Below are 144179 nucleotides of genomic sequence, written 5' to 3'. Positions count from 1 at the left end.
CACCATTAGTCAATAAATAAAAAACGTGTTTTGCGTATTAAGCAGTGGTAGGAGAAAGTATTTTAACACTGAACTGACACACCACTGCTTTAAGTTTACTTTATATTTCAAGTTTGTATGTTAAAGTATTTTGTCCCTGTAGGCAGGTGTTACGGCTCATTGCTTCACCTCGTTACATTCTGCATTTGGAAGAGTGATTTTCTCTTGTTTTTTAATTTGCTCTTCCTGTGTTCCCAGCAAAATAGCTCTTCCAGCCTCCCATTGCAGTGAAAGATTACTGTCTTACCCTACATCATGTGAAGAAAATTGACTCATTTACATCCAGTGGACTGTTTTCAAACCAGAGCAACTGTTTTGTTCTGACCTATTGTTCCTTGAGATTCAGTTGGAAATTTTCCTGGACAGCTGGCTTCAGCCAAGAGCGTAATCACAATAATTATCAAGAAGAAATCATGTCTTTTTCTTGGCTTAGACTTCTGTAAAATCTAAAGTAATGACAGGAGGACAAATCACTCTCCTCCCTCAAACGCAATTTCCACTGGTCCCTCTGGTCAACAAATCACAAGACTGTGGTGCTTTCCAGGAGGCACTTATTTATTCATTTGATGTGGAATAGCGATTGCAGTTTAAGTAGTGACAAACAAATTAATGTTTCCATTGTAGTCTATTAGAAATAAACACACTGATTGTGTGATAATAATCAGTAACAACACACAGTGGCTTCTGAGAACATTTATTACAACATGGAGCTCAAATAATTAATCTGTGGCTTAAATTGTTTATTCCGATTATTATTAATGTAACTATTTACTGAACATTAGTGTCATGTAGCATATTGCTCTTGCTGCTTTGCATTGTGCCTAAGAACATCTATTACCCATAGTAAAATCATTGTAACGGTCTGTAGTTTAAAAAAAAAAAATCTGCTGTATTTTACTTCTTACATTAATCACCTGCAAATCACCTTGACTGCATGGCTGTTTGGTCAACATGATGGTTCCTCTGAGGGAAAAAAAGCCATTTCAGAGCATTTATTGAACATGAAAGGCTGAAAAAATGTTGACGTATAATGTATTTTTAGCTATAGGAGCCCTGATGTGTGCATATGGTGACCTCAGATCAGTTTTCTTTTAGCAAAGCAATTTTGAAGGACTAAGTTTGTAGATAACATCGTATAGTCTTTGATGTGCTCGAGGCGAGATTTTTTTTCCACTGACTGCCACAATACCATCCTAACCTCAAATTAGATTTCCAGCCTATTAGCTTTCATTTTAGAGGTCAAACTGCTCTTAATTTGGAACCTAAAAATATAGAAGGAGAACCCAACCCAGAAACTGACATTTGTGAAGTGTTGTGTCATGTTTGCAGCTCTGGCTGCGTGTTTATAACATAGAATCAGGCTGTCAAATGCTTGGCAGTAGAGGTGAGGCCATGTCGGTGACCTAAGGTTAAGAGTTCAGGGGTCATGAGACTAACTGGTGGGAAAAAGCCTCCTGTTTTCAGTCAAACATGGCACTGCCATAGCGACTGGGCTGATCTCTGATCCCTGTCTATGGTAGGATGAAATCATCTGAGATTGTGTGTGTGTAAAGCTGTGTGCCTGCTACGCAATGTTCTGTTGTACATGTCCAACCATAACAGTAATAAGAATCACACTTTCTTAAGTTGGGTCTCTTTTTTTGCAATTTTTCCAACAGAAAAGAGAACCAAAGCATTATGGATAGGCAAAGAGAGAGAGAGAGCTGAGATTCAGATTCAGATGGACAGAAATAATGTGGGCAAATAAAAAACAGCAGAGAGAAGGAATGACAATTCTGCATTTGAAAAAGAGTGAAATTAGAAGCAGACAGATACTGCAACAGTGGACTATGAAGACGTTTCACTGAATGACAGAAAGCTGATTTTCTCTATATTCCTTAAATTTTCCATTGTAAAAAAGTTGTGTCATTGGACCCTTTTTTCTCTGTCTGTTATTAATAATCGACCCTATGTTATAATTTCGGGAAAGCTTTAGTTTATGGTCCAATTCTCACTATTAAAGGATTAGTTCACTTCTAAATGAAAATTTACTGATAATTTACTCACCCCCTTCTCATCCAAGATGTTCTTTCTTTCTTCAGTTAATGGTTCAGATGGTGGTCTAGAGGGTTAAACCACTGATGGTTCGATCCCAGCAGTCGCCACCACCAGTGTATCCTTGAGCAAGCACTTTACTCCATGTTGCTACGACCCTCCGTGATAAGTCACTTTGGATAAAAGCACCTGCCAAATGCGTAAATGTAAATGTTTACAAAGCATACGTGCGAAGACTTATACAAACGACCTTTAGCAAAAAAAATGTAAAACAACGATGTCAGACAATTTTGAAGATGGAGGAGGGTTTTTTTGGTAAAGGACGTTTGTATTAGTCTTCGCATGTTCGCTTGGGGCGGTACTTCCGCCTACGTCTAGTGTGACCTTTCCGACAAGATTATGTAATCCGTGGCACGTCGCAGAGCAGCGCAAGATGAGAAATTTAGGTTAAAAAGTATATAATTATAATTTTTTTTAAATGGCAGAGGGTTTTGCTATAAGAGCCTATTCTTCGTCTGGGATCGTGCAGAGCCTCTGAAGCCCTTCCTTTGAAACGGCTTTGATTTGGACCTTCAACCATTGGTTGCCATTGAAGTCTACTGTATTATGTGGAGAAAAATCCTGGAATGTTTTCCTCAAAAAAAGTAATTTCTTTTCAACCGAAGAAAGAAAGACATGAACATCTTGGATGAGAATGGGATGAGTAAATTATCAGGATATTTTCATTTTGAAGTGAACTAATCCTTTAACTAGTATCTTATTATCATGCATATTACAAGGATATTGGCTGATTATTAGTACTTACAAAGCACTTATTAATGCCTTATTCTGCATGACCATATTCCACATCCCTTAATCCTAACCCAATACCTAAATTTAACAACTACCTTACTAACTATTAATAAGCAGTAATTAGGAGTTTATTGAGGCAAAAGTCATAGTTAATGGTGAGAATTGGACCCTAAACTAAAGTGTGACCATAAGTTCTTGTAATTTTGGTTGATAGCAGAAATCCTGCAAAATAATTCAGGATTAATTTTCCTCTCTTGCATTTCTCCTTGACTTAAAGGGATAGTCCACCCAAAAACAACATTTTTATGTTTATCTGCTTTCCCCAGGGCATCCAAGATGTAGGTGTCTTTGTTTCTTCAGTAGAACACAAATAAAGATTTTTAACTCCAACCGTTGCAGTGTGATAGTCGTATAATGCATGTCAATGGGGATATTTTAGAGTATGAGAGCAATGAGAGTAAAAACACATAGACATACGAATCCTTATTAAACCATGCGGCTCGTGGCGACACCTTGATGTCTTAAGACACGAAACGATCGGTTTCTGCGAGAAACCCAACAGTATTTCTGTTATTTTTTTACCTCTTATCAGACGAATGTCTTCTAGTATTCCCAGCGTCATAACTTCCGGCGAATAAGGTCAAAATACTGGCGCGATCAAAGATATATATACGTAGATGTCTCATTCGACCGACCCGCGCAGGCACTAATGAGGAATCGATGTATATATCTATGATCGCGCCGGTATTTTGCATGTATTTTGACCTTATTCGCCGGAAGTGATGGCGCGGGGACGGCTGATGCAGAGCCATAGAAAAAAATGAAATACATTTTTAAATATGGATATTTTTCTTACACAAACACATCAATTCGCTTAAGAAGGCCTTTATTAACACCCCGGAGCCGCGTGGAGCACGTTATTTGACGGACAGATGCATTTTTTATGGACTTCAAAAACAGAGCAACTATCACTGCTATTATTATGCTTGGATTAGCCAGGACTTTTGTAATGTAATGTAAAGAAGAATGTCATATACTCCTCGGATGACTTGAGGGTGAGTAAATCATGGGCTAATTTTCATTTTTGGGTGAACTAACCCTTTAAGGACAGCTTGAGAAGTGACACATCTTACCCCAGTCTATGCTACTGTACATCCAGACAGTTTTTTCACAGTCTAGGTCATAGTTGCAACGAGCCATATTTTAGGAATGAACCCTCCATCTCTAAGATGGTATCAGTGGATTTTCTCAGTGCTCCAAACCTCACTATACACACAGAATACCAAGCTTTCATTGTTTGTCCAGCTTGTGATGTGGAGATAGCAGGCAGGGTGTCAGCACAATGCCAGACACTTTCTAATCTAATAAGGTTTTAATAACAGAGGGATTTAAGGCAGGAAGACTTTAGATGGAAGAAAGAATGTGTGAGTCAACAGAGCGAGTCAAATACATAAATGCCCGTTTCAAGTGATTTTTTTTTTGTTGTCATACGTCAGCATGCACATGGTGACCCATTTTGCTTGACTAATGCATGTAGAAAGGCTGATGCCAGGTTGTCTGGTGTAGCTCATCTTCTGGCTGCCTTTAAATAAGCTTAATGGTTGGACTCAGCTGGATCCAATGAGCCCCAAATTGAATGTGAATGAGGGAAAAACAGACCATGGACTCGTGATGAAAAATTCTCCAATCTTGGGCTTCACAGCTGAGGGATCATTTCTCTTCAGGGCTGTTGATCCCAAACGGCACCAGTGAAGCATCCATTTTGTTTCAAGGAAAAATTTGAAAAATGGCTGATGACTATAGCAGAGAGATGACGGATTTGTGGGTAAAGCTCACAGCAGTTGCTTTGCTGCCACGCTGTTGTGGAATTCCACTTCTGAAATGGAAATCCTCACCATAATCTCTGTCATGACAGCTTAATTAAGAGGAAATTTAATAAACGTTTGGGGGAAAAAAACTGCTAAGGAAAGGATTTAACGAAGAATAGGGAGAACCGAGTTTTACACCATGTTCTACCATACATGATATGAAGAGTTTGCAGTAACAAGCAATAACACAATACAAGCCAATCAGATTCCATTTAGGGTTTTAATCCATAGCTTTGAAGCTATTATTCAAATCCTACACATTGACAAAAAATGTACCTATATTTAACATATTTTGCATGGATCCTTTTTACATTTCATGGGTTCTCAGAAGTTCTCAGAAGTTGGGTAAACTTTAGTGGTGAACATAACCTATAACAAATGTAATTTTTGCGTTCACATTTGTTCAAATAGCAAAAGTAAAAATCCACAATAACGTTTTTATGACTTTCCTAAGGGGGGGGGGGGGGGGGGGGTATATTGAGAGAAGGTGATCAGAAGAGAGAAAAATGTCACATTTGTGTCCATTAGGCATCTTTAACGGGGCAATGTGATGTGAAAAAAAAAATCCTATTGGCTATTTATTTATTTTAAAATTAGCTGACTGTTTAAAAATGATTAGCTTTCAGTTGTGTTTAAATAGGAAATCTGTCAACACCAGACAATAAATAGCATAATGCAATTTCATGAGGTTTTTACAGTTATGATTATGAGCCTTCACTTCGATCTCGATCCATGGTGACTTGATGGATAGACGATCTATAAAGAGATAGATCGTGTGCAATTTGAACAAGTTCAGCCAGTGTCTTCTCTGCTAATCATGTAAATCCATCGAATTGCAGGTCTTCCCCTTCATCTTGATCCAGCGGTCTTTCCAATCATGTTGTCTTTTTCCAGTAATTGTTCCCTCCTAATCGTAGGCAAGGCTTAATTTGATCATCCTTGATTGTACTGCGTAGCTGGCTTGATTTTTTCCAACACTAATTTGTTGTTTTTCTCGTTGTCCATGGAATTGACAGAATTTGTTTCCAGCACCACAATTCAAATTTGATTCGTCTTTTGTCTCATTTCTTTACTGTCCAGCTCTCACATCCATAAATAACCACAGAAAAAAATCAGGCTCAGGGCTCCAGACAAAAATAAATTAATTAACGGCCGTTCAGCTTTTGGTTTTGCTGCTCCTAATGACTGGAATTTACTACAAAAGTCATTGAAATTGGAATCATATATTTCAATCTCTGCGTTTAGAAAACTACTAGGGAGTGTTTTTATTACAACAAGCATATGTATTAAATGAATGGATATACTGTATGTATGTATTGTAAAATATGTGATCTAATTCTCCTGCCAGGCTGTTGTTGAAAATAAGAACATGTTCTTAAGTAACTTGCCTGGTTAAATAAAGGTTAATAATTAAGGAGTCATTGGCTCCTATATGGGAAAAAGTTAGGCGCCAAATCATTTTTTAAGTGCCACACAAGAATAAACGTGTTTAAATTTTTCACATATGGCCAGTGTTGAATTTGATTTTTAGCTCCTTTCATTCTTTCTCATGAAGACAACAGTTTAAGTAAATATAAGGATTATGTGATATAGTCATAGACTGTAAAAAAATATGGACGTAGTGTCCATGACGTCACCCATAGGATTCTGATGAGCAGTTTTGAAGCGTAAAGTAGGGTCGAGCTGGCCGCTGCCATGTTGGCAGAGCGTCACTCCCGGATAACAGAAAATGGGCAAAAAGGCGGGACGTGGGCGGAGCTGAAGTGACGCGATGACTAACAGACAGCAGATAAATGGCTATCCACCTGTCACTAGAAGTGGCCACGCCCTTAATTATGCAGAACTTTAAGGCTTTATATAATGTAAACGAATGAGTTATAAAAAAATTCACCTCCCTCACAGTCGTCATGAAGGGCAAAATTAGCTGTATAGACCAAAACCACAATTTGTACCAGACTATAAACATGTTTTCTTCTGCAGTAAAGTTGGGCATTTTAACATGAGCTCAATGAGATTCTGCTCCTTCTGGAGCCTGTCCCTAGTGGCCAGTCGATGAATTGCAGTTTAAGTCACTTAAAAAGTGACATAGATTATGTGATTATGGATGGCTCTGCGACAAATAATGTGAAGTTCAGGCAGTAACAGAAAACAGCAAAGATTAAAATATATTGGGAATAAGAATCCATATCAGTATCAATTAAAAACGAGAATTGCTACCGATTAGTTCGCGTCCACACAGCTGACATGTTTATCTGTTGTGGTTTATCCACGTTGTGAGCAAGGAACAGACACTTGCCTTCCTGCACTTTTACACTTGGATGATGTTCATTCATTGACATGTCTCCGTGGTTTATATTCTCTCATGCTGGCACAGCCGTCAGCGTTGTTGCTCGATAGAGATGAGGGCTTTGGAAAAGCCTGATATTTTCCGTTATGACAAGCGTTTCTGGCGCATATTTTGGCGCTCAGACTGAGTGAGGTTTTTTCCACTGTAACTTTGCTGCGCGTCGTCTCATTGTATTACGTCAACACAACAAAAGATGTGATGGGCTACAGAACATGCCGGTAAAAAGGCACGCAATTTTTATTCATAACATGTAAATTTATATGGCCGCCAGTGGCTATCTCAGCAAAAATATCACTCGCAAATTTGTCTGGAGCCCTGGGGCTGTTTGTGAGTCGTATTTTAATTTTATCTTGTCTAGACATCTTGTCTTGTGACTTCATTGTAGACTTTCCCATAATGATTCTTCTTTTAATTTCCTGCATTGTTGTTGCATACCAATTGACCCGTGATCCCAGTAGATTATAGTCTTTGACCACTTCTTTCTATTGCATCACCATCCAGTTCAAATGTATCGTGATCGTATTTGTCCATCATCAGTATTTTGTTTTTCTTCACATTAAGAGTCCTTTATTCTGACTTTCCCTATTGACCTTCCTTAGTACGGTTTTCATATCTTCTGAGCTTATCGCCAGCAAGGTGGTGTCATCAGCATATCTCAAATTGTTTACATTCCTTCCACCCACTTTAATTTCTTCCGTCACTTTAGGCAAAACCAGCATCTCTGAAGATTGCTTTGGTATACAAATTGAATATACACTCACCTAAAGGATTATTAGGAACACCATACTAATACTGTGTTTGACCCCCTTTCACCTTCAGAACTGCCTTAATTCTATGTGGCATTGATTCAACAAGGTGCTGAAAGCATTCTTTAGAAATGTCGGCCCATATTGATAGGATAGTATCTTGCAGTTGATGGAGATTTGTGGGATGCACGAAGGGCACGAAGCTCCCGTTCCACCACATCCCAAAGATGCTCTATTGGGTTGAGATCTGGTGACTGTGGGAGCCATTTTAGTTCAGTGAACTCATTGTCATGTTCAAGAAACCAGTTTGAAATGATTCGAGCTTTGTGACATGGTGCATTATCCTGCTGGAAGTAGCCATCAGAGGATGGGTACATGGTGGTCATAAAGGGATGGACATGGTCAGAAACAATGCTCAGGTAGGCCGTGGCATTTAAACGATGCCCAATTGGCACTAAGGGGCCTAAAGTGTGCCAAGAAAACATCCCACACACCATTACACCACACCCACCAGCCTGCACAGTGGTAACAAGGCATGATGGATCCATGTTCTCATTCTGTTTACGCCAAATTCTGACTCTACCATCTGAATGTCTCAATAGAAATCGAGACTCATCAGACCAGGCAACATTTTTCCAGTCTTCAACTGTCCAAATTTGGTGAGCTCGTGCAAATTGTAGCCTCTTTTTCCTATTTGTAGTGGAGATGAGTGGTACCCGGTGGGGTCTTCTGCTGTAGTAGCCCATCCGCCTCAAGGTTGTGCGTGTTGTGGCTTCACAAAGGCTTTGCTGCAAACTTCGGTTGCAACGAGTGGTTATTTCAATCAAAGTTGCTCTTCTATCAGCTTGAATCAGTCGGCCCATTCTCCTCTGACCTCTAGCATCAACAAGGCATTTTCGCCCACAGGACTGCCGCATACTGGATGTTTTTCCCTTTTCAAACCATTTTTTGTAAACCCTAGAAATGGTTGTGCGTGAAAATCCCAGTAACTGAGCAGATTGTGAAATACTCAGACCGGTCCGTCTGGCACCAACAACCATGCCACGCTCAAAATTGCTTAAATCACCTTTCTTTCCCATTCTGACATTCAGTTTGGAGTTCAGGAGATTGTCTTGACCAGGACCACACCCCTAAATGCATTGAAGCAACTGCCATGTGATTGGTTGATTAGATAATTGCATTAATGAGAAATTGAACAGGTGTTCCTAATAATCCTTTAGGTGAGTGTTTATGGTCTAACGCCGCATTCAACTTTTCTCCATATTCTGTTCGAACTGTTGCTTCCTGCTCAATATAAAGATTTTTCATTTTAATGATCAGATGGTATGGAACGCCCATGTTCTTTAAATTCACCCAGAGTTTCTGGTGATCCACAAGGTCAAAAGCCTTGCTGTAATCAATAAAGCATAGGTAGAGGCTTTTCCGGTATTGGCCTTTTCTAATGTCCATCCTACATCTGCTATGATGTCTCGGGTTCCTCTACCTTTTCTGAAACCGGCTTGTTCTTCTGGCTGTTCTCTCTCGACGTATGGTTGTAGTCGCCACTGAAGGATCTTCAATAGAATCTTACTAGCACGACTGTTCGATAATTGATTCTGTCGTTAGTGCCTCCTTTCTTGGGTATCGAAATAAACATCTTGTCCAGTCTTTTGGACATTTCTTCTGTTTTCCATATCTGCTGAGGACCCTATTGTATTGATCTGAGCGCATGGTCTGAAGCGAATGGTGCAGGTGCACTTAGGCCGAATCCACTTTTGTTAGTTTAACGATGGAAAAAAACGTTGGCGCGCCAGGCGCATGATCCAAATGGTTTGTACCTAGGCTCTTAATGAGTCATGGATGTGTTTTGGGCGTAACATGCAATAAACCAATCGGAGTCTCATCTCCCCTTCCCTTTAAAAGCCAGTTGCGCTCACGCCATAGGGATTCGCTATTTACATGAGGAATTGGCAAGCTGAAAGACTGAATGCTTCTCCAGAGAGGAATCCTTTTATTTTTTTTATGTTTTGCATGTTTGTGTGCTGCTGCGCATTCCTGTGTGTGTAATAAGCAGAGTGTATGCGCGTTGTGCACCCGCCTATAGGCGCATATCACTAATGCGCCCTTTAAATAACACAAAAAATACTGCGCTGTTGACTTTAGAGCAGGTTTGTGTTGGTCAATGGCGCAGTCGTTTTCAGTTCCTCAAAATAGCAACACACCAACAATGCGCCTGAACACACCTGGTTTTCAGACCAGCACGCCACTGGGTGTACAGATGGGCACGAGTGCATTTATTTACTATCTAAACAACGTGCCACTGGATGTGAAAATGTTGAAACTTGCAAAAAACACTCGCATAGGGACCATAGTGTTGTGATGGCTTCTATGGCTGCTTCAGAAGGCTTGATAAGCTCTAAATGTGATTTTGGACCAAACAGACTCCCAGTGGGGCTACTGTGTGGAACACGGCAAAAAACAATTGATTGACTAAATGTCTTGTTGCTCATCACTTGCCATGGTAATGACTGGTTAGGACAAAATCTCTGATTTACACAAGAGAACTAGCTTTTATAATAGCAGCTGGCATCATGGTGGGCAGTGCACCTGCGGGGCTCTTTAAAGCACGTTGGGTAGAGGGCAGTGGTGCTTTGCTGTTTAGCATTCTGCCTCTCAGGGAGGTAGAAGAGGGTGAGGACAGACCCCCCTCATGAGAGATTAAGTTTCCCCACAGAAGTTAAGCAGGAGAAAAGCGCTCTGTCTCTGAGCATTCACATGCCTTTGAGCTTTGAAGTGGAAAACAGGGGCAGCAGGGCCACATGCTAAGTGCATTCACACTAGAGCATCACGATCAGGTGCAGAGGACGGGTGCATTAGTGTGCCACTGTTCTTCAGGACACTATTATAATCAAAATCAAAGCTTGTAGTCCATGGCCGGTAGCTTTGTGGCTATATGGGTGCTCCAGGGCATGGAAGTTTTTGAGCCTTGACTAATCACTTTGGAGCTGCAGGAAAAACGACATCATGACAAGAACGTGCATAGTCCTGAACCCTTCGCTAACGACTTTGCCATCATAGGCAGCAGACACGGAAATATTATTTGCTATATATTGCATCTATTTCATGTCTTTAACTCTTTCCCCTCCAGCATTTTCTAAAAAAAGTTGCCAGTCAGCACTCAGCAGTCAAAAAGCTGGGAAAATCACGTTTTCTTTAAAGACTTTGTCCAGATCGGATTCAGAGGATGATCAAAGCATAGACTGAGTAGATTGAGTCCATCAACATCCCCAAAGCTTCCACGGTTGTTACCTCTTCGTGGATTTGACAATTTATTCGGTAACATTAGGCAGTTTTGATATATAGGCTGTTGAATTTAAATTTAGTTAAGTTTACAAAACTGTACAAAATAACAAGTATCCCATACACTTTAAAAAACTGTTGAGGATAAAAACACAATAAAGCCATTGGCTTATTTACATTGCGGCCCTTGATGTTAATACAAAGGATAGAGGATATGTACAGTAGTGACAGAGAAACAGTATCTCCTAACCAAATACTAATTTTAAAACATTTAACACAATTAACATTTAAACGATACAATCACTATTTACAATTTACACCCATAAAACAAACCAACTAGCATCACCAAACAGCCATTTTTTACCGATTTTTCAAAACTCCCCAGATCCTTAACTCCCTTCATTGACTAATGTATTCCATGCAATGGCACTAGTGTATAAAAACACTTTTTTCCCACCAAACTCTTACATTTACATTGACAAATATTAAAATGACTACCCCTAGTGTCTTAGGAATGCTGTTGTCTCAACCTTTGAAAGTGTTTGGAACCAATTGTGTCATACCCAATTTCTTTTTTCCACAGTCAACAAGCCCAACTCCTTAAAACATTCACTACGCAAATGCGTTTTTAAACTTTTAAAATTATTCGAACTAATTTGTTTTGAGCCTTTTACACTTTATTTCTCATACCCTGGGAACAACTACTATACCAAAAGGAAGTGACATAATCAAAATGGGGTTGACTCAAGGCACCTGCCATGAGAATTTACTCATTTTTGTAAATATCTTTCTAGCCATAAAATCACCTGTCAATTTATTATCTATTAAACAACCCAAATAATGTACTACATTTTTTGACTCTATTCCCATATCGTTAATCTTAACCAAGAAAGTGTCATCCTTATTTAATTTCATGCTAGATGCAAATAGAATGGCCTCAGTTTTACCTGTATGTAAGGAAAGTTTATTATCTAAAAACCATTTGGACATCTTTTGTAAATGCAAAGTAGTCAAAGTTGCTGTGTTATATCTAGAATTTACTCTAATAGCACGGATATTTGAAGGTAACCTTACCGCTTCCTTCTAGTACTGAGGTTTGCAATCGCTAGAAGTGCCCATTTATGGAAATTTGCACCCTGCATTTTGTCTGCCAACTCTGCCCGAGTTGAAAAATCTGAACTTTGGCGTCTATTCACGCCGTGTTAACCGGGAGCGTGGTAAAGTGACGTGATGAGAAACCCCGCATAATTTAAAAATACTACTGTTATTGTGTCACAATTTAGTTTTAAGACTTTTTCGGGTGGGAATGTAGTTGTTTAAAGCTCAAATCTGTGGTTTATTTATAAAGAGAGCGCCTATTTAAAAAAAAAATGAATCTTGTGTTTTTGGAGTTGTGAGATCCAGGCGATCACCAGGCGCTCATCGCTCATTAACCCCGGCAAGAGCAGCCTTTCCTCGGCCAGTCCTTCTGGTGTTTGCCGCTGGCTCGAATGCCTCTGTAGTGGTTAAACATGAGTAAGAATTCGAATGGGTGATCTTTGGTGTCATGAATATATAATTTGTCGCCAGCCAAATCGTTTTGACTGAGGGCAAAGAGAAGTTTCATAGCTTTATTTTTTTAGGATATTTAAATATACATGCAGTGAAGATAATGTAGGTAGTGCGTTGCCTGGACCACATTTGTGTGGCTATTAATGTTTAATATATTTTTTTTAATGAAAATGAAAAGAGGCAGAGTGGTGTTTCATGACATATTTCTCCTGGAGCGCCTTGAACGCACGTCTATTTTGCTTCAAATGCTCGATTTATATGAATGGATTCAAAATGTTTTCGCTTCCACCTAGACGCGAATTTGACGCTCTATTTGCGTTTGGTGTGAACGCAGCATTAGGCAGTTTTGATTTAAATGCTGTTTAATGTTGATTATCGCGTTATTTTACATATGCATTTGATTTCTATATGCCATCGCTCGTTTCTGCTTTTCTTCACATGTGTTTTGAGCAAAATATTCATTACTCTTTCAGAATATGTGTAATTGCGCCCCCTGCCGTATAACAGTAAAAACACGGAAAGCAGTAAAAACTTGCATTTTTGACAGGACTAATATTAACATAAATGTATTGACCTATTTACAGGTTCAGTCGGGTAAGCCAGGACATCTAGTCACCCTGTAGGCTGGAGCCAGGACGGTGCGAGTTTTTAAGCTAGGGTTTGGTTTCCTCTCTTTCTTTCATATTTACACTTATCTGCTTAGTGGGCCCAGACCGCACCAGTATTCGCACTGATAGCTTTAGCAGAGGCCATACCTTAAACCTCCCGCCAGCCAGTTCCATTAAAGAGCAGGACCTCTGCGGAGCAATGCTCAGAACCTGCACACAACACTGTTGAAACGTTTAGGGAAGTGTTTGGGGATTAGAGAGGGAATGTTTCTTTTCGAGCTCCCTCTGTGCTGGCGGAGGAGACCAAACATGGTTAGCTGGGTCAGAGGCTCTGGAACACTTTGCCACCTCTGAATTTAGAAACAAATAACAAAAGAGATGATGAAAACCTTACTCTTACTTTGAACATTACTGGAAGCAGCTAGAGTGAGTTAGCTGTCATATTTTTATTAAAAAAGGATAGGTTAATCCAAAGAAGTGAAGTCCAGGGAGCTTGATAGATTCCCTTTTTGATGATACGTCATCTACTACTGGGTAAAACATTTTTTAGTGTAAAATTAATTCAAAATCATACCATGTTCGTTCAATTGGCCTGAGGAGAACTGACACCCTGATTGAGTCTATAATTTCTCCCAAGGTTTTTTCCTTGTATGGCCACCTTTGGCTTACTTAGTTCATGTTTATAAGACATGGATTAATATTCAGCAATATTATCGATTTAACCGCACTGACACTATAAGATGACTTTATACTGCTTTATAGCTGAATTGAACTTGTTTCATAATTGATGAACTGTACACAGTTATTGACATCACCTGAATTATGGCACTATTGTCTTCTCTAGAGCTGCTTTACAGCAACATACTGTATATACATAATTGATTCTGGCATTTCTCTGTTTATTACGGTGAAGCTGCAAGCGGTGTTGTATAAATCGCTATATAAATAAAGGTGACTTGACTTGACGTATGAGAAATTGTGAGTGAAGTGTTGACGGATGGAGGGCCTGTCTTTCTGCCTGAGCTACGAGAGGCTCTTTGTACCTTTGAGGCAGGACTGAGTGCTCTCCTGTTGTGTCTTTGCAACCTTTGACCCCCTCAGCCCATACAGACAGCAGGAGTTCAGCAGCCCTGCTGGGTCCCTCCACACCCTATTTCCTGGAGCTGGACCGACCCTGTCATGACCTTCAGTGCAGGAAAACAGGGAGAAATGTCATCTGTGACGGCATGTGGTCTGAGTTTCTAAAAGAGAGAGAGAGAGTGTGTGTGTGTGTGTGTGTGTGTAGATAATCAAAGCTAGCAATCAGCAATAAATCCATACTGATTACATCAGGCATACTCAGATAAAATGTTCACACATTGTTCCTTTAAAGGGTCATGGAAGACTAAACCCCTTTTTTTAGTTCATGTATTGTACTATATGCACCATCCACTATTTTCAATTTTAGCATTTTAGTTGTTGTTTTTTTACTACTTTCTTCCAGAAGATAAGAAAACTGGAAGTGACATAGACATTGACTAGGAGACAGAATTTCCCAATGATTGCTTTGAGAAAAATTGAAGACAAATTTTTATATACTTCAAATATATTTCTTGTTTTTATAGTTTTATTATTTTTGTGCTGCCAAAGTTGGTATGATAAATCAATTCATTTAGCGATATTACATTTCTCAGGGCTGTCTAGTGTTATCGCTGTGTGAAAACAGATTATAAATTGTTAAAAGTCAATTTTTGTTACAAAGAATGTAGCTGGTTCTGGAGTCTTAAATACGCTTTTTCCAATTACGTACATTTTTCTTTTTCTTCAATTAGAAAAATAGTTTTCCCTGCTGTGAACAGAAGCAACTCAGCTGCAAGAGAATAATGACATGAGCTGGGTTGGGTATCGAGAACCGGTTTCATTTTAGAATTGTTTCCAAAAATGGGGATTCGATAAGACTCATACATTTTGATTCTCCTTATCGATTCCTTTGTGTGTATTTTAAAATGACTTTAAACCATTCAAGTGCAAGAAGACTCTGTGCTGTGCACACATCCAAAACGAGTGCACAGAACGGCTTCTCATATTGATACTGAACTGAGTTCTCGTTTGCGTCTTTTTGAACTTGAACGGACAAATACACAAAATTGTAAAAATGTCCTTGTAAACACAGTCGGTTATGTTGTAAGTGAACATAAACAGTTTTAAAGAAAACGCACGTGTAACAGTATTAGTTCCTACAGCTCTTAAAGTGACAGCAGCCTAATATTCTTGCTGCCGTCTCTATAATAACGCGAATCAAACAACAAAAGACAAAAAGAAAATTCAGTCACTGTTCTTGACTGAGTAACTTTTGTAACTGTAGTTGTAATGTATATTTTATTCATAAAGTGCAGTGTTATTTTACATTTGATTACTGTTTATTTAAATCATATTGTAACAGGGTTTGTAGGTATGGGAAGAAGGAGGCGGGAACCGGCGAACGTTCAAATAAACAAATAAACTGAAAGTAAAAGCGGCAGCCCCTCACGGACGACGACTGCCACACACACATAACAAATCATAAACAAAACACAACGTAAATTCCAGGCCTGGTCCTCTCTCGTCCTTCACTGTTGTCGCTCCTCCTTTTATGCTCAAATTTTCCTTTATTAAAATGTTATCCTTACTGGTGCGGCGCGCAGCTGGCGCTCATTATCACTCATGCCACCGGCCTCGCCCCGTTCTCACGGCCCCTCTGCCACGCTGCTTGCCACATACCCCCATTCCCCCTTGCAGGCCGGGTGGTACTCCCGATAATGCGCTCTACTCCTCCCCCCCTCCCTCCAGAGGGGACCGATCACGGCGCCGCAGCAGCTGGGGGTCAGGACAGATGAGGTGAGAGAAAAGGAGCCAGACACATGAGGAGAAAAAATAGTCTTGGTCTGGTTCCCGGACACATTGCATCTCGGTCCTCAGCCAGCCGAGAGGCTCTTCCTCGCAGTGCCATGAGATGGTACTGGACGCTTGTTGGACGGGTCGATCCTCCTCCGCCTCCTGGCAGCCAGCGGTGACTCCTCTGGTCGAGGGCAGCCGGCAGTGAGTCCCGCGCTCCCTGCTCCTCCCCATCATGGCGGACGGCAGCAGGCTCCGGCCCACGGCAAACGCCGGCGACTCCTCCGCTCCCTCTCTAATGGCAGCCACCCCACCACGGCCCAGGAGCACAGCAGCGAGCTCTCCGTCCCACCGGTCTTCACTCGCTCCAGCACCACCGCCTCGGGCAGCCACTCACAGTCTTCTCTCTTCTGCTGCCCGACCTCCTCAGCACCGCGATCTCCCTCAGCAGCGAGGGCTGTCCGACAGAATGTCCCTCCTTCCTCCCGAGTTTCGGCACCAATGTAACGGGGTTTTTAGGTATGGGAAGAAGGAGGCGGGAACCGGCGAACGTTTAAAAGACTTTAATCAAAAAAACAAATAAACTGAAAGTAAAAGCAGCAACCCCTCATGGACGACTGCCGTGCACACACATCACAAAACATAAACAAAACACAATGTAAACTCCAGGCCTGGTCCTCTTTCGTCCTTCACTGTCGTCACACCTCCTTTTATGCGTCCGAGCTGCTTTGTTCTTATCGTTTAAACGTTTAATTACTGAGTGTTTACTTTACTCTTTAATAATGCCTGAAATGTATATTAGTTAGGCTATTTGTTTTTGCAATGGTATTTTTAAACCATAGGCAAAAGATCCTTGTGTAAGTGTACCACCTTCCTCTGAAAACACTATACAAAACCCTACCATCCCGAAACATGGGCTGTCTCACCTCCCCACAAACACCCCCAACCTTACCACATCACATGATGAACAAAAACTGTCTGAAACCTTTTGTACAATTCTGAGAGTGCTACACAGAGGTGAGTGGGCCTGTACGAACCACCTGTAGTAACACACTCTCTCTATGTGCACTAGACTCTTTCTACACACACTGTTGTGTACATAATCATACAAAAAGACTCTTACATATGTTTGTTTACATGCTCATGCTCTAAAAATCATCTTGCATTGTTCCCCAGCCAGCTGCTTGCTCTTTGCACATGTACAGTTTATGTGAAAGCATTTTTATATTTTTATGTATAGGTAAATATTTATATATAGTATATTTATAGTCAGACTCTCTCTAGTTGTGTATAGGTTCATACTGTCTGTATTTATGTAACACCGTGGTCCTGTGAGGCACGGCATTTCGTTCCACTGTATATCACCACATGTAGCGGAATGACAATAAAGCTCGACTTGACCTAACTTTTGCACGTTGAGTTTTGTTCATGGTATTCAGCTACAATTAAATGTTTTGCAGTAAGACTTAGAATAAATGTGAATGATATCTAAGTTGTTGTTGTTTTATCTTACTGGAATTGAAATTAGGATAAGAATCGGAATCAAAATGGTAAAAATTAAACGATACCCAACCCTACATTGTGGAGTTGCATACAGTCTGCAAAGCGTCATACGGTGACACTATATGGCTGGAGTGAAACCAGTTTGTTGGTTTTAAAATGCTGGTGAGAACCAACTTGTGCTGGAATTGGTGATTTCATTAAACTTCATGTAAATGCCCCGTCCTGTCAATCTTTGTTCAGAAACTTGGGCTGCCTTTAACTCCATTTTTAGACATACACTAGAGAACTTCCCTAAGCTGTTCCCCTCGGGGGAATCCCTGTCGCCATTTTGAAGTGCTTCTTTAAGTGGGCGAGGGAAGTTTATTAGGACAGACCCTCAACCCCTCAATTTTGACCAAAAAGGACAGAGTTTACTCAAAATTAGATAGATCTATAGACCACAATGCAACATGCAGTGTTATCATTTTCGTTTGTGTTATTTTTTACATTTTCTACAACAGCCCAAGCATGCATACAGGCCTATAAAATGGTGCGTAAAACAACTTCATAAGGAAAAAAACTGTAAATAATAAATCAGCTCCATTGCGGATTCCAAGTGATCAAGAGTTCTGGGCGTTCCATTTAAACACATTTCAAGGGTTCAGTCAGGAATGGGCACTCGTGCAATGTAAGCAATGACGTACATCCGAGTGAACAAGCCAGAGGGAGTTTAGTCAGGGAAGGGCATGAAAAAAATTGGACTTAAACGCATCCTTGTTATGAGGCACACTCCTCAGTCCTCACTTCACTTATATCTACTGAATCATCAAAACGCTGGTCCAATCAATGAGTACAATCTCTCCATGGCCAATCAAAAACGTGTTTCCCAGCATGCCACTCTCTCTCTCTTCTCTGTCTGCCAAAGTGGACTTGGCAATGTCAGAGGCAGTTTGAGTCGTCGGACAGATCACAAACACACACACATGCTTTCACTCTCATGTGCTTCCAGATCCTTTAGTCAAACTAAGCCTTTGCGACACATAGGAAATTGGACTGTGACGCCCACAGATTTTATGCATACCATTAAAATTCACACCAGTCAACACGGTTAGTCTGTTAGGTCAGTCGTTCTCAACTGCTTTAGCTTCAGGACCCAGATTTTACTTTGGCAGTACCAAAATTGTTTATTGTCCTTTAAACTCGAAACCTGAACCCCTCTAACCTGTTGTTTTGATTTCCATTTAGGAGGTTCAAGCCTTAAATAGGGGTATCAAACCACATAATTTGCACCCTGTCCACATAAATGCCATATCAATCCCATAATTCCATAGTGATGATTTAGCATACATGTCCACAAGCAGATCCTTGTACAGATGGATCAGTGGTGAGATAGTTGGCTTGACTGTGGACAATGACTGGCCTGGTCTCAGAAGCCCCTCAGTGCTCTCACAGACATGCTTCAGAATCAGCACTAGCAGGAGCTGGATGAATCACTGTTTGCTTTGGGTTTTCTTGTCTATTTGCTTGCCACTGCTCAAATCTCTATATAGCCATAAAAATGATAAACTGGTGAACAAATGCACTGGAGCTGTGGAAAAGAAATGGTGTAAATTGTTTGCAGATATGCTCGTGTCAATCCATTCTGTTATAATCTCTGGTCTCTGGTCCTGATCTCCTTTCTGGGGTTTCTTTTGGAAAAATGACCAATTATTTAACAAATAAAACACACACACTAATATATATAGATTGCAGTTTGCAACCTTTTTTCTTGCAAGTGCGACTGAGTTTTGTTAGAAACAAACAAAACTAAAGTGGAACGGAACTGAACTACTCTTCCGAGTTGCGCTGCATGGACTGTTTATCAGCGCAGAGCATTAATAGCAGGGCCGGCCCTGACCAATTTGCTGCCCTAGGCAAGATTTTACTTGGTGCCCCTTGTATCAAGGTTTAGCACTACATGTTTTCAGTCTAAGTTGTGGAAACACTCGTACTGTTTTATTTTTGTAATGCATTGATGTTTTATTTTTATTGTTGTTGTTGTTTTGATGTCCAGTCCATTCTACCCCGTCATTATGTTCATGATATTATTATTATTTTTTATTTTTTAAAGGCTGATTATAGTAAAACTGTACAAAAATTGCACCTACGCCACATTACAGCCTAAACACAAATAGCAAGAGTAATTGCATCTAACATTCATTGCCAAACTATTCATTGAGAACTAGCAAAAGTGTTTGTTTTCCAGTAGATGGCAGCAATCTTCCACTAAACTATGAGCATTTTCATGTTTTCACCAGGAATTCAACTGAGAAATTTTGATATTTAGTGTGAATTTTACATAAAACGTTGCTATTTTAAATAAACCTGTATATAAATATCATTACTAATTTCGGCAAATACATTTTAAAATTGCTATACACCCCCTTAAGACTGCACAACTGCAGAGTAAAAACATTAGGCTATTAAAAAATTGATATTACATGCGTTTAATATTTTTATGTTATTTATTTTTGACAAAATCACACTGGCTGTGGCCTCTGGAGAACCCAGAACAGCTGCTTGCATAAAGTTTAAGGTAAAAATAACTGGAATTAATTAGCAAACATTAGTATTTTACTACTATGCAAATAAATAAATTGTTCATTTGTTTGCCTACATCACTTTACTTCTGTCTTTACACTGCAAAAAATGCTCTTCTTATTTAGAATCTTTTTCTTGTTTCCAGTCCAAATATCTAAAAATTCTTAAATCAAGGTGCATTTACTAAGTAAAATGACATAAGACATTTTTCTTGTTTACTTGAATATACAATCAAAATGAAGTGAGTTTTTGCTTAAAACAAGCACAATTATCTGCCAATGGGGTGAGAAAAATAATCTAATTTATGTTTGGGACAGAAACAAGATTTCAATCAGAAACAAGATTATTTTTCTCACTCCATTGGCAGATAATTTTGCTTGTTTTAAGCAAAAACTCGCATCATTTTGATTTTATTTTCAAGAAAACAAGAAAATTATCTTCTGTCATTTTACTTATCTAGTAGCCTAAATGCACCTTGATTTAAGAATTTTTAGATATTTAGACTAGAAACAAGACACAAATACTATGTAAGAAGAGCAGTGTATCCCTTATCTTCCCTGCATCAGAGGGCTTCTGTCTTTTTTTTAGACACTTCAATTCGGCCATCCGTCATAAATAATCAGGCAACTTACACCGTATCAACACCTGGCGCGAGCGGCCAAGCACCCTAAAAAATGAAAGCAATCCTGTCTGCGTTATGCGGCGAGAGGCGACGCCACACAACAAATTCCCCAAACGATAAACTGATCTCGCGTTGTATTTCTGACGCACTTCAAGTAGATCGGCGGGGGGAGATTGATGAGGCGGACCGGGAAGATGCGGGGGACTTAGTTACGTTTTTTTGCGCTTTATTTGGTAATATTTCAAATTAATATTTATAAAATAGTATCATTAATGCATTTTGGCGCCCCTATGGATGAGTGGCGCCCCTAGCATTTGCCTATTCCGCCTATGCCACGGGCCGGCCCTGATTAATAGACATTGCAGCTCGAGCTCATACACGGGCCAATCTCGATCACACGACACAATTACAACACAGCGCTGAAGATCCAGTGAGAAAGTGTTTGAATTCGCCACAGAATGAATCACATCGCCATGGGCGTGGTAGTGGGGGGAAAACTGGACCTGACTACCCAGGGCCCCGTCTAGGGAGAGGGCCCTTTGAAAAGTCGGGAATATATTTTAACATTGAACATGGGGGCCCATCAGGACTGCCTATGCATAGGGCCCAGGATTTTGTGCTACACCCCTCCACATCGCTACTGCAAGATCTAGTTCTAGATCTAGGAAGCGTTTGGCACTGAATTCTCTGTTATAAACCACATCAGATCAAACAGAGCTGCTGTGAAGACCAGGAGAAACATTGAGCCATGAGCGAAGATCAGGGGTTTCAGTCACAAATCACCAACATTCACCATGATTTACTGTAGCAACACCACATGGTAGAAATAGTCAAATGTTTGTTTGTTTTTTGCATTTTACATTCACTCTTTTTCCAGCACTTCAAAGCTCTAAATATTATCCAATTTTAATGTTATTTATTTTTAATGTGATGATTTGATATATATATATATATACATGAAATTACCACTATAACCAGTAGGTGGCAGCAGATGAGCACTATTTTGAACTATTTGAAAAGCACTTATATTAGGGCTGGGCAAATTAACGTGTTAACGCGGGCGATTAATTTTTTCAGCTTAACGCATTAAAACTATTTAACGCAAATAACACAGCATCCGTTTTTATATCCATTTTTGCCTAGCGTTACATGATCACGCTCCTATTCATGTAAATGCTTCCAAGCGCGATAAGACACAAGAGAACGCGCTGTATGCCAATGTCCTGTGTGTGTGTGTGTGTGTGTGTGTGTGTCAGTGTCCTGTCTGTGTGGCTGCGTCTCATGTCAGCTAATCGAGGGACACTCTGACACACACACACACTTGACACAGACGACTCGCGTCAGTCTCCTGCTCACATCGAGTTCTCTTTTGCTCTTGAACAAACAGTAACAACAACACAGAGAATTTTGAGTATTCTCATGTTAGGAGTCTTAAATTAGTTAAATAACGTCTTAAATGAACTTAAAGAGTTGTGAGGAAATGAGATGCGCGGGACAGCGTGAGATCCGCGACATGTTCGTCTGCGGCTGTTCTTAAAGTGACAGGAGCCCTGATGATGATGTCATTTATGTTCATCAAAGAACAACGGGAACAGAGAAAATTTTAGCTTTAATGATGATTAATCTATATTTCATTTGTTATTTATGCAGTTAAGAAAGGTGTTTGATAACTATTACATTTCTGTATATGTCTAACAGGGAAGGCCACAGGTAAAAATAACATTTATTATAATGGGGTTTATGTAAAGATTGTTTTAAGTTCACTTAAATTAAAAGTTGTTTTTTTAAAGCCTTATAAATGTTGAAATTGGGAGCTTTCAGTTATACTGTAATGCAACGTCATTAATGTTTTATAGAGACATTAGTATCAGTGATACTGGCCTTCATTCATAAAAAGATGCCATTACAACACATATTTAAAATATACTGTCTTTAAATTGTTTCTACATTAATTTGGAGAGTTACTGAAATTATTACAATATCAAAATATTAAAAACTTAAAATATTAAAAACTTGCGATTAATCGCGATTAATTACAGAAAAAAATGCGATGCGTCCGTATGAGCGTGAAGGTGCACGTGGCAAAAATGTCGTCATGACGGAGTGGGCGGTAATGCGCGTTGAGAGACCCCATTTCGCTTGGCGGTGTGCACGTCAATTTTTGTTACTTTGTGCGCGGCTCCGCAACCGAAGATGCATGAGTTCGAGGCGAATCTGGCCGAGCACGATGTCTCATTACACCGGCACCCAGTTTGCGTGTCTAAATCAGTTGCTTATATTTACAAAATGAGCCAACAATAGCAGAAATGAGCCCTTTTAATGAAAATAAAGCTCCATGTTTAATAAAAATGTTCACAAAACTAATTGAAAAGGTTTAGAGAAATTAGAAAAAGTTTAAGAGATTGTTCATTTAGTTGTTTCAAAACTCTATCGTTTCAAACAATAGCACAACGGCGAGTGCGTCGCGTATAAACACCTCCCCAAGGCTAACGCTGCGGAGCCAGGTGAAAGTATAAACCAGGCTTGATTCAGCCGTGGATAATCACAGCCATGCTGATATACAGCCATTTAGCATGGCTACGAGTATGATATTGTGTTTATACAAGTGTGTAAAAAAAACCCTCTTTTGTGCAGAACAGTTTGACAGTTGTGACCAAGCCTCTGTTACTAATTCTGAAACGTCACTTTAAAACTAGTAACGAAGGTTGAGTTGCTTCATTGAAGCTTATATTATGTAGAGTAGAGTATGTAAGCGTGTGCATTACCTGCATCTAGCTCATTCTTCTGGTGAATCTTATATTCATAATCAAAAAATCAGTTTGAAAGTCCACTGAGGATACCTTTGTCTGTGTCCTTTTAACAGCAAAGGGGATTTTCCATGGCAGTTATTGTTTATAACGTGGTTTCAGTCCATTTCAATATAAAAGTCTTTTATATTCAAAAAATAAATGTAAATTGAATAAGTGTAGCTATCAATAATGAGGCGTTTAAATCGAAGTCTAAGCATATCCAATACACTTCTGGAAGGTCCAGCATGACTGTCGTGCTGAAAGAATCCTGTTTAGACAATGTTAGTTTTGCTAATGAATGGTATGCATGACATTTGGACTCAAGCAGAGAGAGACACCATGTTATCGGCCTGCATGATAATGGCTCATTAATATCAGGAGAGGCGGTGATCATCATCATCATCACCCCCCCCCCCCCCCCCCCCCCCCCCCCCCCCCCCCACTGAAACAAAACCTATAGCAACAGTTACATTACTGTCTCTTTTTTAATTAAGCTTTTCATTACTTTATTTTATTTATAAGAATATGGACATTGGGGGTTATAATAACTTCATGGATAACTAATGGATGTTCCATAACAATTCATGGAAGTTATTTTATAATTAAAATAACTAAAAATAGTTAATTGTTCAACAGTTTACATAAGATAGCATCAACAATAGTGCAGTACAGTATGAGGTGGTTATAATGTCAGTGATAGTATACTGTGTGAGCTCAAGAGTGGTGTTTTGATTCTAATTCTGTGATAATAATTATATAATAAACCTCATTTGCATTAAAAAGAGGCACATTTCTACTGATGATTTGAATATATATACACCGATCAGGCATAACATGAGATGCTCGAAGACTGGGTCAGAGCATCTCCAAAACTGCACATGCATTATATAATACGATATGGCTTTTGTTGAGGTTATAGTCAAGTCAAGTCAACTTTATTTACATAGCACTTTTAACAATGCAGATTGTTTCAAAGCAGCTTCACAGTGTTAAACAGGAAAATAATGCAACAGAATTTTATTCAGCCGTACAGCCGTTCCGGAGAAAACGGTGATGTCATCAGTTCATTTCAATTATCATACAGTGGCAATGTGGGTTTTAGATCAGTAATTTAGTTTATATGGTTAATTTAGTTTATTAATTAGATTTATTTGGATATTTAGTTGAAAGATTTAGTGTCCCCACTAAATCTTAAATTGTATAAATACAAGTTATAGAAGCCTGAATGTGTGTTTATAATAAACTATTATTTGTATAATAAGCTGCGCTAGTTATAGTACAAGCTTTCAGTTAAATACAAATATAAAGTTATGAAACTATGCCAAACTTGGCCAAATCGGTTTGCTCTGGAACAAGTAATAGATTAACAAGACAAAAGATTGTTTGTTATACCCAAAATGAATTATCGGAGTGTCTATTTACACCAAGTGCAAATACCGTACCTTATTGGCAAGTGCTGTTCGCAGTGCACTAGCTCTGCCTAACAATGCCTGTTTGGGAAAAACAAGATTAAAAACATAACAGCTATATTTCAATGTCTTATGTGGTGTAGTCAGTAAAGCGTAAGGCTTAAAGATCAAGGTTTTGATGCGATCGACCCGGGTTCGAATTCACCTTTTGCAGAGCTCGCTCTTCTCTCTTTTCCCATCACATATTACATCGGAAAGGCATTTACTTTCAATACAAATTAAGAAAATTTAAAAAAAAAATAAAGTGCCTAACAAAATGTTTAATAATAATAAAAACATTTATTGGTTAGGGTTAGGGGTCGGCATTATCCATTTAATAATTTTAATAAATATAATAATTTACAATGTTATTATTGCGTCCTGTTAATGTACAACAATACTGAGGTGCAAATGGTGTGTATCTGTCAAAATAAAGTATAAATAACATCTAATTACTATTTACTCATATTGCAAAGAACTACTTTTACATGGTGTAAATAGAATATATCACTACTTTCACTTAGTAAATAGCATCTACAGCTATTTGCACTTAGTGTAAATATCATCTATGTCTAAGAATGTTATTTTCACTTACTGTAAATATCATCTAGTGTAAATAGCATATATCACTATTTGCACTTAGTGTAAATAGCAATTATCACTAAGAAAATATGCCATTTTTTCTGAGTGTAAATAGAATCTGTTGCTATTTGCACTTTGTGTAAATAGCCGCTGCCATGAATTATACCCGTTTAACCACTATCTACATAAGAGCCAGCTCAAATTCCCGAAGGACTGGCTAAGATAAAGCTGTTCTCTGTGGGTACACGAGTGCTAAACTAGTCTAGCTCAATCTCCGAAAATGTCTAAACAAATTGTCAAATAGGCACTTATATATAAGTCGCATATTTGCAGGTTTAATAACTCCATTCTCGCCTAAAAAAACTCTCTGTTTTGTCACACAACAACACTAGTATTTGTAAAATCGTGGTGGCTTTGCTCGTCCGCCATAACTCTCTGTGAGAGGAAATTCTGCAAGCGGAGTGAAACAAACGGTGTAATGGTTCCAGCGGTGATACTGGTAGAATATTGCATGGCTGGAAAAGGCTCTCAGCCAATCCGAATCAAGAGCCAGAACGAACTGTATTCAATGTTTGAGTTACTGTAGACAGTTAGAAATAGGATTTAAGAAAATGTCACAAGTATCCTGATAAATTCAGAAAATAACTGTTCTCCCTTCAATGATTTGGTTCTGTAAACTGCTTCTGGAAAATTGTGTTTCTGCTCAGCCAGAACAAAACATTTAAATCAGAATGGTAACAAAAGTAGGTCTAATTCTGACAAACTTTGGTTGAACTAAATTCTCTCTTCTCAATCCCTCACACACAGATGAGGCATGTGCTGTCCGGTGTCAAAGGAGGGCAGTGTGGTGTCAGTAGGGTGAGAATCAGACGGCTACTGTGTGTTTACACACTCATAGTTTCCCAGCAATACTTCCTCACTGCAGTCGGCCACAGGAATGCCGAAAATAAGTGATTCTCCAGCATTCACACACACTCGTCTTCAAACACACACATGTACGAGTCTAAATGCCACAGCATACGTCGGAAAACACACCAGTCTTGCGAGATACATACTTGATAGGTCAATCGTTCAAGGAGAACGCCTGGGAATATTTACACAGAAATCCAGTTGTTAATTGTATGTTAGTTGCCGTTATAGAACATATAGAAACATAAACAGAGCTTAAAGTCAGCATGAAATCAAATTTTACAATCCGTATTTTTATATGTAATATTGTAGTGTTTACTATAACTGATTTATCTGTGCACTTCATAAATTTGTAAAAATTAATTTACCCATATAATCTTTAATCAAATACATTAACTTTCCCTCCCCCATGGAAGTGACTTCTCTTCTCTCCCGGTCATGTGCTATGGTGCGAGGGCGGGGTTATCGTCCCCTGTCTCGTTTCTGCACCGCCTCTCAGAAACCCGTCACTGATCGTAGCAATATGGTGGTTAGGTGCATTTTTCTCGGTGTACACAATACCTTCTTCAGGAAGGACTTGAGGCAAAAAGAGAGAAATATATGAGAAATAAAAGCTTTTTTTATGTAAAAATTACTCAATATAGTCGGACGAAGCTTGTCGTGACGGCTCGCACTTAGGAATGCAGCGTGTGTGAACGCTTACGGCGCACCCCCTTATAAGGGAGAGCTGAGAAAAAAGTTTTACAGAAAAAAGCCATAAAAGGCTTAAAATAAGTGAAATCTGTAGCATAAACCAGCGAAAAGTGAGGAAATATGCTCAGTAACATATGTAGAAAAGATTTAGAGAGAAAATACATTTATTTAAGAGATAGATCGAGTTTTTCTCCACAACTGAGTGCAAACTGGCATTCAAATCTACCTCCATTTTGTTAGCAAAGCCCAACTTCCAACGATCCAATCAATTCCCGAAGGACGAAATCAAGCCCCGCCCTACTTTTTTTCTCATTTCAGAAGCCGTTTCACTTGGATATATATGTCACAATAAGGAGAAAAAGACGATCTCAACTTCCGTTTCACGCCGACTTTAAAAGCAAACCTTACAAATTATGTGTAAGAAATAAAAAGCTAAATATTAACCCTATAAAGCCTACTGTATCATATTTGATTTGCAAATTTCTAAGGCCTCTAAATTATCAACATGATCAAAACTTTGCAGGAAAAACGTAATGTACACAATCTACATGTTGTCTGGTTGATAAATACTTTAAAGTAAAAGGCCTTTTAGTATTGTAAAAGCGTCCCCCTTTAGATCTTGGTTCATGTGTCTTTTTGCTGTGAAATTGCTGTAAGAATAACTTATACTTTAATTAGGGCTGTCAATTGATTAAAATGTTTAATCGTGATTAATCGCACGATTGTCATGAGTTGACTCGTGATTAATCGCACATTTTTATCAGTTCTAAATGTACCTTAAATTAATACGTTTCAAGTTTTTAATACTCTAATCAACATGGGTATAGACAAAGATGCATCTTTGTCTATACCCATGTTGATTAGAGTATTAAAAATGCTTTGATGCTTTATGCAAATGTATGTTTATTATTAGTGGAAACTTACTCAACAGAGCATGAAGAAAAGGTCATAGATGTTTTTCAAAGAACTTATTCATGTTTATTAGACACATGAAAAAATGAACATAGAAATACCAGGTTCCCATTATTTCTCTTTCTTTGCACTAAGCAATTTACTTGACACCATGTTTACATTTTCGCACAAGAGGGCAGATCACTTCTTCTGAACATGCAAAATATACATTTATTATTACTGAAACCACCCCAAACATAGAGCATGAAGAACATAGACATGTTTTTCAAATGAAATGACCCACCCACCTTCCTGCAGTTTGCCAAGGCGCTGTCAAACGGGCTGTTCTGGAGAGAAACTGTGATGCAAGGCAAGGCATATGCTTGAACAGGAGCCGCCTGGCCGCTGCAATCATGTTGTGTGCACTATCAGTGGTCAGTATGCTAATTTTGAGTTCAATGTTCCACTGTCTGGCTAACTTACTTGCAGAAAGTGCTCAGCGCAAACGTCAGCATAGTGCCTCTCGGCTGTCTTCATAACGGTCAAAGTGTGTAACCGAAGTTTCCAGTGCGTGTCAAAATAATGTGCTGTGACCCCCAGGTAGCTATGGTTACTGAGGGAAGTCCAGTAACGTTAGTCTCCGGGGAGCGCAACCGTGTTTGTCTGTCTCAACTCCTCCTCAACTTTAGCTCTTCATATACAGTAAGTTGTGAATCTTGCTTGTAACGGTGGCTCTTAAAGGTAGTTCATATGTAGAATTGTTAAATGCGATGCAAATAATTTTAACCCCTTTCTTTCTCCATTTCTCCAACTACGGGCTAGGCCACGGGTCACACAGAAAATGCACGTTGCGTTAATCGCATGTTATAGGGGCACTTCAGCGCTGGGAAGATGAATGTGTATTTAAACTGGGTCATTTATGTTGTAGAAATGTGAACTTATTTTTGAATTTGGTGCCATCTAGACTGAGAAAAGACAGAAAATGTATTTTTGTCTCATGTGGATGAAAGACAACAATTCCCAGAATGCACTTGCTTTGCTGCCCTACGAGGCCACTCCCAAAGCCACGGCTACTGGTTATCACTTGCCCACCGCGGCACCGTCGTTTTGATATTCATAGTAATAAAATAATTTCGTTCGGTTAGAGAATAGACACTACATTTAAAAACTGAACGTGTCTTTTCAATAAAGTGTGAGTGTGCTGAACTAAAGTCACAAGTCTGATTTCGTTCATCACGAGAGAAGAGCTGAGCAGAGCTGAGGTAAGCGCAGCTGTCATTATCGGCGCGTGTCCAGTCTGGCGCGTTATCATTTTGCATATGGAAGCTAAACTTTCTCAGGAATTCATTGAAAAGTTGAAACACCTTTTGATCTGCACTGCTCCGTTATGAATGCCAGAGGCCGAGCCGAGCGCATTTACATTCTGTGCGTGAGATCCCACCCCTGTGGGCGGGTTGAAAACATACAGAACAGCTCCATCTACTGGCTGTAGTCTTTAGGCTCTGGCTAAAAATCCTCAGATGACGCAAAATGACGATATTTGCGTCATCTGAGTATTTTTTCCAGAAATAAAATGCATTATTATCTCGTCTCAGGGGGACATGATGGGGGAAAGTACCATAATTCGAATAACGGGTTTCTACTGATACAAAGCTTAATGCTAAATCACTAAAGTTACCCTTTAATTAAATTAGTGATGTTAAAATTTATTTGCGTTAATACGTTATTAACGCGTTCATTTTGACAGCCCTAATTTTAATATTTCAAGATGAACACTTGTGAACACAACTGATGCAACTTAAACTTAATTATCCACACAACTTTTAGAAAAATCATATTATAATGGGGGTATCAAATACACTCACCGACCACTGTATTAGGTACACTTTGCTAGTACCGGTTTGGACCCCCTTTTGCCTTAAGAACCGCCTTAAAACAGTATCAAACGTTGAATGACCAAACGGAAACCTGTTCACTTGGCTCATTGCATCCACTTGTCAGAGAAAGTGTGAACTGACGGCGATATCTATGGGCTTTTAAAGTAATCAGCTAACTCACCTATAGTTCACTTTGTTATTTGCGTTTTATTCTATTTAAATATCTAAATGTTAGAGTGTAGAAGAAAAAAATGTAAACTTTTAGATATCAATCTGCATATGCGGGTGACATCGGTAATGCAAATTTTTGCTCTCTCCTTTTAAACAATCTTGAGTAAAACAGCTCATTTTTCATGAAGCTCATACAAAAGACCTAAACCGGAAGTGATCCAATCTGATTTACAGAATACGGAGGTTAAGTTGCGTACTAAAGGGCCCAAAGTGTGCCTAGAAAATATTCTCCAAACCATTACACCAGCATCAGCCTGAACCGCTCAAGGCAGGATGGATCCATGCTTTCATGTTGTTTATGCCAAATTCTGACCCGACCATCTGAATGTCGCAGCAGAAACCGAGATTCTTCTGACCAGGCAATGTTTTTCCAATCTTCTATTGTCCAGTTTTGGTGAGCCCGTGTGAATTGTGGCCTCAGTTTGCTGTTCTCAGCTGACAGGAGTGTCTCCGGTGTGTGTTCTGCTGCTGTAGCTCATCTATGCTGACGTGTTGTGTGTTCAGAGATGTTCTCGGTTGTAACGAGAGGTTATTTGAGTTACTGTTGCCTTTCTATCAGCTGAACCAGTCTGGCCATTCTCCTCTGGCCTCTGGCATCATCAAGGCATTTTCACCCACGGAACTGACGCTCACTGGATATTTCCTCTTTTTCAGACCATTCTCTGTAAACCCTACAGATAGTTGAGTGTGAAAATCCCAGTAGATCAGCAGTTTGTGAAATACTCAGATCAGCCCGTCTGGCACCAACAACCATGCCACGTTCGAAGGCTACGTTCCAAATTCAATTTTTGAGCATACCTGATTGAAATCCGATCAGATTTAGCCAGTGTAAATGGAAAAAATCACATGAAATGCAACTTAGATTTTTTTTTGAGTTACCTACGTGGTTTGAAATCCTATTCAAATCACATTTTTGGAAATCTGTTTCTGTATGAGTGCTCTGATTGGATTTTGCATGGTTGATGTGAATTTCTCAATTTATATTATAAGATATAACAATTTCATCTTTCTTTTTGGCCTTTGCACCAAATTGCATATTGCTCAGTTTAGTGTCGGCAATGCTCCATATTCTCCCTATATCAGGCTATATGAGTCATAACGCCTGAGGTATCAAATATGATAATCAACCAAAACACATATGCAAACTTTTAGAACTGGACCACGGAGCAATGGAAGAAGGTGGCCTGGTCTGATGAATCACGTGTTCTTTTACATTACGTGGATGGCCGGTGCATGTGCGTCGCCTACCTGAGGAACACATGGCACCAGGATGCACTTTGGGAAGAAGGCAAGCCGGCGGAGGCAGTGATGCTTTGGGCAATGTTCTTCTGGGAAACCTTGGGTCCTCCATCCATGTGGATGTTACTTTGACACGTACCACCTACCTAAGCGTTATTGAGACCATGTACACCCTTCCATGGAAACGGTATTCCCTGGTGGCTGTGGCTCTTTCAGCAGATAATGTGCCTGACACAAAGCAAAAATGGTTCAGGAATGGTTTCAGGAGCACAACGAGTTTGAGGTGTTGACTTGGCCTCCAAATTCCCCAGATCTCAATCCAATCGAGCATCTGTGGGATGTGCTGATCAAACAAGTCCAATCCATGGAGGTCCCACATCACAACTTACAGGACTTAAAGGATCTTCTGCTAACATCTTGGTGCCAGATACCACAGCACACCTTCAGGGGTCTAGTGGAGTCCATGCCTCGAAGGGTCAGGGCTGGGCAGGGCAGCAAAAAGGGGATCAACAAAATATTAGGTCATAATGTTATGCCTGATCGGTGTATAGTACAATGGTCCTAGGGCTTGGTAAAGTTAAACTGCAGGTAGATCACTCTCTGTTCTCATCAGTTACAACTTTGTGAATAATTTGCAAAATATGAAACTGGGTGTTGCTTTATAGCTTTGAGGATATATTGAACTGTAGCTCATCATCAGAATCACTGCTGACACTTCACACATGTAACAGATGGTCTGTTGGACATTTATAGGAGGATCCGCTGGAGGGACTATCCAAATAAAATGCTTCCACATCCCAGTGTTATGAGACCGGCCCGTGGATACACACACACACATAGGAGCTCGTATAATCAGGCTTACCCCAGGTCAGCTGGCAGTGCTGATTATTGCATTCTGATGTGGTGGTCAAAGAGATCCTTCATGTCTTGTTATATATAAAACTAAAATTAAACACATCTGCAATGTTCATCAGATGCTCAGCTCATACAAGTCCTGAGCCAAACACACTCTATCACTCATGAATACACACAAAATACTCCTCTTTAAAACACACTAGCAGGACTTTGTGGTTTTACTCACAGGCATATGGAGTGTGTGTTCGTGTTGACTGAACTTTAAGTGTGTTTCCACTTATCCAGCCCGGAGGAGACTTCGAGATGAGTCCTGTCAGATCAGACCGCTTACTGCAGTCAGTGTGTAATGATGTGAGCCAGCGGGAGATCTTTACAGAAAACCACCTTCATATTCATATGCATTTCTTCAACTTTAGCCACTATTGGTCATGAAAAGCTTCATAAATTCAACTTTAAATGAAACAGAATCTGCGGATTTTCCAATTATGTATCTGTCAACACAATGACATGACTCTCATAACCCAGTTAAGCCAATATTCAAGTTATACGTCTTCAAAATGTACTGAACTTCCAAATTTAGATAATCTAGCACTGTAAAAGAACTTAACTTAAAAACTTAAAGGCACAATATGTAATTTCGTCGCTAGAGGGCACTTATTCAAAACAAAGGTGTAGCTTGATGACACCTTGATTTCGTAAAATCAATGGGAGTTGCTGTCTTCAACTCAAAAGAACCCCACGGGACTCATATTCATGGATGACCTAATTTATTTAAGATTTATTAACGTTAGCGAAGTTTGAAGCCGGTGGAGCAGAACAAGGCTACTGGAGCGATTGCTAATGAAAGATAAGCGGGACACATGGATCGTCAGCAGTGGAGCTTCTTCCGCTCATGTGTATGACCTCGCTATTCACTTCCACTAAATGTCAAATCAAGTCAAGTCCCATTTATTTCTATAGGCTAGTGCTTTTTCACACACTGCTTCAAAGCAGCTTTAAGGCCTGTACACACCGGGAGGAATATCGCACGCGCTTATCGCCAGCGTTTTTCGTGACGTTTTTCGGCGCGTCTTGAGTGTTCACACCCAAGCGATTTTCACTGGCGATGCGGCGAGTGAACGTGCAAATTCAGTAGATGCGCTCCCGGTACACAAGCTGGTGCTGCGGCACTTTACGCTTCTGACACTCGCTTGTCACACAGAAGAAGAGGAGAGACAGTAGTTACGTGCTTGACAAAACCACAGATATATTATGTCTATGGCAAAACCATTCACACACTTTTTGCTAACTGGCAAGCAGCATTAGCAGTTCATCTTCTTCTTTGTCTTCTTACTACTTCTTCTTCGTATCAATGTGTGCTCGGCAAGACCGATTTTGTGCTTGAGCGCCACCAAGTCGTGTTTTACTGTCACTTCAGCAGCTCCAGGCACGTGAACAAAAGGGCTGATCTCATTGGTCGGCCAGTTTTTAACGCGCCGCGTCAAAATAAAAAAACGAACCCGAGGCGTTTTTTTTTTAAATGACGCTGTTACGCCTGCCGTTTTACGTGTCGGTGTGAACACTCACATTGGCGCCCATTGTTTAGTCACGAGGCGTTAAACGACGGCGATAAACGCGCGTGAAAATCGTCCCGGTGTGAACAGGCCTTTACAGTGATGATAGGAAATTAATTTAGTTTTAGATGAAAAGCTAATGCAAGTTTTTGATGGATTAATTTATGTTGTAAAAACTGATTTCAAAATGTAAAAATGCATGTAAAAATATATTGCACAAAATGAAAACAATAATGTCAATATTATTATTAATGTGAATCCAAAAATTAAAAGCGCATTTAAAAAAAAAAATTCTTAGTGTGTGTTTTGGACTTTTTTCAATCTAATTTCAGCTTCATCTCATAATTAGGACTTTTATTCATAATTTAGATTTTTTTTTTAAGTCATAATTTTGACTTTAAATCCAAAATTTTGAATTTTTATTTTTTTTAAATGTCCTAATTTCAACTGTTCAAATTTTCTCACAATGACTTAGCATGTCATATTTTCGACTTTTTATCTCACTATTATGACTTTTTAAATCATATTTTCAACATTTTATCTTATAATTACGACTTAGCATGTCGTATTTTTGAATTTTTATCTCACTACGTATTATGACTTTTAAAATCATGTTTTCAACATTTTATCTCATAATTATGACTTTATGATAATTGAAATGAGCTGATCAGTAATATAGTTGAATATTTAGTGTCCCCAACTGAGCAAGCCAAATGGACAAGCATGAGTGGGACATTTTTTTTTTTAAATTCTTCTTTTGTGGTCCGGTGAGTAAATAATGACTTAATTTTCATGTATGGACCTTAACCAGAAAACAACGCACATAACTTGCTGAGTGTCTGTCTATGTAATGAAGGTAAACATGTGTAATGACGCCATGTATAGCATGTATTGAGCCCTGAGCTACGGTGGTTTTCATCTGACAGACGTGACCCTTGTCTGGGTCAGTGGTTATCCATCACTGCTCACCCCAGCACTGAGGCACTGTACCCAGTCAGAGCATGTAATTTCACCCCTCTGGGTTGTGGATGCAGGGGACAGTGTAATTGAGCCCCAAACAGAGTCTAACAGAGCCACTAATCCTCCTATTCTGAAGCCCGTCTTCACCTTCCCCTCTCCAGCTGTGTCACATCCATCTATGTCCACTGGCCCGCCACATGCCACCTTCTTGTGTCCAGCAACTGTCTGGGAGTCCTGTCCACCGTCCACAGATGTCCTCTCATTATGCTGGTCATAAAGGGATAGTTTATAAATTCAAAAATATAAATTCTGTCATTATGTTCATCATTTCATGTTGTTCCATTGGTCAGTATTCAATATAGTCTCTGTTTGTCAAGTGATCCCTGTGATTACAACAAACAATAGTAATAACAGTTAAATATAAATTCCAGCTCACTTAAAAGATGAAAAATAAACCCAAACACATGAGCACATCAGAAGGATTAAGATTTTTTATTATTTTTGAAGTTCTTCTGCTCACCAAGGCTGCATTTATTTGATCAAAAATACAGTAAAAACAGCAATATTGTGAAAATATCACTGTTCAAGAAACGTTTTGCTGCACATCTTCTGCACGTTTTGCTGTACCTCATCGTGTTCATGAATAGAACGTTCAAAAGACTGTTTTGAAAGGCAATCTCCTTCCAAGTCTCCAGCAATCTCCTAGGGTGCTTTTCAATACTCAAATTGATGCTTCCTCATTTCCTCACTTCTACGTCTTCCAGCCCGCAACGCGGAAACCAGTCACATTCATCCATCTTGAAAGATACCTCAATTCTCGAATTGCACCACAAGGAATGAGGAGTGAGGAAGCTTCCTGAGGAGTCATGAGTGACGATACACAGATGTATCCTTCCCTCACATTCTAATGGTGTGGAGCTAAGACATGAGGAAAGGAAACGAGGAAGCACAAATAAGAAATGAGAAGCTCCCATAGTGTACTCAACCAGTTGCTACGGATTTAAAACTTTATCAAGTAATCTTTCGACCGACCACCTTCCCTGTTCAATTTATGGAAAAATTGTTGAAAGTTCCCCTGCCGATCAAAAGACTAACGCGACCAGGTCATGACGTCACGTACGCATCTTGAGTTTCAATTTCAACATTCAACACTTTTCCATGGAATGCGGTCGGTCGAAAGTTTACTTGATAAAGTTATAAATATGAATATTTTTCTTACACAAACGCATCGATTCGCTTCAGAAGGCCTTTATTAACACCCCGGAGCCGCGTGGAGCAGTTATTTGATGGGCAGATGCACTTTTTATGGACTTCAAAAACAGAGCAACAATGAATCAAATTCTAATGCTTGGATTAGCCTGGACTTTTGTAATATAACTCCGATTTTATTTGTCTAAAAGAAGAAAGTCATATACACCTAGGATGACTTGGGGGTGAGTAAATTATGGGCTAATTTTCATTTTTGGGTGAACTATCCCTTTAAGACACGAAACGATCGGTTTCTGCGAGAAACCCAACAGTATTTATGTAATTTTTTTTACCTCTTATCAGACGAATGTCATCTAGTATTCCCAGCGCCATAACTTCCGGAGAATAAGGTCAAAATACTGGCGCGATCAAAGATATATATACATAGATACCTCATTCGACCAATCCGCGCAGGCACTAATGAGGAATCTATGTATATATCTATGATCGAGCCGGTATTTTGCATGTATTTTGACCTTATTCGCCGGAAGTGATGGCACGGGGACGGCTGATGTAGAGCCATAGAAAAAAATGAAATACATTTTTAAATATGGATATTTTTCTTACACAAACGCATCGATTCGCTTCAGAAGACCTTTATTAACATTATATGTTATTTGACGGACAGATGCATTTTTTATGGACTTCAAAAACAGAGCAACTATTATTGCTATTATTATGCTTGGATTAGCCAGAAAGAAGAATGTCATATACACCTCGGATGACTTGAGGGTGAGTAAATCATGGGCTAATGTTCATTTTTGGGTGAACTATCCCTTTAATAATAAAATTAAAAGAAATATCTGATTATCCTCCATGACATTACATACAGCGGCCGTTATCAGCCCCACAGTGGAAAATGAAACCAGAACCGTACCAGCTGGCCTGGATCGGCACGGAATAGAACGGTTACGTAATGAGAACCGTTCAGCTCGGCGGTGGAAAAGCAGCTATACGTTCAAAATCCATAGTTGACCAGTGGATTTCATTGCACTGGATACTAGCTTTCACATAAATCAGAACTCCACCCCTCCACCAGTTGTCCCTACGACTCCACCGGCTTCCTCGTCCCTCCAGCTGCACCTTGGTCAGTCGTCACTCTGCATGCGGCTTCCTGGCCTTCAGCTGCACATCCTCCCTCCACCCCTTCGGGTCCGGCGAGCTCTTCCTTCCCTCCAGTTTCACCTTGGCCCTTGGTCGCTCCACCTTTGCCTCAGTCCTCTGGCACCCTAGCCCCACCTCGGTTGCTCGCCACTGCGGCTCCGCCCTGCCCTCCAGGACCTTTAATGTCGCTCTATACCATCAGCTCTTTAGCTCCGTCCAGGCCTCCACTACCATCAGCTCGGTCTCAGTCACTTGTCATCCTGGTTCCAACGGCCAAGCCTCCACTATGGCTCCTCCCTCCCTGCCCTCCACCTTGGGCTTTCGTCCTGGGATTGTGGCTGGGGGTTCCACCCTGGCTCCTCCTGCCTCTGCCTCCACCCTGGTTCTCTCACCTTCATCTCCATCCTGGCCCTGCCTGTCCTGTGTCCTGGTTCCATGCCCCCTACCTAAGCACCCTCCCGCCCTCCTCTGTTGGACTCTTGTTTTTTTTGTTAATGAGGCGTGAGGTCGCACCTTCTTGATGGAGGGGCGGGGGTCACCAGGGTTTGTTTCTGTTTTGGGCGGGTTTTGTCACAAGTTTTAGTTCTGTGTTCTAGTTTTCAGTTGGTTGCTATGTTTTTTCGAAGTTTGATTAACTTACACACCTGCGCGTGGCTGATTCTGTTCCAGTTTTCTGTCTCTGAGTTCATTGATAAATTCGACACTGCTGCGCTTAGACCCATTACTCCTCGTTTACTTTCCACCCAGCCGTGACACCTGTGGTGTGCTCATCTTCTCCATTATCCATCTACTGTCCATAAACACTGCTTTGGGTTCAACTTACCATCCTTGTGTCTTAAAACTTTTCATTACAGGAATAAATTAGATATTAAAATAAATTCAAATAGAAAACAGCTATTTTAATTTGTAATAATATTTGACAGTATTGCTGTCTTTGCTGTAATTTTCATCAAATAAATGCAGCCTTTGTGAGCAGAGCAGACTTCTTTCAAAAACATTAAGATTGTTCCAATAATCAATGTACATATACATTTATCACATATTTAATATAACATGTAACATCAAATAATCAACATTCAAGGATAGTTCAGTGCCAGATCTTAAAGGGGTGGTAAACCACGATTTCACTATTCTAACTTTAGCTAGCGTGTAATGTTGCTGCTTGAGCATAAACAACATCTGCAAAGTTACAACGTTCAAAGTTTAAAGCAAAGGGAGATATTTGCTTTTAAAGAAATCAGTTTCTAAGAACTACAGCAAACGGCCAGTAGGCGACTACACACATTCCTCCAGGGTTGGTGACATCAACAGGCTCAATATTTACATAAACCCCTCCTCCGAGAATATTAAATAAGGGGAGGTGAGGCCATTTTGTATCGCGGCGCTGTTGCGGTATAGTTAGGCTGGAGTGTTGTTGCCGCGATGCCGAGGAAACGCTGTTATTTTCATCCGGATTGCAGGTCTGGGGTACTTGCTCTGTTCAGCATTCCTTGGGACGGGGGTGCGTTGCAGAGCGTTTAACATACAGCATGTTATATGCACGTGTGTTTGAGTCAGCGGGGAATCAGGCGCGCGCAGGGCTCCCTGCAGCACATCTAACAGAGGAAAACATCCACCGTCTTCGCGATTTCAATGCCAGATTTGCACAACGTCAGCTGCGTGAAAAAAACACTGCCGGTGCGTGGATGCACGACGCGCGCGCTGCACATTTCACGGAGGACAACACAAACTTCCACAAACTTCGCGAGTTCAATACAGGCTATGCACAACGGCTTGTCCTGAAAGCTGGATTTACAAACAGAAGCTGTTTACGGGCCACAACCTGTAAGTCTGATTTATTTTTCATCGATGTGTTTTCCTGTAATAGGTTGTAGCAAGGAAGTAAACAGATGACAACACTGTTCTGCAAACCAGTCTGTTAAATGCTCATTCATACTTAACGTTATCCGACGAACACCTAACGTTACAAACACTAACGTTAAAATCTCAACAGCGAACCTGACATTAGTGTAAATGATTCTTTGATTAGAGCTTTTATGTATTGTTTATCTACAGGCATGCTAAACATGGTTCTGTGTGTGATTTGGCTAACTTACTAGTTAAAGCCAGTGCTTAGTGTTCGTTTTGGGTTAGTTCTTGCGACAGATATTTGGCTATAATCGTTCTAAAAATACAAAAGTTAAAGTGCCATTCAGTAGCGATCATTATAGATCCGCAGTCTTTACTCTTGAGGACTGAACAGGTTCTGCTCGATCATCTTCACTCATCTTCACTTCTGGGTCTGATTCGGGCTCATATGGTTTTATTGACGCAAGCACAGCCTCCGGTAAGGGGCGTGACGTTTCCGAGAAACGTACACTAGGCGGTTAGCGAATCACAACATACTGGGCCAGCTAACCAATCAGAGCCCACTGCGTATTTTTGAGGGACTGGCTTCATACAACCCGGAAAGCATCAGAGCGTTTTACAAAGAGGGACAGAGCAGTGTAGAATAAAGGTCAAATATATGAAAAATAAGGCAATTTTTTTAAAAACGAAGCATGAACACGTTACAGTGCACCCCACAAACACAGTCAAGCCTTCAAAAGAATGTGTTTTACCACCCCTTTAACAGAAGGGGCTCTATCCGAGATCCATTGTAAAAGCATGTGTTTTCTAACACAGGAAGTAAGCATACTGAAAAGCTTAATCTTGTGCCTACTAAGACCTATGGAAGGAGGTATTCCCAGTAGATAACTAACTAGATCTAACTAGACCAGCCTCTTTGTTAAACTTCAGCTCTTTGTGGAACATGTAGTGTAAATGGGAATGGGAAATAATGAATAGCCTAAACAAGTGTGTGTTTGTGGACATAATGTGTGGATTCTGATCATCCGTCTTCGCATGTGTTTATGTTAGTGTGCACATATGTGTCATAAGCGCTGTCTGTGCATCTGTGTGACTCCGCAGTCTGTGGCGCCGGCCGATATAGCAGTGGAGCCCCGCAGCAGGGAGCCTTCATCACGTGCACTTAGAGAGAGAGTGAGTGAGCAGCCGTAGAGTAAACTGAGCTTAGCTCTGGCACCAGACGTGTATAAAGCCCAGTGCAGGATGATCACTCTGTGCTTAGCATGGCTTAACGGTGGGCATGATGGAACTGGGGCTGGGGGGTGTAGGGGTAGAGGAGTATGACAGTATATTGACTTAGTCTCATCTGTACTGCATGTTGTAGCCAGATGTTCAGATTGGCCAGATTGTAGCATCAGATACAGATTCAATTTAGCGGGGCCCAAACCCATTGAAGTGAAGCATGATGTGGCCTGATCTCTTTCATTTAGCAGGAATTGACTGCTCCAGCAAACCATGGGCCCTATTTTAACGATCTGAAACGCAAGTGTCAAAGCGCGAAGCGCAAGTAACTTTGTGGGCGGGTCTCGGCGCTGTTGCTATTTTCCCGGCGGGATAAATGGCTCTTGCGCCCGGCGCAAATCTAAAATGGGTTGGTCTGAAGTAGCTTCATTATTCATAGGTGTGGTTTGGGCGTAACGTGAATAAACCAATCCGAGCGTCATCCAACATTCCCTTTAAAAGCAGGTGCGCAAGTTCCATTATGGATTGCTATTATTATGGCGTATTTACCAGGCGCACGCCAGGAGCGGTTCACAGCCGAGGAGACTGATGTGCTTGTAAGAGCAGTGAAAGACAGAGAAGTGAAGTTGTAATGTTGTACATTATGGTAAAGGTGATTTCACAGTCTTTTTTTTTTCAGTCTTTCAGTTTTTTCAGTTTTTCAGTCGATTTTTTTTCCTGGTTCTTGACGGACAAACCAATTTGTCAGATGTCCTTATATACATATATGTCTTGCCACTATTGGGCAAACAGGTCTTATCCTTAATTATTACAATTAGCCTGAATCATTTGTAAGCTAGATTTATGCCTATTTTTTCACATCTTCGTGGCACACCACAATGATTTCCGTCATCTCATGTGTTAATATTTTTTTAGTGTAACAATTTATGATTTGCAAAAATAACTGTTGCATCTGTGTAGATTACATGAGCAAAGTGTATGCGCGTTGTGCACGCTATACATTATGGTCAAGCATGCGCCCTTAAAATAGCATAATGAACAACGCGCAACGCGCCACTGACTTTAGACTAGGTTTTTTCTGGTCAGTGGCGCAATTGTTTAATGGAACAGCAAAATAGCACCAGGGATTGTTTGCGCCGGAACACGCCTCCTTTTTTGCGCTGAACCGCCCAGGTAGCGCAAGTTCATTCACTAGTTTAGCGACGTGCTTCTGTGGAGGGAAAAGCGCGCTTTGCGCGGGTGCAAAATAGGAATGACACATGCGTCGGTGTACAAAGTCAATTGCGCTGGGTGCAAGATAGGGCCCCATATTGCAGAATATTTTTTGTCATACAATTATAAGATGGCATTAACTTTGCTTGGGTCATATGCATCAGTGCTATGTTAATGGAAGAAAACTCATGTGGAAAATTGGAATAATAAAATAAACAAAAGTGTTGCTAATAGGCAGTGTTTAGGGAAAATTACTTTTAAAAGTAATAAGTTACAATATTGCGTTACTCCCTAAAAAGTAACTAATTTTGTAATGTGTTACATTACTCTGGGCTGAGATTGCTTGTTTGTTATTTAATTTAATAAAAATCTATTTTTGGTTAATGTAAAGGCCCTTTCACATCAAAAGCTAAATGAATAAGCCCCAGAGGGCGAGGTCAGTCGACGTACACAAGTCCTGCATCAACCCCGGCTCACAATTACCCTCGTGCATTGAGCGCTTTGGCCTGCAGGATGGCCATTTCATGCAAGGCGGAGATGGTTAATAATTGAGCGAACAAAGTAACTTGTCTTATTTGAAACAGTAACTCAGCGCTCCAGTGGAAGATCAGACGTCGATAGCTGCATCGGTAAGAGGGCTATTGACACTCTGGGAAGGAAGATGGTGCTGAGCTCCCCACTTTGGTGACTAGATGATTGCCAAAATCTGTTCAAAGTTCTTCCTCTCTCACTACCCTCGACTGTGGGGCGGTCAGGGGGTTCATGGGGATTCCCCAGGTGAAGTGTACAATTGAGGTGCATTTACTGTATGCCCTCAAGGTGCTGCCACCTGAAGGAATCCTCCGTGGCTCCCATCCATTGCATGGGAGACAATGGCAGCTCTTTCTGCTAAGTCTCACAGTGCTGCTGGACAGACCATCTCCATATTGCATGAAATTGCCATCCTGCATGCCATAGCACTCAATGCACGAGGGTAGTTGTGAGCCGGGGTTTATGCAGGACCTGTGCACGTCGACTGACCTTGTCTTTGAGCAGATGATGTCCAACTTGGTGTGTCCAGGAACGCCATCTATGGCTAAACCTTGCAAAAATGTGACATGTCGACAAAGTGCGACAAAGTTCTCGATGCACCTATCTTGCAAGGTGACCTCTTCAGCGACACTCCCGGGGACTTGCACAACACATTCTCAGCCCACTGGCCAGCGGTACCCAAATTCTCAAGAAAGAGCGGTTTCCTCACTCTCTACGTGGGCAGTGAGCGACACTTTGCTTCCCTCTTCCCAGCCCCCCTTCTTTCGCCACAGGCAAAAGGCAAGGTCCACAGGACGCGCTGCTTCCTCACGCCTTCAGCACCGCTTCAGCTCTGGCTACACAGCCGAGTCCTGAGATGGGCATGGCACAATGGCTCGCTCCGTGTGGCCATCACACTGAGCTGTCGCCAAACATTCAGCCCGTGGTTGGACCTTGCCTTTCTATAGGCTGGAGTGCTCCTAGAACAAGTGTCCAGGCATGTTTTTGTCACAACAGATGCCTCCACCACCGGCTGGGGTGCCGTATGCAAAGGGAATGCTGCCTCGGGCTCCTGGACAGGACCTCGACTGCAGTGATATATCAATTGATCAGGGAGGACGAGGAGCAGGTCTTGTTAGTTGCGTTGTACTGGCCCAACTGGACCTGGTTCCCAGAACTGATGCTCCTCACGACAGCCCCTCTGTGGTGGATTCCCCTGAAGAAAGACCTGCTTTCTCAGGGATGGGGCACCATATGGCACTCGCATCCGGACCTCTGGAACCTCTACGTGTGGTCTCCGGATGGGACATGGAGGACTTACCGCAAGCGGTAGTTGACACTATCACTTCAGCTAGAGCCCCCAGCTAGAGCGCATATGCTTTGAAGTGGAGCCTTTTCGCTGAGTGGTGTTCTTCCCAATGGGAAGACCCTCGGAAATGCCCAATCAGCTCTGTGCTCAGAGCAGCTTTGTCTGCTTTAGAGGCAGCAGAAGGGAAAGGCTGTCTCCAAACAGAGGTTGGCCCACGGGATAGTGGATGTCATCGCCTTGGCGTACCAGTCCCAAGGCGAGCCATGCCCCCTAGGGGTGAGAGCTCACTCCACTTGGGGTATTGCTTCCTCCTGGGCGTTGGTGCACGGTGCAGGCTGGGCGACACCTAACACATTTGCAAGGTTTAAAATCTCAGAGTGGAGCCAGTCTCTTCCCGTGTGTTGGGTACAAAAAGGTAATGTGCAGGAAGATTGGCTCGGTGTCTTGCTTGCGGCACCATTCCCCTCTAACAGAGGGATACGAGCACCTACTTGCTCTTCAGGTGAGTTCCCCACTTGGCGAACCCTGTTGGAGTTCCTCCAGCATCCCAGGCCTAGTACTTGTATGCATGCCCCATGATGTGATTCCCTGCTTGGTAATCCCATATGTGTATTGTCCATGATACAGTGCTCCTGATGGTAAACCAGTGTCTTTACCAGGGTGGCTCTGCTTTGCCCTGTCTCTGTGTCGGTAGCAGTTCCTCCCTCTTAAGATCTTCCATAAGTAGTACTGCCCCACGGGTCAGTCCATATGTTTAGCCTCCACGCGTTACCTCCCTTCGGGCAGGGTGTGGTCTCCGTAGCATTCCCCTACTTTGGGATTTGGCACGCTTCCCCAGCGTTTTGGACATTGCTTAAAAAACGATGGGAACTGAGTTCTGAAGCACTCTTCCCTAGGGTAGAAACAGCAGCTTTGACCGTCCCCAGATTAAGACAATGTCCCTTCCATCCCTTTTGATATGGAGGGCTTCCCTCAAAAATACAGCAAAACAGTAATATTTTGAAATAATATTGAAATTTTAAAGAACTGTTTTCTATGTGAATATATTGTAAAATGTAATTGATTCCTGTGATCAAAGCTGAATTTTCAGCCTCATTACTCCAGTCTTCCGTGTCACATGATCCTTCAGAAACCAATCTAATATGATGATTTGCTGCTCAAGAAATATTTGTGATTATTATCAATGTTAAAAACTGTAGTTCTGCTTGATATTTTATGGGAACTTTAATGCATCCTTGCTGCATGAAAAAGTATTTCACTCTTTCTTCTTACTTTGGGCCAAACTTTTGAAACGTGTTTATGCATTTAATATACACATTTTATCAGTTAATGCATTCCCTGGGAATCAAACTCGTGATCTTGGCATTGTTAGCATGTTCTATTGTTTGAGTTATTCTATCCACATTTGTTTATATCTTTATACTCATACTGTGTTTTTCATTTGTTTTACTGTATATTTTTATTTCTCCTAAGAAAGTTTAAAAGAAACTTCTCCAGTCTCCAGAGCGATGGAAGAGCAATAAAATGTTCCTCTTGGTACAGTTTCAAAGTAGCTTCCCCGGCTCTGGAAAGCTATCATCGGTAAGTCTGAGTGTAGAGAACTCAGCTTTGAATTCCTTCCACACACTCACACAAATGGACAAAATGTTCTTTCTGTATGGCCTCTGTAAATGTCCGCTGCCCTCACAAATAGACATAACCCAGGAGAAATCTCTATCTCTCTTTCTTTTTGTTCTGTTTTTCACTCTTCTAACCTGTGTGATGACCTGCAGGTGCGCTCCTGGGCCTCGTACTGACTCGATACCTTCAACCTGGACATCTGTGCGGTGACAACAATACTCCCATTCCTCCCTCCCGCAGCCCCCTCTCTGTCCTTCTCATTCTCTCTGTGTTGCTGTCTGGGTGCTGAGAGGCCCCATTGTGAGCTGTTGCTCCCCAGGCGCCCATTCTGCTGCTGCAGGCCGCCGGTCTTTGCAGTCATCCCCCCACCGATCAAGTTCCCCGTGCTGCAGGACACAGACCCCCCCAGTCCCCTGAGCATCCTGCCGTGGCGGTCACAGCCCAATAATCCTGCCATCTAAAGTGGCTACATGGCGGTCTGTCAGTGGCCAGGCCAGATGGCTGTGTGCAGCCTAAAACGTCCAGCTTTTTTTGTTGACCAAAGGGGACTGATAGTGTTTCAGCAGGCCAGATGTTTGACAGTGACCTGAATGCTTTCTGGAGATACCACACTTTACATTTTACAATTTTACTATTGGGTCCGAAAACTAATTTCACCACAAAATCAAACAAAGGAATGTTTTAACAAAAGAAAGAAATATGTCGATGTTTTTTTTTGTTTTTTTTTTGCATTGTAAATCAGAAAAAAATTCCATTATATCAAGTGTTGATTCTCATTATTCTCGTTACTGTAATACAGTAATTTTGATGTACTGCATTAAAAAACATTTTAAATCAGCACGAAAGGCAGTATGACAACTACTAATTTCTCCATTATTATAATGAGAATTATGTCATAATTTTGTCCTAAGAAACACTTAATTTTCTTATAAAAAAAAGTCTCTGCCTAAAATGTTTGAATACAATCAACTTGGATGTTTAAGTCATTTCAACTTAAATATTCCTCCTCTTCATTTTAGGTGTAAAATCTGGAAAAACTAGCCAAAAAAAGTTGTACAAATATGTTAAAATATTTAAGTGTTGATAAACTTTTAAAAATAAGTATTATTAGAAAACGTTGATGCCTAAAATTCAATTTAACTGAAAAAGTAATTTCACCTGAAATTAAAAATGAGTTGAATTTTTTAAAACTTATGAAAATAAGTTGAAAATATAAAGTTGTAGCAAAGCAATGTAAAAACATATGTTGTCATAACTTATGGATATATTTTTTTACTATTTTACATAATTTTAAGGGTCAAATCTGGAAAAGCCTGCCAATAAACATTGTACAAATATGTTAAAATATTTAATTAGGGGTTGATAAACATAAATATACATAGTAAAATAAAAATTATAAAAAAGTCGCTTTTTTAAGTACAATAAACTTGGATTTTTAAGTCTTTTAAACTTAAATTACATTAAACTGACTTAAAAAAATGAGTTGAATCTTGTATAACTTGAAAAGTAAAAAATTGCTTAACGTATTAAAGCAATGTAAAAACATATGTTGTCAAAACGTATTGATCATATAATTTTTTACTATATATTCCCCTTATTAATTTTTACAGATACGTTAAATCTTTAATTGTGACCCTGGACCACAAAACCAGTCATAAGTCTCACGGGTATATTTGTGGCAATATAACAATACATTGTATGGGTCAAAATTATTGATTTTTCTTTTATGCAAAAAATCATTAGGATATTAAGTAAAGATCATGTTCTATGAAGATGTATTGTAAATGTCCTACCGTAAATATATCAAAAATATATTATTAGTAGTAATATGCATTGCTAAGGTCTTCATTTGGACAACTTTAATGGAGATTTTCTCAATATTAGATTTTTTTGCACCCTCAGATTTCAGATATTCAAACAGTTGTATATCGGCCAAATATTGTCATATCTTAACAAACCATAAATCAGTGGAAAACTTATATTTATGATGATGTATAAATCTCAATTTCAAAAAATGTACCCTTATGACTGGTTTTGTGGTCCAGGGTCACAATTAGGCTTGATAAACTCTTAAAAATAAATATTTCATTCAGAACCATTGCGGCCTGATGACAAACTACAAAGGACTCCTTTATTCTCTAGTTTTTTGGAAACCATCCACGTGGTGCCTTAGAGAACCCAGAATCTCATACACTGATCTGAAGAACCTGTCATTTTTCCTAATCTCCAAAGAACGATTGAACTTAATGTGAACCTAATTAAACCCTGAAGAATTTTTATTTTTAGGACTGTGGCTCATTAAAGCTGTCAGATGTAATAGATCACTAAAAAGGCAAGAAAGTGTGTGCATGTGCTTAACAGCAGTACGGTTTGCACACCAGCCGTTTTACTGAGCTGTCTTTACTGATCATTTTTCATATAAAGTACAAGTTGTTTTGTGTTTGCGATATCAGTGATAGTATAATGCATCGTGTTTTACCCATGATTTTTATTTTGCCCCTCAGTACAGAAAAAGAAAAAAAGCACAAGATCCTCAGAGATTGTGGCCTCATGATCCCAGAATACGCCTGTAAAACCACACGGACTGGTAGGATGATGCCCGATTAACTGTAGGGTGGAGGGGAGCAGAGACGGAGCATCATCCAATTTTCTGCCTCACTGCCCGAGCGAAGCGATACCGTGTGTTGATACAATGACCTGAGCTAACCTCTTTATTAGACAATCCTGATTGAAAACATCTGAATTCAGCGGCTCCTTCTCGCGCTCCCTTACTCGGGTACAGATCTAACAAAATCCACTGTTTTCCTGAAATGTAACTGTTAAAATATGCATCGATAAGACCTGAAGTGTGTATGTCACAAACTAATGTGGTTTAAATAGAAATATAATAGACTAACCTGGGTCACATGGGGGTCTGTCTCATTAAACCAATGCGAGGTGAGGTCAGCGTTTAAAGCGCTGCATTATATATGGACTGAAAGCATAAAAATATCATAACACACACTTTTGCAGTTTCATAAATCTCATGTTGACGTCTGACTTATTTCGCCTCATGCAGGCTGGAAATTCTGGGGTTCTGGTTAATGTTGGTCGTCTCTGTAACTTTGATCAGGATACCTGCTGAGTTTTACAGCAGAAATATGTTCGTTCAGATGTCTCAAGGAGAGCTTCAAACTGATAAGTCACAGTCTAAGCTGTCACAGGGAGAAACAAGCACTGTAAGATGGGAACTTGTTTGCAGTTTGAACATGTTTCCTGCTCTTTTCTCTCTCTCTCCGTCTCTCCTCGTCAGTGCTAACATTAGCAATAAAGCACAAAATCCAAACAAAACAAATGTACACCAGGCAGATTGACCTTAAGTCACTGCGGTTTCGGCAGCTATGAATCGTAAAAAACTTTTGGTCTTCGCCGTTTTTAAGCCCTGTGTGGAAAAATGAAAGCTCTATGCATGACCGTTTTGTATAAACATAAATGAAAGTTCATGTTGAGGAAAGCCAGACACGCTTTCTGGATATTCACAGGACGCACTTCAGATATTGCTGCTCAGCATATTTCATCATAAACACAGTAATGCTCAAGAAAGAGCGTGACTACACATGTTTATTTTTCAAAATGCAACTTGCAGTGCTCCTACTGTATATGTCACAAAACTGATGTCTTGCTCAATTGAGCAAAAGGAAGGTTTATGCATGCATGCAGCGAGTTTCCTATTTTTATTTAATTTCTTTTGCGAACAAATGTTGGTAGATCATGACAAATTATAACACTTTAAAATAAGGTCTCATTTGTTAACATTAATGAATGTATAAACTAACATGAGTTGCAGTAATGTTAATATAAATCCAGCTGTACATTGATAGTTCACGAACTAATGTTAACAAATACGGCTTTTGATTTTAATAATGTAGGCTATTAGTAATGTTGAAATTAACTAAGATTAATAAATGCTTTAACAAATGTGTTGCTCTTTGGATCATGTTAGTTAATACATTAACAAATGAGAACTTATTGTAAGTGTCACCATTTACAAGGTGAGCTAATTCATTAGCTTTTTCAAATGCACTACAAAGGCCAATCATTTTTTACAAGAAATGTAATTTGTGTGAGCTCTAAAAATGTCAACAGCGATGCTTAAATGAGACATTCTGATTGACACTTGATTGACACATGTCTCTAGACACACAGATGTTTCACACCTCCGAGTGCTTTACTAAAGGTGGCGTAACTTGTCAAAGGAAACGTGACGGATAAACTCCCCAATAATCCACTCAATCACAAAAACGTCCGTCAAAGGGAAACACTCCGTGCCTACAGTCACTCTAAATGAATGAATATGCAAACATGCGTAAAACGCAGTGGGTTCGGGGAGCACAATGTTTGCTCCATTGTGAAACCCCCAAGAAAACGAACTTTTCGTAGGGCGGATTAATGCGTCTCCGCCCCGCGGAGTTAGCAATGCTAATGCTCTCAAATATTAGCCTACAGCAACAACCTGAAGTAAAATACCGCTCACGTGACTTTGAATAATAATAATGATGACCTATTCTGTCTGACTACAGCCTTACACAGCATTAATTGCCCTGACATCAGTAAATTTGAGTCAAATAATAGGCCTATAGTTTATTATAAATACACATTTAGGCTAACACTTTTTTACCCTCAAAAGCCATAGGCTAGTATTCATTTCTATAAAAACCAAAAACGATTTACTCATGCAAGTTTATAAAATATGCAATTACTATTTTCCTCCTGAGCCCATATAAAATAAAATAAAATAATATAATAGCCTAATATAAAATAAAATAAAAGCTTGATAATGAAGACAGTATGTAAATGTTGATAGGTTTTGTTTCAGTGGGGGTGATGATGATGACCGCCTCTCCTGATATTAATGCGCCATTATCATGCAGGCCGATAACATGGTGTCTCTCTCTGCTTGAGTCCAAATGTCATGCATACCATTCATTAGCAAAACTAACATTGTCTAAACAGGATTCTTTCAGCACGACAGTCATGCTGGACCTTCCAGAAGTGTATTGGATACGCTTGAACACAGTATTATTGATACACGTATTTCAGTACGTTTATTTTTTTTCTGAATAGCATATCTTACGCTGTCCTCGTCAGGTTGCATTTTAATATTTTTACCACCTTGAGAAGTCAAGTTTTATTCATACATCGCCTTTACAGGACAGCTCGTCGATCGTTTTTGAATAACAATTTATGTTATTATTATTTATAATAAGCCTAATATGTTTTATTATTTTAACGTCCATAAGATGGAGCAAGTGTCTCTTTTTGCAGTGCATGCCGTGTACAATAAATGACCAGTTTTGTTTTAACATTGACAACTGATGATGATGATGATGATGATGATGATGATGATGATGATGATGATGACTATAATTATTTGTATCATTATCATCATGTTGTTGTTGTTATATGCAATGATAAAACGTGTTATTTTGTGTTAAACTTTCTGGTACAGTGCAAGTTAGCCAGTTTTGTCACGAATTTAACCCATGAGACCCGTCGCACGCACACCATTTTCCTCCTGTTAAGTTTTTCACGTTAGATTTCAAGACTAACATCCCATAATTACATTAGCTTAATTAGTGCTATAAATAAAAGCGGACGCATGGCAACACTGAAGCGGCCCCGGAGCGGCCGGGCTCCTGCTGATCTGCTCTCATTGCTCCAGTTTCCAGGTTGATTGTATTTGTTAATTAGTTGCTAACAGCATGTTAATGCGCGCGTGATGGATGGCCGTGTGTGTCGCTGGCACTCGGCCCTGTTCACGAGCCCTTCACTACGAGAGAGAAAATCATTGCATAACAATTACAATGGCAATGCATCATGCAGACTGCTCTTATCAGAAACCGCTGTAGTTTATGAGTTCGTGTTGAACTTTAAGTCTGAATATGAGGTTTTTGATTGATTTCGTCGTTCATTTACTCCCATGCAAACACGACCTTAATGTTAATGCGGAATGCCTTATCTCGCGCGAGTTTAACAAAGCTTACAAGTGCCATGTTTCCATCATCTCTCTCCCCCTTTGCCCGCCCGTGTCTGTTTTTCATTTAAACTTTTACTTCTCCGACCCTAGAGACATAATTATACACATTTTTCTTTCCGAAAGTCAGAGGGACTTGCAAACTGAGCCGAGTCTAATGCGGTGAAAAAACACAATTAAATGCTTGCTTAAAACATTTGGTAAACACATAGACATGCAACTAACTGTATCGCATGGATGTTTAGCCGTGTGGGATAAAAGAAACAGAGAGTAAAACCTCAATATATGTTACACAAAATGACGTGGTGGGAAACTAAGGGCCTTAATTAAGACACTAACAAATATAGTATTCTCGAAAAAAAGATGATCTTGCAGGTCGGTAAATTAGGCAATGGAGTCTTTATCGCATCAACATAAACATTTGTGTTTACATAATGTAGTAGTGTGTGTGTGTGTGTGTGTGTGTGTGTGTGTGTGTGTGTGTGTGTGTGTGTGTGTGTGTGTGTGCGTGTGTGTCTACTTGACCATATTTTGGGAACAAAATTGTACCCAGAAAGTGAGAAATACCTGACAAATTCTCCAAAAACCTCCTTTTGGGGGATGTCCTTATTTGTAAAACTGGTATAAAAAAACCTGCTGCCTTACATTTTTTAAGTAAAATCAACTTAGCTGTGTAAGTCATTTCAACTTAAATAACATTAAACTGACTCAAAAACGAGTTGAATCTTGTCTTATATAACTTAAAAAATAAAGTTTAATGTGGCTTAACTTATTTTGATGAGTTGAAGTATGTTGCCAATTTGTAGTGTGTGCGTGTGTGCATATATGTGTGTGTGCATTTATATATATGTGTGTGCATATATATATATATATATATATATATATATATATATATATATATATATATATATATATATATATATATATATATATATATATATATATATATATATATATATATATATATGTATGTATCAGTGTGTGTGTGTGTGTGTGTGTGTGTGTGTGTGTGTGCAAACTATATGCATGCATACATACACACACGTATTCCACACAGTCAAGAGAAAAACAGTTCATCACAAAAAATTACATGTTTGTCATTATTTACCCTCCTGTCGTCCCAAACCTTTGCTACTTTCTTCAGTGCACAAAAAGAGGAATTGTGAAGAATGTGTCTGTCACTCTTTTTCATCTAATGCCAATGAAAGGGGCCTGAAAAATTCAAGATCACCATCAAATAGCCAATATAGCCAACAAAAGCAAGCAGTCAATAAAACGCAAGCTTTAATGTCTTAATTATCGGTCTGTTCCTGCATAATATAGCTTCAAAAAATAGCCGAACACAGGATGTTTGCGTTCCGTTTTGAGGCTTGATATCAGGTCACCATTTATTGTCAATGCATGAGGGAGACATTCTACAACCGACCTTTGCGTTCCACAGAAGAACGCACGTCGTACGCGTTCTGAGCGACTTGAGGACGAGTAAACGATGACAGCATTTTTATTTAGAGGTGAACTATTCCTTTAAGTCTGCACCGCAGCTTTTCCACAGCAGCAGAGTCGAGTGAGCTGCCAGTCAAAGTGACGTCAGTCTCGCTGGAGTCGCGCAGAGCTGCTGGTGCGCGCTCGGAGAGACGGAGACCCCCGTTAACTGCGCGCACACGCGTGTGTCACCATGATCAGCCTTATATGGGGTGGATCTTAAATCATAACTGCAAGATGAAGATACGGCACATCCTTCTGAGCGCAGCATCATAGCCTTCCCTCGCGATCCTGAAGCCTTCACGCTGCACGATACCGCACGCCGGCACGGCCAGACTGCCTGCAGCTGCCAGGCGGGTAGGCGGAGGCTGGAAGGGGGAACACATCTATTTTCTGCTAATAATAATAAGCAACAAAATGAAGCGGAGAAAGATGGTGGTAGCGGCGGGCTTCTGCCTCTCGTTCCTCATGGGCACGCTGATGAATTTATTGTTCATTCCGGGATTCGAGCCCCACGGCGAGCGTGTGCATCGCAACCACCTTCACCACCACCACGAGAAGCAGCAGCAGCAGCCCGACGCGGACGCTCCTGCGCGGCTTCAAGTCGACGAGCTGACACCCGTCGAGACGGCCGCCGTCGGGCGACTCCCGGAGCTCCAGCGGCAAATACGCGAGCGACTAGACGAGGTTCTGCGGTACCGCCAGACACGCGCGCACTGGGTCGGCACCGGACCGCTGGAGCGCAGGCGGCTCATGGACCTGGAGCAACGCGGCGACTGGGAATCATACAAAGGAATCGAGAAAAACAATCATTACGATCACTCTCAACCGACTCCCGCTGTATCCATAGCAACAAAATCACACCGGGAGTTTACGCGCGAGTCGGTGCTCGGCTGCAGCAGCATTGATAACGTTACCAATGTCCAGTATCTGGGCTCAGGATACACAAAGGCGGTGTACAAGGCGGCTCTGAACAGCAGCTTCTCCGTCGCGTTAAAATCCGTCGATTTCGGGGGACACGATATGGAGAACTGCGTGAAGAAATACGCGTCGTCGACAGACTGTTACAAACTCGCATCCTTCAAAATTGTCAAGGAAATGACGCTGATGGAGAGACTGCAGCACCCGAATATTCTCAAGGTAATTTTGATTCTGTTCTCTAAACAACGCACAGACGAATTGAGCTAAACTCAAAATTAAAATCACAGGTTGCACATTTAAAACGCTTTCATCATTATAACACATCGGTTTCCATTTATTTTCTATTTCATTGGTTAGGGGAATCAGTGGGATTTTAATACAGCGCGTATTTACACGAGTGACATTCATGCAATGTGGAATTGGGTTAAACTGCTCGCTGTTATCATTAGTTATTGCTTTACAAAGTTTTTAATTGTTGAAGCTTAATATGTGTAACACTCCAGTAAGTTTAGTAATTAATGTGCTCGTTAAATAAATCCTAAAGCAATATATAAAGGGAAAACGGGTATGCGCATTAGTAACCATCACAGGCCTTTCTAATGCGTGTTTGTGTGAGACCTCGAGTGTGAATGTTTACGCGTGGAGTATCAAAATCAACACAAGCCCGTGGTGTGTCTTAGTAATTAGCCTATCATCCAATCAACAATGGCTAAACGTGGGCATTGGCTCATTGTCTGCGTATTTTAGTTCCCGGCTCTGTGTGTGTCATTTATTTGACACGAGCGGTTGTGTAGTTGTTGAAGTCGTAATCAGCTCTTGTAAACATAAGCGAAGGAGACTCTGAAATTAACAGCCCTCGTTTATCTTCGGCCTCCGTCTTCAGCCCAGCCCAGAAATCAACCAGGCTTTGAGCAAAAATACATAAATGAAAATATATATATATATATAAAAAAACCTTAAATATACAGTAGCCTATATATACAAATACGTGTGTTTTCTGAATTTGGTATTTCAGAAAGGGCTATTGTTAATTTTTTTCTAACCCTTTCTAATTATGGATTCAGTATTTCTACAGACACCGTGCATCTAATATGAAGTGGATATTGATTAAACAATAAATCAGATAAAGTTTAAATGGTAAAAAATGCTAGATAAATAAAAATATGTTTTAGCAATCAGTCCAACCACTGCAAAATCCATCCATAAATGTTAGAATTTAAGATCTGTGTTACACGTTACATATCTCTATAGTAATAACTATAAATTGTGCATAATTACATGCACCTAAATCTAACCATAAGCCTATAGTAAGTACATGTAGTTCATCATTATTACTCAGTTCTTAAATGTATAATTACACTGTAACACTGACAAAATAAAGTGTAACCGAATTGAATTCTGCATATTACGTCTATTATCCAAGATTGTTTTGTTGATGTATTTTATGAGCTTGATATGTATTTGGCCTATCAAACAGATCCCCCACAGATTAATATGGCCACGGAGAGATGGTTCATGTCTGTAACCGTTGAAGGCTTTCTCAGAAGCTGTATGTGGATCGGGGCCGCTGACCTGATTTCTTTCTGTGCGCTCACAGCAGGGGCCCAACGGTGCAAGACCCCGCTTAATCAGCGCACACAAAAGACTCGGTTTATGGGGAAAAGAACATCAACATCGTTATTATATCGCAAAGACATAATACTCTAGATATCACAGACAGCTGCCATAAAAAGTATAAATTCATCATTTTTAAATATCTTAAAATGAACAGCATTTGAGAATGAATTCACAACTCAGACTGTAATCTGGTTTTGAAGTGGTAGCTCAACATTGTAACCAAAAAATATTTTTGGTTACACTTTATTTTAAGGTGTTACAGTGTAATTATATAGTTAATTACTGAGTAATATTAATGAACTACATGTACTTACTGTCGAATTAGGGTTTGCTTGAGGGTTAGTTGCATGTAATTATGCATCATTTATTGTAATTACTATAGTACTGTAAGTACATGTAAAATAAAGTGTTACCATTGCATATATTTGTGACAGTCTGAGCTGTTGCATTTTGAAAGATATAAAATATTGTGAAATGCATTAAGGATTAACATAATATTCGGTTACACTTAATCTTAAGGTGTCATTTTTACAGTGTAATTATATTTTTAAGTACTGAGTAATATTAATTAACTACATTACTGTAGGATTAGTGTTTGGGGTTAGTTGCATGTAGTTATGCATAATTTACTGTTATTACTATGGTAAATACATATAACATATGTAACAAAGACACTGTTAAATAAAGTGTTACCTAATATTTTTGTATGAAACCAAATTATATGTGGCCAAAGTATCTTTTGAAGGCGTTGATTTGATTAAGCGCACTATATGAATATGGAAAATATTTAATATTTCGATTAATTTAGAAAGGCATATCGAAGCTTATTTTCTTTAACTATAACCTTTATTACTGCCATTCTCTTTTATATCAAATAAATACATTCTCTTAATTTAATTAAAGTAACATATAAGAGTACATTTTTTTTGCTATAAATGTGAAGCATTCTCTAATGTGAAGTCTATTGATCTATTTATTTTAAATGAATATTGTTAAGCTTGACATAAAAACACCGGATTTAGTCATTCAGAACACTGACATGTTCAAATAGCCAATATTTTGTGGTTGCACTTAATTTTACAGTACGTGTACTTACAGTGTACTTACCCAAGAAAGTACTAGGTAATATAAAGTAACTACATGGGTTAAGGTTAGGTTTAGGGGTTGGTTAGTACCTAGTTATAGCCCATTTATTGCACGTACTATTATAATAACGGGGAACAGGTCTGTACAATAAAGTGCTGCTACTTTGTATTAGTTGTTATAAAGCACAAACAGATTTTTCCCATTACATTTCAAGTCTTTTACATATATCAATATGTGTAAAAGTGGAGTTGAATATGGGCGTCAGCTCGTCGTTTTCTAGTGCCACGTCTCACTTTCTGCCAAGAGCTTCAGAGCAGGCGGTTGGCTGTGATCAGGCCCTAGTTCTTAAAACGTTCATAAATCAGCAAATGACACAAATAATACCGCTCTCCATAAACCTATAATGACGGAACACATACACAGATATTCCTCGCATGGAAGTATTAATAAACATCCCGTGTAGTCGACATCTTCCTCGGTTCTTCGCCCTCGCACCTAACCAATCAGGCCCAGAAGTGTTGCTTTTCATTTGCGTTGGCAGCCGCCACATCAGACCAAAAAAAAAAAAAGGCTGTTATTTTATAAGTTGCGAGGTCAAAGGTGAGAAGATATGATACGGCGGGCTGATTAGCAGCAGGCCGGGTTCAGCCAGAGTGCAGGCGGTCAGCATCTGCACAGGTCACACTGCAGTGACGCCTCCACTCGCAGATTCTGAAGTCTTTACCTAACATGTCTGTCAAGCAGATCCCCGTCTTCCTCTTACAAGCGAGGGCAACACCTGTTATACAAACAGTCGTGATTGGTGGTGGTGGTGCTGGATCTGTGCGGACAGGGAGAGTGGGCTCATTCATGTACATGTCAGGAAGGGCATTTGCCATGTCAGCACTGACACCAGAGACACCAGAGCGAGATGCAAACGGTGTGTGCCTGATTAAAGACCACTGAACGTCTCTATCGAAGCTGGTTTCCACAGTTTTTACAAAAAGTCACAATTATGTGTTTTTACTTTTTGTTCCACATTTATTTTATTGGTCACACTTTAGATTAGTGTCCAATTCCCACTATTAACTACGACTTTTGCCTCAATAAACTCCTAATTACTGCTTATTAATCGTTAGTGAGGAAGTTGTTCAGTGGGTATGTGCTTTATATTTGCTTTATAAGGACTTATAAACATTCAATATGCTAGTAATATGCATGATAAGAAGCAACTAGTTAATAGTGAGGATTGGTCCATAAACTACAGTGTTACCATTTGATTTAATATTTCACAATTCTAAGGAAAAAAGTCACAACTGCAAGATATTATCTCATATTTATGACTTTTTCCTTATATACCGCAGTTTCTCAGAATTGTGATTTATAAATTTGCAAGTGCGAAATAAAATGTGAGAAATGACATAGTCCTTTTAATAAATTAAAGTCCTAAATTAAAGTGCTTTGACAGGCGCAGCATTATTCACTGTGTTGACGTAATTTCCACTGAAACAGGAAGACAGGGCGGGACATATTGAGCAGCTCCTCCCAGTTTTAAAAATAGCCAATAGCGTTTAGTTTATATCACAGCTCGGCCAGTGCCGTTGAGCTCGGTAAAGCTGCAGTTTCCTCCTAATCTCCATATCGCTTTAAAATACAGCGGAATTCAAATGGGTCCGATACATTTTCTGGTCTGCGCCGACTCGATCATATGATCTGCTCTGTGTTATTTCAGCATCTGTTCATAATGTGGGGGGCGGGGCTTCAGATTCTAGAGAGCATTTGAATGGACAAATCATTGATCCATCAAAATCATTGATCCATATTGGCGGAAGTGAGAGACTAAGTTTTGAATGCTTATATCTTCTAAATGTGGATTATGTCATTGTTTTGGAGCTTATAGATAACAGTAAATCTTGGTACAAATTCTGCAAGAACAAAGAAATTTGTTCGTTTTCTCGAGGTGGCAAGAACAAAGTTCGTTCTGGCCAAGTACATCCCATACTTCACGAGAAAAGCAGGGGCCGAACATCTCCGTTTCTCCGCATTAACTCCACCGACTTTAAAATTCTGACCAATCACACAATAGTTCTCGGACACCCACAAGAAAAAAGATCTGCTCAGACGATGTGTCGAGAACGAGCTGCGAGAACTCCCAAACCAGGGCTGCGAGAACAAAATGATGTCATGGGAGCGAGAACTTTTTTCTCTGTTCTTGCGTGTATATAACGGCCTAACATATTCATGCTAAAAGACAAAAAACATTTCATAGGGACTCCTAATTTTGCTCTGAAGGCCTCCAACAACAGGTTTCAATGCATGAAAGGTAAAAAAACACAAATTTTCTCATATTATGCATTACACATGGCCTCATTTTATCAGTCTGAAGACAGTTCTTTCAAAGATTCAGTCTCTCTAAACCCCGCCTTTCTGAGAGCCTACCCTGGTCTGATTGGTCAGACGGCCCAGTCGACTGCTTAGTGCATGTCAGAAACCAAATGCCCAATACCTGATCTGAATTTCAACTCTTCCTCAGCACTACGAACAGTAACGTTGGACTTGTTTCCCCCCCCCCCCGTATTAATTCCAGAGTCCAGTCAACTCTTCCAGTCTCAACTACAGTGTTTCAGGGTCAAAGTAGACGTTGTTCATGGGCAGCCAATGAAGACCATAGACTGGCATTATGCAAATTTGTTACATTGTTACGAAGTTTTGTAACCGGAAGTGAGACTGGGATTGCTGGCGACTCGTTTCAGCAGTTCAGAATCGATTCTTTCTTTTAGGATACAACTAAAAAGTTGTCATCCATTTTGATCTTTGAAACAGTGCAGACTTTTTACAGCTCTATTACACATTGCATGAAAGGGAATATTCGACAAGCATAAAAGGGGCACTTTAAAGGAATAGTACAGACACTGGACAAGGAGGAAACCTTTCAGTGTGAATGTGTCAAGCGGTTGTTCATGCACTCTATCAAAAGGAGTATATTATGAAAGGCTATGTGTTCGGCATACTCAACACATTCACATCAAAACTGAAGAATACTTTAAGCTTTATACTGCCAAGCTCCAAATAGCCCATTAAAATGGTACCTGTCGGCTATGAGTTATCTCAAGCCATACTCTTACGAGGAAGATTATCCGTACAATGAATGGTTTTTGTGTGTTACTTTAACAAAGCTATCATATGACTTCAGATGAATTGAAATATAGAACACGAGTCATATGGACGTGCTTCTTTTTGTCCTTTCTTGAGCTTGACAGTAAAAATCACCTTTCCTTTCCTTTCGTGGAAAAGAGCACCTCCTACATTCCATCTCGTGTTTCATGGATGAACAAGTAATACAGTTGGACCAACATGAGAGTGAACATATGATGCCAAAATGTTCATTTTATGCGTGAACGATTCCTTTAAGTTCTCCAGAGTGTTTGTATATGGAAAGGCATTTGAAACGGTGTGTCGGGCAATCTGCAAAACAGCTTGGGGGCCTGATTAGGGTGGTCTTGCGCCGGGATTATGTTTACATTAGCATGTCTTTCTGTTAACTCTTCAGATTCTTAGTCAAGGCCCAAAATACACTCTCACACACACACTGCAGGGTAATCAGTAACCTGCTAATGTGAGCATGTAACATGTGAATGTGAAAGCTGGGTGTCTTAAACACAGAGGCCCCCAGGGTCATTTTTAAGATGGGAGTGAGACGGAGAGTTTTAGTGCTAGACGCAATTAAACACGGGTTAATACTTTAACCTCTCAGTTTGTCAGGAAGGAGAAGGCGACTGTGCTCCAGTTGACAGCAGGGTCACAGCCATTGCATATCTCCGTTTAAAGGGATCCTGTTTTCCTTTTTTCCATGTTCGTCTTTCTTTAGTGTGTAATGTTGCCGGTTGAGCATGAAAAAGCTCTGCACAAAGTCCCTCCGATCAGTGTCAGAGTTTCTGAACTCCCTGAAACGCCTCCATTGTAGTCTTGAATTTTCTTCCGGGAACGAACATGTCACAATATTCCTCTTTTAAATAACTGAGTGTCTATTTACACCAAGTGCAAATAGCCAGCCTTGTTGGCAGTGGCTATTTACACTAACTCCACCCACTGACATTTGGTTGGGCCAGACAAAATTACGGAAGATGATTGATTGTCAAAAGCAGGGGTAAAGCCCAATTTATACTTCTGCGTCAAGTGTACACCGTAGCTACGTTGTAGGCTGTGTGTTGCACGCGTAGCCTATGTTGTACCCTGACCTGCACCTCTCCAAAAATTTAACAACGCGTCAATTCTACGCGGACCGCAAGCGCTGGGATTGGTCTGCCAGAACCCCTCCCTCAGGTCAATAAATAAATAAAAAAATCTGCATGTGTCCGGAAATGGGATGATAGTTTCACCCTTACATCTGCTATGGAACACAATATTTTGTAGTCCAGAGATTCTTTATGCTAGGGAATAAATACATAGATCCGCTATGAGTGTGTGAGCTCTTGATGGTCTAGTAGTGGAAGAATTTTTGTTAAGCGTGCCAGTGTTTCTGGGTTCTAATCCACCATTGCATATTTTATTTATTTTCTAACCTATACAGCATTCAAGTCATGTTGTAAAGATCGTATTTACGAGTTGAATGTACATAAACACCACCACAAAGTCGTAAATACCAGTGGGAATTTCGGGATTTTCTTTAAGATCCGATCTGTTCGAGTTGGGGGCGTGTCAGTGAGAAGCATGCCGGAATCAATGGATGCAACGTCTGTAGTTGAATATAACGGGTATTTATCAGACACTGTCAGGCTTTGTCATTTACAACAAAGTAAGCTAGCATTGTAATATAACAATTAGCCTAATATATAATGATACAGTTTACCGTGGCTTCATAGATTAATAAAAAACATAAAAGATTAAAACTCACATTATGCGCATTCTTTGTTTCATTTTCTTTAAGCAGAGTTAACAAACCTTGCTGTATTTTGGTGAAATTCATTAAAAGAAGGTACACCGCCATCTAGCGTGAAGACTTGAACGCACATGATGTCGTAAACACGACTTCTCACCTCATAAATACGAACATCCCAGGAGGACTTGAACGCACCATACGACACGTTGCAGAAAGTTTTGACGCAAATCTACCCGAGTTTGAATCCGCCTTTTGCCAAACTCACTCTACTCCCTTTCCCCATCACATATCAGATCGAAAGCATTTATTATATTAAAGCTACAATATGTATTGTTTCGCCGCTATGGGTCGCTAACCTCTTTAAAACAATAACAAAGGTGTAGATCCGGGGTCGCCAACTAGCTGACTCCGGTCCGAATCCGGACCGTGAGATGCGTCCATCCGGACCGCAAAGCCTTTTGACATAATGACATAAATAAATGCCATAAATATTTTTAAAAAGTCACATTTATATCAGGCAGCTCAGTAGAACCGTTTGGGTCCTATGTCGCCATGGGTTGCGACGACAGTTAACGTTACTATTCTCACTGTTGCTACGTTCAGACGCGCGGTCACACATGCAGTGAAGAAGAGACTGAGACCAGAAAGCGGCACGCAAAATTAGGAAAGTTGACGCTGAAAACAGAGTTTTCCGAGATGAATGGGTGGGGAAAAAAAATCGCATTTATTCTTCCTGCATCCTGTACGAGGCTTGTGTGTCTCATTTGCTCTGATTCTGTTGCGGTTGTCAAAAGTGGAAACATTAAATAAAATGTTTCTTGCACTTTTTAATTTTTCCAACACTGGTGGCACTTTATTTGTGCCTGTTTGTGTTTCTGAATGATATTGCTAATGATATTTTAACAGTGCAATTTGAAGCACACAAGAGAGCAGTGTTCAATATTAGATACATTTAGTTAAGTAGAGACTATACATGTGAATGAACATAAAATGGGTTATGATAATTCAGTTTTTTTTGTGTTTTTTTTATCTCAGTTCAGCATGGAAAAAAACACTTTAGTTGCTAATAATGTTGAAATGAATGTATTTTCAGTGCAGATTTAAAGATGAAGGCATTTTTAGTTCATCATATTTTTGTCAGACATGGTTACTGGTTGAATTTAGATATTTTGTACCAAAGCAACTTAAAGGACATGACAGAACAACAACAAAATGAGATCCATTTTGTGAAGGATTACCCATGTTTGCTTTAACAATATGAACAGACATGTTTTGTCCATATGAGAACATATTATGTTTTGTTCAATTAAGAACAAATGTTATCTACACTAATTTCTTTAGTCTGGCAATAAACATAAATGATTGTTTTTAGGTATATAATTGTCCGCACATCGGCCGGTGAGGAGGGTTAATTTGCTGGACCTCAAGCAACTTTAGTTGAAGACCCCTGGCGTAGATTGATGAAGCAGGGAATGAGCGTGGAATCATGGAACATGTCATCATATCGATGGATCTAATAATGTTTATGGATGAGTTTTTTTAACATGACTGTGGTATGAAGCAGGATGTGATTATTAATAAGAGACAGATATAAGCGCCACACGTGCAAGTCCCGGGGGATATAAAGAAATGAGGACATTTCATTCTACCCGCAAGTGCTGAATTACTACTCATACAGGTCCGTTTATTAAAACTGTGAGGAAACACAATGCTGTGTCACTTGGTCTACACTATCTAAACTGCATTTGAGTGTGTTGAGAGTTATACTGTTATTCTGTGTGTTAGTTTGTTGGCTGATGATAGTCTAATATTTCATTGTGTTGAGCTACATAACATTGATTTGTTTTATGTACATTTGCTCGCGTCAAGTCGAAGTTTGTTTTTGTTAACGAAAACGTCACGTCGATACTGGTCCTCTTTTGATTTCTCATTTTGTTTAAAAGTCTGCTTTCCATGGTCCATAATGTTGGAATGAAACTACAACAGTGTGCCACGAGACGTTACGCAGTGGTCCACGTCTGTTGCCATGGTTTCTACGGCAGTAAAACTGGAAACTGATGGTAACGCGGATATGACGCGACTCCCTCAAACGTCCCGGTTCCTTGGTTAAAATCACAATTTTCTCACGATTTACAAATAGTTGGAAACATTTGGACTATTGTAAGTACTCAACTGAACAAAATATATAATACTGGCCTAGTGGTTTTTGGACATTTTACTGCAAAAATCCTACATATTTCACCTTTAAGTAAATATTTGAAAAGTGAAAATAAAGTGTCTAACGCGTATTTAATAATAAATTGTTTATCAGTAGGTAGGTGTAGGGAGGCCTTTATTGTCCCAATAAGGCATTTAGTAGTTTTAATAAATATATAATATTTTAAACTCTATGTTATTATTGCATACCATTTAATGTTTAAAACCGTTTAAAACAACTATGAGGTGAAAATAGTATCTGGCACTATTTCTAAGTATAAATAGATGAATAGGGGCGGGGCCTGGTTGAGTTAGTTAGTAGAGTGTTGAAACTCCTGGTTATGGTACACGCTCGAAGCAGTCGACCAATCACAACACACAGGTCCAGCCGACCAATCAGAGCACAATGTGCTTTTCAGAAGGAGGGGCTTCATAGAGACAGGAACTACACAGACCGTTACTGACAGACTGGGAAGAGAGTAATAATGTAAAATGTGTTTTCTGAACACATATGCTTGTAGACCCCAAAAACCCCAAAAACAAAATTAAGACTTTGAAAAAGGACATAATAGGTCCTCTTTAAAGGGATAGTTCACCCAAAAATGAAATCCTCGCCATTATTTACTCACCCTCATGTCATGTATTTTTCCATGGAAAGCATATATTTTATGATAGTTTTTAGGGTGGCAAAGTTTTTATAATCCCTCCAGAATTTTGGGAAACTTTCCAGGATTTTTTAGACATTTTTAGAAAACTTTTGGAAAGTTTATAGAAATTGCAACCCTAATAGTTTTGTGGGCAACAGAATAGATAAATGTCCCAAATGAGATTTGAACTTTTTCTTTTGAGCAAAATGATTGTATGGACATGTTTATCCCATTGTGTGTTTAAGGAAATAAACCCACAGGAGTGTCTGTGGGGAGTTGCTGACTGTGGGTGGGAGTGCTGCGTTAATGAGAACGGGCTCAGAACAGGAGGATTGTGGGAGGAAATGAGTGAGGATGGGATGAATTCCACTGGAAGAGCTCAGACCGCTCTGTCCTCCTCATTCTCCATGGCTCTGCTCTCTGTTTATTTTACTAGGCAGGAACAGGTTGATGAGGAAATCAACTTGTCTCTTCCCATCGTGTGATCGCTTTACTAAAAAGATCCATGTGACTTTCGGAGCGCAGATTCACAGATTCAGAAAATAAATAAACAGTTCAAGCTGAATAAATTTCATTGCACTTCTGTCATTGAGTTAGTTTATTGGAATTTAGATTAGAGGTGTTAGTCATTTCGACCTTGAAAGTTCCCAAACTCATCAGCATCGACAACTGCTGAATCACGTCAAACACCAGGCACACACCCAGGCGTTTGAAAACTTTGGCAGTAAGATTTAACAATTTCACATTTTTCTTCTAGGACCTTAATAAGTCTCAAATCTGTTTAATGTTCACTGATCAATTTTAGAGGCAAGGGAAAATGACTCAGAACTTTTTCCAGCGGCGTTACTTCAGAAACTTTGATTAAAACAATGTGGTAAAACTCATTCCCTGAACCGTTTATTCACTATAGCTTTCCCTCTCAGAAACCCTCCACACACACACACACACACACACACACACGTTTGAATCTGATCCCAGCTATAACTCAGCACGCGGGCCGTACGGTCAGTGTCAAGCCCCTGTTACTGAGCGGCTCTTGTTCCCGTAGACAGTCCTGTCCTCACTGACCGTAGACGTTGGCTTCCACTGCCCACTGCTATTTCATCTCTGGGCAAACATGGCCGTCTCCGTTTTGCTGCCAGGGTGTCCTCATTAAATGATCGCGGTAGGGTTGCAAGTGAACGTGTGTTCGTTTCTTAATGGCACCTAACCTAACAAAAAGGCCTTTGAGCATATGCATATCGGCATACGTGGCACCAGCGAGGAGAGGTTTTGAAGAACAAGACCTGATGAAGATGTTAGTTTAAAGTCATGAAATTAAAATCTAAATATTTTCTAAATACATGTTATTGATCTTATTGTGCATATGTTGCCCCATTTCTTCCAGTGAAATGGCAGACTTCTCTCTGGTGATCGGATTTCTCCGATCATTTAGTGCGCTTAAACTCTGCCCCTTTCTTACAATTGACTGCAAGCTGGCGTTTAGATTTGCTTCCATCCAATCAACAACCAATGGACAGAACCAAGTCCCGCCCTACATTTTTCAATAATCAGTTCCACTCGGATGTACAGTACATCACAATATGGTACAAAATATCTGTTGATACTTTTGTTTTATTGCATCTTTTAGCACTTTAAAGGATTAGTTCACTAGTTCACTTCAAAATGAAAATTTCCTGATATTTTACTCACCCCCATTTCATCCAAGATGTTCATGTCTTTCTTTCTTTAGTCGAAAATAAAATATTTTTTTTAGGAAAACATTCCAGGATTTTTCTCCATACCATTGACTTCTATGGCAACCAATGGTTGAAGGTCCAAATCAATGCAGTTTCAAAGGAAGGGCTTCAGAGGCTCTGCACGATCCCAGCAGAGGAATAGGGTCTTATCTAGCCAAACAAATGTAAAATTAAATATACTTTTTAATCAAAATTGCTCATCTTGCGCTGATCTGCTGTCCCGTCAGAACGGTCACGCTAGACGTAGACGCAAGTACTGCCCCAAGCGAACATGCGAGGATTAATACAAACGCCCTTTACCAAGATGGGCAAAGATGAGCAACACTTCATCTTCAACTTCAAAATTGTCCGACATCTTTGTTTTACCTTTTTTATGCTAAAGGACGTTTGTATTAGTCTTTGCATGTTCGCTTTGCAAACATAGGGGCGGTACTTCTGCCTACGTCTAGCTTGACCTTTACGACGTGATTGTGCAATCCATGGCACGTTGCAGAGCAACACAAGATGAGAAATTTTGGATTTTTTTTAATTGAAAATGCTAGATAAGACCCTATTCCTCATCTGGGCTTGTGCAGAGCCTCTGAAGCCCTTCCTTTGAAACTGCATTGATTTGGACCTTCAACATTTTGGTTGGAAGTCTATGATGGGGAGAAAAATCTTGGAATGTTTTTCTCAAAAAACTTAATTTCTTTTCTACTGAAGAAAGAAAGATATGGACATCTTGGATGAGATGGGGGTGAGTAAAATATCAGGAAATTTTCATTTTGAAATGAACTAATCCTTTAAGGGGCATTCAACAGCGCTGCTTTTGCATTGTTGTTCTATCTAAACATGCAACTAGGTTCTGTGTTAACCGGCCCTAACAAGTCTTATTATCACAGCTATGACTATAAGAACTATTGGTAACACTTTAGTTTAGGGTCCAATTCTCACTGTTAACTTGCTTATTATCATGCATATTACTGAAATATTGTCTGTTTATTAGTGCTTATAAAGCACATATTAATGCCTTATTCTGCATGATCATATTCTATATCCCTTAATCCGAACCAATACCCAAACTGAACAACTACCTTACTAACTATTAAGCAGTAATTAGGAGTTTTTTGAGGAAAAAGTCATAGTTCATAGTGAGAATTGGACCCTTAACTAAAGTGTGACCCAACTTTCTTTATAAGCATTTTCCTGTGCCTGTTTTCATGCTTTTGAGTGTAAGGCAAAAAAAAAAAGAATTCAGCATTTTTTTACATTTCTGAATTACATTTTATGTGCATTTAATTTTAGAAAATATTATTTTAGACAAGGTTAGATTAGAATAGAAAAATATTTATAAAAAAAGATTCTGATTTGATGCTATTGTAAAACGTTCATAAATGTACACCAGTGACTGCAAATTCTATTAAAAAAAATCTGAAATGAATGTCTTCATTTAAACAGCCAACAGTTGAACCTACCACAATATTATTTATTCTGATTATTATTATTATCATACTTACCTTCCTTTGAAACAAAATAACTGTGATTTCTTGTTGCATCGCTGCATCAATAGAAAGAGAATTACAATTATATAAATTAAGTTCCAAGTGCCCAACCAAAGGGAACACAACATTTAATCAAACAAAACATTTTAGGAAAATCAACATCAATTTATGAAGTTCTCTAAAATATCTCAGTTGTATTGACAATTCAACATTCAAGATGACTTTGGGAAATGAGTGAATGCAACAAGAGAAAGATAACTGCAGAAGTGGAGGAAATGAGTGAAAAGTCTATTAAAGGGATAGTTTAAAAAAAAAAATAGTGAAAATTACCCCATAATTTACTCACCCTCAAGCCATCCTAGGTGTATATGATATTCTTCTTTCAGACGAATACAGAGTTATATTAAAAATGTCCTGGCTCTTCCAAGCTTTATAATGGCAGTGAATGGCAGCCCAAAATGTGAAGCCCAAAAAAGTGCATTCATCCATTATAAAAGTAATCCACACGGCTCCAGGGGGTTAATAAAGGTCTTCTGAAGCGATTCGATGGGTTTTTGTAAGAAAAATATCCATATTTAACACATTATAAAGTCAAATATCTAGCATCCGCCAGACTGCCTTCCGTATGCAACTTACGGAAAAAGCTTAAATGGCGCGCCAGTGATGTTGGATGTAGCGTTAGTGTTTTGAACTGCGAGAGGCGTTACACTTTCTTCAGCAGTTGAATACGGAACGAAGGCAGTCCACCAGAAGCTAGATATTTTACTTTATAATGTTTTAAATATGGATATTTTTCTCACACAAACCCACCGATGGCTTAGGGGTGAGTAAATTATGGGATAATTGTCATTTTTGGGTGAACTATCCCTTTAAGAATTGAGAAGAACACACAGTTGTCTTGATAAAGACAGTTCTGTTGCGGTACCATGGTACAGTCATAGTATCAGATGGTACGGATGATTACTTCAAAAAACACCATGGTACGTGTTCATGAATAAAAGTGGAGAACCAGACCATGAAGAATCTGGCTAATTTCTGTTGGCCACTTCCCTTCACCCCTCCTATAATGATCCTGCTTACTCACTCTTTCCTGAAAAAATCTTCCAAGGGATTTTCTTGTACGGCCCAAACTGACTGCAAAACATACTAACTTCACCCAGCTCTTTTATATTGCTTATGAATGAAATAGCTCAGGAATTCAGTCCCTTCTCAAGAGCAAACTCTGTGATTAGTATGTACAACTGGACGCAAGCTTTCAGACCCAAAACTAGTTGAAATGAGAAAAACACTGCCCTTGGTGACATTAGCATCTGGTACATAGCAGCTCTGGACAGATACAACGTCTTCGCAGTAAATGAAGCGGACAGGCAAGTTGACCTTTGAGCTCGAGTCAGTCAAAACGGCACCGTGTGGCTAGACAGACAACAGCGTTCCTCCATGTGCAGGTCTGTTTCATTCCCAGCAAGCAGCCGTAGAGTCTGAGCACAGACAAACACTCAAACGCTCACGTTTGAGATGAATCATGCTGATAATACTCATTATAGTGTGTTTAATCTCAGATGGGGCCTTTGCTTTCTTGGAAAGGCTCGCTCTACAAGCCTGTCTGCGCACAGATCTTAGATCAGATCGGTCCCGTTCCTGCTTCATATCACAGGCTAAACTTGTTCAAGATCCTCCCACAGGGACAGTTATAAAGATCCAGAGCTGTTGTCCTAAATTTGACATTTGAGACAGCCAGGTATCTCGGGACCTGTCAGACTGCTGATTTATACGTTGTACACCACGGGCCAAAACTGAATGAGAATTTAAGCATTCAGCACCGATTAAATCAGCTTCCAGTAGTTATTTTTTTCCAGTGGGAAAGGGTCCAGTTTTTTGTCACCAATGGACATCTATAGCTTTTCTCATTCAAGAAATGTCCCATTTGTATCCACAGTCTGACTGAGATTTATGCCCACATTAACAAACAGAAAATAAACATTTTGTAACACCATATGTAATGCATTATTAAAGTACTTTTAATGCATTAATTATGCCTTGTAATGCACATTAATAACCACAGTTATGACACACTATAATACTTATCTGTTAACTGTTACACCTTTAGAAAGTATAATGCATTAAAACACATGACACAACCGATTTCAGATGCGACAAGGAGTCTGCAAATATTGTAATGAATTTTAACTTTGGTTACAAGTTATGATAAAAGATATAATGCATTATTATAACATACATTATGAATACCTTTACAATGCATTATACATGAAGTCTTTAAGTAAAGTGGGTTACACTTTATTTTATTTTACTTTCTAGTGTTATAGTCAAGACCACCTAATCCGAGACCAAGTCGAGACCGAGACCAATGTGTGTTGAGACCAAGACAAGACCAAGACTTTGAGGGGTTGAGACAAGAAAAGACCAAGACTTTGAGGGGTTGAGACCAAGACTTTGAGGGGTTGAGACCAAGACAAGACCAAGACTTTGATGGGTTGAGACCAAGACAAGACCAAGACTTTGAGGAGTTGAGACCAAGACAAGACCAAGACTTTGAGGAGTTGAGACCAAGACAAGACCAAGACTTTGAGGGGTTGAGACCAAGACAAGACCAAGACTTTGAGGGGTTGAGACCAAGACAAGACCACGACTTTGAGGGGTTGAGACCAAGACAAAACCAAGACTTTGAGGGGTTGAGACAAGAAAAGACCAAGACTTTGAGGGGTTGAGACAAGAAAAGACCAAGACTTTGAGGGGTTGAGACCAAGACAAGACCAAGACTTTGAGGGGTTGAGACCAAGACAAGACCAAGACTTTGAGGGGTTGAGACCAAGAAAAGACCAAGACTTTGAGGGGTTGAGACAAGAAAAGACCAAGACTTTGAGGGGTTGAGACCAAGACAAGACCAAGACTTTGAGGAGTTGAGACCAAGAAAAGACCAAGACTTTGAGGGGTTGAGACTACTTGAGGTCTTGAGTACTGCAACACCAGTGCTTACTATAGGGTTAGTGTTAGTGTAATTATACATAATTTGTGATAATAATAATAAGTGTTACCGTAAAATGTAATCAAAATGTTTCTCACGTTTTTGGCAAGCCTTTAAAAACATCCTTAATTAAAAGCATCTGATATTAAGTGTTTTATTTTAAGATTTAGAGAATAAAGTTTTTACTCCATTGGCACATTGGCATTGGCAAGTTTTAAGCATGAATCTAACCATTTTAAAACAAAAATAGAAAATGATTTGTTTGCAGTGTCATAAATCCATTTCTACATAAAATGTCATATTGAACCGAATGCAGCACTTTACAGATAAGAATGTATTTAGACAAAAATGCCTGTTTGTGTTTTTAGGAATAAGGCCCAGTGTCTTTGCTAGGCAACATAACATCCAGTGTGTCGTCACAGGACAATTTTAGTATTGCCAGTGTATCAGTCCGAGGTGTTATGCATTATTAGCAAGTGTGAATGATGTGACTGAATGGCGTAATACTGGAATAGAAGCTTGCATGTACCGACACAGACTTTGAAGGTTTTAATTCCAGCACAGATGAACGTGGAAGCTTGTTAACACACACACAACCGAAACCCCGTCGGCTGTGCTGTGATATAATGGGCCGCTTTCTCCTGGCCGGCGTCTTTCCTTTGATGCCGGTGATGTCTCTCGCGGTACAGCCGGTCACACAGCCATAGGTTGTTTTCTTTCTAGATGAAATTTCATGCTGTTTAATTTTAACTAGCTTCTTTGGCTTGAATTAGCCTGGGAAAATGTTTCTGTAAGCAAAGAGCCAAATTCTGCAGCGCTAAGAGCCGGCCGGTCGAGGGAAGCGGCCTGATAGCAGCGGCTCTAACGTATAGACCTCCCCCGCAAAACTAACAAACACACGCCAGCGCAGCGTTTCCTGATTACGTGCTGCAGTTTGTCTGACTGTCTGCTCCCATAACGGCTGAGACAGTGTCAATTCACTCAGAATCATTTCCATTTGTCACACAAATGCTTGGCTTCTCCTCCAGCCGAGAGCTGAATTTTGGGGTCTGGGTCAAAAGAGTGAAATTCAACCCAGCGCTGTTATCTGTGTGCTGACGGATGCTCTCTCCCGCAGCTCTACGGCTACTGCTACCAGGACAGCAACGATATAAAGGACACGGTGACGGCCATCACGGAGCTGGGCAGTCCTCTGGAGATGATCCAGCTGCTGCAGACGCCCTGGGAGGAGAGATTCAGGGTGAGACTCATATCACACATTCCATCTCTAGTGTCTGTCTGGAGCTGGAGGGAGGGACGCCGAGGCTTGATTCAGGCTTATCTGCGCTTACAACTGGCAACTAATTGAGTCTGGGATTTTATAGCGTTCATACGATGCCACTATCAAATCGTGCAGGCTGTGATTTAATGAAATCAATATATGCGCTGTCGGTTTCAGAGTGAAGCGGCTTCAGACTGCATATGTGTGTACATACACACGTGTCGCTTCATTCTGAAACCAGCAGCGCATCAATTTATCTGCTGTCAACCCTTCACAATAAAAGCTTGTTGGTTTACCATTTGAAAACGAAGAAATTAAAGGGTTAGTTCACCCAAAAATGAAAATTCTGTCATTAATTACTTACCCTCATGTTGCTCGACACCCGTCAGACCTCCGTTCATCTTCGGAACAGAAATGAAGATATTTTAGTTGAAATCTGATGGCTCTGAAAGGCCTCCATTGGCACAATGGCACATTACACTCTCAAGACCCTTAAAAGGCACTAAAGACGTCGTTACAAAGTCCATCTCACTACAGTGGTTCTAAAATAACTTTATGAATCGGCGACAATAGTTTTTGTGCGCAAAAAAACCCTAAATAACGACTTATATAGTGATGACGATTTCAAAACAAAGCATCATGAAGCTTCGAAGCGTTATTTTCGACAGAATTTTCATTTTTGGGTAAACTAACCCTTTAAGATTGAAATATTTGTAATGAAATTTTACAGGAAAATGCAACCTTTGTAATCAACCTTTTTAACATTCAGCATAATAAAATAATTACATGTAATGGTGATTTAAAGATTATTTGACATTGTAAAAAAAAAAAAACAGTATACCTAGAAATACATTGAACATTAAAAAAGAAAATCTATTAACCTTTTTACATTCAGCATAACAAAAGAATTAAAGGTTTGAGTCAATTAAACATTATTTATGACATTGTAAAATATTATATAGAGCAGGGCCCAGAAGTCTGAAACCATACTGGAAATGGATTGATTGATTGATTGATTGATTGATTAATTGATTGATTGATTGATTGATTGATTGATTGATTGATTGATTGATTGATTGATTGATTGATTGATTGATTGATTGATTGATTGATTGATTGATTGATTGATTGATTGATTGATTGATTGATTGATTGATTGATTGATTGATTGATTGAAACCTAAATAAATAGAAAGTTTTAGGATTTTGAAATAAATCTAAACAAAAAAACATTTATTTGTATCTTATATGTTTATTTTTCAATCCATCCTTTTTTTGACATTGATTATTTATGACATTGAATGTCTGAAACATAATTGAATAATTTTACTTATTTATTTAACATAGAAATGCATAGAGCGTTTAAAAGTTTGAAGAAAAATTAAATGTTATTGTGATTTAAAGATTATTTGACATTGTAAAAAAATATATATATATACAATGGGGCTCAAAAGTCTAAAACCTAAACTTTATTTATTTATTTACTTATTTACTTACATATTTATTTAACCTAGAAATAGCCTACATTTTAAAAATTTGGAAAAATTCAATTAACCTTTTTTTACATTCAGCATAATAAAAATAATTAAATGTTATTGTCAATCAAACATTATTTATGACATTGTAAAATATTATATAGAGTGGGCCCCAAAAGTTTGAAATCATATTGGAAAAAAATTGATTGATTGAAACCTAGATAAATAGAAAGGATTTTGAAATAAAATATGAAAACATTCATGCTTATTTTTCAATTCACCCTTTTTTCATTCAGCTTAATAAAAAAATCTAAGTTATTTTGATTAAACATCAATGTAAAATATTATAAATAATATTATTATATTATTTAATTTATTTTATATATTAAATACTTTTTAAAAATAATAATTTTATTATTTTATTTAGCTAATGTTAGTTAGTTGGTTTATCCTAGAAATAAATAGAAAGTTTTAGAATTTTCCTATATTCATGTTATTTTTTTAATTATGCTGATAATATCATTTGTAAGGGGAAAAAAATGTTTTAATATAAAAATGTATTTTAAAAAAGATTAAAAAACCCCAAAGCATTTTCACTAGTGGTCTCAGACTTTGGACACCACTGTATATATTATTATATATTATTTGAGAAAGATGAATAGATTGGGAGAGGGCCGAAGGTACAGCTCATTTAGCCTGAAAACACAAACAGGGGGACAAAATTACATTCATTTCATAAAATTACTGCCATTTCATAATGCACTATAAACATTCTTAATGACTTCGGCCCAGTCGGCCAAACTCTAACTGTGTTTTCTGTGCAAAATCACAGGCCAGCGGTTCATGCATTCGCCTCATATGCTCGTGTGGGTAACACAGATTTGAATCCTGCCTGCGACATGTCCAAATCCCTCCTCTCTCTGCCCCTGATCATTCCCTTCCTATAAACACTTACCATAGTAGAGCACACAGAGTTAAACCTGTGTGGGACGTCCTGCACCCTGCTCTCTCTGAACTTCCTGTTAGGTAGCACAGCTTTTGCCTGATAGACCCGGCTGATCACTATCGCCTTGGCAACCTTCCAAAATGATTTGCTATGACTTCCTGTGGCCAAAGCGCATCCTGCTCAGAGAGGATGAAACCGAATGAAACCCCAATGGATGAGCTCTTCCTCTGATAACAGGCCGCTGTTGACATGGATTTATGTTCAATAAAACATGCGATAATCTGTGAACATGGCCTTTAAATGGAAGATGTGTCATATGTTATGATCTCAGATTTATAAGCAATTAAATCGATATGTATAGAATTAATACACCCAGATTATAATAATTGCAGACTCATATCTCAGCTAATCATTGCTGGGTAGAATGGATTATATGTAATAATAATAATTATAGGTAAAAATAATTATGTTGATTATGTAATCAGATACCAAAAATGAACTACTTGTAATTAGATTATATCACATTTTTAAATACTTGTAATCAGTGCTCAAATGTTTTATATATAGTTTTTTTTATATATAGAACATATTTTATGTGGTACAAAATAATCCTATCAAAATTGATGCGATCGGTCAAAAGTAATCCAAATGTAATCCAAAAGTAATCCAAATGTAATCCAAAAGTAATCCAAATGTAGTCTAATAGATTGTTACATCTCAATTGTTTTCATTTGTAATCAGTAACTTGTACGTAATGCACTGCACTGCAGCTAACTCACACACAAAAGCTAAAGTTAGACTCAGAAGTGTATTTCCTGGCCTACACACACAAACACTGATTCACGAGCACAGGCCAACACACTCACTGCACGCGAAACATGTCATGCTTTAATAGGGAACACAGCACACTCGTCTGCATGTCAACACGGCGGTATACAGTTCAGCAGAGCGATTCATAACCCCACTTTAGTTTCAATCGACTTCCAGCATTACCAATTCCAGTCTGTGGCAGCCTTTCCTTTTCCATAACTCATACCTACCTACCGTAGTATTCTGCTGAATATATTTATTAGGCTCGCGTTTCAGAGCGATATTCAGTCATATTGAATGAATTTCCAGTCTAGAACAATGAAAGCCTTTTAATGAGAATGAGACAAGTAGTGTCTTTATGTTCAGTGGATTAAGAGTTCCTGCTGTTGATTTTCTCATGGTTTTTTACAGCCTCTTTAAGGCTTTTCTTGGCTTTCTCCTTTCATTTCTTACTATTTATAAACATTTGATGTATTCCTTTATACGTTTTACACAGCTGTGAGGTTTTGAAAGTAACCTACTTGTGTGTTGTGTGTGCGTGTGAATGTTTCTGTCTGGTCTTATTCACTTCCGTCAGTCCTTTGACAAAATGTGTGCAGGTTTTGGAGTTTCATACCGCACAGTTCTGATTGATCAAATATTTAAGGCTGTCATTTTGCAAGGGAGGAATTCTGGTATCATGTATTTAAAGGGATAGTTCACCCAAAAATGAAAATCTTTTACTCATCCTCATGTTGTTCCAAATGTGTATGAGTTTCTCTCTTCTGTTGAATGTTGGTAACCAGAAATTTGACAGCACCCATTGACTTCCATACAATTTTTTCCCTGCTATGTATGTCAGTGGGTGCCAGTGAGAAAGCGTTTGAATTCTCCACAGAATGAATCACATCGCTACTGCGAGATCTAGTGGAAGTGTTCAGCGCAGAATTCTGTTATAAACCACAGATATCAGATCAAACAGAGCTGATGTGAAGACCAGGAGAAACATTGAGCCATGAGCGAAGGTCAGGGGTTTCAGTCACAAATCACCAACATTCACCATGATTTACTGTAGTAACACCAAACAAAACTAACACTGTGGCAAACAAGCACTTTTATCTGTCACAGTCGCTTTGTACATTTGTCGAATCATTCTCGACATTTGCAAAACAATAAGTGCATTTCTCAAACAATTCGTACAAATAGCAAAACACCATGGATTACCTGCAAAAGCCAGTCTCTTGCTCAAAATCCTTAGTTCATCTCTCAAAAGTAAATCTCTGTGTCAATGAACATGTCAGTGCCATCAGAATGACAAGTCCTTGTGTCATTGTGTATGAATAAGACAGTCAAATTGCTTAGTCATGTTGTCAATATAACTGTACTCTGGAGGGATGTTCTGATGTAAATATGGCTAAAATTTTGATGACAATTATTGTAAATTGTAGGTTACACCTTAGTGTATGTGGGAGTTTGAATGCAAGAGACTGGACAATATTCACATTTACGCTTTTACTGTTTGTACTGTAATTTGTTGACAGACCATGTCATTGCGATACAGAAAGGAAAAGACAGCACTGCATAGCACAAAGAGAAAAAAAAACAGAAAAACAAAAGTAGAAATGTGAACGTCTAATGGAAATGTATAGAAATATGCTTGACATTTTATGACAACTTGTTCAACCATTTTGCATGTAAAGACTTATGCTATGAACTAATGCCTAAATGTTGTGGGGTAAGACTATTCAACAGAGACCCATTATAATACATTCTGATCAACATGACATGAGCAACTGATAATGTAGGAAACAGCAGAGAATTGGACATAATCACTTGCACGGATGTACACAAGCATTTGCAACTTGTTCAAAGAAATGACAAACTGCTTTTTTGATGTGCACAAGTGACACAATGATGTGAAGATTGAACAGGCAGCTTTGAGAATTTCAATTCTGATCTGAGAAATATACCAAAGCGACTGAGAAAAACTGTAAAAAAAAAGATAGATAGATAGATAGATAGATAGATAGATAGATAGATAGATAGATAGATAGATAGATAGATAGATAGATAGATAGATAGATAGATAGATAGATAGATAGATAGATAGATAGATAGATAGATAGATAGATAGATAGATAGATAGATAGATAGATAGATAGATAGATAGAACTACAGTTGATGATGATAGATAGATAGATAGATAGATAGATAGATAGATAGATAGATAGATAGATAGATAGATAGATAGATAGATAGATAGATAGATAGATAGATAGATAGATAGATAGATAGATAGATAGATAGATAGATAGATAGATAGATAGATAGATAGATAGATAGATAGATAGATAGATAGATAGAACTACAGTTGGATGGATAGATAGATGGATAGATATAGATAGATAGATAGATAGATAGATAGATAGATAGATAGATAGATAGATAGATAGATAGATAGATAGATAGATAGATAGATAGATAGATAGATAGATAGATAGATAGATAGATAGAGAGAGAGAAGAGAGAGAGAGAAGAGAGAGAGAGAGAGAGAGAGATAGATAGATAGATAGATAGATAGATAGATAGATAGATAGATAGATAGATAGATAGATAGATAGATAGATAGATAGATAGATAGATAGATAGATAGATAGATAGATAGATAGAGAGAGAGAGAGAGAGAGAGAGAGAGATAGATAGATAGATAGATAGATAGATAGATAGAGAGAGAGAGAGAGAGAGAGAGAGAGAGAGAGAGAGAGAGAGAGAGAGAGAGAGAGAGAGAGAGAGAGAGAGAGAGAGAGAGAGAGAGAGAGAGAGAGAGAGAGAGAGAGAGAGAGAGAGATAGATAGATAGATAGATAGATAGATAGATAGATAGATAGATAGATAGATAGATAGATAGATAGATAGATAGATAGATAGATAGATAGATAGATAGATAGATAGATAGATAGATAGATAGATAGATAGATAGATAGATAGATAGATAGATAGATAGATGCACGTTCTTAAATGAGCACCTTTTTTTAGCTAATTTCAACTTGGCATGAATCAAAAATCAAATCACAGCTGTATATTAATATTTACAAGATACATATTCACGAATACAACTGAGCCCACCTTAGATTATTTTAATCAATGCACAAATCGTAAAAACAAATTAACACTATCAGTTCCTAAATTCTGATTGGGTAGGCAAGGCAGATGTTTGGGAGGGCTCAGCCATGCCTAGAGCCGGCCCCGGCCATAACCAGTAGTCCAAAGCACTTATTGGGCCCTATTTTAACGATCTGAAACGCAAGTGTCAAAGCGTGAAGCGCAAGTAACTTTGTGGGCGGGTCTCGGCGCTGTTGCTATTTTCCCGGCGGGATAAATGGCTCTTGCGCCCGGCGCAAATCTAAAATGGGTTGGTCTGAAGTAGCTTCATTATTCATAGGTGTGGTTTGGGCGTAACGTGAATAAACCAATCCGAGCGTCATCCCAACATTCCCTGTAAAAGCAGGTGCGCAAGTTCCATTATGAATTGCTATTATTATGGCGTATTTACCAGGCGCACGCCAGGAGCGGTTCACAGCCGAGGAGACTGATGTGCTTGTAAGAGCAGTGAAAGACAGAGAAGTGAAGTTGTAATGTTGTACATTATGGTAAAGGTGATTTCACAGTCTTTTTTTTTTTCAGTCTTTCAGTTTTTTCAGTTTTCAGTCGATTTTTTTTTCCTGGTTCTTGACGGACAAACCAATTTGTCAGATGTCCTTATATACATATATGTCTTGCCACTATTGGGCAAACAGGTCTTATCCTTAATTATTACAATTAGCCTGAATCATTTGTAAGCTAGATTTATGCCTATTTTTTTCACATCTTCGTGGCACACCCCAATGATTTCCGTCATCTCATGTGTTAATATTTTTTTAGTGTAACAATTTATGATTTGCAAAAATAACTGTTGCATCTGTGTAGATTACATGAGCAAAGTGTATGCGCGTTGTGCACGTTATACATTATGGTCAAGCATGCGCCCTTAAAATAGCATAATGAACAACGCGCAACGCGCCACTGACTTTAGACTAGGTTTTTTCTGGTCAGTGGCGCAATTGTTTAATGGAACAGCAAAATAGCACCAGGGATTGTTTGCGCCGGAACACGCCTCCTTTTTTGCGCTGAACCGCCCAGGTAGCGCAAGTTCATTCACTAGTTTAGCGACGTGCTTCTGTGGAGGGAAAAGCGCGCTTTGCGCGGGTGCAAAATAGGAATGACACATGCGTCGGTGTACAAAGTCAATTGCGCTGGGTGCAAGATAGGGCCCATTGACTTATTAGCCATTATTAGCCATTTCACTCCCTTTCAATAAAATAAGGAAATCACAAGTCTCATGAAATTCTTCAAATTGTGACTGAATTACACAGAAAACATGTAAAGTGCTCCTTTTATAATCACTGAAGCTGTCGCTCAGTTTCGTGTGATAATATAAAAGAACAATGGTACATTTAATAAGAGTAGAATATTTACATTTCTCCTATAAAATGATTTTTCTCTCGCATTACTGTTGTTAATAAAAGTTCATTTTATCTGCATATCAATTCAAGCTCAGCACTTCACTGTTAAATCTCCCATAAACAAACATGTATAATGCAATACAATAGTAATTTTTATTATTACATTAACTTTATGATACATTTTCCTCCTGCGTCACCAAATCAGGTGCTGGCTCCTCCATCTGTAGAACAGCTCTCAAATGTTAGTCTGGAGCCCTGATTAATGTTTTTACTGATGCTTTTGATCAATTTAATGCATGCTTGCTGAATAAACATGTTAATTTCTTTCAAGAAAAAAAATCCCCAACCCTTTGGCCGTTTGAGCAAGTGCCAGAGCAGAGACTATATGCTGAATCTGAAATCGCTCAGTAGTTCACTGTTTACTATTTACTGAATGTGACAGTTTGCTAAATAGCAATGAGTGAGCAAAAATGTGTGAATTTGGACAGTTCTGAGCACAGCTGTGATGCACTATAAACACTACGGCACATTGTGTATGAGTTTACAAGTGTTGCGTCCCAAATGAAGAGCTCTTGAATTCCAGTGTGACAGTTCAGACTGAAGCATTTCCAAATATCAATAATTATTTAAATCGGATCACAAGTTTTGGGATTTCCTGCATTTTTTTGCAGTTCAGTCTCCAAACAACAGATTTGAGTAAACGGATTTGAGTGAGATATGCCCTAAAACTGCTTAGTCTGAACAAAGCCAAGTAGTTAAGTTCCATCCACGTGTTTCTTAATGCTGTCTCTTTAAGACTGTCCTCTACAATGGCACTGCCTTTGCGCGGCTGGCCTCCTCATGTGGAACAAAGCAGAAACACCCCAGCAATGCTTCAGCGACATTTGAATTGCGTATGAGGCACTAATAGACTCTGGGGAGACTGTCGAATCCGTTGACTTCCAAACAGCTCATTTAGGTCCAAAGCCATTTCCTCTGCGCGCTGACGAAGGCTTTTATGCCCTCTGCATAATGCCGGGAGCGAAGACACACTCGTACACACACCAGGCCCTCCTCGCCAGCTAAACCAAATACGTGACAAGCAAGCAAACCTTCACACTTGGGCTGCTTGATATATCAAAATAAAATCGATATTGTGATATGGCTTAGTGCCATTATCAAATCGTGCAGGCTGTGATTTGAAATCAATATATGCGCTGCCGGTTTCAGAGTCAAGCGGCTTCAGACTGCTTCAGCGGCTTCAGTTTTAAATATTAACATTGCAATTTATAGTAAAATACAATTATTGCATTACTCTTTTTTACAGTACTATAGTATTATATTAAGATTTAAATATTAATATTGCATTTTTACAGAAATATAAAATTATTGTATTACTCTTTTTTACAGTACAATAGTATTATATTAATATTTAAATATTAGTATTGCAATTTTACAGTAAAATCTAATTATTGTATTACTATTTTTTACAGTACTATAGTGTTATATTAAGATTTAAAAATTAATATTGCAATTTTACAGTAAAATTAAATTATTGTATTATTATTTTACAGTACTATTGTATTATATTAAGTTTTAAATATTAGTATTGCAATGTTACTGTAAATTAAATTACATATTTTATTTAAATGTAATATTTTTTTCAAAAATTAGCACAATTAAATAATTGTTCAGCAACTGTTTACATTTGAAAATAAAGAATTTAAGACTTAAATATTAGTATTGTAATTTACAGTATTGTTTTATTTTACAGTACAATAGTATTATTATCAGTATTATTACAATGCATTTATTATTTGTATAATATTTCTGTTTATTAATAATCACGATAAAAGAAAAATATTTTATAGTCATATAAGTTCACTCGTTTTCCCCGAATCATTTAGCACTCAAAAAGGAGTAAAAGTAATATTTTTATTTTTATTTATTATATATTGCAGAAAAATAAAATATTGCTACTGTATCTCGCAACCTTAGCTCACACGCTTGCGTTTGTGTATGGATGTTAAAAATGCTTGCCGCATTTTTGAGGAAACCAAATCTGTTGGGGTGTTTTGGATGGCCTCGCCTCCCTTACAATGGCTTTCTCAATGGTTTTACCAAAGCTACCGGTTGTCTACCACGTTAAGCAAGACACAAACACACATGCAGTCACACGGTGCGAGGGGGCTGACCTTTCCCAGTAGTTGCTAATCCGGAGTGTATTAAAAGCAGCTTTTGTCTGTTGTGAAAGGCATGGGCAGTGTCTCCTCCACCCCCTCATCTCCTCTCTGTTTGCTTCTCTTTTATGTTCTCCTCTCCTTCTTTGGGTTCCGTTCACCCCTCTCACTCCTCTTTGCATCTCCGTCCTCCTCTTCTTTCCCCGCGGCCGTCTAATCCTCTGAATTCTGCCCCTAAGAACATGGCAGATGAGGGTGTTGCTTGAATGTGAGGTGTACCAGCTGCCAGAGCTTCAGCCTCACCCCTTGTACCCTCACACACAATAAGAGGACTAATCCTCAAGTAACACACTCGTGCGCGCGCAAACATGCACATACACAACAGGCCTCACACACTCAAGTGGCTCTTTCAACGAGGGGCTTGCAGTGCCTGGAGACAGTCCATTTTGACAAGGTTTCGGGTAGACCTGATGGTCTCAAACAAGGAACCAGTTAGAGGCAGAGGCGGCTGAAATGTCTTATGGGTATTTGTCCACACTTCTGCCGGTGCCTCACATTCTGACTTTTATTTATTTGTTCCCTAGTTCTAGTTAAATAGTAGTCACATTGTATTCATTCATTCCCCCATTTTATTTGAGTTCAATTGTGGCCATAATATTTAGTTTTTTCCCCTCATGTCATATATGGGTTAGAGTTTTTTTTTTTTTTTTACGAATATACCTTTCCGTAATATATAATAATAATAATATATTCCTTCTGCAGATCTGTTTGAGTCTGATGAGGCTGCTGCATTATTTGGCCCACTCCCCGCTCGGCTCGGTCACCCTGCTGGACTTCAGGCCACGGCAGTTCGTGCTGGTGGAGGGAGTGTTGAAAGTGACCGACCTGGACGATGCCAGTGTTGAGGAGACGCCTTGCTCCCCGTCTTCTCCTTCAGACTGTCTCATGGAGTTCCCTGCCCGTAACTTTACCCTCCCCTGCCACAAAGGCCACTGTCAGGGTATCAACGAAAAGAGAAACCTCTACAATGCTTACAGGTGTGTGTTCATAGCCTCAGATCTGAGACGACTTCTGCTTTATTTGTGTGAAATGTTGACATATTTTTTCCATATTTTCTAGATTTTTCTTCACCTACTTGTTACCTCACAGTGCCCCCTCAGCGCTGAGACCCCTTCTGGACAAAATCGTCAACTCTACAGGTCAGTTTGATTTCACTACCCAAGTTCTGCTCTTATCCCTGCTGGAAAAAAAGCAAGTCATATCAGTTTAGGGTGGTCAAGCTGGTTTTGATCTCAGCCCAAAACTAGATCCAGCAGGTGGTAGTTTAGCTGATCAACCATCTAGACCAGGGGTGTCCAAACCTGCTCCTGGAGGGCTACTGTCCTGCAGAGTTTAGCTCCAACCCCAGTTAAACACACTTCAACCAGCGAATCAAGGTCTTGGCATACCAGAAACTTCAAGGCAGGTGTGTTGAGGCAAGTTGGAGATAAACTCCGCAGGACAGTGACCCTTTAGGACTGAGTTTGGACAACCCTGATCTAGACCATCATGGACCAACTAATGACCATAAATGAAACCATGCAAATCCCCCTATAGTACCACCCGAAGCTGGTTTCCCATTAAGGATATCACAGTGCCAAAACTCCTCCCCTAACCAGATTCTAATGGTGCGTTCACACCAGACGTGAATGAAGCGTTTCGCGCGAATTGAGCGTTTGACACGTGATTTGTGCGAGTTGAAAAATCTGAACTTTGGCGGCGCGTTAACCAATCAGGAGCTTGCTTTAGTAGTGACAACAATGAGGAGAAAATAATATGGTTTAAATTAATAATATATTAATATCTGGTTCAGACAAGTGTGCATATCCTATCACTGTGATAACATTAAATTACATGAAACACAACCCACTCTATTTTTGTTAAATGGAAGTTTATGTATGATTAATAATACAAAAGTATAAGTAAAAGGTATAAGAAGCTATACATGAAATAAAGCAAAGAATTCAGTCAAACATTCAAAGTCAGTGCTAGCGTGCTACAATGGTAACGTAAATAGCTTAAAAATAAAAAAGTAATGAAACTTCACTTTGCCCTCAGCCTAAATGATTTGCCAAGGAACAAATTATAGATCCATGAGACCAAAGATCGCACGTTACATCTACACAAGACGAATTATAGCTCGAGACACCACAGACACATCAGAGCCAGCGGCAAATGTCTGAAGGACTTGCCGAGGAAAGGCTGCTCTCGCCGGGGTTAACGAGCGCTGATCGCCTGGATCTCACAACTCCGAAAACGCCAGAATTTTTTTTTCAAATAAACCACAGATTTGAGCTTTAAACAACTACATTATCGCCTGAAAAAGTCTTAAAACTACGTTTTGTCACACATTAACAGTAGTTTAGGCTATTTTAACAAAAAAGACGTCAAGTGGGAACACAGCCCATGTCAGCCATTTTTCAACGAGACAAGCTTGGCATAAGCCTCTCCCATGACGCGAATTCGCGTCTGTTGTGAAGTGAATGTCAGGCGCGAATGAAGCAAGTAAACTCAAAATGTTCATTCGTCCAACTATGCGCGAATAGCGTGATTTATTCGCGTCCGGTGTGAACGCACCATAAGGCTGCATTTACATTGCAGGTCTTGATGCACAATTCCGATTTGGTGACTATATCCAATTTTTTTGACGACCCACTTACATCATATTTTAAAAGCGACCCGTATCCGATATTTGCATTTACACCAGGGGTCTCAAACTTGCAGGATGATATTTTGTGGCCCCCTTCTTGATATCAAAGTTTAATGTTAGTGCGGCCCGCGTGTTGCTCTGAAAAGCACCTTTTTGCTGAGTCGTTGCGTGTGCAGCGCTTGCCACGCTTGCTGCCTCCTTTATGTGTATGTGTGTGTGTGAGAGAGAGAGAGAGAGAGAGTTGGCTCGCCCCTCCCTCGTGCAGTATAATTGGTTTACACCGCGTGATTGACAGGAACAGACGAACAAAGCTGATCAGGCAGTTGAATAGCGCTCAATCTATCGCTTAATGCCGTTGCTGAGAGAGACTCTATTCTTTCCGGTGAAATCACAAAACAAAATGCAAACGTTTCCATGGTCTTATTATACAATCATTGATGAACATCTTTGATTTTAATGAAGAAAAACTATATGAGAGCGGATTAGAACCAGAAACCTTTGACACGGTTGACAAAAATTCTACCACCAGACCACTAGAGAATTAAAACGTTTTTTGCAGATCTATGTATTTATTCACTCACTCATGTGAAGAATATCGGGACTAATAATATACTTGACGCAAATTAATGCAAACATTGTTTACAAATAGTCCCAAAAAGATTATTTCCCAACTGTTTGACCTGGTTACGGCCTTGCAGTGAATTAGTCTATTATTTAAAATAAAATTAAAATCATTCATTTTTTCATATTACATGATTTAATTTCCATAGGCTATATTTAGTTCAAATTCAGAGGAACAGTTCATGTTCAGAAGAAACATTCATGTTGAAGAACTGTTAATAATAAAGATTGAGAAGATTGGATCAGTTGTGCTACTGTTTTTTGGAATACTTGAACCACTTTTTATGTGGCATACTTGATGCGGCCCGGCCTGACCCAGAGTCTACCTCCATCGGCCCCCAGGTAAAATGAGTTTGAGACCCCTGATTTACACTATACACTGGCGAAACAGCCCAAGACGTTCTGACCCGGAAAAGGAAGTAAAATGGAGCGATATGCGATGGACACAATGGATGCAGATGAAATGATTACACTGTAGTGTCTTCGCCCCAAAGGCTTAAAAGACATGAAATCTCTGCATTACTCCACTGTGTTGTACCTTCGTCTTCCATCGCGTCATTAGTGTCATGTGATCGCAGTTTGTGTCCACCTGAGTTGACGTCATTCGCCTCCGTCCCTTTTTCAATGACGTACGACTCGCATTTACTGGGGGATATCCGGTTTGACCGCTTACATGGCAGACGCAAATGCACGCATCCCGATATCGGAATTCATGCGTTTTTTTCCTGCATATATATATATATATATATATATATATATGTATATATTCTAATTTTGCTTAAATGTCTCCTTGCATCCCTTTATTAAGAAAAAAACACATTATTTGATAATTGTAATAATTTGATAAATGTGCTCGTTGTAAAGAAAGTAAGTGTCAAGGACTCCTTTTTATGGAGGAGAATATGTTTGTTCAAACATTCCTCCTCTTCCCATCCCAACATTTCTCTCTCTTTCCCTCCCAGCCTGCCCTTTGTCTCAGGCCTTAATTCCTTTCCTTATGCGCTCTATCGTCATGTTCATCAGTATAACGGCACGTCAGATAGCGTTTGAAATCTGTTTTTCTGGGACACAACAGTCCGTGAAGCCGCGGGTAGCGTGGGTGGCCCAGCCGTGATCCTATCTTTCTGTCCCAGTGTCCCGAAACGCACACTTCAGCATCACTCTGAAGGAATGTTTTCTTAATGACAGAAAGTAAACCGCTAATAGTGGAGTTGTTTACGCTGTATGAATGTGTTTCAGGAGAGCTGATATGGGGCACCGACGAGACTCTGGTTCATCTCGAAAAAGTGCTGGATATCTACAGGAACGGACATTACCTCAAGAACAACACGCAGGCACACAAAACAGGTGAGTGACCCGGACCGATACCAAAACACCTTGACCTTTGACACAACTGAACACTTTCAATTGACCAAAGCTCAGATGCTCATACACAAAGACAGTTCGGTTACACTTTATTTTAATGTCTTTTTTACAGTAATTACTATAAACTGTACATAATTACATGCAACTATATAGTAAGTACATGTAGTTAATTGTTATTACTTGGTACTTAAATGAATAATTACACTGTAATACGGACACCTTAAAATAAAGTGTAACCGGCAGTTCTTGCTCCGGCTCTGTTCCAAAAACGATCTAGACAGCCTTTTAAGGCGTCATGGGCACTTCTAATACTGTGGGAGGCTGGAAAATTATGCTGCCTTGTAAGATACAGTGCCTAACTTGGCAGCAAATGTCCTTCACAGAGTTATGTATTCCCAGAATGCACTGCAGTGAGCTCATTCACTAATCTAAGGCAGGCAGGGTTGAGACAAATGTTTACTATACAGTAAATATCTTAGAATTGCAATTAATTCAGAACCGTTTCATTTAATTTAAATAGTTTCATGAAATTACTTCCAGTTATGGACCCTACAGGAATTGCTTGGGTCTATTCTTCTTCTTCTCATAAATGAATTACATTTTTGAGGGCCTTAACATGCTCGAAAACTCACAAACTTTGCACACGTGTCAGAAGTGGTGAAAATGTACATCTGATATGAGTTTCAGAATTAGGGGTGGCAAAATGGCTCGATAGCGGCACCTACAAAATTTCAATGAATGTTTGCTGTTTTAGCCATTTCCAGACTTTGTACTTTAACGAACTCCGCCTAGAGATTTAATCAGATCAACATCATATTTGGTCAGTGTAATCTAAAGGCCTTTGCAACGTTAAATTGTGAAGATCTTGAGTTTTCGCTGAAGGGTGTGTCCGAGTCTGGTGTTTCGCCATGAAACAGGAAGTTGTTGTAACTCGGGCATACAATGTCCGATCTGCCCCAAACTTCACATGTTTGAGAAGAGTCCTGCCCTGAACACATCTGCATGACAATATTCAATAATAGTAATAGCGCCACCCATTGGCAACAGGAAGTGACGTGTTTAACACTGTGATGCACTGCTAGCTACATACTAAAATATGCAATTGAGTACCAAACTAGAAACATTCTAAAACATGAGTGCTAAAGCATGCTGTATTGTCATGAAACAGGAAGTTGTTGTAACTCAAGCAAACAATGTCCGATCTGCCTCAAACTTCACGTCCTGAAGAAATCTACACGGCAAAATGTAGTTATAGTCATAGCGCCACCAACTGGTAGCAGGAAGTGAGGCAAATACAAATGACTGATGTAGTTCTCCTATTTTTTTATACGTGAAGGAATATTGCCCACTGTTTTCCTACATTACATGATAGATTTTTGTCACTTGTATAACTTTGCAACATGTGCTAGCACCAAATCTACTGGAATCTAATCTGTGAGAGTTTAAATTTACAGTCTAAAGTCAGTATAAACTTTGTGCAGATTAAGTTAAGGTTAAACATTAAAACAGCCGAGCTCGTGGAGGCGTGCAGTGGGCGGAGCTAAAGAGACACGAGCGCACACACACATACACACACGCACAAATGTCATGGCATTATCCCTGGATAACTTTTGATTCACTATACGTTCGTGTTGTTGACATTATATGCACTTACGCACCGATTGCCAACAAAACACACACATTTGATGCAGTTTCACTCACCGCCTGCGGTTTCCACTCATGACCGGGAACAAACACACACACTTGCAAAACTCTGGAAAAACAAACTGCATGCACTGTCTCCTTAACGCTGGGTTATTTGGGAAGCTGAACAAGGTGATCTTTCCCTCACAAACAGAAACACACTTCTTTAGTGACATTGTTGATTTCATGTTCTAAAAACAAAATGCCAGTGCTGCGGACAGCGTCTGTGTGTGTGTGTGTGTGTGTGTGTGTGTGTGTGTGTGTGTGTGTGCTCATCCGGGAGAAGTGCCCATACAAGGAATTCTGCCCTTTATGATGTCATACAGGGCCATACTCGAAAAAAACTAAAAAAACTTCTTTCCGAAACTAATTTGAATCCTAAAGGAGTGTACTTTTTTAAATGTTGGCCTTTTTTGGCACTCATTTTTCACTGTGTGTCTTTAGTAAGTCCCAACAATAGTTTTTTAACGCCAAAAGAGGCGCAAGCTGTTATTAAATCTGGCCCTTAACATCTTAAGTCATTTTGCTTCTCATGTAAATCGATCTTGATTTGAGAATGTTTAGATATTTGTCCTGGAAAACAAGACAAAAATACAAAGATGCACAAAAGAAAATCCTGGGTTTCCCTCTGGTAATTGTGGTAGTGTTCATGTGCTCATCTCGTAAATACGATCATTCTGAAATGACTAGAAGGCAGCAGAATGGCAGTGAATGGGTTTCCTCAAATCTCCCCGGAATTAACCAGTTGTTCAGTGAGCGGAGAGAGAGAGAGAGAGAGAGAGAGAGAGAGAGAGAGGGAGAATTTGTGTGTGCATGTAAGGACAAATGAGAGGAGATTTAGAAGATTAGAGTTTATATAACTGGTGAGTAGAGGGGCAAAAACAGCCATTTCAGCACTGAGAAGCACCTCCGTCTCCTTCCTGCTCGCTCCACCTGTTTTTACAATTTTGTCCCTATTCGCTTTGTCTTTCTTTGCTATCTCTCCTGCTCTTCTCCATGCTCCATTGGCAGTCTAAAGCAGACACTTGTTGACTGACGAGAGCGTTAAGCAAGTGAGGGCCATCTTCTCCAGAGACATTTAACTCTTTCCACTCTCATCGCACCAGCTGTTCATTTACAACAGTGATGCTTTAAGCATATCATTATGGCATTTAACTACAACTAACTAGAAAAATCATGCTTTATACCAATTTTGAAAAATGATATTTTATTCCATCACTCATTTGCAGATTTTAGATACATTTTTTAGTCTTGAGGAAAACCATTCAGTATAATTTTGTGAGAATGGCCAACATTCAATATCAGATTTGAATAGTTTTGCACTGGAAAAAAACAATTGCAAATATTAAAGTCATATCACGATAACAACTGGGCTGATATTTGGTCATTTTTAGATTATTAGTCGATTTAGAAGTGCTCAATTTGAGTAAATTTGTAAAATGCACTATAGTTCAAAGTTTTGTGGTCAGTAAGATTTTTTTACACATTAAATTCTGAAGGATCATTTGACACTGAAGACTGGTGTAATGATGCTGAAATTCAGCTTTGATCACAGGAATAAATTACATTTTAAAATATATAATATATACACTGTAAAAAAAAATCAGGTCTCCAATTGAAAATTTTCTAGTGAGCGATCACATCTACAATTTTCAGTTGGCCAAATTGAATTTCTTGAATTTTAATTGAATTAAATTGCATAAATTCACAGAAATTCAATTTGGCCAACTGAAAAAATTAGATGTGATCGCTCACTAGAATATTTTCAATTGGAGACCTGAATTTTTTTTACAGTTTATATTTATATAATTATTTTAAATTGTAGCAATATTTCACACTATTAAATGGCAAATAAATGCAGCCTTGGTGAGAAGACTTCAACTTTTTAACAGTGTAAGTGTTCATTTAAATTCAGCAATTTGTACACATATTATTTGCCATGATTAATTATTTTATATACATATTTCGACTTCAGCCATTCTACTCTCTAGATAATGGGGAATAAACGGGATCAGCTAATATTTAAAACTTTCTTGTGAACTGGCCTTCGTAATGTTCATTCTAGTTCAGCGGGCAGTATATTGACGGGACACTGTCTGGTGTTTTAGCTATTCTTGTAAAACAGGGTCCTCTGGCAGCACTGTGAGTTTGCATGGATACAGACAGGGCTTCCCTACGGAATTCACTCCTGCCCAACATGCATTAAAAGCCCAGCATGCCTCTGGCTGACTACATCACCTTCCCTCTCATTCCTCCTGTGCCTTACAGGAACATTCAAAGAAAGCAAGAGCTCCATAAAGCATTAATTAGGGCAATAAAGAGTCTAATAGTTGCTCTTATTTACTGGCTTCTTGCTCCACTTAGTTGCCGCGTGCGGCCCTCCCTCTCAGAAAGACCTCATCGGAGGCAGCTTGCCCAGTGACCTTCATTCAAAGCCCTACTTTCGAGGAGAAACAGTGAATCACGTCAGTAAAGCCCATCCAGGCATATCCCTGAAGAGCAAGACAGGGAAAATGAGACTCAGAGATTCCGACATTTATGGCCTAGTAGTCGGGACGTTAGTGCACAGTTAGCTCAGGTCTTTTAAAGGCTCTTTTCCTTTTATCAGGCCCATTGTCACAGGGCTGTGAATGAGGCCTTGAGTTTACGTTACAACCTTCTCGAAGAGCATAAAAAACGAGTAAAACTCTCCATAGACACTATCCAGAAGCTTTTACAAACCTCACAGCAGTGCAGTAGTGCCATATTGACAGCTCTATACCGATATATCCTGTCCACAAAATGGATTACCATGGGATCGTTTTTCGAATACATGACCACATTGTCAGCATTTTTGCCAAAGGCATGCGGTCCACGACAATGTATCCATCGCCATTCCGCTTCCAGTCAGCACAGTGTCAAAGAGCCACGGTTGGATTGTGGAAATGCAGACTGGCTGTATTTCAGCGTGGTTGGCCAGCGGTTGGCGTGTAATCAAAGCCGTCCTTCAACGGTCTTTAGTGATCATATTAAAGCATGAAAATAGGAATGTCACAAAATACTGTCATCAACTCGGTTTGATGATCTTAGATGAGTAAGCGATGCAGGTTTTCTTGCTGGGTCTTGTCACGGACGCTCTAGGAAAGGCCTGCGTTCAGATGAGAAGAGGAGTAAATTCCATTTAAAATAAGATAAAATACAGACATCTTCCTCATCTAACAAAAACATGTTCTTGTATTTATGAATACATTATTTCTGAATGTTCAAAACGTCCAGTTAAAGGTGCAGTGTGTAGTATTTATGAGGATCTGTTGACAGAAATGCACTATAATATACATAACAATGTTTTCAGTGGTGTATAAAGACCTTACATAGTGAACCGTTGTGTGAAATGTTTTTATGACCTTAGAATGAGCCATTTCTATCTACACACGTTGCTGGTTGCCACCATGTTTCTACGGTAGCCCTAAACGGACAAACTTCTCTACAGAGCGCTAGTCACTCTCTGCTGTCTCAGATGATGACATTTTTGTCCTTTGTCGGCCTCCGTAGCTTCTCCATGGGCTTCGAAAGGGAGGAGTGAGCGGTTGCAATTCACAACCTCACCACTTGATGCACAATGCTAGATGCACAAAATTTACACAGTGCACCTTTTACTCTTTCTCTGCCATTGACAGAATTTTCCGTCTTTCTGTGTTTTCACTGTTATACGGTAGGGGGCGCTATTACGCATCGTCTGAAAGAGTACAGCATCTACTGATCAAAACACAGGCGAAGAAGAAGCAGAAACAAGTGATATCAAATCTAAGATGCATATGTAAAACAACGCAATCATCAACATTAAACAGCATATGAATCAAAACTGCCAAATGTTACTGAATGAAATGTCGCGCCAGGACGAGCTATAGGACTGTGACGCTTTGGGGTGTTGATGGACTCCATCTACTGCATCTGTGTTTTGATCATCGTTCTGAATCCCATCTGGATGTAGTCTTTGACAAAAACAAATTTTTCTCTGCTTTTTGCTTAAAATGTTTTTATGAAACCAACCCACATTCAAGTGTTAAAAAAAAAGAATGCATGAAGCTTGAATAAATTGAGTTGTTTTGTTTAAAAGCAGAGGGTCTGTTCTTTCTTTTAATATATTGCATATTCAGATATTCATATACCAAATATTCTGAGGGCCATGGAAAAGTGTGAGAGTGTGAAAATAATAACAAATGCTGTCAGTGGCTGGTAAAAATTCTGGAATGGAAAGAGTTAAATGGTTTAAAAAACGTTTTTCTTTGTTATGCGAGCGTTAAGGAAAGTATCATTGGAACTTTACTTTTAAATGTTCTCTGAACATTCTGAAACCTGTAGCAACATAAAAAAAAATGACAGACCAGTGTCCAACTAAAACATGGAAGATATATCACTGATGTTTTAAAAACATTATTAAAGACCCGATAACTTTGAACAAACATTCTGTTTAAAAAAAAAAAAAAAAAATCCAGTCAGCACCAGAATTTTTGATTATTTTCAGAAAAGTTTCACAGCCCCCAGAATATTTTGTTGAATATTTTGAACATGCAATATATCAAAACAAAGAACAGATCCTCTGCTTTTAAACAAACAAACAAAAATGTATTCTAGCTTCATGCATTCTTTTGTTATCAACACTTGAATATGGTAAGTTTAATAAAAAAGCAACATTTTGAGCAAAAAGCTGAGAAAATCAAATGATTGAACGATGATCAAAACACAGATGGAGTAGATGGAGTCCATCAACACCCCCAAAGCAATTGGGAACAACAGCAACTCAGCCACGAAGTGGTAGGCCACGTAAAATCACAGAGCGGGGTCAGCGCATGCTGAGGGTCACAGTGCGCAGAAGTCACCAACTTTCTTTTAGAGCGGAGACTGTGACCCATCTCGTCCAACATCAGTGCCTGACCTCACAAATGCGCTTCTAGGAGAATGGAACACGTAAACACGAGCACATTTCATCCATTTTAGCCTCACTCCACTGGCTACCCGTACATTTTAGTTGATTTACATTGCATTACATTTACATTGATTGATTGACGAATGGTCAAAAATTCCCATAAACACACTCCTAAACCTTGTGGAAAGCCTTCCCAGAAGAGTCAAAGCTGTTATAGCTGCAAAGGGTGGGCCAACTCCATATTAAACACTATGGATTAAGAATGGGATGTCATTAAAGTTCACATGCATGTAAAGGCAGGCGTCCCAAAATTTCTGGCAACATTGTATATGTTATTGCTTGTTTCAGCTTCTTCTTCGTCTGTGTTTTGATCAGGAGATTCTGTACTCTTTCAGAAGATGTCATAGCGCCCCCTACCGGATAACAGTGAAAACACAGAAAGTCCGAAAATTCTGTCAATGGCAGAGAAAGAGTTAATGTTATTAGAAGAATGTTTGTTCATAACCTCACCAGATGTTCCCTGTAAGCTGGGTCAATGTTATTCGCACAACCCTACCATGGTTATTGTCTGTTTACCAAAGTGCCTTTTCAGCAAATCAGTTAAAGGGACATTGTGTTATTAATATTCGTTTTACTGTATAATGTGCCTCTTCCACACACACATTTTTCCAAATTGAGCTGCTCGCAGCTGTTGAATTCATACGGACAGCTACATATATTCTTTTTCTCATCTGAGACAGAACAGCTGCCCCTGTTCACTAATGTAATGTCATACGTTCAGTATTAGAAACAGTATGTTGTGTTAATGTGAATCACGTCTTGTAATGTTGACTTGATACAACATGACCGAGATGAGGAACAGACAGCTGCACATTTTTATGACAAAAAGCACACGTAAAAGATCTGGCCATCGTAGCGGCAGTAAGGAGAATGTTGGCAGCGTTACACTGGTCTGTTCCCATTAGTTATGAGAGTGCACTCAACTCGTGTCTCTACCGTACACGTTAGCTGATTATCATACTGTTTCATAACCAGACGTAACATTATAATGGGCAGTGGATTAGGATGCGTCTCTTTTAACCCCTGTCCACAGTGAAATCTCATTTGCCTACAAGTTCTGCTGTTTATTATCTTATTCCTATTGGTCCTATTGGTTATGATTGTGATGCAGAAATGTTATGTTCAGTGTTAGACAGACAAACGACTAGTTAGGACATGCTGGTAGGAACTATTATTGTAGGCAGAACTCAGAACATTGTGAAAACTTTGCATTGCTACATTATATTCATCACAAAAAATATCCCGTCTAATTCTCATGTAATGCTATCATGATAATAATATACTGTAATGATTGATTGATTGATTGATTCTTTATTAATCCCAAAGGAAATTCAAAGCATCGAGTAGCTTATACACAACACAAAACAACAAAACACACACACTCATAACAGCAAAATATAAAACTTAACAGCAGTAATACCTCAAATCACCTACAGAAATACCAAATAAACCGTGCAATAGAAATATGTATATACACTAAAGGTTATTAAAATGAATAGTCCAAAATAAAATAATACACATATATATAGCCATGTTTAAATTACAATTGTGCACAAGGATACAAAAAAGTAATATTTATATATATTAACTATATTTAATATGTTAAAATGATGTAATATAATATGTAATAGCCTATGTAACATTATATTGATATTAGTAATATTAACACAATAATATTATATTATTATTATTATTATTGATGTATTAATATATTATTAATTATAATATTATACCAGCAATATTAATGTATTATTCAATTTTATATTATATACATTTAATTTAAGTAAATGTATACACAATTGTAGTATTTGTTTTTTATTGTGTTTTACCGCATTTATGCTGATTTAAATAAAACAGAAATAATTGAATTACAGTAAAAATTACAGTAAAGATAATCTAATGAGAATCACTATTGAAAATAATAGGAATTACAAAAAAATCATCCCACAAGTAAAGTGTCTGGATACATGAGCAATGAGAACAAGGTTTTGATATAAATTGAAGATTTGGTGCAAATGTTCTAAAAAATGCTTTAGTTTAGGGTCCAATTCTCTCTATTAATCGTGACTTTTGCTTCAATAAACTCCTAATTACTGCTTATTAATAGTTAGTAAGGTAGTTGTTAAGTTTAGGTATTGGTTATTATTATGGGATGTAGAATATGGTCATGCAGAATAAGGCATTAATATGTGCTTTATAAGTACTAATAATCAGCCAATATGCTAGTAATATGCATGATAATAAGCAACAAATAGTGAGAATTGGACCCTAAACTAAAGTGTTACCAAGTTTTCACCTAGTAACATCATAAGGACATTCCCTAATTTGACACAGTGTTTTGTGAAATGTTGGGTGTGTTTTGGTGTCTTTATCTCAGTGATGTACTGCGGTGTTGAAGAGCTGACAGGCAGAGATAGTGACAGGACCAGATGAATGTGTGGGAGGGACGTGTTCGTTTCATTTTCTTTTGGCCGTTACTCCTCACGTCTCCCTCTATTTATCTGGCATTTCTCTTTTTATCTGCTTCCCTCTTTCTCTGACTGTGACTGTCTGTGACAGAGGCATTTATTGCGGTCGGGGTCACGTTGAGTGGCGTTTGAAATGTGTGTGAGTGAATTTCTGAGGAAGCAATAGATAAAGGAGAAATCAAAAGACACATGTCACATGTGAAGCAAGATGGCGCCGCCGTGCTCGGTCGCCGATCAGGTCGCTCCGCTAAGACTTTGCTTTTATTTATTATTCTACTCTCTTTTACTCTCTATTTTTTCCAACGGATCATCTGCTTTGATCTGTTACGACAGCAAAACACTTCTGGAAATTGGTTACCGCTACACTGACCTGTTTCAGGACACTTTCTCCAATCTTCCATCTGAGATTCGCCGGGACGCCGAGTTGAACAATGGCCACTCGAGTCGACGGCGAAGATTCAAAAAACACCGCGGGAAACGCGCTGGGATCCGCAACAGACTGAGAAAAAGAGCATTCAGTCCTCCTCTCCCGAGCATTTTGCTCGCAAATGTCCAATCCTTGGAGAATAAGATGGACGATCTTAGAGCCAGGATAAGTTTTCAACGGGACATGAGAGACTGCAACATCTATTGTCTGTCCGAAACATGGCTCACGCCAGCGGTCCCGGATACAGCCGTGACGCCGTCCGAGAACTTCTCTGTTTTTCGGATGGACAGAACAGCCGAGGCCGGGAAATCTAAAGGCGGTGGAGTGTGTTTCATGATAAACAAGAAATGGTGCGATCCTAGGAACATCTCCATTCTTTCGCGATCCTGCTCGCCTCACTTGGAACATTTAACTATCATTTGCCGGCCTTTCTACCTGCCGAGGGAGTTTTCCTCGGTCATCGCCACTGCCGTTTATATTCCACCACAAGCAGACACGGGGCTGGCTTTATCTGCCCTCCATGATGTGACCAGCGGCTTCATAAACAAACACCCCGACGCTGCTTTCATCGTCGCGGGTGATTTTAACAAAGCTAACCTAAAGAAAGTATTGCCAAACTTTCACCAGCATGTCTCCTGTCCCACACGAGGAGCAAACACACTGGATCATTGCTACTCTCCGTTTAAGAACGCCTACAAAGCTCGTTCACAGCCAGCTTTTGGCAAATCGGACCATGCCGCCATTTTCCTCACACCGGAATATAAACAAAGGCTCGTTCAAGAGCCCCCGGTGAGGAGGGAAGTCAAACGCTGGTCATCCCATTCAGAGATCACGCTACAGGCAGCTCTTGATGACGTCGACTGGGACATGTTCCGCGCGAGTTCTGAAGACGTCAGCGAGTTCACAGAAGTGGCGCTCTGCTTTATCAACACACTGACAGAGCAAGCCACACAAACAATAACTATAACGTCCTTCCCTAATCAGAAACCGTGGGTGGACAGTTCAATTCGCACTGCAGTAAACTCGCGCACCACCGCTTACAATGCCGGTCTCCTAACGGGGGATATGAGGGAGTACAAAGCTTCATGTTACGCCCTCCGGCGCGCCGTTATAGCCGCAAAACTCCGCTATAAAGACCGAGTGGAATCTCATTTCCAACTCAACGACTCCCGGCGGATGTGGCAGGGACTGAGAACCATCTGTGCTTTTGGAACTAAATCCTCTGCAGAGGTGAGAGCTGATCCGTTGCTGGTGAACGAGCTAAACTCTTTCTACGCTCGCTTTGATGGTAATCGCGGCAGCGCGACTCCGGCGAGTGACGCGTCAGAGAGAGTCCCTCAGAGCAGCAACGGTCACGTGATCTCTGTCTCGGAGGACGAGGTTCGGAGGGCACTCAAACGTGTGGATGTCAGGAAAGCTGCTGGGCCGGATGGTATTTCAGGTCGTGTTCTGCGGTCCTGTGCTGATCAGCTCGCAGGGCTCTTTACATCCATATTCAACGAGTCCCTTGCTACATCTGTTGTCCCCACCTCCTTCAAACGATCCTCCATCATCCCTGTACCTAAGATCAGTAAACCCTCTTGCCTAAATGACTATCGTCCAGTGGCTCTCACATCTTTAGTCATGAAGGTCTTTGAGAGACTCATTAAAAACAACATTTGCTCCTCCATTCCTGACACTTTGGACCCTCTTCAGTTTGCCTATCGTCCCAATAGATCGACTGAAGATACCATTTCTCACGTCCTTCACTCCTGCCTCACTCACATCGACAGCAAGAGTGGGAACTATGTCAGGCTGCTATTTATTGACTATAGCTCAGCCTTTAACACCATAGTTCCCATTAAGCTAACACACAAACTCCTGGATCTAGGCCTGAATTCTTCTCTCTGCCTCTGGATTGAAGATTTCCTCACTGGCAGACCCCAGGCGGTGAGAGTAGGCCAGTTCACCTCCACCTCCATCACCCTGAGTGTTGGAGCTCCACAGGGCTGTGTGCTGAGTCCCCTGCTCTACTCTCTCTACACCCATGACTGTGTGTCCACACACAGCTCCACCTCGATCATCAAGTTTGCTGATGATACTGTTGTCCTGGGTCTCATCTCCAACAACAATGCGACGGCATACTTGGACGAAGTGGAGCAACTGACATCATGGTGCCAGGACAACTGTCTCTCTCTGAATGTTAACAAGACCAAAGAACTGATTGTGGACTTCAGGAAGAGACAGCATCGGTCATACTCCCCTCTCATGATCAGCGGGACACCGGTAGAGAGAGTGAGCAGCTTCAAATACCTGGGTGTGAACATCTCCGAGGATCTGACCTGGACTACACACATCCGGACACAGGTGAAAAAAGCCAGGCAAAGACTGTACCACCTGCGCCAGCTGAGGAAATTCAGGGTTTCACCAGCCATCCTGAAAACTTTCTATCGAGGGGCGATAGAAAGTGTCCTGACTCAGTGCATCACAGCGTGGTACGGGAACAGCACCAGTCATGATGGCAAAGCCCTGCAAAGAGTGGTGCGCTTATCCGAGCGCATCTCAGGCTCAGCTCTCCCGTCTCTGCAGGACATCTACACCAAACGCTGCAGAGGTAGAGCTACCAAAATCATCAGAGACATTAATCACCCTGCAAACTCTCACTTCACCCTGCTGCCATCTGGTAAGCGCTTCCGTAGCCTGATGGCAAAGACTGAAAGACTCAGGAGGAGTTTCTTCCCCCAGGCCATCAGACTCCTGAACTCAGTCACGTGACTCACTTCACCCCCGCACACGCATAAACATACGGTTTTTTAACATTAACATCCACATACTGCAATTGCACTGCACTTTACTTTCCTATTGTTACTGCGTAACAACCTGTAATAAACCTTGCACATTATACTTCTTTATATATACATATATATATATTTTATGTTAACCACTTATTTTTAAGTCTACAGTTTATCTCACTTATCATATCCACATATTTTTTATATTTTTATTTATCTTATTTCCTATTTTTATCTTTTACTTGATTTATTTATAATTCTACTTATGTTAATACTTTTTATTCTAATTTTATTCTATTTCTATTTTAATTTCTTGTAACTGTTATTTGCACTGTCCATGGAGCGGACCTGTTTACATTTCACTGCCAGTTGTATATTGTGTATATAACTGTGTATGTGACAAATAAAACTCTTGAATCTTGAATCTTGAAGCTCTGACTAACAACAGCCTGAAGACGATCTCCGTCACAGAGCAGGACGCCCCCTGTGTCAACACAATGAAGGAGCTTGTTTCGCTGTGTGTTAAGCTCGCATATACACTCGCATATACACACGCTATGCTTTTCTTGGACAGTTGTTATGTGTTTGATTTATTGAGCAGTGTGTCAGTGCTGTCATGGGGGCTGTCAGCCTTTGGCCAGAAAGCACTGAACATGAAAGATTTACTTACTTAAGAGTGACATTCAGAACAGTAGCAATGCAATGCATAAAACAAATTCAATTCAAATACATTTATATTGGTGTTTTATCTGGCCTTTTCCCATAAATAACAAATATTTATAACTTTAGTATTTTGAAGATTAGCATTTTTACCGGCCTTTCTCTCTTTTGACAGAGTATAAGCGTGTGTCGGATGCCTCAATAGCAGCAGAGAACTACCGCTGCTGGCCGTCCTATCAGCACGACGGATGCCTGCTGTCAGTCTTCAGCGTCCATGAAGCTATTGATGTGTGTGAGAGCCACGCCCAGTGCAGGGCCTTCGTCATGACCAATCAGAGCACGTGGACAGGTAAAGTTGCAAAGTGTCACACTGTTTAAATATCTTAGGACATTTCATACTAACTATCCAACTCATTTTGCATGATGAAATATAATATATAAAATTCTGCTTTAGGTAACTAGAAATAGAAGAATAACAAAGAGCAGTTAATGGTAAAAATATTTGCATAGCTGATTGGCTTGATTTATGACTGTGCATTCACACCAAGCGGAAACCTCCCGCAGTTTCTCTTGAAGCCAATACGAAAGTGACATATACTGCAATTCATCGACAGGCTCCAGAAGGAGCAGAATCTCATTGAGCTCATGTTAAAGTGACCAACTTTACAGCAGAATAAAACATGTTTACAGCCTTGTACAAATTGTGGTTTTGGTCTATACGGCTAATTTTGCCCTTCATGACGACTGTGAGGGGGGTGAATATTTTTATAACTCATTCGTTTACATTATATAAAGCATTAAAGTTCTGCATAATTAAGGGCGTGGCCACTTTGAGTGACAGGTGGATAGCCATTTATCTGCTGTCTGTTAGTCATTGCGTCACCTCAGCTCCGCCCACGTCCCGCCTTTTTGCCCATTTTATGTTATCCGGGAGTGACGCGCGATGACGCGCTGCCAAGATGGCAACGGCCAGCTCGACCCTACTTTACACTTCAAAACTGCTCATCAGAATCCTATGGGTGACGTCACGGACACTACGTCCATATTTTTTTACAGTCTATGGTTCACACATGGCGAGCTCCGGCGAGAATGGCGCGGCACGTCTTGAACGATTTGGCCGTTGAGGAGAGTTGAAATCAGGTCAACTTTATGGTAATGAGCTATGACGCGGTTCGGCGGCAACCAATGGGAATGTAGAAGTCGTCCGCTTGAGAGGATTCCAGAGAACGCAGTGCTGTAAACTTTGGTTCCGACCACTTTAGTTCTCAAGCAAAATGGAGGAGAGGTTGATCATTGCTGTGGCGGGTTTGATAAGAAGGCACATGACACTATTTATAGGCAACATTTTCACTCTAGAATGCTTGATTTTCAGCGGGAATGCAATTAATTTGCTCAAAACAACACTGATTTGACCAATTGAATTAATGCTACACTTCAACCAGGACAGTTATTGTAATGCAGTCTGCACACAAATTAATATTAATGTTAATTAAAGACCAAGGCTAGCAAACGTCTCCTATAAACTGCATGTTGAAACTCACATAAACTTAACCATGAACACAAAAGCCACACCACACAAATGGCTTTTAATTGGTTTATTTAGTTAGCAAACATGTAACTATAAATGTGTAAAAGTTCTTCCAATCGATCAATTTCTTACTTTCACATTTAAAGATTTCATGAGGTTAACTTATACCCTACTGGTGGTCAGTCAGCACAAATTCCTGCATCAATGGTTGTTTGCTTTGCGGCCCCTTTAAATACAGTAAAAAAAAAAGACCAAGCATTCGATTCGGTCGTTGGTAGGGGCGGCCAGAGCAAATTTTGACGCTCTCTCCGGTGGCGTTGTGAAAGCACAAGTATAATGCAATCATAATCCCTATGGGAAAAATTTATGGAAATAATATTTCAAGACAGGAACAAACTTAAATAAAAAAGTGGACGGACACTGAAGGCCATTTCACACTGAGTGCGATTAAATGCCGTGAATGTATGTCGCAATGAATCTTGAATCAAAACAATAGATCCCTCTTGAGCAAATCACACCAGGCGTGACCAATCATGGTGCGACCAAGCAAGTTTTTTTCCCGACCAGTGTATGGCTTTTTTCCCTCGTCACTCCGTGATGAAACAAGTTTTCTGATTAGAATTGAGCACAGAAGAGTGAGTAGTGGCGCTGTTTTGAAAACCTGTGTAATGTGATGTTGAGTGTCTGAGAGCAGGTTTATTCTTTCATTTTCTTTATACAGATTATAATTTCTATGCATTTTCCACTGTTCTGTTATGAGTCAGAGAGCTCATTCGCTCTAGAGCTGTCAATCATATAATGCTATCATAACGAATGACAACTTTGTGTTGATTTCCTCGTAATGAGTTCCACGCGGTTCCGCTCATAAACGACTGAAAGAAACATTTCTACAGATGAAACATGAAGCCAAATAAATATATGATTACGACGATATACGTTCTGTATGTTTTTCATGCAGCTCTGTGAATGTTTCTAACCATAAAGAATGAGAAATGCTATACGTAATGTGAGTAATGCTATGAGTAATGTTCAGTTTATTATAAAACACTACAAATAATGCACGTCTGCCCATTTTTTGAGCAAAATCCACTTTAGATTAGTTATTGGATAGAGGCACTATTGTTACAATGGTGTGCTGCAGCAGAGAAGAGAAGATCAAGGGCTTCCACAAAGACGTGTTTTAATATTAAACTGAATACAAAACACACACGTAAATATAACATTTGACAACGGACAAGGAGTGCAGGGAGTGAGTTCAATATAAAGGGAGTGCTAATGACAAAGACCAGGTGCAGGGAATCCAGGGAGAGCGGGAGAGATGATGAGGAAGTGAGTTCAGGTGTGAGACAGGGAGGATATTGGGAACTGGAGTCCAGGACAGGCGTGGATTGTAACAACTATAGTGTGGCATAGTATTAATGTAAATGTGTGTGTGGATTCGTGTTAATGTACGTCCTTTGGTAAATAATAAATGTCCCCCTGATGAGTGCTTTAAATGCCGTGACCACTCACTCCTCACGCCTGCTCTCTTAACCACACACACACACACACACAGAGACCAGCACACAGACCAGCGCTTCTCAACGTGTTGAGTTCTGTTCTTATAGTGGAACATTTTATGGCGGAATAAAACTAGACACAAATGGGACAATAGCTGACATAGACAAGAAATAAAGAGCTATAAAATCAATGTGGATAGCACAGCTCAGATCATTTCGTCTCGGATGAGAGATGAGAAATGTCCAAATACATATTGAAATCCCTGACTTTTGATGGCACACTTCATCCTGGCAAATCTGAGGAGAATGTGAGACTTTTTCGAGATTGCTTGTGAAACTTTAGAGGAGACATGTGAGATAACTGCTTAATTTTGTCATGGGAAACATCTGAGGAAGTTCTCCATTTAAACTCATTACTGTCTAAAAGAGATCAGATATTTTAGGCGCTGCTTACACCTGGTATTTAGATGTGTTGTGCTCGATCGGATCACAAATGGACGACGCTGAATATAGGTGTAAATAGGGTCTAAAACACTTTGAGCCTGTCCACTTTTGACCACTTCCAGAGGTAGTGGAAAATGCGTAGTGTAGACGCTCATGTGGCCGAATGTGTTCAAACAGCCACAAAAGATCATCTACTCTCCACTACTGGATTTAAACTTTTTCGGCTGAAGACCCAAATGTAGGTTGAAGACAAAAAAAACGAATATAAAGCACAATGTTCTCTCACCATTCCTGATTCCTAACACACACCCACAGCGAAGGCTGGTCTTGTGTCTATCAGAGCAGGCACAAAAGCTGATGCTCTCTGTGTGTTTTGTCCGTTTTCTCCAAACGCGTTCATATGCAGGGTTGCCAGGTTTTAACAAAAAAAAACGCCCAATTGCTGCTCAAAACTAGCTCAAACAAGCCCCGTCGTTTAAGGGGGTGTCACCCAGTAAAAATAGTGTTCCGGGAGGTAAAATCTGTTTTTTGGTGGGGTTCCCTTGCTTAAATTCGCATTCCCAGGGTAAAATATCACATTATTGGTGTCGCTTCAACCCGCGGACATGAACAACAGGGTTAAAGTAGCCCACGACACTGTTCATTTGTAAATTGCGTGAGCTTTTTTTGTCTGTATTTTGTTAGATTGAAAGATCTGAAAAAGCCCATACATTTACCCACCTATAGCCCCTCCCCTCAAAGAAATATACAGAAGAGGACGAAAGTGGACACGGAAAAGAGACGGATTAAAGCCTTGTTTATACTCGATGCGTCCGCACGTGCACGCAGCAAAAATGACGTCATCGCGGAGTGGGCGGTTGTGCGTGTTGGGTGCGCGAGACCCCATTTCGCGTGACGGTGAGCAGCGCATTTTTTGTAACTTTTCGTGCGGCTCCGCATCCGAAGATGCACGAGTTTGAGCCGAGCATGACGTCTCATCACACCGGCACCCTGTTTGCACGTACAAATGAACTTATATTTACAAAATGAGCCTACAAAAGCAGAAATAAGCCCTTTTATTGAAAATAAAGATCCATGTTTAATTTTAAAAAAATCACGAAACTAAATGAAAATTTTTTGTGAAATTAGGAAATATTTGAGAGATAGTTAATTTAGTTGTATACATACATGTGTACATTCATTTAGTTCTAATGTCACAAGTAATAATATCAAGGTTTACTGAGTTTTACACGATTGTTTTGTAGTGTGGTTTTTGGTGAAGTGTACTAAAATAAACATCGTCACCTGTGTAGCTACATTACTTCTCACCGCTGTTTCCTGATGGTTTATAGAACAATTACTCAGAGTCGCCCTCTGTCGTTTCAAAGAATAGTACGGCGAGCGCGTCAAGTATAAACGCCTCATCCGTTTGGGGAGGAGCGTGCGCAGTCAGTGGAGGCTCGCACAGCGGAGCCAGGCAAAGTATAAACTAGAGTTGTTCCGATTCCGATACCAGTATCGGAAATATCACCGATACCACAACAAATTCTGGCATCGGTATCGGCGAGTACTTGAACCCATGTACCAATCCGATACCATTTTCTTAAACAAGACCTAGTTATGACCATAGACAGTAAAATGACCACAAGCTTTGCCTAAACACTGTGCGGTTCTTCTTCGCTGCTCAGAATGCATTACAAACACAGGAAGTTGTGCTGTGTTGCCACAGTATGTCAACCAGACAGTAAAAGAGTGACTAGGGATGTCACAAGTACAGGCACTTTAGTAACAAGTCGGTGCTGAAATTTAAAAAATGTGATGATACCAGATAGTAAGTTACCGACTCCCGAGTATACTCGATACATGCAGCTGCGTTCAGTCGCCTTCGTGTTAATCTAAGCGCAGGGCTCCAGACTGTAGCTGAATATATACTAGTGTCTGCCGTCTTTTTAGCCTCTGCCATGTGTCACTATATGAGGACACGAACGCATAAACCGTCACTTCATGAGAATTTACCTTTTCATTTGAGAAAAATGTCATATCATGAACACAGACAGTCAAAGATCTTCACGGCAACCCGTCAAAATAAAAGTTCAGTTTAACGTGAAGAAATTAACAAGATTAAGCTACTCTTGTAGCCTATAGTAGATTTAGCTATGGTTCTATGTAATAATAATACGTCTCTATTAATAATAATAATTATGCCTTGACGGTTGCTTATTTTTTACTTGTTTTGTTGTAAAGAGATTATTTTCTGATGAATATATCATTTTTTTATATTCCTAGACTTATTTGTTGCACAGTTTTTTATACAGTAATATTGTAAAACTAAAATACCTTTTTTAGTTTGCGGTGTTAGATTTGTGGCTGCATTTGAAGTTCTTTTTTCGCTTAAGAAAAATAAATAATATTACTGTCAAATGCATGTCAGATAATACAAATACTTTAATAAATACAGTAGTTCACAGTATGTATTTGTTCATAATTTATTAAGGGATAAGTCTGAAGCACACCATAAAATAATTCTAGCAATTCATACAGGGCTAGTAGTATATACAGATACACACCCAGGTATCAGATCAGTACTCGGTATCGGCCGATTCCCTGAGCCCAGGTATTGGAATCGGTATCGGGAAGGAAAAAAGGGTATCGGAACATCTCTAGTATAAACAAGGCTTTAAACACCAGGTGTAAATGGAAATGTGTCTCCCTCGTCTATTTGTGATCCGATCGACCAAAACACATCTTAAAGGGTTAGTTCACCCAAAAATGAAAATTCTGTCATTAATTAATTACCCGTAAGTCCTCCGTTCATATTCGGAACACAAATGAAGATATTTTTGTTGAAAGCTGATGGCTGAGAAAGGCTTCAGATAGGCCTCCATTGGCATTCAGTATATTTACACTCCCAAGACCCATAAAAGGCACTTAAAACGTCGTTACAAAGTCCATCTCACCACAGTGGCTCTACAATAATTTTACGAAGCGACGACAATAGTTTTAGTGCGCAAAAAAAATCTAAATAACACCTTTATCCAGCTTGTTCTTGTCTTCCGTGTGTGCCTCCACGACGCATGCGCGAGAATATGAAGCAGATCCGGCGTTCGGACACATGACCCAGAAGCGATTTGTTTACAATCAGAGGAAGACGCGCGTGTCTAAGCTGTTGAATTCTACATTGATCGTGCTTTAGGTCTCAGCGTAGTTCTCAAAATGGAGCTTAAGTGTGCATTTCATGGATTCCCGAACGCTGGCGCTACGTCATATTCTCGCACATGCGTCGTGGAGGCACACACGGAAGACGATAACAAATTGGATAAAGGTGTTATTTTGATTTTTTTTTGCGCACTAAAACTATTTTCGTCGCATCGTAAAATTATTGTAGAGCCACTGTGGTGAGATGGACTTTGTAACAACGTTTTAAGTGCCTTTTATGGGTCTGGGGAGTATTAATGTACTGAATGCCAATGGAGGCCTATCTGAAGCTTTTCTCAGCATCAGCTTTCAACAAAAATATCTTCATTTGTGTTCCGAATATGAACGGAGGTCTTACGGGTGTCGAACGACATGAGGGTGAGTAATTAATGACAGAATTTTCATTTTTGGGTGAACTAACCCTTTAATAACAGGTGTAAGCGGGACCGAAGAGTTTTCATTTGTCAAAATGATCCCCTTTTATTTTTGATGTCAAAATGGACAGTATTTTGGCTGAAATGGATCCAACACTGTAGGGTAGGGATGTATGAAGCACAGCTCGCACAGAAGACTCTTTCAACCCAAGCCGCTTTCTGTTGGTCATTGCAGGAAATCAGTGTAATTAACCCGCTGTGAAATCTGAGTGGGCAGATCTTTTGAAATTCCCGATCATGATGATTACTATTGAAATGACTGGCTTTCACCCACAAAAATTCCCTGAACAATGGTAAACGTGACCGCACCTTTAGACTCGATGGCGTAGATCCACAGAACTCTCACATTTCTCTTCCTCCCACTTCCTGTTTCTCACATCCTATTCGTCCCGTCTTCCGTCTGCTGTTTTGTAGCAGGAAATGGCCATTCTCTCACACGGCCTGTTTTAATCTCTACAGGTCATCAGCTTGTGCTCTTCAAAACCGGAGCGTCCAGCATGAGCGCGGCTCCAGGGAAACTCTCGTACGTACGGCCGGGAGCAGCCGAGAGCTGAGATGACAGAGAAGCATCATCATCAGTATCTTCTGATCGGCTCCCTCCGAAGACGCTCGTGTGCTGTCTTCCCCTCAGGATTCGGGGAGGACGGTCAACAGAGAAAGCACCTTTCAGGAAGTTGGAGACTCGCTCAGGTGGAGGTCAGCTGCGTGCAATACTGCCTCTCTGAACCTGGGATCGGACTGTGAATGTGTTTGTGTATCTGGCAGAGATGCAGAGAGGCTTGTCCCAGCAACACATGTCGGTATTTATTCACTCCTTCTATTTGTCCATCTGTCATTCTTTCTCTTTCTGTCTTTGCCCACACAGAATCCTCCTTTATTTGCTCTGAAATCCAGCACTTTTTCTTCCATGTGAATCAGGGTCTATTTGTTGAGCTTTTAAAAGCATTTGCTTTGATTTTTTAAATCTTTTCAAATATTTGCTCATGTAACTCACAAGTTCTTCTGACAATTGATGTCCAAACGTTCACCTAGACCAGCCTAAACAAGCAGTTTATTGGTTTAACGAATGAAAACGCCTCTTTTAAATTATGATTTTTATTTTTTTTAAAGGTCCCAAGGCATGAAATTTTCATTTTATGAGGTATTTCAACGTTAATATGAGTTCCCCTAGCCTGAATATTGTCCCCAAGTGGATAGAAATGTTGATCGGTGTAAAACCGAGTTCTGGCTGTCTTTCTCTGCCTTTGAGAAAATGACAGGCCAGACGAGCCAATCCTGAAGTCTCCTGGTTTGATGTCCAAGCAGGAACGGTTTCCTCCCTTTCCTCCGCCCAGAGAATCTGGCACGCCCATGCAAGCGCTCGAGAGATCATTAACGTTACTTGTGAACGAGTGAACGCTGGCAGTTTCTCAGTGTTTGGATGTACAAATGAAAACAGAAGTCTTTTTTCAGTTCCTTCTGATCTGTGATCAGTGATTTCTTATGTGTAGCTAATTATTTATTATTCGTGCACACACTGCGACTTCTCTCTCTCCCGACAGAACAGTGTTTTCGTGTTTTCTATCTTGTGAGTCAGTGTTTTTGTACGTCCTCGTCGCGTCTATCGGTTCTAAAATGTGCATACAGTCGTTTCTGCTCAACATGAGTAACATCTTTAGAGATAAACCTCACACACGCCGAAGCTCGGCCTTCAACATCACCGACCCCCAGTACTGCATCTGGCCCACAGCGGAGGCACCAAACGCGACGCGAGATTAAGCAGAAGGAGGGTAAGCGTGAGGGTATACGGCTAGGCTAGCCAGCTTTCCCCACAATAAACTGGATTACATTCGATTACTGCTGTTGTGTCTTTGTTTGCGTTGTGTACTCACTGACGCTTTTCATATGATTGGAACATATCTAGAAATACTGCTTTAATCAACACTTACTAACTCTTTCATCTCGCTGTAATGGTACATTGCATGTGTTACAAAGTTGGTAATAATGATGAAGACGGACTCGGCATGACTGGGACTCGTGTTTATTCAGAACTCTCAGATACAAACACAATAAACTCGCGCTGACTGACTGCGCTCTCACAACTCAGTAGTTACTATAAATAACTTTGTTAGCAATCACTCCATCTCCGTGATGTCCGGTTCGCGAATGAATCATTCTTTTGAATCGGTTCTTTTTAGTGAACCGAACCAATTCACCAAATCGGACTGAATCGTTCTAAAGGGTTCGCGTCTCGAGTCAGCGCTGATCCATAACTTTCTAAAGTTACTAACTTTCTGACATGAGTGACAGCCCCTCCGACTAGAAATAAACTAATAACCTGAAGTATATTCTAGTAACTACAACAGTTCACCCTGAACTGAGACATGCTGAGAGAACTGATGAGAAGTGATCTCAGGTTCATCCGTCTCTCTGGCAGCAGCTCGTGCGTCGTAGACCTCGTTAAACCACGCCCCCTCCGCTCATTTAAGATGCAAAGATGTCAGCCAATCACAACAGTGGGCGTTTTTACTGAAGTCTCACAGCAGACACGCCTCTTGAAGCAGGGCATTCAGCCACAGGGCAAACAGCAGTATAGAAAAAATGCCTTTTATTTCTAAATTATGACATTTTATGATGTAAAAATCCTACTAACAATATAAGTACACCTCAGGAAACACTATAAAATAATAGAAAAATGCCATGCCATGGGACCTTTAAATCAAGATTGAAGCACAAACAGATCAGCAACAAATCTGGAAATTTCTATTACAATAGAAAAGTGTACATTTCTTTTCTTTGTTCTTGTCATTAAAGCTTGTCATGTTCTGTTGTGCATTTTTTATATATTATTGTGAATGGCAGAATGCAATGACCCGTCTGAGAGGTTAAATGTGGTACGTGATTGTTAGATGGTGGTTAGTCAGCCAATCCCCTTGCGGCGTGATAAAGTTTCCCAAGGAAATGTCGATCTATTACTTGACAGGTGAAGGAGTTCGAGAGGTTTCTGCTTTCAGTGAAAGCACCGAGATGTACATGTTCTCCTATGAGTCTTATGGTTGTGTTGTATATGAGAGTGATATTTTTATATGGAAAAATAAAGTCATGTGACTTAAAACTGTGTCTCTGTCATTTTTGTGTGTGATAACATATTCAGGATCAGAGAGGATCATAACACACTGAAATATGATCTTTTGGGCATAGAACATTTGTTACTAACATTATAAATGGTTCACATGGGGGAACAATATTAAAGCAATGGTATCATACAGTTTTTATTAAGTGTTTAAAAATAATTTTCAAAAACACATTTTGTCAGGTATTAAATATTTCTTAACATCTCTGCAGTATTTGCATCTCTATGCATTCAAAAAATTTAAGGTCGGTAAGACTGACAATAAAGCCTAATCTAACTAATGATAGATTTTAATTCGATTTTCAAGTAAATGTTGTTCTTTCGAACATGTATCCATCAAAGAATCCTGAAAAAAAAAAGTTTATGAATGATTTCTGAAGGATCATGTGACACTGAAGACTGGAGTAATGATGTTGAAAATTCAGCTTTGATCACAGGAATAAATTACATGTTAAAATATATAATCACACATAAACAGCTATTTTAAATGTATATTTCACTATATTACAGTTTTACTGCATTTTTATCAGATAAATACAGCATTTGTGAGCAGAAGAGACATTTAAAACATAAAACAATCTCATACCCCAAACTTTTAAACGCCAGTGTAGGCTATATGTGTTACGGTTTGGCTCAGGCAGGAAGACAAGGAGAGGCAGAGGAGTATCTCAAACGTAGTTTACAGAGGGAAGGTTCAAAAACACAGACAGGAATTCATAGTGGGACTACATAACAGTTCTACATAACGGGTATAACGGTGACCAAACAAAGACAGAGTGAACAAGAGGAACTTATATACAAACACAGATGACTGAAATAACGAGGGGCACAGGTGACACAGATGATAATGAACTACACACAGCTGAACAGAACTAGACTAACGAGGGTAACCAAGGCAACAGAGAAAGTGGCGGGAAAGAGAACAAAGGAACATGACAACGAAAGAAAACAACCAAACACATGTGACATGTGACAATATAATTCGACTTTAATTTTTTTTAGGAGTTAACTAGTTAATTGAGGTTGGGGAGTGGTGCCACGCCTCAACCAATCACCTGACTTCTCAAAACCTTCTTATATCGGGCCGCCCCTTACAGTACTGTTTGAACCCTCCATTCCCCTCCCTCATCCATTTAACCATCTTTACCATCCCCTGTTCTCTTCCCTTCCATGTTGTAACGGGGGGTCCTAATCACTCTGCCTTTAACTGAGATTATCCCCCACTCTGAGTCGCCTGGTCGCCAACACCAGACACCCAGATCAGCCTCTCTGGCGGGGTGTATGGTTCCATGAAGAGCCTTTAATATCCTAAGAACCTTTCCATTGCACAAAGGGTTCTTTAAAGAACCTTTCACAAAATGGTTCTTCAGGGAACCAAAAATGGTTCTTCTATGCCATCGCCATGAAAACCCCTTTTTGGTTCTTCCTGGCACCTTTATTTTTAAGGGTGTACCATCCCTTTCTCCCTTCCTCTTCATCCTCTCCCTATTCATCCCTAACTTATTCAATACATAATTCTCCTACATTCATGGTTGTGGCGTGGTCCTTGCTTGTGAATTTTAAGTAAACTTCTTTCAAGGGATAGGCCTATATAATATGAAGAGTTCAGATGCAAAAGCCTCTAAAAGCCACTTCGGTCAAAAATGAGATAACGATACTGAGTGAATGCTCTCCGCATATAGCATACGTTCATAAAATACTTTCACTTCAAACCCACTAAATCCCAGCCTCAGCCCATTCAGAAGTAACGGTACTTAGGTAGAAACCTATACATAGAAGCCCGACAAAAATGCTTATTTTGAAGAAAAACGTCAGACGGACTTAGAGGCTTTTGCATCGGAAGTCTTCATATACACTCACCAGCAACTTTATTAGGTACACCTGTTCAACTGCTCTTTAACACAAATATCTAACCAGCCAATCACATGGCAGCAACTCAATGCATTTAGACATGTAGACATGGGCTGCGTCCGAAAACTGAAAAATGCTTCGGAGGACACATTTCAAGGCATCAAGGCACATCCGAATCCAATGTTAGCTTCACTTCCTGGCTCCTGAGAGACCTTCATCTGATGGATTTTTGAAGGCAGCATATATGATCCTTCGCTGCCTTTGATATCCCACAATGCTATGTGTTCCATTCGGTGACAGTTGAGCTAGAGCAAAGATGGCGTCTGAAAGTTGCGGTTGCTGGTCAGTTTGTGTGTAAATGTACATTTTTGACCAACTTTTTCCACTTCTGATGTCATTTCTAGCGAGAAGTTACTACAGTAGTAATTAAATATTCACTTAGTTACCACCAAAGCTCTCTCTGTTTTGCTGTAGATCATTAAACTGTTACGCTGCCTCAGAAGTCTGTCTGAAATCAGTTTTGTGAGGTGCCTTTGTGCACTTACACTGCCTTGCAAGTCATTGTCTAATAAGGCAGTGAGGCAACAAGTCACTGCCTACACTCTAAAAAATGCTGGGATGAAAATAACCCAAGTTGGGTTGAAAATGGACTAACCCAGCAATTGGGTTGTTTTAACTCAGCGATTGGGTTGTTTTAACCCAGCAATTGGGTTGTTTTAAGCAAACATTTAACCCAACCGCTGGGTTAAAACAACCCAATTGCTGGGTTAGTCCATTTTCAACCCAATTTGGGTTATTTTTAACCCAGCATTTTTTAGAGTGTAGGTTTTCGGATGCAGCCGTAGTCACAACGGTCTGCTGAAGTTCAAACTGAGCATCAGAATGGGGAAGAACGGTGATTTAAGTGACATTAAACGTGGCATGGTTGTTGGTGCCAGACTGGCTGGTCTGAGTATTTCAGAAACTGCTGATCTACTGGGATTTTCACACACAACCATCTGTAGGGTTTACAGAGAATGGGCCGAAAAAGAGGAAATATCCAGTGAGCATCAGTTCCATGGGCGTCGGAACCATTGTATGTGGGTGGGACAAGACCCACCCACTTTTTACGATCAATGATATTGGACCCACTCACTTTTATTGTCTCTAACATTCAGCACATGTCTGTTTACCTACCCCTAATCGATAAACACGTATTATTAAACACATATTAGACGCTTTATTTACACTTTTCTAATATTTTCTTAATTTGTATTGAAAATAAATGCCTTTCCGATTTGATATGTGATGGGAAAACGGAGAAGATTGATATCGGCGAAAGCCGGACTCGAACCGCAGTTCGATTTGTGTCAAAACTAGATGCCGTGCGTCTTATCCCTACACTACTGTCACTCTCAATGATGTGGCGATTTACGTAATTTTGTCTTTCTGACCTATACGTTTACCAAGTAAAGCGGTATATTTGTACTTAATGTAATTGGCATCTACTTCAGTAAAACATTTCTGAGGACCCACCCACATTTTTTTTGCTTCCGACGCCCATGATCAGTTCTGTGGGTGAAAATGCCTTGATGATGCCAGAGGCCAGAGGAGAATGGCCAGACTGGTTCAGCTGATAGAAAGGCAACAGTAACTCAAATAAGCTCTCGTTACAACCGAGAACATCTCTGAACACACAACACGTCAGCATAGATGAGCTACAGCAGCAGAACACACACCGGAGACACTCCTGTCAGCTGAGAACAGCAAACTGAGGCCACAATTCACACAGGCTCAATAAAAGTGGACAATAGAAGATGCAAAAAACTGTCTGTCTGATTTCTGCTGCAACAGTCAGATTGTCGGGTCAGAATTTGGGTAAACAACATGAAAGCATGGATCCATCCTGCCTTGAAATCAATGGTTTAGGCACAGTCACCAGATCTCAATCCAATAGAGCAGATTTGGGATGTGCTGAAACGGGAGATTCGAGATTGTGCAGCCGACAAATCTGTGTGATGCCATCATGACAATATGGACCAAAATCTCTGAGGAATGTCTCCAGCACCTTGTTGGATCTATACCACGAAGAATTAAAAGGCAGTTCTGAAGGCAAATGGGGGTCCGGTACTAGCAGGGTGTACCTAATAAAGTGGCCGGTGAGTGTATGTAATTTAAGACAAACTGTGATTGGTCACTTTAAAAGTGGGCAGTTCTTGACAAGAATAAGTATGACTAGAAATAGACTAGAAATCATGCTAAAAGTCAAAAGTCTTGGTACAGGACTGGTTACTCAGACTCAGCACAGACAGGCGAGTGGAACAGAAACCTTTAAAGGGGTGGTAAAACACATTCTTTCGAAGGCTTGATTGTGTTTGTGGGGTGCACTGTAACATGTGTTCATGCTTCGTTTTTAAAATAATTGCATTATTTTTCATATATTTGACCTTTATTCTACACTGCTCTGTCCCTCCTTGTAAAACGGTCTGATGGTTTCCGGGTTCTATGAAGCCGGTCCCTCAAAAATACGCAATGGGCTCTGATTGGTTAGCTGGCCCAGTGTGTTGTGATTCGCTATCCGCCTAGTGCACGTTTGTCGGAAACGCCACACCCCTTACCTGGAGGCTGTGCTCTGGTCAGTATTAGAAACAATGGCGTCAATAAAACCATATGAGCCCGAATCATACCCAGAACATTTTAGTGACGATGATCGAGCAGAACCTGTTCAGTCCTCAAGAGTAAAGACTGCGTATCTATAGTGATCGCTACTGAATGGCACTTTTGTATTTTTAGAACGATTATAGCCAAATATCTGTCGCAAGAACTATTAACCCAAAACGAACACTAAACACTGGCTTTACTAGTAGCCAAATCAAACACAGAACCATGTTTAGCATGCCTGTAGATAAATAATACATAAAAGCTCTAATCAAAGAATCATTTACACTAATGCCAAGTTCCCTGTTGAGATTTTAACGTTAGTGTTTGTAATCTTAGGTGTTCGTCGGATAATGTTAAGTATGAATGAGCATTTAACAGACTGGTTTGCAGAACAGCGTTGTCATCTGTTTACTTCCTTGCTACAATGTACAGTTAACCCATTACAGGAAAACACATCGATGAAAAATAAATCAGACTTACAGGTTGTGGCCCGTAAACAGCTTCTGTTTGTAAATCCAGCTTTCAGGACAAGCCGTTGTGTGATTCCTGCTTTGAACTCATGAAGATTGTGGATGTTTTCCTCCGTGAGATGTGCAGCGGGAGGCGCGACTGTCGTGCATGATTCACACTGGCATTGTTTGTCTCGCTGAACCGCTCATGAATTGCAACTGACGAATATTGTCCATTATAGTGTAGTTATATACTACAATAATATATAATACAATAATGCAATAATATACCATTATTGTCCATTATTGTCCAGTATAGTGTCACATTTTCCAGTCTTCTCCTCCAACCCTCTCTGTCTCGTGATTTATGATGGGCAGCATATATCTGCGACCTGTTCCCCTCCGTCTCAAACACACATGTATATAACATGCTGTATGACAGGGGTGTCCAAACTTTTTTTAAAGGGGGCCGGATTCGATATTGTGGACATACCCATATTTTCTAGCCTATTATATATATATATATGACGTTTTGTTTCTTTGAAACATGACAGATTTGACAAAAGCTTGAGCTGACAGTAGAGTATTCTTGAGATAGGACACAGGAAATGTATAGATATTTAACAATATCTGTAAAACTTTCATCAACCAAAAAGTTTTAATGGGTGACATTTTTATATTATTACAGAATTAGAACTCTATTCTTATTTCAATTTAATAAGTGCTCTATTTAGATAACCACAGGTAAAACCACACTACAAAACATGCTTTTCTGACTTGGTATTTCTGTCTTTTTTCCAGTCCAAATATCTAAAAATTCTTAAATCAAGATGCTTTTACTAAGGAAAATTACATATTTTTTCTTGATTCCTGGGGGAAAAAAATCTAAATGAATTGAGTTTTTGCTTGAAACAAACTAAATTATCTGCCAATGGATTAGAAAAATAATCTTCCAAAATCTTCCTTAAAGATTCCAAACAGAAACATAATTTTGCTTACCCCATTGGCAGATATATTTGCTTGTTTTAAACAAAAACTCACTTCAATTAAATTTTATTTTCCAGAAAACAAGAAAAAATATCTAATGTTATTTAACTTATCTCGTAACATCTTGATTTAAGATTTTTTTTATATATTTAGACTAGAAACAAGACAAAAATACTAAATGACAGCATTTTTTGCAGTGCACACAAGGCAAAAAGTAATACATACACACACACACACACACACACACATATATATATATATATATATATATATAGAGAGAGAGAGAGAGAGAGAGAGAGAGAGAGAGAGAGAATGGTATTTAGTCTGCATATAAATTCAAATGCACAAAACTGCGAGTTTATGACAAAAAAATAGTCTGCAATTTGGCCTTTATTACTCATTTAATACATGTCTACATTACAAATTAAATAAAATTAGATATTAACCAACATTTCTGACAAATTACCACGGTTACAGGCGTTACCACAGTAAATCCATGATAAATTCGAAATGCGAATTGTTGTTTGAAAAGTATTTTGAATCGGCTCAGCTGATTTGCACGTCAATGTTGTTGATTAAGTCAGCGCTGTTTAAATGGAAATTAAATCAAATCACAGAGAGATTCAGTACCGGAGACCTCTGCGCCGAACTCGAACACTTCTCATGGGCTTCGGAAGGCTGTTTAGTGGGCGCGTGATCGAGACACTCAGCAGGTAAACACGTTTGTTCAGAGTCAGAGCTCGCGAGTTGCGCAGAGCACAAGCAGCGCTGTTGCGTTCCGCTTTGGGCGCTGTTTCCCTGGCCTTAAGTCTAGTACTGCCACCTTGCGGTGACATCGTGAAACTGCATAATTTGTAAATGATCCGTGGCGGGCCACATATAATACATTTTAATAGACGCACTGCGGGCCGTTTGAAATTCATCCCCGGGCCGCATTTGGCCCGCGGGCCGGACTTTGGACACCCCTGCTGTATGTTAAATGCACTGCAACGCACCCCCGTCCCTAAGGCTGAACAAAGCAAGTACCCCAGACCTGCAATCCGGATGAAAATAACAGCGTTTCGTAGGCATTGCAGCAACACCACTCCAGCCTAACTATACCACAACAACAGCTATACAAAATGGCCTCACCCCCCCTTATTTAACATTCTCGGAGGAGGGGTTTATGTAAATATTGAGGCTGGTGATGTCACCAACCCTGGAGGAATGTCTGTAGTCCCTACTGGCCGTTTGCTGTCCTTACTTAGAAACTGATTTCTTTAAAAGCAAATATCTTCCTTTGCTTTAAACTTTGAACGTTGTAACTTTACAGATGTTGTTTATGCTCAAGCAGCAACATTACACGCTAGCTAAAGTTAGAATAGTGAAATTGTGGTTTACCACCCCTTTAAGAACTTCAGCCTAACATTCCCGCCGGTCCTCAGAGAAATCACCAGGGTCTGCAGGTACAGCATCAGGTCAGCTCATCTCCTGACACACAGCTGCTCTCCATATGCCACCATACAAATCCTCTTTCCGCATTTCTACATCATGACTGATAGAGGAAGACTTGAAAACCCAGACAGGACCAGATCTTTAGAGAGGGGTGTGTGGAGAATCGACGCTTGAGTGAGTGTTAATGTGTATGTGTCAGACTGAGAGATAAGGAGAGAAAGCGTGACACAAAGAATGAGAGAGCGAGGGACGCATCTGTCTTCTATTGGCCTGAGAGATTATGGCTTTTCCTGAGGCACGGCTCCAGGCTGTGAGAGAGACGGAGCGAAAGAAGGGCTGAGAGATGAAGAAAGGGTGAGAGGGATTGTGGGTTAGCAGCAGCGCCACTAATGAGAGACAGACCCTGTGTTAAAAAGTCACCTCAGTGCTGTGACTTGTGCCGCTTTTCTGAAATAAGGAGAAAACGTCCACCTTTCTGCATGTGGGTTGTTAGTTCAACATGTTTGAGTGTTTCGTTTGGAACGACATGAGAATATGACAGAAGTTTCATTTATGAAGTAACTCCTCATATCCCAGTGCTGCTATCCTTCATTGCATCATGCCAACTACACTGACTCATTAGAGTGGAAGGAATTTCAACCAATATAAAGTAGCAATGGAAGAAATTCACTGTGTGGAGCGAATGCCAGCTGGCATATTAGCAAAATAGTCAGGGTAGACACCATATTGAATTGTATGAGGATGAAAATGAAGCTGACTTACAGTTTTTGCACTACATAAAGATCATAGATCATATGTCATTTTTTAGACTTTCAAAGAAGACTTTTTGGACCCACTTTATATTAGGTGGCCTTAACTACTATGTACTAACATTTTAATTAATCATTTGATAAAATGGACTTATTGTGTACACTCACCTAAAGGATTATTAGGAACACCATACTAATACTGTGTTTGACCCCCTTTCGCCTTCAGAACTGCCTTAATTCTGCGTGGCATTGATTCAACAAGGTGCTGAAAGCATTCTTTAGAAATGTTGGCCCATATTGATAGGAGAGCATCTTGCAGTTGATGGAGGTTTGTGGGATGCACATCCAGGGCACGAAGTTCCCGTTCCACCACATCCCAAAGATGCTCTATTGGGTTGAGATCTGGTGACTGTGGGAGCCATTTTAGTCCAGTGAACTCATTGTCATGTTCAAGAAACCAATTTGAAAAGATTGGAGCTTTGTGACATGGTGCATTATCCTGCTGGAAGTAGCCATCAGAGGATGGGGACATGGTGGTCATAAAGGGATGGACATGGTCAGAAACAATGCTCAGGTAGGCCGTGGCATTTAAACGATGCCCAATTGGCACTAAGGGGCCTAAAGTATGCCAAGAAAACATCCCCCACACCATTACACCACCACCACCAGCCTGCACAGTGGTAACAAGGCATGATGGATCCATGTTCTCATTCTGTTTACGCCAAATTCTGACTCTACCATCTGAATGTCTCAACAGAAATCGAGACTCATCAGACCAGGCAACATTTTTCCAGTCTTCAACTGTCCAATTTTGGTGAGCTTGTGCAAAAAGTAGCCTCTTTTTCCTATTTGTAGTGGAGATGAGTGGTACCCGGTGGGGTCTTCTGCTGTTGTAGCCCATCCGCCTCAAGGTTGTGCGTGTTGTGGCTTCACAAATGCTTTGATGCATACCTCGGTTGTAACGAGTGGTTATTTCAGTCAAAGTTGCTCTTCTATCAGCTTGAATCAGTCGGCCCATTCTCCTCTGACCTCAAGCATCAACAAGGTATTTTCGCCCACAGGACTGCCGCATACTGGATGTTTTTCCCATTTCACACCATTCTTTGTAAACCCTAGAAATGGTTGTGCGTGAAAATCCCAGTAACTGAGCAGATTGTGAAATACTCAGACCGGCCCATCTGGCACCAACAACCATGCCACGCTCAAAATTGCTTAAATCACCTTTCTTTCCCATTCTGACATTCAGTTTGGAGTTCAGGAGATTGTCTTGACCAGGACCACACCCCTAAATGCATTGAAGCAACTGCCATGTGATTGGTTGATTAGATAATTGCATTAATGAGAAATTGAACAGGTGTTCCTAATAATCCTTTAGGTGAGTGTACATGTATTTACATTGTACTTACATTTAAAAAAAATACCTGCATGTAATTACGTCCGTAATTAATTTCTGTAGTTGCCCACACCACCACACCTGTCCCTAACTCTACCCGTATCCCACCTCAATATCAGCAAAGGTGTTTTGCAATACAATTTGAACACAGTAAGTACTTTGTACTTATTTTATCATGTAAGTACATAGTACTTAAGGCCACCTAATATAAAGTGGGGCCTACTTTTTTTTTTTGGAAAGATGTTTCATGAGCTGAACAACTGGCATGTTGGTAAACAGTACAATCTATTGAACACACTGTACTTCTGTCCCTCATGGCTAAATATGATGTTAAGGTCAATAGAGGAAAAATATGCCTCTATTAGTTTTTGGCTTATATTTCTATAAGATATAGCAATCAGTGAATCATCGTTTATCAGCGATTTTAATGATCCATTCATAAAGAAAGTCACAATTGCTTCATTCCTGAATAAATCAGCTGTTTGAACAAATCAGTCAAATGAAAGACGCACTGACAGTGGCATACTTCCTTACTATATACTGTGACAGTACTGTAGTAATAATAATACCACAGTATTGTAATACTGTATGTCTGAATTCACAGTACTGTATTCAATATTGTACAGTATTCACAATAAATAATATGCAAAATGTACTTGGATGACCTACTACTTCTGGCAAGATTTCTAGGGCCTTATTTATAAAACGTGCATATGCACAGATTTGATCTTTGGAAGTGCGTAGGCTGTGTTTACAAAGCAGAGATCGGAAGCCATTCAGCTGCGCACAATTTCAAGATCACTTACGATTTGGAAATTTCACTTCTGGAAGAGAGGCATACACATGTTCTTTCTGCGTACGTTCATTCTCTGAAGCACTCGTGCACATTTGAGAAATGAACGTAAGATGAAATGTAGGAAGGTTTCTACACTGTAAATTCTTACAAGTTCAGTTTACTTAAAAAAAGTTTGGAAACCAATTGCCTTATATTTGCAAAGCAAACTTAAAGGGAAAACTGATTAAACATCAGTCACATATTTATACAATTGTAATTAGATGCAGCTCTTGTGCTACTTATGCAGTGCAAAAATGGATTGTTGATACCACCACAGTCACCATTATGTTTGTTAGTTTCATTATCGTGGACTTTTAGTTCGTTTTCATGTTCAGCATGTGTTCCTTTGTTCAGTTTTCCCACATTATTAGTTCAATTGTATCAGCTGTGTTCACTTAATCATCCTCATTTGTGGTTGCTTTATAAGTTGGTCCCTCACAGTTATTCTCTGTCTGATCACCATTACGTTTTGTTGTGGTGTGTGCGCTTACCTGTCTTGATGTTCCTTCCTGTGAGATTAAACTATGTTCTGAATTTGATTCATCTGTCTTCGTCAGTCTGCCTGCAAGCCAACTGTGACAGATGATCGGATGTTCAACATGGACGAACGGGCAAAGTTTATCGTCCTGGCTCAGGAGAGCCAGCACTTTTTCTCCCTCACTGTGAGGTTTTTTTTTCATCTTGCTATCACCAGTCCACTTGAAGACGAGACCCTAAAGAACCTGTTCTGGATTGGATTCAACTTTCATAACCCCATCAACCTCCCAGAAACCACCAGACTGAGTCGGAGGGAAGCAATCGCAAGATATCTGGAGAGCGTACAGCCTCGATTCAGAACCCAGCCAGACCCAGAGCCAAAGTTACCACCTTCAACCACGGACAATGTGTGAGAGCCCCCCACAGATGTTGAGGGACCACCCGCCGCGAAGAGTGAGCCAGAGCCCAAGGACAAGAGGACAGAGCTCACCATCGCCTCGGCCGCAACATCAACGCCCGAGGGAACGGGAACTGAGGACTGGCTGCTGGACACAAGTGAGGAGGAATCATCACCCACCCAAACCCACTCTGTCTCATCTCTTTCATTGTTGTTTAAAGATAGCACATTGAATGATTTGGACTCTGATCTATTCTTCTTGATTTGTGTGGACTGTACCCTACTCCCCATCATACTGTCAGTCTCCTTCACAGAGCTAAGCCAGTCCTCCAGCCCCACTGCTGCTAGAAGCCTGCTGCCCTGTGCCGTCTCTGGAGATGCCCTGCCGGGATGTCGAGCAACCATCTGCAGCTAGGGTTAGGCACCGAACTCGGTACTTTCAAGGGCGCCGACCGAATTACGTCGGTACTACAGAGTACCGATCACATTAAATCAATTGGTACCAAATTTCGGCACCTGAGAACACATCTGGTGATATAGACTAGTGTCTGTCGAATATTAAACCGCAAACAGACTATTTAAATACGAATCCTGCGCGTCTCTGTGTGAATGAATGCCGTAGAAGCGCAGTTTACCACACACACACACACTACCGCGCTCACTATCACTACGGTCGCGTGTTTCTATCTCTGCCGTCTCATATGAGGACATGAACGCACGAACGTCATCTCCAGAGCCGCTGAGAGTCACTTTATGAGCATTTTACCGTTTCATTTGAGAAAAACTACCGTCATATCATAAACACAGAAACTCAAAGGAACGGCAACCCGTCAAAATAAAAGTCCAGTTTATCTTATCAAATACATCACTGTTGTACAGTAGAATTTAGATACGTCTCAATTAATAATACTAACTCTAATGTAATAATAATTATTAAACCTTTATTTTTTAAGTAATAAATTACAATTTTTCTGTTTTGATGTTTTAATTTTAACCGTATAAAGCTCAGTTGTGCAGCACTTTGTTTGACAAATTAAAAGATAAATTAAATGAATGTCTTATGTCTTCATTTGATTACCAGAAAATACATAACACATGATTTGTGGGAAATCTTTTCATAGAAATGAAATTAAAAAGAAAAAATATGGTTGTTTTTATTAATTAAATTTAAGTACCTAGTAGCCTACTATCTAGTAAATATTACAGTATACAAACATCACAGACAATGGCAGACAGAAACCAGGGCAGCTCTGGCATAATGTCAATAACACTTCTATCAATGACTTACAGGTTATTTATAGTTATTGATGTAAACATCCCTAAAGTACCGAAAATAGGTACCGTTGGGTACCAATACCGAATTTCGGGTACCGGTGCCGATACCGTTTAAAATATGAACGGTACCCAACCCTATCTGCAGCACCTGTGCCAAAGGATCCTGCGGCTATGCCTCCAGTCTCAGTCTCAGTTTCCCTCATTCCATCTCACCCCGTCAAACTGTTGGCTCCGTCCTGGCTCCTCCCACCTTTGGCTCCTCCAGGGACCCTCTGCCTAGTGACCCCAATGGGTTCCCTCGTCCCACCGGCTCCCCTTGGTCAGGTGTCGCTCCACTTACGCCACAGACCATACGCTGCGCTCCATCCCTTCTCCCCTAAGGCTGCAGCGGACTCCTTCCTCCCTTCAGCATCGCCTCTGTCCTTGGTCTCACCGCCATTGTCCCAGTCCTCGGCATGCCGGCACCAACAATGTCGTTCAGCACCATCGACCCTCCGTCTGCGCCATCGGATTCTAGGCCCTCGTCTCCATTGGACGTCCCCCAGATGTCGGCAGCCATGCCTACTACATCTAGGTTACTCCTACCTTTGTCTCCACAGTGGGCTGTCGGCTCTGTGGAGCTCTGGGTCTGTGCCATCGGGACTCCTCCACCGTCTACATCGGGGTCACGTCGTCCCACCATCAACATCCCTTCATCACGTCCTGCCATCACCATTCTATTTTGTCGTCTGCCTCTCACCATCCCTTCACCATCACCTCGTCCTCCTCCTAATGTCACCATTATGTTCTGTTAGTTTCATCATCGACTTTTAGTTTGTTTTCATGTTCATGTGTTCCGTTTTCCCGCTCCTCATCATTAGTTAATATGTGTCAGCGGTGTTCTATTAATCCTCATTTGTGGTTGCTTTATAAGTTGGTCCCTCACAGTCGTTCTCTGTCCGATCCAAGGTTATTTTCGTAAACGAAAACTGAAACTAAGACTAAAACTATTGTTGAAAAAATATTTTCGTAAACTGAAATAAAATTAAAAAATCATAATAAATAAAAAACTAAAACTAAACGAAACTAACAACTCTTAATGAAAAACGAACTGAAATAAAATAATAATTAGCAAAAATAAATATTAGTTTTCGTATTTAATAAGCTCTCTTTACTGTGGCGGAAAATCTGCCCTGTAGCGGTTGAGGGAGTGTCTGTATATGGAGCTACAGCGCGTGAAGTGAGCTGAGGAGATTACCCGCTGTCCTGAGACGCGACGCATGCAGTGAACACATCGCTAGTCCCGTTCAACAGCTGTTCACAAAGAATGCGTTCGTGGCAGTGAAATGGGAAATGCCACAAGGTAACGAGACGCACGTTGAACTTAAAGGGGTGGTAAACCACGATTTCACTATTCTAACTTTAGCTAACGTGTAATGTTGCTGCTTGAGCATAAACAACATCTGCAAAGTTACAACGTTCAAAGTTTAAAGCAAAGGGAGATATTTGCTTTTAAAGAAATCAGTTTCTAAGGACTACAGCAAACGGCCGCTAGGGACTACAGACATTCACCCAGGTTTTGCTGACATCACCAGGCCCAATATTTACATAAACCCCTCCTCCGGGGAATATGAAATAAGGGTGGCGAGGCAATTTTGTATCGCCGCGGGGAAGCGTTAGTAGGCTGTGTTTTTGCCGCAATGCCGAAGAAACGTTGTTATTTTCATCCGGATTGCAGGTCTGGGTTACTTGCTCTGTTCAGCCTTCTTGGGAAGGGGGTGCGTTGCAGAGCGTTTAACATACAGCATGTTATATGCACGTGTGTTTGAGTCAGCGGGGAATCAGGCGCGCGCAGGGCTCCCTGCATCCACCGTCTTCGCGATTTCAATACCAGATTTGCACAACGTCAGCTGCGTGAAAAAAACACTGCCGGTGCGTGGATGCACGACGCGCGCACTGCACATTTCATGGAGGACAACACAAACTTCCACAAACTTCGCGAGTTCAATACAGGATATGCACAACGGCTTGTCCTGAAAGCTGGATTTACAAACAGAAGCTGTTTACGGGCCACAACCTGTAAGTCTGATTTATTTTTCATCGATGTGTTTTCCTGTAATAGGTTGTAGCAAGGAAGTAAACAGATGACAACGCTGTTCTGCAAACCAGTCTGTTAAATGCTCATTCATACTTAACGTTATCCGACGAACACCTATCGTTACAAACACTAACGTTAAAATCTCAACAGCGAACCTGGCATTAGTGTAAATTATTCTTTGATTAGAGCTTTTATGTATTGTTTATCTACAGGCATGCTAAACATGGTTCTGTGTGTGATTTGGCTAACTTACTAGTTAAAGCCAGTGCTTAGTGTTTGTTTTGGGTTAGTTCTTGCGACAGATATTTGGCTATAATCGTTCTAAAAATACAAAAGTTAAAGTGCCATTCAGTAGCGATCATTATAGATCCGCAGTCTTTACTCTCGAGGACTGAACAGGTTCTGCTCGATCATCTTCACTCAAATGTTCTGGGTCTGATTCGGGCGGTAAGGGGCGTGACGTTTCCGACGTGCACTGCGGTTAGCGAATCACAACACACTGGGCCAGCTAACCAATCTGAGCCCACTGCGTATTTTTGAGGGACTGGCTTCATAAAACCCGGAAAGCATCAGACCGTTTTACAAGGAGGGACAGAGCAGTGTAGAATAAAGGTCAAATATATGAAAAATAAGGCAATTTTTTTTAAAACGAAGCATGAACACATGTTACAGTGCACCCCACAAACACAATCAAGCCTTCAAAGGAATGTGTTTTACCACCCCTTTAAGCTCACTGCTTTTAGAACGCCGTTTCATTCACGACGAGAGACGCAGGTGCAACAACAGCAATAGTAGCAAGTTCTACCGTGTGTTTGAGATTTCATGTTCGCATAATATTGACAGGCTCAAAGGTGTTATCATTGTTTTTACAAATCATTTACTACTAATAATATTATCATCCGTGTGGAGACATTTCCCCACAAAGTAGGCTAGGGAATACCAGGACACACACACACACACACACACACACACACACGCGATATAGCCTACACTTCATTATTTAATCACACTGTCTTCACAACAGTTTGTGTTGGCTGTAGTCAGATGACTTTAGCTGTGGTCACACTGCTAGCCTACATTGTACTACTGAAGAAATAATCTTTAAATAAATAAGCTTTTAATTGTTTAACAATATTTAATCTTTAATAAGAACGAGTTTGTCTGGAATTTATCATTTTTACTTTAATATTTTTACGTTTCATTTATTTGGTTCTTTGTTCAATCTCAGACCATTTTTTGTCGTATAGGTCATAGTTTGACTCAAGCTTTTTTGCTTAAAGGTAAAGACCGAACTTTATGCATGTTTTGTAAGATCCCCCTCTCCGTTTAACATATTTTGTTGGACTGTCCTGGGTTAAAGAATGCTCTTTTATCAAGGTATTTCACTTAAGAACCTATTGGTCATTATTTAATGACATGGCATTAAATAAAACAATCTGTATTCCATTATTTTATTTAAATAATTAAGATGTCTGCATAAGAGTAAACTCTATTCGGTGCAAACATTAAACTTTGCTGAATTTAAAAATCTTGATTTGGTCTCTACACTTCGTTCTGGTAACTGCTAAACTATAATTACTAAAACTAAAACTGAAACGAATATATAAAAACTAAATAGAAATGTGTTTACAAAATAAAAACTAAACTAAAACTAGCAAAATAATTTATAAAACTAACTAAAACTAAACTGAAATTTGTTGCAAAATCGAAAACGATAATAAAATAAAAACTAATTTAAAAATGCAAAACTATAATAACCTTGGTCCGATCACCGTTACGTTTAGTTGTGTCGTGTTCTTGCCTGTTTTGGATTTCCTGAGATTAAACTACGTTCTGAACTTTATTAATCTGTCTTCGTCCGTCTGCCTGCAAGCTAACGGTGACAACCACACAGAATAGGATGAATATGAAAATTCAGATGGACACGACAGGCCTAAACCAATTTACCAGCACAAAAACACATAGCAATATATTGTCTAATTACTGTTATTGACAATTCCAGGAAATATTGAGATATAATTGTTGTTGTCAATTTAGTCCACCCCTGCTTCAGAGCCAAACAGAAGCAACATATTCATGATAATACATTCCTTTAAATGGTCATTCAGTAGTTGTTTACCTAGCATTATCAATACTGTTCTCTGTTTAGGTTAAGTTTATATACCACAGTGGTGTTAGATGCTGCACTGCCATTTGTGGACGTGGATCAGCATTATTGACTCCGAGTTTGATATCACACTGATACTAGTGAGTTTTAGATATGCTTACCTGACCAATGATAACTACTCAGGTTTGTCTCACTTTTCCTGCCATTTCGGCCATTTATATCTATTATTAAGATGTGTTTTGGGCAGTCAGATCACAAGTAGACAAGGGAGGCACATTCCCGTTTACACCTCGTCTCTCTTTTGTCCACTTTCGTCCACTTCTGTCCTGATTTCTTCAAGGGGAGGGGCTATGGGTGGGGAAATGTATGGGCTTTCTCAGATCTTTTGGCCTACTGGACAAAATAAGCTCAACGCAATTTACATATGAACACAACCAGACACGACGGGAAAACATACGGAAAGCATCAGGTTTAGTTTCTGCGCTGACAGTCGCAAAGTCAGCCGAACACTGTGAGTGTGTGTTAGAAATCAGGAGTGGTGAGCGAACATTGTGTTTGGTACGTTTTTCATCTTCAAACTAAACTTTGGTCTTCAGCCGATAAAGTTTAAATCCCGTCTGGCTAGCGCATTAGGTCAGTAGTGGAGAGTAGGGCATCTTTTGTGGTTGTTCGAACACATTCGACCACATGAGCGGTCACACTACGAAAGTAATCCGGTCGAATGTGTTTTCCACTACCTCTGGAAGTGGTCGAAAGGGGACAAGCTCAAATCGTTTTAGACCGCATTTACACCTGTATTTAGCAACGTCCACTTGTGATCCGATCGACCAAAGCGCATCTTCAACTTTAAAGGGGGGGTGAAATGCTGTTTCATGCATACTGATCTTTTGGCACTGTTAAAGACTTGGATTCCCATGCTAAACATGGACACAGTTTCAAAAGCTAAGGTGGACGTTTGATGGGAGTATTTCTTTGCCAAAATTAGTACTTCCTGTTAGTCATAAGTTTCGGAAAGTTTTTTTCGATCATGGGTCCGCTTGACGTCAACAGGGCGGAATTTCCTTGTATGGGCCATACGGACAATTCTACCGGAAGAGCGTGCGCGAGAGAGAGAGAGAGCGTGAAAGCAATAGGCTACGCCCATCAAAGCGCTGGCTCGTACAGATGGAATTTGCTTTTCCGGATCAGCAACTGAGTTGCGCAAATATTTATGTCTGTTCCCTGCATTTCGGTGCCGATTGTTTTATAAACAAGGCCCAGTTCGACGCCGGATTTTCAGATCGCCTAATACTGAAGGATGGAGCGGTCCCAACGATAAAGGTCCCAACGTTGGAACCGCAGGTTTGACTGCTTCAAATGTCTGTTTTTGCCTATGCCCATCAAGTAGCCCAAACATGATCACGTATTGATCAATGGAGCATGCGATGTATAGTGTGTGTACATTTGTTTAGCTGGCCACTATATGTGTATGTTTGTGTATTGTAAAAGCACTCCAAACAACAATACACAAAGAGTGGGGAAATGTGTTGAACTAAATAAGCGCGCTTCTTCATTCAAATGCGCTACTTTTCCATGTCTTTCTATGTAAACACTAGCCTGACGCGCAAAACCAGTCCGCTTACTACAAATCATGTCTACACAAACCACGCGTAAACACACACACACACACACACACACACACACACACATTGTAAAACTCGCGCTTGACATGGTGTTCTAAATAACACAAGCCGCTAAACATATTATATAGTTAGTGTAACTTATACCACATAGTCGACGTCCTGCTCTAGTCGTTTTTGCTGCTGCTCCTGTTCAACTTCAGCCTCTGGGTCTGATTCCGGATCATAGATGTATGGCTGTATCTGATTAAAAGCCATTTTTTATGTTGAATAAAGTTTTTCCCCGCTTTTAGGGATGACGCAGCTTTCAGACGCACTCAACACAGTATCAGCGGCGCGCGCTCAACATTCTTTAGCTCCGCCCACACGATACGCCCCCAGCCGCACGGCTTTTTCCGGAAAGACTCGGAACAGCGCATCTTTCTTTTATAATTATAATAAAAATAAAGACTTTTCGGAGATATGCAGGATGCAATGCTACTCTATAGGTACTCAAGATTGACATGAGACTGACTGAAACTGAGTGTTCCCCCCCCCCCCTTTAACTAAACAAAAATGAGAAATACGTTTTTTATATATTTTATTTTATTTCAGTTAATATTTATTTTACTTATTATGGTTTCCGTTTTAATTAATAATATTAGCCCAGAGTATGTTAACACTTTCATTTCAAAAGTTTTAAAATATGTATTTTTCAAGACACTGTAAGGAATGGTGAATGTTGGTCTGAAGTGTAACAGCAGGTTTGTGGAGCAGCTTTGAGCTTGTCATGTGCGTTCAGAGGTTCAACGTGATGGAGCAGGAATGCGAGAGGAATGCAGACACAGTGGTCATCACAGCATGAAAGAAACGGGGGGGATGAGAGAGAAAAACAGAGAGGGAGGAAAAATAGTACAACGATAAAGGCCTTTTAAGAAGCTCAGACAGTGAGCTTCTGTTGACTGGACATACAGTACATGAGAGATGGCCAGATGGGAAGGGAAAATGAACACACACTCGAACCCTCACACTTAGAAAGGAGAGCAGCTTTGCCTTTTTATCAAGTTGTACCCTTGTCTCAAAGGGAATCGGCTGATATGGTCAACAATACGAGTGAAAGTGAAGTGTAGGATGGCGTAATAAATCTGTCACTCTCTCTCTCTCTCTCTCTCTCTCTCTCTCTCTCACACACACACACACACACACACACACACTCACACACACACACACACACACACACACACACACACACACACACACACACACACACACACACACACACACACACACACACACACACACACACACACACACACACACACACACACACACACACACACACACACACACACCACTGCCTGCTGAGGTTGTCCAGAGGTCATCTGGCTGCCTACCAGGCCCTCATGACTCCCTCCAGAGAATGAGAGAGAGAGGTTTAGAAAACTAAATGTTTTACCCATTTTATATTCCTAATTCAAACATCATATCCCCAAAACATTGAAACAAAATAAGTAAATAAAATTAGCAACCAAATAAAAATAAAATTAATAGACTGAAATGAGTTACTTAGAAACAAAACGAATACCAATTGATTGACATGTTTTGTAAGACTGTAATATGCAAATTCTGTTCTCAGTCTTGCAGCAACTAGATTCAATTCACATTTATTTGTATAGCACTTTTCACAATTCATATCGTTTCAAAGCAGCTTTACAGAAAATGCATACAGATCTCATAACCAACACATAAACATAACTTTGGGATCTGTTTCCGCAAGCTCTAGACCCTTGTTCTTTCTTGTTTAATATGGCCATATTTAGCTGTCCCTATTAGATAGTTCAATATATTTCAATCATCCTATAAATATTTGATTAAAAAAAAATTCCGCCTACGTCTATTATGACCTTTCCGACGTGATTATGTAATCCGTGGCGCGCCACAGAACAGCACAAAATGAGCAATTTAGGTTAAAAAGTATATACATGTTTGTTTTTTTTAAATGACAAGTGGTTTGTCTAGATAAGACCATATTCCTCGTCTGGGATCGTGCAGAGTCCCTGAAGCCCTTCCTTTGAAACTGCTTTGTTTCGGACCTTCAACCATTGGTTTCCATTGAAGTCCATTATGTGGAGAAAAATCCTGGAATGTTTTCCTCAAAAAACGTAATTTCTTTTCGACTGAAGAAAGAAAGACATGAACATCTTGGATGAGATGGTGGTGAGTAAAATATCAGGAAATTTTCATTTTGAAGTGAACTAATCCTTGAACTTATTTCACGGTATGAGAAATTTTATTTCACGATAACAACATATATCTCGATATAGTCTTTTTTATTTTATTTCATTTTTCTAATTAAAAATAAGAACAAATAAGCACATTACAAACAGTAGGACAAATAAAATCAACTATTTTTTTCAGCTACAGTAGTCTTATTCAGGATATAGTAAGAAATACTACAGATATTGAATAATCAAGTGAATAACTAACTTACACTGCATAGTTTTCACTGTATGAATGAAATATGAACTGATTCTTATTAAAGATACATTTATATTTAAGGAGCCAACCCTCAGACACTTCATAAAAAGATGAAAAGAGAAAAGGGATAGAAAAAGACAAAGAAAGCATTGTAATAGAGACTCCCTGTGTGCAACTTAATCATTTCCTTTATGTGAAGCACAAGCTTTACCCTGTCGTAATTTCATTAAGAGTTTCTTTAAACAAAACCCCTTTTTCTTACTCAGGGGATCACTGTTCACTGTAGCAACAAAACCAAAGCAATAAATGTATCCACATCTGGAAAAAAAAAATCAGCAACTTCAATTATATTCCAAACCCATAAGACTTTCGTTCATCTTCGAAAAATAATGTGCATTGTATAATGTTTACATGTAAATAAAAGCCTAAATCTGTTCATCATATAAAGTGATAGTTTCTCTTGAGAAGACTTCATTCCACTTGATTCATATGGATTACTTTGACCCTTTTTACAAAGACTCAGACAGAGTGAAAGTAAGTGTAAGTGAACCCAAAACTTTATTGCACAAGATGTTATAGAGCTCCGGAGGTTGACGTCACGCAGCCTAAACTCCGCCATTTTGGCAGGCAACCAGGGGGGCGCTAGAACGGCTGTTGCATTGGTATCTATAAAATAATTTAAAACCGGACTGTATATTAAACCTTACTATTTCAACATGATGGACAGCTGATGTGCGCCAGGATGCCAGAACAGGCGGGGGGAAGCAAATGGGTGTCACAGTTGGTTCATGTTTTCACGTTTATTTTTTCCCATTACCTTGCTTCCTGGTTTTGTCATGTGTTTCATTGTCATGTGATTCCCTTGCCCTCATGTGTTGTCATGTCATTGGCTAATTGTCTCATCATTGTTACAGCCGTTACCGCCATGGCCCCTTGAACTGCCGTTACCGCCATGGCCCCTGGAGCTACCTGAACCTCCATGGCCGCCCTCGGCTCCTGATCCGCCATGGCCGCCCTCGGCTCCTGATCCGCCATGGCCGCCCTCGGCTCCTGATCCGCCATGGCCGTCCACGGCTCCTGATCCGCCATGGCCGTCCACGCCTGAGGGTCCAGGTCCGTCCACGCCTGAGGGTCCAGGTCCTCCCACGCCACAGGGTCCAGGTTCTCCCACGCCACAGGGTCCAGGTTCTCCCATGCCTGAGGGTCCAGGTCCGTCCACGCCTGAGGGTCCAGGTCCGTCCACGCCTGAGGGTCCAGGTCCTCCCACGCCTGAGGGTCCAGGTCCTCCCACGCCTGAGGGTCCAGGTCCGTCCACGCCTGAGGGTCCAGGTCCTCCCATGCCACAGGGTCCAGGTTCTCCCACGCCTGAGGGTCCAGGTCCGTCCACGCCTGAGGGTCCAGGTCCGTCCACGCCTGAGGGTCCAGGTCCTCCCCCGCCACAGGGTCCAGGTTCTCCCACGCCTGAGGGTCCAGGTCCGTCCACGCCTGAGGGTCCAGGTCCTCCCACGCCACAGGTCCAGGTTCTCCCACGCCTGAGGGTCCAGGTCCGTCCACGCCTGAGGGTCCAGGTCCTCCCACGCCACAGGGTCCAGGTTCTCCCACGGCTGAGGGTCCAGGTCCTCCCACCCCAGAGGGTCCAGGTCCTCCCACGCCTGAGGGTCCAGGTCCTCCCACGCCACAGGGTCCAGGTTCTCCCACGACTCAGGGTCCAGGTCCGTCCACGCCTGAGGGTCCAGGTTCTCCCACGCCTGAGGGTCCAGGTCCTCCCACGCCACAGGGTCCAGGTTCTCCCACGCCTGAGGGTCCAGGTCCGTCCACGCCTGAGGGTCCAGGTCCTCCCACGCCTGAGGGTCCAGGTCCTCCCACGCCACAGGGTCCAGGTTCTCCCACGCCTGAGGGTCCAGGTCCGTCCACGCCTGAGGGTCCAGGTCCTCCCATGCCTGAGGGTCCAGGTCTTCCCACGCCACAGGGTCCAGGTTCTCCCACACCTGAGGGTCCAGGTCCGTCCACGCCTGAGGGTCCAGGTCCTCCCACGCCTGAGGGTCCAGTTCCTCCCACGCCACAGGGTCCAGGTTCTCCCACGCCTGAGGGTCCAGGTCCATCCACGCCTGAGGGTCCAGGTCCTCCCATGCCTGAGGGTCCAGGTCCTCCCACGCCTGAGGGTCCAGGTCCTCCCACGCCACAGGGTCCAGGTTCTCCCACGCCACAGGGTCCAGGTTCTCCCACGCCTGAGGGTCCAGGTCCGTCCACGCCTGAGGGTCCAGGTCCTCCCATGCCTGAGGGTCCAGGTCCTCCCACGCCACAGGGTCCAGGTTCTCCCACACCTGAGGGTCCAGGTCCGTCCACGCCTGAGGGTCCAGGTCCTCCCACGCCTGAGGGTCCAGGTCCTCCCACGCCACAGGGTCCAGGTTCTCCCATGCCTGAGGGTCCAGGTCCGTCCACGCCTGAGGGTCCAGGTCCTCCCACGCCTGAGGGTCCAGTTCCTCCCATGCCACAGGGTCCAGGTTCTCCCACGGCTGAGGGTCCAGGTCCGTCCACGCCTGAGGGTCCAGGTTCTCCCATGCCTGAGGGTCCAGTTCCTCCCACGCCACAGGGTCCAGGTTCTCCCACGGCTGAGGGTCCAGGTCCTCCCACCCCAGAGGGTCCAGGTCCTCCCACGCCACAGGGTCCAGGTCCGCCCATGCTCCCAGGCCCGTCTCTGCCATGCTTGAGTCCCTGCCCTGTCCTCTTGCACGGGCCTGGCCCGCCATCCCTCCCCCAAGACCGCCTTCCTAGACTTTTGTTTGTTTAGTGTGTTTTTGTTGGGCGTCAGGGGCCGCCCTTAGAGGGGGGGATATGTCACAGTTGGTTCATGTTTTCACGTTTATGTTTTCCCATTATCTTGCTTCCTGGTTTTGTCATGTGTTTCATTGTCATGTGATTCCCTTGCCCTCATGTGTTGTCATGTCATTGGCTAATTGTCTCATCATTGTTCACAGGTGCCCCTTGTCTTGTCATTAGTCTGTGTGTATTTAAGCCCTCATGTTTGCCATGTGTCTTTGTCGAGTATTGTAAGTGTAACACTGCTGTGGGTGAGTTCTGTGTCATGTCAAGTTGAAGTCTATTGTGTTCCTGCTCACGTTTGGTTATAATAAAGGCTGCATTTGGGTTCACCACTACAACTTGCCTTCAGTGGACTTCTGTTACAATGGGAAATCATTTTATCACTGTAAGTTGTTGAAATGGGGTGAATTTCAGTTTATTCTTCATTCTTAACTACTTTTGCCTCACGTACCTAATGATAAAAATAAGTTCCCATTAAATACGATACTTAATTGTGAATAACATAAGTGCCTTTATATATAAATAACATCAAGAAAGGCTATTTGAAACTAAATTAAGGATCAATAAATAAATACTGAAACAAAAATGCGAAATTACATTTATTGATTATGACTGATTTTATTTGACATGCACAACACGGACCTATGGAACAGATGCACACAGTGGCCCTGTTTTGGACGGGTTCGTGTTAACCGCATATAACGTTAATCCATTCACATGTTTTCTCTCTTAAAATATAATTGCATGTACGCCTGTATATGTCAGCATTATCATATACGTGTAAAGAATTGAAGGGTACGTCTCAATCAGCTCCTGGTTCAGTAGTCAGAGCACTAATCAGGACATAAGGCAAAGGGATGATCCCTGATTAGTGCCCTGACTAGTGAACTAGGGAGCTGATTGAGACGTACCCGAAGTCTGTCATGTAAAACAAGAGCTTATCGATGCAGTTCTGCCTGCTATTCTATCAGTTAATGTCACTCCTGATCGGAGGCTTCCGTAAATATTGAGTTTATACGTAGATTTAGGCTTCAACTAAGTTTAATGGTGCAACGCAAAAATATTTTGGAGTGCATAAGTTGTAACTTAGTGCCCATTTACTTCAAAACTAGGCTAGTTGTAACTTGCGCACAGCTGGTGCAACAGGTGTCCTGACAGGAAAGCTATCCGTTCCTTTATCCATACATGTGAAAAGCACCCCGGGGGCATTATAGGGATCTGTTATGTTTAATTTATTAAGTTTTGCTGTGTAAAAGTCTATGTCTTTTGAATTAAATTGCGCAATGAACTCTGTTGCCTTGAAACTCATGCTGGCGCCGACTGTTCTTGCCTGCCAAAATGGCGTCGTAAAATGTGTCACATGACCTCCGGAGCTCTATTGGAGTGAACAGCACAGGATAGAGGAGATCAGGCAACAGGTAAGAATGCAGGGATGGAATTTTCATGAAATGGCGGAGTTATGGCAAGTAGTTGGGTCTTAAACTGAGAAGTTAAGGCAAGCAGGTGAGTATGGCAGGTGAACAACAGTCTTATAGAATGAATATGCGTTACTTGAGTCATTAAGACGGATCCGTGAAGTGCCAGGGTGGTGAGTATCAGAGTCCCAGGTGAGTAGGAGAGTGCAGGATATATCTAGGGAAACTACTGTAAGGAGACAAAGGAGTATGCTTGAGGTGGAGACAGGAGATGGCTGGAGAATGGAGCACGAAGGAGAAACAGGCAGGTTATCCAAAGGTCGTTGGGATACACTTTACGATTCTGAAACAGAGCTTGGAAGCAGTCAAAGACTGAATGCGTCACAACGAATTCGAACGAAGGTTGTCCCAATTTAAAACTCGTTCGAATTCTGCCTACAAATGTGTCCTTAGTTTCCCAGGACGCGGAGGATAGAACGGATGGATCCTTCACAGCCTATGGATTTTTTTGAGAGAAAATGCCAGAATGTTGGGATGGGACTAGTTTTCCAGGGTTAGGGAAATTCCTGTTTCATAGACGTACCTTGCAATTTTAATCCCGTCTGAATCTGCCAAGTCAGTGTTTTTCCCACACAACCTCTATAAAAATTCCAGGGCAAATTACCTACTGTTTTTCGGCAAACTCAACGATCCTCTGAGGAATCGAATCCCATCTGAATGTGAATCTCTTTGATTACTGATTTTTGTATTATCGTAATGCTTCCCCTTGTGTTTTTGACCCACCTGAGCTACGGTCTGCTTTCATTTCGTTTGATGTATCAGACAAAAAAATAACATACAAGCAATAAATAGAGCCAAATCGCAAATACTGCGAAGAATGCTCATTTTGATATCAGTGTTATGTATCAGTGCAATTAGAAGATTAATGTTCTGATTAATGTTTTCTGAACTATGCAATCCACTTTATTTATTTATTTAAGCTCTGTCTAATATTGTTACACATTTGTTTCTATTGTTGCGATTGACTCATTTGCTGGTATTTATTCATCTCTTCCAAGGAATTTTGGGAGGAATATCTGCAACAAAGTTGATCCTTAAATTAAACATATCTGAGCCATGGAGCCTGGAGGACATTTACATTTATGCATTTGGCAGATGCTTTTATCCAAAGCAGTCTACAGAGCATTCCTAGTATTTATCAGTATGTGTGTTCCCTGGAAACCAAGGCCATAGCAGTACTAGTGACCTCTAAGCAATAAAATGTTCCTTTGGGAGAGAGGAAAAGATGAATGCCTGCTAAGTGATTTGAAAAAGAAAGAAATAGGGAGCATTCGAAACTGCTTATGTCATATTCAATGCAATGCTTAATCATTTGAATAGTTTGGTCAGGTTTCAAATGCTCTTAATGCTGTATCAAATGTATCTATTACACGCATAACTTCTCAAAAGCTTGTAAATTATAGTTGAACAGTAGCAGATTTCATTAAGTTAAATGAAAGTAATATGCCTAAATTTGAATCGAAAGCAAGTCCAATAATTTCATAAGGAGGACTCCAATGAAGTCATGGGGAAACCATGTTTGAGATTACAAAGAAAATGTTGTTTGTGGAAAACCAGCATGTAAATAGTGTGTTCTCTTTTGTTTGTTAGGTTTCCATATCATTCATTCGGTGACATCTGGCTTCCTGTCAGATACGAGAGGGCTCCGACTCTGATATGGGTGAGTAGGTCTACACAAGGAGCAATCAGGGCATTGTGAGGGTACAGCGGGCACAACATCACGCTCACTGCCTGTGGATGTGCCACCCAGGCTGAGGTTATCTAATGTCTGCTACAGATTGTCAGATTTTGGTAATCCTATAAGATCATTACAAATCACACTGTACGACATGGAACTAATAAACTTGGGTGTGACATGTATGTAGACTGTATAATGATGCACCTATTGAATCGTAGGGTATGACACAAGTTAGTATAGTAGAATATAATGTCATCAGCATGCGCTAGTGGGAAACAAAAAGAGCAAGATGAATCGCACTTTGGCAAATTTTGTAAATGGAGCTTGAGTAGTTTTAAGTTTTAGCAGCATGTTGCATTGATCAATACGCCATTTCATGATGCATTTTTATTGGCTAGTCAGTAGACGTAGGTCGTAGAAGCAAACACATGGTGAGATGATCATCTTTGCCCCTCTCTCACTGTACGACATAGGACCACCGATTAGGAGCCACGACCACAGAAATCGCCACAATTGGTCATCTTTGATCTGGGACGGCCCAAATTCATACAGTGTGTACCGGGCATAAGGCTAGTCCACCCTTCAAGATGAATCCATGCTAAATGGAGTTGACGTCCCAGTGGTTAAAGGGGTGGTAAAACACATTCTTTCGAAGGCTTGATTGTGTTTGTGGGGTGCACTGTAACGTGTTCATGCTTCGTTTTTAAAAAATTGCATTATTTTTCATATATTTTACCTTTATTCTACACTGCTCTTTCCCTCCTTGTAAAAACGGTCTGATGGTTTCCGGGTTCTATGAAGCCGGTCCCTCAAAAATACGCAATGGGCTCAGATTGGTTAGCTGGCCCAGTGTGTTGTGATTCGCTAACCGCCTAGTGCACGTTTGTCGGAAATGTCACGCCCCTTACCTTTACCAGTAGACTGTGCTTTGGTAGTATTAGAAACAATGGCGTCAATAAAACCATACAAATTTGAGCCCAAATTGGACCCAGACAATTTTAGTGAAGATTATCGAGCAGAACCTGTTCAACCTGTTCAGTCCTCAAGAGTAAAGATTGCGTATCTATAGTGATCGCTACTCAATGGCACCGTTACTTTTGTATTTTTAGAACGATTATAGCCAAATATCTGTCGCAAGAACTATTAACCCAAAACGAACACTAAACATTGGCTTTACTAGTAGCCAAATCAAACACAGAACCATGTTTAGAATGCCTGTAGATAAACAATACATAAAAGCTCTAATCAAAGAATAATTTACACTAATGCCAAGTTCCCTGTTGAGATTTTAGAAAAAGTTTGTAACATTAGGTGTTTGTCGGATAACGTTAAGTATGAATGAGCATTTAACAAACTGATTTGCAGAGCCAGTGTTGTCATCTGTTTACTTCCTTGCTACAACGTACAATTAACAATACAAACTATTACAGGAAAACACATCGACGAAAAATAAATCATACTTACAGGTTGTGGCCCGTAAACAGCTTCTGTTTTTAAATTCATCTTTCAGGACAAGCCGTTGTGCGAATCCTTCATTGAACTCGTGAAGATTGTGGAAGCTTTCGTCCATGAAATGTTTAGCGGGAGCTACACGCGCCCTTTGTGCATTCACACACTGGCAGTGTTTGTCTCGCGCAGCTGAACCGCGGCTCATGTATTGCAAATACAGACGAATATTGTCCATTATGTCACATTTTCCGGTCTTCTCCTCCGACCCCTGTCTGTCTCGTGCTTTGATTTATGATGGGCAGCATATATCTGTTGCAAATGCGACTGTGTTCCCCTCTGTCTCATACACAGCAATACAAAATGGCCTCGCCCCCCCTTATTTAATATTCTCGGAGGAGGGGTTTATGTAAATATTGGGGCTGGTGATGTCAGAGACCCTGGAGGAATGTCTGTAGTCCCTACCGGCTGTTTGCTGTAGTCCTTAGAAATTGATTTCTTTAAAGCAAATATCTCCCTTTGCTTTAAACTTTGAACGTTGTAACTTTGCAAATGTTGTTTATGCTCAAACAGCAACATTACACACTAGCTAAAGTTAGAAAAGTTAAATCGTGTTTTACCAACCCTTTAAAGCCAAAAGTTTTAGTAGTTCAAGGAGAACTATAAATTATTCCCCTTCTACAAGTTCCGACCCTTACAATGAAATTAATCATTGATGTCTAGTACCGCTGTTTATCTACTTCATTTTCCTTGCTTTATTAAGCTTCACTGTCGCCAACTAGTAATAAGGCATACAGGTCACATAGATTACCAGGCACCATCCTGTTTATTTTTCAGTTTTTAAAGTATTTTAATTATGAAACCCTACAGAAAATACAATTTTTATTGAAGGTGTAGGGGTTGGTTTTGGCTATAATTACCATAGGTCTGTATTTGATAGCTGTTATTTCACACTGTATAAGATTCAAAAGCAATATAATTTAGCTTTACAAACATTTCATATATAAAAGATAAAATAAATGAGGCTAAGAATACCCATGACAGAATGTGGAACCCTAAAATTGACTATAAGAAAAGTAAGGAAATACGGGTATACCTGCAGTCTGCCTGCTCCTCCTCGAGCAGGGGTACACTCCCTCGAGGATCACACATGGGACTTCTTATGGTGCGTTCACACCAGACGTGAACGAAGCATTAAGCGCGAGTGATTTACATGTTAAGTCAATCAAAGATGCGAATAGACATTCTGCGGTGCAAATTGAGCGTTTCGGGTGTTTGACGCAAGTTGAAAAATCTGAACTTTGGCGGATATTCGCGCCATGTTAACCAATCAGCAGCTTGCTCTAGTAGGGACAACAATGAAGATAAAATCAGATGTGGATACCCGGAGGTGTACGATACATCTTCGTACTTTATAGAAACAGGAATAAAAAGGATCTTGCTGGGAAGAAAGTGAGTGAGGAGGTAGCACAATCTGGTAAGTTGTAAAAATCGCTCTTTACTCAATTTGAGCTATACATATAGCCTATTGAGACTACAAGCTTGTTAAAGCCGGCAAATTGAGCTTAGTCGGCATATTTTAAAACAATCCATGTCAGCCATTTCGCAATGAGACGAGCCGGCTGGCAGAAGCCCCTCCCATGACGCAAATTTGCGTCTGTTGTGAAGTGAATGTCACGCGCGAATGAAGCGAGTAAACTCAAAATGTTCAAGCGTCCAACTACGTGTGAATAGCGCGATTTATTTGCGCAAGTCGCGTCTGAGGTGAACGCACGGTTAGGGTGCTTTCACACTTGCACTTTTCGTGCACACCCGGGTTCCACTGACGTCAGAGTTCGGTTCGTTTGAATGATGTGAACGCTGTCTTTCGAACTCGGGTGCGCAGCTGCAAACTCTACCCGAGTACACTTAAAAAGGTGGCCTGGGGTTCAGTTCATGTGAACTCCGGCACGGTTCGCTGCTGATGTGAACGCAATCGTACTAAGTGAACCGCTATTACTGATGTATGATTTGATAAAAATGTGTTTGTGTGTTTCACTAATTTTCCTGACGAACTTGACTGACATACTGCAAGCAGAGAGCTGTAGATCTCATTTCTGCTAGTCTTCAGTGTTCTTTTGCGCAATTTCAGTACATTTGCGGCAGATAGACGCAAGTGCCATTACGTACCGAAGCTTTGGTAACCAACTGTTCAAAAACAAAAATATAAAAGTGAGGTGAGCAAAGCTATGCATTTTGCCACCTTCTCGCTCGTTGTCGTTACCAAGCAACGGCGTAAACAGCTACTGCTTTGATGACGCAAACACACCCTGGTTCAGACCCAAATAATATAATATGAACACAGTCCAGCGGGGGCAGGGGGAGGGAGGAGCAATCGAACTAGGGTTTGGTCCAGGCAATCGAACCAAGTGTGAAAGCACCCTTAAATCTGGTGTACCACTCTGCATATTCTTAAACACCAGCCTCATGGGAGCTTTGCTGCGTATGTGTTACTTGAGCACAATGGCTCAATGCATCACAGCATGTGTGTTCGGCCACGATTGAATATCTGGTTTAGGATGTGAAATACATGCAGCTTATGCATGCATGCACATACGCACACACGGTGCAATCATATGTATTCAAGGACATGGGACAAACATTTATTTCCTGTCCAAACTCCTGTCCTCTCTTTTCATAAAAAAATCTGCCAGCTCAATGTTTTTCATCTATGTTTATTACAGAATTTAAGCCTTTCCATATCCAAGATAAGCTTCTCCAAAATACAAATACATCATGTAGATGTTTTAATCTATTCAAGACGTGAAATCCCTTAGAGAATGCTGTTAAGAGCTGTAGGAGACCAAAGGCTGTTTTCCATTTGTTTTCAACACAGTAACGCCCTGACCTGAAATATTAAACACACACCCACACAAAGCTAGATCTGAAAAACCGGCCTCTTGAGGAAGCTTTGTGCGTAAAAAATGATTTTAAAAAATAAATAAAAAATAGGATTATTATGTGAGTTTCCATTAGTATATAGTATTTATAATTAACTGTATATAAAAACAATAGGAGTCTATATGCCCCTATTTAGATGTGAGTTTTATGAGGACACAAATGTGTATCACAACGTAAACATGGCTTAAAAAACATACTAAACAGTGTTTTTTTTTATTATTATTAAAAAAAAATGCAGAAAGTTTTGGGTGGGAAGGTTAGTGTGAGGGGAGAGAATATACAGTTTGCACAGTACAAAAACCATTTCGCTCATGGAAAGTCCCCGTAAACCACATATAGGCCTACGCGTATATATGTGTGTGTTGGTGGGTGTGTGTGTGTTTGATGTCTTATCATCTGTACCCTCCTCTAACTGTGGGCACAAACGTGTCCCTCAGTGGTTTTAACATCCACAGCACTATGTTCCGTGAATCAGCACTGACAGTCCTGATAAATCAGTTCAGTGATAACACATGGCTCAATCACTCCGAACACCACCTCACGACCTCCTTATCTCTGCATTACATGGGGAATGTCTCTCAGGGGGTCAGAACTGCTAAAGGTCACAAGTTGTGAGATGGTGCGTGTGTGTCTCAGTCAGTCTAATTGACCCCTCTCAGACCTGTGTTTATCTACCTTTACTATCTCGCCCTTAAGAGTGTGAGAGCACAGACCTACAACAAGGTCACTTCCTTTCCAAGCAGCCACTGCTGAGACTGTTTCAGACAGCGTTTGTGTGAAAACATGTGTGATCACCTCCACCCCTTTAGTTGAAGCCATGTTTATATATTCAATATTGTTAAAATAATAATGATTTATTATTGTCTGATTATAAAAACCTCTTCGTTATAGATGTCACACTAATCCTGTGCATCCAATTTCATGACAGTTGACCTAAAAAATAAATATGCCATATGAAAGTTGCGGTTGGTGGTCAGTTTGTGTGTAAAAGTACATTTTTAACCAACTTTTTCCAACTTTTGATGTAATTTATAGTGAGAAATTAGTAAATATTCACTTAGTCATCACCAAAACTCTATTTAGATCATTAAACCATTATGCTTCCAAAGAAGTCTGGAACCTTTGTGCACAAACGCTGCCTCAAAGTCATCACCTGCAATCAGTGCCTAAGCTTTTTGACACAGCCATTCATTTAAATATATAGGCCTACACAATACCAGTAAAATAAATCAGGGCACACTTTAGTTTAGGGTCCAATTCTCACTATTAACTATGACTTTTGCCTCAATAAACTCCTAATTACTGCTTATTAATAGTTAGTAAGGTAGTTGCTAAGTTTAGGTATTGGGTAATGATTATGGTGTGTAGAATATGGTCATGCAGAATAAGGCATTAAAGGGTTAGTAAAATGAAAATTAGCCCATGATTTACTCACCCTCAGTCATCCTAGGGGTATATGACATTCTTCTTTCAGACGAATAGAATCAGAGTTATATTAAAAATGTTCTGGCTCTTCCAAGCTTTATAATGGCAGTGAATGGTTGTGTCATTTTTGGAGTCCATAAAAGTGCATCTATCCATCATAGAACTGCTCTACACGGCCCCGGGGGTTAAAGGGATAGTTCATAGGGAAAAAATACTATGGTAGTCAATGGTTGCTCTCTCTACTTGGTTACAAACATTCTTCTGAATATCTTTATTTTTTGTTTAGCAGAACAAAGAAACTCATACAGGTTTGGAACAACTTGAGGGTGAGTAAATGATGACAGAATTTTCATTTTTGGGTGAACTATCCCTTTAATAAAGTCCTTCAGAAGTGAAGTGGCGCATTTATGTAAGAAAAATAGCCATATTTAAAACTTTATAGACTAAAATAACTAGCTTCCAGCGGTCACCGGTACACAAGTCGACTTGCGCTAAAAGAGTATCCCCTGACGCGATGTACAGGAGCCTCACAAGCTTTGATGCCTCTTGTGGATAGGGCTTGGCAACAAACTCAAGCCCCTCTTCTCTTATATCGAAATCCTCCGCCATTTCACTTTAAAACTGTGGTGGCAGTGGTTCATGTAGGTTGTCTACTAACCGGAAGGTTGGTGGTTCTATCCCCGGTTCCATCTGACCAAGTGTCGAGGTGTCCAGTGTCCATGAGCAAGACACCTAACCCCAGCTGCTCCCGACGAGCTGGATGGCACCTTGCATGGCTGACACCGCCGTCGGTGTATGAATGAGTGAGTGAATGGGTGAATGTGAGGCAATATATAAAGTGCTTTGGTGGCCATGGGTCTGTTGAAAGCGCTATATAAATGCAGTCCATTTCCCATTTTAATATTTAAAAACGCAAGGGTTGCTCTTTTATCACAAGTCGACTTGCTTACTGCTGACTGCTGGAAGCTAGTTATTTTAGTCTATAAAGTTTTAAATATGGATATTTTTCTTACACAAACATGCCACTTCGCTTCAAAAGGCCTTTATTAACCCCCCGGAGCTGTGTGGAGCAGTTATGTGATGGATCGATGCACTTTTATGGACTTCAAAAACATTCACTGCCATTATAAAGCTTTGAAGAGCCAGGACATTTTTTAATATAACTCTGATTGTATTCGTCTGGAAGAAGAATGTCATATACACCTAGGATGGCTTGAGGGTGAGTAAATCATGGGCTAATTTTCATTTTTGGGTGAACTAACTCTTTAATATGTGCTTTATAAGTACTAATATGCATGCTGATAATAGTGAGAATTGGAGCTTAACCAAAGTGTTTCCATAAATCCAATTAAAATTAGACCCAGTGCTTGTGTGTTCTGTGTGAGCTTCACAAATGCATTGCTACATTACTGATAATAGATAAAAGACCTTTTTTACTAGCAACATTTTGCTGAAATTTTGCCAATGTTACCGTACCTTTAGGCCTGTGTGTAGGCAGCATACAACAAGACAGCTCTCTAGATATTAAATAGAGTGCAAGTATACACTTTCGATGCTTTCTTTATTTCTTTTTCGTTGTGCTATATTTCTCCAGGCGTTTGGCTGGGGAGCAGCCAGTATTAAATCATCACACGGGCTTCAGTTGCAGACGTAAGCCGCAGTCCCTCGCGCGTTCAGACACTGCCATCCTAATATGCACACGCTCATCCATCAGTACGGCAATTCAGCTGCAGGTGCTCTGTCCTCAAAGTCCCACTCATCTTTTGTGTCAGAGACAGGGCCGACTTGGCTGCGGCCTCCGAAACCTCTCAGATGTCAAGCAGACCAGTGTATAATGTACATGTGCATGCATGCATTTTTTCATATTATGAAAGGGGAAAAAAGCTAAGAAAAAATCCCACTCCTCACATAATGTACCTGTGCAGGCTTGCTAATATTTACACAGATGTGGTATAACAAATGTGCCTGATGGCACTAAATAACCCATGTAACTGGTAGTTTCAGAAAAGTGCATCTTTTTATATGAGCATTTTCAAAAGAGTAAAGTTTCATGTAACGTAGAGATCCACTAGAGGCAAGGTGTAGTTGAACCCAAGTGCAGTTTTATTTAAACAAGGTGATATAAACAGAATCCTTGACTAAAACAGACTTGAACTGTCATGAACCATTAGCAAACTTGACAAACTCACCAACAGAGGTTACAGGAACTTTACTCAACAAACTGACAAGGCAAACATGAGGACTATTGCCACGTTCCAGGCAACCAGTAACCCGTGTTTATCCAACCTCCTACCCATGAAAGTGCACTGGAACGGCAGTCAAATCCGTGACTTCCCACCCGTGAACTCGTACTAGATCGATGTACTCCCAGTTACGTGCTCTTATGTCACATAGTTTGCGAAGCAACAATGGCAGCCCCTACGGATGCGGTGTTTATGGAAGTTGTACATGAAGAACGTAAAGCTACTGGAGTGCCTCAGGGCTCAGTGCTGGGACCGCTTCTCTTCTCCATCTACATGTCATCACTAGAACTGTCATTTAGAAACATGGTTTCTCCTATCACTGCTATCATCTAGAGCTACTAAAGTGCCTCAGGGCTCAGTGCTGGGACCGCTTCTCTTCTCCATCTACATGTCATCAATAGATCTGTCATTCAGAAACATGGTTTCTCCTATCACTGCTACCATCTAGAGCTACTGGAGTGCCTCAGGGCTCAGTGCTGGGACCACTTCTCTTCTCCATCTACATGTC

The 144179-nt window shown here is 40.2% G+C and overlaps 1 protein-coding gene across 1 annotated transcript; it reads left to right on the top strand.

Annotated features, from left to right (window-relative positions):
• The first annotated feature begins 52487 nt into the window (after positions 1 to 52487).
• On the top strand, positions 52488 to 108872 carry pkdcca (protein kinase domain containing, cytoplasmic a). The gene is made up of 7 exons (XM_079842892.1): positions 52488 to 53535; positions 71041 to 71163; positions 81816 to 82090; positions 82173 to 82252; positions 85603 to 85710; positions 98879 to 99052; positions 106242 to 108872. The coding sequence occupies exons 1-7, from the start codon at positions 52813 to 52815 to the stop codon at positions 106334 to 106336; spliced, it is 1578 nt and encodes a 525-aa protein (XP_079699018.1). The 5' UTR covers positions 52488 to 52812; the 3' UTR covers positions 106337 to 108872.
• The last annotated feature ends 35307 nt before the right edge of the window (positions 108873 to 144179 follow it).

The sequence above is a fragment of the Gobio gobio genome (genome assembly GCF_949357685.1).
Source record: "Gobio gobio genome assembly, chromosome: 18".
NCBI lineage: Eukaryota > Metazoa > Chordata > Actinopteri > Cypriniformes > Gobionidae > Gobio > Gobio gobio.
Note: the sequence above shows the minus strand (reverse complement) of the source record. Positions and strands in the feature narration are given on the sequence as shown.

Bases quoted from the DNA above. Each gene is read 5' to 3' on its own strand.
- pkdcca (XM_079842892.1), top strand. From the start codon at position 52,813: ATGAAGCGGAGAAAGATGGTGGTAGCGGCGGGCTTCTGCCTCTCGTTC. The intron at 82,091-82,172 runs GTGTGTGTTCAT...CATATTTTCTAG, and splicing joins AACCTCTACAATGCTTACAG to ATTTTTCTTCACCTACTTGT. The intron at 99,053-106,241 runs GTAAAGTTGCAA...TAATCTCTACAG, and splicing joins CAATCAGAGCACGTGGACAG to GTCATCAGCTTGTGCTCTTC.